Source organism: Phallusia mammillata, chromosome 3 (genome assembly GCF_965637545.1).
Source record: "Phallusia mammillata chromosome 3, kaPhaMamm4.hap1.1, whole genome shotgun sequence".
Classification (NCBI taxonomy): Eukaryota; Metazoa; Chordata; class Ascidiacea; order Phlebobranchia; family Ascidiidae; genus Phallusia; species Phallusia mammillata.
The window spans coordinates 2851860-2961996 of record NC_137254.1 but is presented as its reverse complement, the minus strand read 5'-3'; the positions used below and the strand labels follow the sequence as shown (position 1 = coordinate 2961996).

At 35.3% G+C, this 110137-nt stretch overlaps 6 protein-coding genes and 1 non-coding gene across 12 annotated transcripts; 2 read left to right on the top strand and 5 right to left on the bottom strand.

The window, feature by feature from the left end:
• Positions 1-5526: 5526 nt before the first annotated feature.
• Positions 5527-12526, bottom strand: LOC145218190 (scavenger receptor cysteine-rich domain-containing protein DMBT1-like). Its single transcript, XM_080085587.1, has 11 exons — positions 12517-12526; positions 12107-12282; positions 11501-11639; positions 10959-11079; positions 10482-10647; positions 10135-10292; positions 8674-8845; positions 7025-7095; positions 6692-6881; positions 6054-6138; positions 5527-5672 (listed from the first exon to the last, which is right to left on the bottom strand). Exons 1-11 carry the CDS (start codon positions 12524-12526, stop codon positions 5527-5529), a joined length of 1434 nt encoding a protein of 477 aa, XP_079941713.1.
• A 3536-nt stretch (positions 12527-16062) lies between these two features.
• Positions 16063-23078, bottom strand: LOC145217643 (scavenger receptor cysteine-rich domain-containing protein DMBT1-like). Its single transcript, XM_080084946.1, has 13 exons — positions 22933-23078; positions 22238-22404; positions 21524-21674; positions 21087-21262; positions 20320-20473; positions 19878-19926; positions 19195-19360; positions 18821-18978; positions 18445-18616; positions 17868-17938; positions 17470-17659; positions 17119-17227; positions 16063-16465 (listed from the first exon to the last, which is right to left on the bottom strand). Exons 1-13 carry the CDS (start codon positions 22991-22993, stop codon positions 16302-16304), a joined length of 1788 nt encoding a protein of 595 aa, XP_079941072.1. The 5' UTR covers positions 22994-23078; the 3' UTR covers positions 16063-16301.
• A 25544-nt stretch (positions 23079-48622) lies between these two features.
• On the top strand, positions 48623-51110 carry LOC145217652 (uncharacterized). 5 transcript variants are annotated; one of them, XM_080084983.1, is made up of 4 exons: positions 48623-48778; positions 49126-49315; positions 49600-49697; positions 49796-51110. In XM_080084983.1, the coding sequence occupies exons 2-4, from the start codon at positions 49272-49274 to the stop codon at positions 49975-49977; spliced, it is 324 nt and encodes a 107-aa protein (XP_079941109.1). In that variant the 5' UTR covers positions 48623-48778; positions 49126-49271; the 3' UTR covers positions 49978-51110. The 5 variants fall into 5 exon arrangements, with proteins under 5 accessions (XP_079941109.1, XP_079941110.1, XP_079941112.1 ...); XM_080084984.1 differs by lacking the exon at positions 48623-48778 and having other exon boundaries at positions 49021-49315; positions 49600-49676; XM_080084986.1 differs by lacking the exon at positions 48623-48778 and having other exon boundaries at positions 49021-49315; positions 49600-49676; positions 49780-51110.
• Positions 51111-52334: 1224 nt separating this feature from the next.
• Positions 52335-56460, bottom strand: LOC145217646 (acetyl-CoA acetyltransferase A, mitochondrial-like). The gene is made up of 3 exons (XM_080084952.1): positions 56075-56460; positions 54160-54555; positions 52335-53352 (listed from the first exon to the last, which is right to left on the bottom strand). The coding sequence occupies exons 1-3, from the start codon at positions 56352-56354 to the stop codon at positions 52790-52792; spliced, it is 1239 nt and encodes a 412-aa protein (XP_079941078.1). The 5' UTR covers positions 56355-56460; the 3' UTR covers positions 52335-52789.
• Positions 56461-59054: 2594 nt separating this feature from the next.
• LOC145217852 (formin-like protein 2) lies at positions 59055-84064 on the bottom strand. 2 transcript variants are annotated; one of them, XM_080085192.1, is made up of 21 exons: positions 83789-84064; positions 83223-83306; positions 80297-80454; positions 79734-79817; positions 79007-79195; positions 77060-77188; positions 76035-76203; positions 74565-74675; positions 73747-73896; positions 73036-73137; positions 70359-70487; positions 68297-68462; positions 65193-65359; positions 64396-64537; positions 63579-63784; positions 62659-62895; positions 61885-62014; positions 61204-61337; positions 60652-60819; positions 60092-60275; positions 59055-60031 (listed from the first exon to the last, which is right to left on the bottom strand). In XM_080085192.1, the coding sequence occupies exons 1-21, from the start codon at positions 83897-83899 to the stop codon at positions 59925-59927; spliced, it is 3057 nt and encodes a 1018-aa protein (XP_079941318.1). In that variant the 5' UTR covers positions 83900-84064; the 3' UTR covers positions 59055-59924. The 2 variants fall into 2 exon arrangements, with proteins under 2 accessions (XP_079941318.1, XP_079941319.1); XM_080085193.1 differs by lacking the exons at positions 73036-73137; positions 73747-73896; positions 74565-74675; ... (5 more) ...; positions 83223-83306; positions 83789-84064 and adding an exon at positions 71112-72486.
• Positions 64178-64251, bottom strand: Trnas-gga (transfer RNA serine (anticodon GGA)). Its single transcript has one exon. It is a non-coding gene; the product is annotated as a tRNA-Ser (tRNA).
• Positions 84065-97195: 13131 nt separating the features above from the next.
• On the top strand, positions 97196-109384 carry LOC145218319 (PAT complex subunit CCDC47-like). The gene is made up of 12 exons (XM_080085728.1): positions 97196-97432; positions 98113-98210; positions 98719-98817; positions 98880-99037; positions 100864-101032; positions 102228-102389; positions 103473-103586; positions 104209-104294; positions 104627-104685; positions 104906-105012; positions 105645-105812; positions 109065-109384. Exons 1-12 carry the CDS (start codon positions 97231-97233, stop codon positions 109143-109145), a joined length of 1503 nt encoding a protein of 500 aa, XP_079941854.1. The 5' UTR covers positions 97196-97230; the 3' UTR covers positions 109146-109384.
• Positions 109385-110137: the final 753 nt, after the last annotated feature.

The window sequence follows — 110137 nt, the reverse complement described above, 5'->3', positions numbered from 1 at the left end:
AGATGCAGAAGGAAACATTCCACTACGTTACATGAGAGTGCGCTCACTTGAATAAAGCAAAACAAAAAGGGCAATGTATTCGATTGTTTGCGGGTTAAGTGCAGCATAATAAAAGATGTTGCTACAAACTCTTGATTTCACTTTTGCCTCAAGCAGTTTAAACAAGCCTGGCTGACTATACAAATTTACAAAAGACTTTGTATATTTGCGTGTCTATTTGACTCAAAATGACACATAAAAAAGGTTGTACGGAACGAATATGATGCGATTAAACATCACCTGAAAGTACAGATGACCTGACATACAATGCTCTACAGCAAATAAAAAACGTTTGATGACAAAATTGTAAACAAAAATAGTATTTATTTGTGTAAAAATAAATATTGTCTCGTGTTTTCGATAGCACGTCACGCGATGCAGTACAAAATGCTGCATTTGTTTTTCAGACTGCATTAAAAGAAGAAATACTGGATATTATTTAAAAAAGTACAAAAAAACACGAAAAAGAAATTTTCCTCAGCCGGTAAGAACAATTTGCCTCAGCCGGTAAGAACATATGCAAGTAATGAGGTATTTTTTGAAAAATGCGGGTATATAAGTAACTACACCGGAAGCACCTTACATTTCGTCTATGAACCTAACAATGACATCAAATCCAAATTGAATTGTAAAGCTTACATACTTAGAAAATACATTTTGGGAAATCAAGTCAATTGAGTCCAATGGATTGATACTTAAAAATTAAATTCGTTTAAACTTTGTGTAAAATTTAAAATTATGTTAGTGGGCAAATAGCAGTCCGACAGAATTAAATTAACATTTTTAATACGTTTCAGGTTCCGTTTACATCACAGCAATATCTTCTGCCTCAGCCGGTAAGAACATGGAAACAGTTTATCCAAAAATTAATGCAAAAACTGTTTCCATTTTTATAAAAATGTTGAGTGTATTTTATTAACAGGTAATAATAGTCTGAATCACGATGTTGCTTGTTAACGTTTTAAATAAGTTTCGATCGAAACAAATGCTGTCTTTCTCAAAAACTTGGTAATTTATTTATTTTTATTAGTATAAATGTCAGTTCTTTTTTAAAGTCTCAAATAGATAAGTGACGATGAAACACTTTGCACTACCAACTACTTCACCAGCATAGGCTATGCGCATATTTACCATTTTGTGCAAAACATTTTTCACATTTGGTTTATAACTTATTTGTAACACTTAGAGTGAAGAATATGAAGGCTTCCCGTACGACAAAATTGGTCATTGAAAACAAATGCCCCCCTAATCAATAAACACTAAATTGGCGAGCGACTTTACCAAACTATTTTCTGTCATTCCTTTAATATTTTGACAAATTTTTGGATTTAAAACATGTCTAGAGGAACATAAATTCATAACTGGGATCAGCCCTGAAGCGTCGATGCAGACCAGCGATCACGGCACACTCATATATAAATCACAATTATGGGCTGATCCCAGTTATGAATTTATGTTCATCTTAACTGATACTGGTCAATCTGGCGACGAAGCTGACATGTGCAGCATACGAGGCAGGCAACGGTTCTTGTGATTCGACTTTCGGCGGATTCTCCACTGAGCCTGCGTAGCTTAGTTGGTAGATCGCGAGTCCCGGAAAGACTCCTGTCGTGGGTCCGAATCCAACCGCAGGCTAGATTTTTCTAGCCTACGCCTTGCCACATGGTGTTGAATGCTTGACCGGCTGATTCGGTTTGACGCCTTTAATGGGCCTGGCGTACTGTGATGTCTAAGGGATTGTCATTTTTGCAACGATGGCATATGGATAAAATGATAATGGAAATATAATTTTGACTTTGATTAGGAAAAGCATTCTGAAAGAGCTATCCGTACAAGTTTTTTCTCCTTTATGATTTTTAGCCGCAGTACAATCCTTTCCTTCAAGGCGGTCAGATTATGATGGTAAGTATATTGTCAAGAAGAAAATATGTTAAATCTAAATAACGATAAACGTATTACTCCAAAGAATGTGAAAAGCAAATGAGCAATTTAGTTTCAAAGTTTCTCAATCTTTATTTAAATTCGTCTTTGCCGCTTTTCTATAGCAAATAAACACTATTTCAAATAGTTTTTATCATGTAAAATTTTTTTGCTGCCTTGGTACTTAAAGAAACGAGTAACATAAATTATTTCAGTTTAAATTTCTTTTAAACATTCAGCGGGTTGGCTCAATTCCTTAATTAAACGCTTTGCCTGTAAATGATTTGTAGGTGTCAAAATTATTCACACGTTGATTTTCAGGCACCGCCTGTTTCACCACAATATTTTCTGCCCCAAACGGTAAGAAGGTTATTAAAAAAAGTATAATCATTTTCTTATGGAGCATGGTGATAAAAAGTTTCATAGTAGGAGATAACTCGAATTCATTCATTTTTTTACAATTTTTTTTAAACCGCTGAATCTTTTTGCCATTTTATTTTATTGCCCTAATAGTATAAACTCGTTTTTATTTAAGATTACTATCTAAACAAACAAAGCTATATCTTAGTATTGAACTGTGTATAAACATTGGAAAATCGCCTGTCCTTCTAGTTTAATTTTTATGTTTTAATTTTGTTTAGCAAAAAGGAACTAAAGTAAAAAAAATGTAACACAATGTTTTGTTATTTAGGTTTCAAGTAATGTCGAATACGAAAAAAATGAATCCAGCATAAGTTCAGCAGCTCAATATCAAGGTAGAAAAAACGTATGTTTAAAGAACCAGGGAATTAGATTGATTTTAATGCAGGTTGCATAATGTTGAAACATATAATAATGGAGAGTTACTTCGTCACATTGTTTACTATACAATGTATTATAATGATTGACAGAAAAGTCTAAAGTGTACATTCAATTTAAATTATACTCTTCACATGTTGTTTGAAATGATGTTATTTGTAAATAATGATTTAATTCAATTTGTTTATTACTGTAAAAACATAAAACAAATATATGATAAAGATAGAATGTGTCCACTGACTGCAGCTTATTGTTTCTCTATTTTGAACTTCACACAACGGCATTTTTGTTTTTTTGGGAACGTGAAAACGGTTCCAAAAATTACGTATGATGAAGATACTGGTGATGAATCTGATGACGAGAAGAAGGTGATCGAATATCATCGGTCGGACGTGAGTGAATAGATAATATGCTGATGTATAGAGTTTGTCACATTTTTTGTGAATAATCGGACCACAATTTGTTTGTTTGTTTAAATGTAAGTACAGGGTAACTCAAACACGAAAAAAGTTGTATAATTGTGGTGGTTTTAAACACAGATTGTAGATTAAAATTTTAAAACTGACATTTATTCTATGTTATTGGATTGTTTGTTTGTTTTACAACTGTTTAGCTTTCGCTTCGTTTGTGAAACAGTTTGGGGGTTTGTATTATTGTCTACCGTACTACGACTCATATCTCAATGTAATGATTGACAAACCGGCGAAGTTTCAAATAGTTCTGTCAATGCTATGCTATTTAATTAAAAATCAAGTTCATTAAAAATTACGTAATTTACTTGATACAATTGATTATTAAACTATCAGTTGCGTTTTGCTAAACCTGCAACAAACACAAACAAAGACGCAATTTAGTTTTTTTAACAAAAATTTTGTTTTGATTTTTACAGAGTCAGAGTAATGTCCAAAAAATCCCATCGGTGAAGGTAAAATGTTATAAAATTAAACATGAAACATTTTGTGGGTAGTTTGTTTCAATTAATGGCCGTGTTTCGCAAATAACATACGTATTTAAGAAGAATATGATGGTTAATATACTTTGAGAAACAAACAATGACATTTGTTATTTACATGACATATCATTTAGGTTTCAGAAAAAGTGAAAATGGATCGACATAATTTAAACCGACCACCTCAAAACCTGGGTAAGAAATTTCGAGTTTATAAATTTAACAAAACTTTTAATGTTGCCAAGCTTTCAGCCAGAATTGCATTCGACAATTTTGACCCCAACGGACAACCAGCAGAAGAATCAATACAAATAAATAGGAACAGGGATAGATTTCGTCACAACCTTTTGCAACGTAGCAGAAATGGGCGTTCTGCAAACTATCGTTAATTTTATGGCATAGAAGTAAACTTAAATCAAACTGTTTTACGTATCATGGTCGTAGCTTTCAAATGCTAAAATTATTTTTTTTTCATGTTTTGACATACGGTTTGTTGATGATGCAGGATAAAACTTATCAACTTTCCAATTAGAGTCCAATCAGATTTTCTACCATTGTTGTAACAGTTTTGTTGTACAAAAGTCACTAGTGCAGCAACGTTAAATCGATAAAGCGATAGTTAGTTTTTAAGATACTCATATTTAACATTTGAAAATATTACATGTTTTTGCTTGTTTTGCGAAACCATTTACAATTATTATGAGATTATGTTTAGATTATATCTCATTAAATAGGATTCGCATTTTTGTGACTTTTTAGCCGAACAAAATTGTTGCCTTTCAACTGATGTATAAGCATAAAGTATTCATAAAAAAAAAAAAAAAAAAAAAAAAATATCATTTGAGGTCGGTCAACTGGCAAATAGAAAACATCTTTGTTACAGCCACGGATAAACTAATCTTTGCCAAATTAGAATGTGTTTGTTGGTCTAAGCAAATCGTAGTGAACTGCAGTGTAATATACGAGTTAATTATTAATTTCGTTGCCTTAATACAGGCCTTTTTTGGGTAATGCCATTTACATGGTACTTTCTTGTGACAAACCAACCAGACAATCTTACTTATCCTACTGTGATGCCGACAGCAAAGCACGCACGAAAGTTCAAAACACTTTGAAAATGGCGAAATGTTGTAGGAAAAGTTATTACAAAGAAATATGCAACGATATTTTTTCTGTCTACTTTCTGTCATTGTAATAATAATAATAATTCAAGACTAAAATTTAAGTCGACCTAGAAAAATATTATGTAGATACAAAAATTTCAGTAAAGCAAGAAGATTGCCTTTACAGTCACACGTAAATTCTGTCGGAGGCGTGGAAAAAGGGAAACAGTAGTTTTCGCAAAACCGTCATACAAACTGAATCAACAAATATTATGTTTACCAAAGCCATCTGTTGTACAGCATAGCGTATCATATTCCGGTTTGTCACTTAATGCGTTGTATGATTTATAGAGGGATGTAATTATGTTTTGTAAGTATCAACCGAATTTGTTTCGAAAGCTAAAATATTTGAAAAATAAATGTTTTTGTCCTGATTCATGTTATAAGCTAAATAAAAAAACACAAGTTTGACCCTATGTGATTATATTGTATATAACAGTTAAACATAAACACAACAACACTTTGACAAAGTAATTTCATGTCAGCTATGAATGATGCATGTAATAAGTGAAATGATGCATAATATTTGTTTGATAAGTAAATTAACAAACAGCTTTATAAAAAACAGCTTGGATTTGTTATTTGTTTTTATCTTCAAAAGTAAATAGTTTTTACATGCATACAAACAATGCAATGTTAAGAATAATAGATATTCTTCTACTGGCGATTTTGTCTCGCATTGCGATCCTGGGTCACTTTGCCCCATACGATGTAACCAGCTCCGGTAATAATTACAGCCAGAAGAACAAACATCACTAGTTGGTAGCTGTTGTCAGCACCTTCTATAGCTTCGTTTCTTTCTCCTGTTGTATATGAGACAAAATGTCATGCTTAACAAAAATAGATAAAAATAGGTAAATAGATGCTTATTTATTGATGTAGTCAGCACTGAAAAGGACATGTGTTGGTTATACCCATAAATATCACGGTATAAGTCAAGAGTGCAAGGGCCATCGAATCAGTGTGGTTGTTAAAGCAACGGATACAAGAAAAAGAAAATTAGTGATGGGATTCGATAGTTTTTATAGTAAACCGAGAAAATATTTCGAAAACTAAAGGCCCTACCTGCTGGATAGAACTACAAGTTTGCTTAACAAAGGCACTTGTATTAGCAATATTATCTAGAAAAGAGATTAATTGAGTTTGTCTTATTGTGTTACCAAGGAGGTTCATTTAACTGGTACCTTGAATGATGTGCACTGGCCCTGCAGAAAGCCGCTGATTGCGACCATGGTCTTCAACAGATCGTCGTTTCTTACCAGAACAAGACTGCAAAACAATTACACTAATGCTGATTTCATGGTACACCAGACTTTTTAAAGGCGTCATACCGAATAAAGCCGATCCCGGCACACATATATATCAACCATAGTGCGTCACGCCGATGTCCCAAGCATTCCTACACGGCACCGCGTATTTTCCGTGATATTACCCTATCAGCTGAACTAAACAAGAGGGATAATATACTCTTTAGTTTGTATGTAAACTATGGACAGTAAACGTCGGTTTTATCATGTGGTTCGGACCCGAGACGGCGGGATGGGGGATTAATCCCGGTGAAGTTTTCTTTGTGTGGGTCAGGCGCGCCATATAAAAGAGTGCAGCTGGTGACAGGAAATATACTGTATTGGCAAGCGAACCTAGGACACTCCAGTTTGTTGGGTGCAACAGACTACAAGCCGCGCCTTACTAAATCTTTTTAATGTCACAACTCGACATTTTGTTCTGATAAAACTAATATCCTAAACCTTCTTATAGTTTTCGACGAACACTACTTGGTAAATTGTATTTACAAGTGTAAAAAAACTTCAACTCAACTCACTTGTCCAGGGCATTGTCCAGTTGAATTATGACAGACGGTCACGTCGCAGTGGATATAGATAAATTGTTCTGCGTCGGTAAAGTTTGTCCACACAAAGCTCATCAGCTTGAAAGTTGCAAAGTTGGATTCGTAATTTCGTATCAACGTCTTAGCGTTGGCAGACTCGCTTCCACTGATTGGCGCAACGCACCTAATAGTTTCAAAGCAAACAGAGTGAAATACAGGTGGAAAATTAATTACTAAACAAATAAGCTCGCTACTATTAAAAAATAAATGGGCCTGGCGTACTGTGATTTACTATGAAAAAAATGAGGTAATGCAAGTATATCTTACCCGCTTTGTACAACTTGGTAACTTGGCAAACTATTCGAGTTTCCACTGCGTGTCGCCCAACAGGTTTCCAGCTGTAAAAAAGGTGTTCCACTTTAAGAGTTTAAGTTACAAACTAGACCGACGATGCCAGAATAATAAATAATAAACTAGATTGGTGGCTTTCTGATATAATTCCATTTTATATATTCTATACGATATTTACTATACACATCATTTGATCTACACATATAATTGTTTTTGTAAACAAAAACGAATGGGTCCCCACACGCGTGTTTGTGCGGATTACGGTAAACAAACGTTGCGGTGATTTTTTAGATTTTTAAGGACAAATTTTTAGAAAGCATTAACCAACAATAAAAAAAATTGTTCCTATTCTTTTTAAACTATTATTGTCATATAGTTACAAAGACATTAAAAAAGAACGAAAAAAATAATTTCAATTGATTCTCTTGCTTTGGCCGAGATATTGTCGTCCAAGGTCAGGTTTCAAACACATTTTTTTTTTCTAGAAAGCTGTTACAGTTGTGTTACAGAAACTTTGAACTTAAAAGCAATTGCTACAAGTCTACACATAACAAATTGTTTTTCATTTAACTTTGTTTCGCAAAACGGGTACCATTGACCTGTAGTAACCTCTCAGGGTGCACACGCCAAACGACTGTTTGACCTTTCGACACCGCTTTCAATAGCACGCCGTCCTTAGTGTTCAACAACACCGTTTAACCTAATTTATACATGCCCTGAGTATTGATTCCTAAATTGATTGCAAAAATCGCTACGTTATGACGAAAGAAAGTTCTGAACTGTTTTAGTAATACCTACTGACCTTAAGTAACCCGTGGTCATGCGGCGGCTAACCTGACAGCGAGCATTTAAAAATACATTTATCTTGCAAAAATGTGAAGTTTATTTTTTCTTCTTTATTTTGATGAACAAAGTTTTGCTTGACATATACGAAACCGAAGCACGCTTATTAGGTTTAAATCACGTCACAGGTGTGAAACCTTTGCCAAAACTGAAATTGTGAGTAATAACTTAATAAAACGAAATAGCATTGCTGTGCAAAACAGCTGATTTCTAATCACCGAAACGACGTCTCGTAAAACGTCTGTCCGACGTCAAGCTGAGCCCTCCTGCTATCGTAAACCAGTGAGTTATAGTGTCGATCTTGACCAAACGAGCATTAGACACATTTACGTTTCGGAGGTCTGTGGGTGAACCGCTGGGTAATTCGGGGTCAAACTTCTGGAGGATGAAGTTTGGATGAATAACTAACATGTGTCCAAATTTGAATAAATTTGAAGCACTCATTCTTTACCAAACGAGCGTTACAAACCAGCGTTAAATTTTTTACGTTTCGGGAGCCTGTGGGTGAACCGTTGGGTAATTCGGGGTCAAACTTCTGGAGGATCAAGTTTGGATTAATAACTAACACACGTCCAAATTTGAAGCACTTTTTATTTACCAAACGAGCGTTACAAATCAGTGTAATACAAAAAAGAGAAAAAAAAAGAAAAAAAGAAAAAAAGAAAAAAAGAAAAAAAGAAAAAAAATACGGACAAAAAATATGTGTCCGCTTCAGGGAAGGGGAACCATAATTAAAGAATACAATGTTTTCTTGCAATAAAAGCATTTTGTTTTTAATTCACCTGGACAATGAAGTCACCGTTGCTTGCAGAAATTTCATCAAGTTTAACTTCAGCAAAAATGTAGTTGGGCACAGTTACTTTCCCGGGCAAGCTTTCGGTAAAATAATGGTTGCTAAAGAGATTTAGAGCAACATCGAAAGTTCCTGTTTTCTTTGCCGAAATTTCTTCAGATCTACAATATTTAATAATGTTCGGGAATAAAAATGGCAATCAACATGACAAACAGCTTACTATTTTTAACGCATTGGTGTGTACGCGAGATTATCAAATACGAATTTACGCACTACATAAAAACCCTGCATTTTAAAATCGTTGAGCAGCATTGGTAAATACAATCTCCACATTATTATGGACTTGTCTAAATAAATTTGTGCCATTTTTAACTGTTGGACAAATTGCCTCCTGAAATGGCTACAATTAAGGTACCTGATGACAACCGAATCATGCAAGGAGACGCAAACTGTGCTTCGTGTCATACATAGTGCTGCAAGTGTTGTTGAGTGCATATCTTGTGTCATGTACCTGATGTATAATTAGGCTGTATTTTTGTCAAATGTGTCATGCGTGCCAGGTGTCTTGTTCCATGGGTAGATTGATGTGTTCTGTGTCATGTGTTAAAACTGCAACATGTCATTCATAGTGTTGTTGGGTGGATGTTTTGTGACATGTGCAACATTTCTTTTCCGTCTGTCAATTTGTATCAAAGTGATGTCAACCAAAGACTCTGTAACGTATAAACACGCCTACTGTGTGTTTTGTACATGTTCTCCTGTACCGCGTGCCACAGCTGTTATATAATTCATGGTACGCCAGGCCTAATCGAATCAGTTGGCATCCCAAGCATTCCCATAAGGGAAGCCTCAGATTAGAAAAATATAGCCTGTTGTACGATTCGAACCAACGACAGGAGTCTTTTCTGGACTCGCGCTCTTTCAACTAAGCTACACTGGCTCAGTGGAGAAATCACCAAAAGTCGAATCACAAGCACCTGCCTATTGCCTGCCTTGTATGCTGCACATGTCAGCTTCGTAGAAGGGGGTCGCCAGATTGACCGTATCAGTTAAGATGAACATATTCATACTGGGATCAGCCCTGAAGCGTCGATGCAGACCCGCGATCACGGCATACATTTCGATAAATCATAGTACGCCAGGCCTATTAAAGGCGTGTGCCGAATCAACCAAGCATTCACATCCATATTGCAAGGCGTATAGGCTAAAAAAAATCCTGCGATGGGATTCGAACCCACGACAGGAGTCTTGTTTTTCTGGGCTACGCCTTGCCATGTGGTGGTGAATGCTTGGGAGACCAGCTGATTCGGCACACGCCTTTAATAGGACTGGCATACTATCATATATCGATATGTATGCCGTGATCGATGGTCCGACGCTTCAGGGCTGATCCCAGTATGAATATGTTCATCTTAGCTGTCATACAATTGTTGGTTTTTCGTCTCTTTACCCGATTTTTGTATGAATTTTGGATGACGAGAGAAGTAGTTCCGCGTCAAATAGACAAGTCACATTGAGCTTGTTTTGAACGTCGCGTTGGATCACGGCAGGGGATGGTGCTAGTAATCTCCAGATCAGGAAAGACACCGACACCGTACCGTTTTCATTCTGTATAAGAGCACGAAAATTACATTATATTTCAAAATTGGCAGTTTTTTATTATGCAGCAAGAAAAAGATTATAACACTTTATCATTATCCCTAACTATGCACTGTTAATTGGTTCTAATAGCTAATGTTTTCTAAAAATTAATCAGGACAAATTGTCAATGTGTTTGGAACAAAAATCCAACTTTACCTTAAAAACACATTCGCATTGGTCAATGTCAAACGTAAACACTGGGTTTGACCCCGTGACCTTGCAGCTGTCATTGAGGCGAGAAAGGGGAATTTCCCTGTCCAATGCGATGTAAAGTGTGTCACCGAGTTCGTAATCTAATGTGGTTTGCTCATCAACTGTTACTCTACGAAAATTGGACTGTCGTGTTTTTGTACATTATAAAAGTCTAGACAACCTGTACTTTTATTTATTTTCCAAGCATTTATAATACCTTGCGGTTTTTATTGCGGCATCCCATTAGAAGACCAATTTCGAACAGATAAGTAAAAGATGTCTCAATCAATAAAAAAACAAGCAATTGCAGGCCTATGACAAAAACAGGCAGCACAGCAAAATGCTTGAAATACTACAATTTTTTTTAACAATCTTCTGATTATTACTTTCAACAATTATCAATAAATTTCACAAAAGAATCACAAAAAAGTAATAACCTACCTGATGATCAAATTTTCAGTTCTACATTCAACAGATGGTTGTATTTCTACACAAAAAGCATTTTTCAACCGACATATTAAAGTTCTAGCACTAGTCCACTTTTTTGGATTAAAATTTACTTCTGCATATTAAATTTGTTATTTTATTACTGTTTTAAAATTTGTTTGTTCAAACATTTCAGCTTTTATATTGTGATAATAATTTAATGGATTTTATTTACCCCGTATTTTTATCATATAAAATGTTACAGCTTGGCATCAGCGAAGTAACAAAATGATGTAATTTGGTGAGACAGAACCAAAAAAAAAAATTGATGTCAAAAGAGCCCGTTGGGAACTCTCTAGATTGTAATTAGCTAAACCAAAAGGAAATCTATTGCACTTGTCGCAATTATTCGGTGGTATCTTATTGACTAGATCTTAGTTTTTAAAATAAATATTGATTTTTTTTTACATCGTCCTACAACTCATGCTGGTTGAGTTCAAGTGTTTTTTTATCATTTGCATGTCGAAATTTTGTGCCTGATTAAAGATTTGTCTCACCTACTGTCGCATTGAATCCAGTTCTCGACCCACTGTAGTCGCTCACAAACATGACAGTGAGATTAGTTGCTGTCACCGTGTAATCAAATGACCCACGCGACCCAACAAATTTGTCCACATTACCTTGTTCGTTCTTGAACTAAATAAATACTGTATTTAGTTATTTTTGGCTTTTAACAGAACTGTTCACATTTAACCACAGAGGGCAGCACTTGTTGTCCTGAAAGGCCGCAAATTTCTCATCAATGAATTAGGTGCTTGACAAAATAAGATTTTCTGCCACTTTTCGAAATATTAGAAACGAACTTTTTCCTACTGGAAATGCAGTTTATAATAAATAGGTTACTAAAAGATAGTAATAATAAAATATATGAAAATGACCTATAACTTGAACGTATATTAATCTCAATGCGTGTGGCACGAAATCTCCTAAAGGTAAAAAACCGTTTGTACTCGATTATTTGCGTCGACAGTATTACGATTTTAAATTATGGGAGGAAAAATATTTTCTCTACACTGCCATCATTTTATGCACTAAATTGTTTTGTCGGGATTTCTTCTGCCGGAACCCTTCAATCAGGACGTTTTATAAGTTTGGACACTTACGTATAGAAAGTCGTAGGCGGACTGAGTGTTAAATGTGGAGAATTGAAATAATAAAGTTCTGCTGCTATTCATTTGAAATCTCCAAACACAACCAGCATAGTTGGGGTAGTTACTAGGAAACATTGGAGAGAGTAAATTGTACGGTATATCTTCAACATCTTCTCCACACAAAGTAACTAAAAACACAAAAAGGTTAGCTTCAGACAGTGCAACTAGTAAAATAGTTCCAAGCAGTTGTTTTGGCCATCGTGTTTTCAATTTTCTGTGACTTATGTCTAGTTGACATACGCTTTTTTGTACATTAAAACTGTGTTGCAAATTATCCTTCGATTAAATAATTATTAATGTACAAACATTTTCGTGTGCAAAATATTAGATTTGACATCATTTTATTTGTTCCTGATACTGACCCGAAAACATTTTTTTATTTATATGCTTTAAATTTCGGTTATAAATGAATCGTCAGTCTGACTTACATGGTTGTAGATCAAACCCCACAGTTTCCGTTGTAAGGTTTGTGACACAAGATATATAAGCAGACGAGCTTTCAACGATAACCGGAAAAGATAAGCCTCCACCTTCCAACGTTCCAGCTAATTTACCTTGGTCGTCGGATCCCTCGTAAATCTAGATGTTTTTTGTTCACGATTTGCGCATAAGGTTAGGAAAGTATTTAAAATTTAACTGAAAGAAATGAAATTCGAACCTACGCGGAAACGAACGGACGAATTTCGAATTAGGCTCATTTCAAGGACAAAGTTCTTAAAGTTTTACCTTGCAAAAGTTGTTTGCAGCAAGCTGTCCCAAACGGAAATGTGCAATTAACCGAGAAGAATCTCCAGTTGAAACAAATCGTCGGGCCCATGTGTTACAGTTAGGGGCAATTGTTGTGTAATATTCAGCACCGCTTACATTCTCCACTGCACACAGTGTGTCGGAAACTAAATGATACAAGCACCATTTTAAGTAAAACAGTATAACAAGCTGTTTAACAAGCTTTAGCTCTCATACAAGCCTGTTCGCCACCATGGCGTATTTTCGCCCAATTTAGTTGTTTAAGCCTACATATTCCAAAGTTTTCAATTTACGAAAATATATCTTTGAATGTTCGACAATATAACGGACAGTTTCCCCTTGTGCCGTATGACAAGGCATTGTTATATGACATAGGGTTTGTGGGATGTTACTTGGTTGGTGTACAACTAAAATACATAAAAATTAAAAAAGGCGCAACGATGGATATTGCCACTCTGTTTATTATGCTAGGAAGCAGTTTCAGCTGCAAAAAATACGAAAAGCGGCATTATAGGATACTAAAAAAAAAAAATCTGTATCAAGTTGAAAACGACGCTTTGCAGGACTTCTCCTGGCCACAACCAATATTTCCCTTGATATAAACGTATTCGCCAAGAAGAATGCTCGCCTAAAGATGTCGCATTAATACTAAAGTAGAAATATTTTTTTAAATACTAAACTATATCTAATCAATGTGGGGCCTGAATTTTTGTCCTCGTGTTACTCTCTCTGATTTCTCAATACTAGAACACTGATTCCCAGCCTTTTATAGATCGATTACCCCTTTAAGTAACCCTCTGGACCCATAGCTCCCTTTATATAACATCCGTGATATTTGCAACACAACATTAATGTCTTTTGGAGCAGGTGTCGGCAACCTTTTTTCTACTGCGGACCGTTTTTGAAACTAAAGTTTTATCGCGGACCGGTCTTAAAAAAAACTACAAATATTTGGCAATGAAAAAACCTAAATTAGTTTATATTCCCCGGGATACATGGGCAAAATGTTTTAGACCATTTAAAACCTGAAAGATTATACAGCCTGATAACGAACTCGTCGCGTACCGGCGGTTGCCGACCACTGTTTTGGTCGTTTCTACTGAGCTTGTACTCGTGGTCCTCCAGAAAAACGCACAGCAAAGCTTAATGTTGTCGTACTGCCAGAATTTGACTTATCATGCATACCACTTAAGTTGAAATCACAACAAAAATCAATAAAGTCACTAACCTCGGAGGAGCATACTCAGAGCGCTCACAAAAAGTGCCGCTTTTAATAGTCGACTTGACATTTTTACTTTGGAGATATAATTAACAGCAATATCACTAAGTACCTGAAATCTGCACCCTCTGCAACAAACATGTCACATTAGGGCAGGGGTTCCCAACCTGTGGTACGCGAAGGTTTTTCAGGTGGTACGCCAGTAGCTTCCGTTTTTTTCACAAAAACTGGGTGCGCCCGGAAATGACTTTCGATGCGCTGTTAGCAAATTTACACCGCGCATCGACCAATTGGTAGACAGTAAACAAACACAAAAATCTCGTTAAATTTGGTTGTGGTGCTTTAGTGTTTAGTAGGCCAATATTATTCTTCTCAATTAAATATATGTCGAGCCAATTAGTTGTTCTGCAGGAAGTGGTACGCGTGGCAGTAGAGAGCGTCCATTTGGTATGAGATCGTAAAAAGGTTGGGAACCCCTGCATTAGGGTATAGCGGCACTCCGGTTGGAAACCTGAAACTTCTCAATATTGCCTCACATTTATTTATCAAGCGCCTACTTGCAAAGCGACGCCAATGACGACACAGTTACAGCTCAAATACAAGAGGAAGCAATCAAACTGGTGAATTGACGTTCGGTCGAACATGTCAGAGACTTTCCCAGCACAAGCAAACATTTTGGTCATTTACAACGCCACCGACACACCATTTGATTCAGGTAAAAATATTAAAAATCGGTATAATTGCAACCGAAATTAGTTAGGTGAACCCGGATTTGGCCTAGGATTTGAGGGAAAGGCGAGGTGGTTAACTTTGACTGAACAGAGTAAGCTTACCCAACCCTATCCACTATTATAGCGGATCACCGCCTTTAACTTAATAGATTTCTCCTGCACTGACGGCTGACTGCTAAAGACAAAGGTGTAATGTTCACACTGAACAACTAATGTAAGTTTAATAGAAATAATAAATATAAAACTGAAAGGACGTTGGCTATCTTCAAAGTTTCAATAAGTTGCAACACAACACCGCCATGTTTTGCAGCTACAACGCGAACGCTCTAAACACCATAAGGCCCAGGCAAGAACTATCCTAAATATAGCACGAAACATGGCAGCACAAAACTCATATGACCTCACCGGACAATTACAAATGTGCAGGCGCGACTCGTCGATGTCAAAATCATTGGTGCGTGACAGTAGTTAATAAATATGGCAAACTAGCGGTACGTTTTAAAGGTGCCATAATAAAAAATAAGGTGAAATCCAAATTATTAAACAATTACAGTTAAATATAAACATATGTGTTTCCACTGGTCAAAACATTTAATGAATAAAAATGTTAAAATAGATAAGACCAACGAAATCTTAACCGTTAAAATACCAGACTAATAGAGCAACGAAACTCATGGATTTTCTTTGAAACATAAATATGTAAAATGTGTATTTGTTTGTGAAGATTTGATTCAACAGATTATACATGTTTGTCGTAGGTTGGTTTGTATCCGAAACTAAATGTAACGTTGGAAACAATCAATACACTAGGTGGAGGCATTAAGTTAAAAATAAAATCGTATTCAGTCACTATAAGAAACAATCCCAACTTGCAAACCAAATCCACCACAAATCAGCTTGTTAAGCATATCTCCTCTCGACATCCAAAAACTTGTTTAATACTTAACCAGTAAATGTTTTGACCATAAAACTTTATTCTGGCTGTGACTGCCATTTCTAAACATCCATTCTAGTTTTACTTAGTGGTTCCTATGAATCATGCAAATGTAGCAACTATTAAAAAAACAGCAATTTGCTTATAATGTTACAAACTTCGTAGTAGTTCCTCTCACAATTTAATTAAGAGATACATGCTACTCTAAAATGGCTAATTGAAACGTGAAAAGCAAAAATGTGACTTTGGTGGCCATATAACCAATACGCACACAGTATCAATTGCATCCGATTATATTGTTTTTCAGTCATAGAAACATAAACACTTCGACAAGGTATTTTTTCAGACAACAATAGTAAATATAACCAGTAAATATTCCATGTACTGTAATGACTAGCTTTGAACCCTCTAGTTTGAAATCTAAGTTTAGTTGTTGTTTGGGGGAAAATTTTAAGAGGTTTTATGTGGTCAGAAACAGTACAATGTTATCTGTGAAAAGTTATTGCGAAATGTTATCTACAGACCAGTTTGTTTAGATTTTGGATTTTGGGCAATTATGCCCCATACGAGGTAACCGGCTGCAAAAATTACAGCAGCCAGAAGAACAAACATCCCAAGTTGGAAGATGTTATAAGCTGCTTCATTAGCTTCATTAGCTTCATTTCTGTCTCCTAGAGTGTCTGCAGAAAAAGAAGGTTTAACTTAGATAAACATATGTGCATGGAAAGCATTTGTTACGGGAACTAGAGCTTAACACTTCATGCAGACTAAAAATAATACTATTCTTATATATACATCGAACGAGACCAAGAAACTTAATGCCGAATCAAGCTGATTATCAATGCATTTCAGTGCGACCAGAAGTCGTAGATTAAACATTCAGTTGATGGTGGGATTCGAACCCATCGCATACCATTATTCAGTACTAAGTATTTCGTTTTTAAAGTAACTTTTTTGTTTTCTGGTCAACTCAAGGCCGAGAATGTTTCCTGTATAAAACTTCAAAAAAGCGATGCATAAGTTAGCCAAGTTGGCCGAGTGGTTTAGTACAACCGACTTGTGTTCAATAGTTTGTGAGTTCTAATGACTGTTAGTTAACGCATTTAGGCGTTGCCGGCCCATCGAGGATGAAATTAAAACAAACAAACAAATTCACTGTCATAGAAACAGGAGAAATATTTAATAATTGAGGCCTAATATAGCTGTAGTAAATATGTCCCCAATGGTTTTAGTTGATAAATACAACAATTTGATAACTTGAAACATAGGCAACTGCAGTAATTTGTCCTGAACTAAGTTAATATGTAGAAGAGTTTAATTATTGTGTTGGTACCTTGCATAAGCAAATACTTGGTAGTTTGTAAGATGTGCACTGGCCCTGCAGAAACTCGATGGCTGCGTCCATTGTTGTCAACAGATCGTCTTTTTTTCCCACCACACATCTGCAAATCAGTATAATATTTATATTTTTTTTTGATGTATATAAGTATTATTAAGGATAAATAAAGCAGCTAAATGTAATCTGAAAAAACTCAAACATCTTGTTTTTTCTATGTTAATTTCAATTAAAGCAAACTTATTAACAAATAAGTAAATCAAATATAATCCACTTTACTTGCAATGATGTAAGCAGCTGGACGAAGTACTTATTATGAGCATAACACAACAAACAAACTCAACTCACCTGTCCAGGACATTGTCCAGTTGAGTTTTGACAGATGGTCACGTCGCAGTGGATGTAGATAAATTGTTCTGCGTCGGTAAAGTTTGTCCACACAAAGCTCATCAGCTTGAACGTCGCAAAGTTGGATTTGTAATTCCGCATTAACATCTTTGCATCGGCTGCCTCGGCTCCACTGGGTGGCGCAATACATCTAATAATATTCACATCAATGTAAGCAACTTGAAATAGGGCAGGAACTTGGCCGAACGGTCTGGCGCGCCTGACCCATATACAGACATAAAAAACCTGATCGGGATTCGTCCCCGGGAGAGTCCTGGGTTCGAACCCCGTGAAAAAAAAGTTGAAATAGAATGCACCGTTCGAAAAGCAAGAGAATGTCAAACACAACTACTGCTTACCCGCTTGCTACAACAAGGTAGTTCGGCAAACCACTGGCGTTTCCAACTCGTGTCGCCCAACATTCTTCAAGCTGTGCACAAACAGTGTACCAAATTCATATGAACAGTATATTATATATTGTTTGGATGTTCAATATTAAATCACGGAATAAGGTTTGTTTTAGATAGGTTTCAAAATTTTTATTTAAAGGAAGGCTTAAAGATGGAGTTATGTTTAAAATACAAAACCAAGTTACACACCAGAGTACGGACCGGACATTTTGGGTCGATTCGGATGTTATTTTTACCAACTGGGTTCTGACCTGACTTCACATTGTATGACCGTAAACATTGCAATTACATATTCTGTACTTTTACAGGCTTTGATGTATATGTCTGTCAAACAAACTTTTGGGCCTTAACCGGCTTATTCAAAACGATGCGGGTTCGGGCTTGAATTTCGGGTCAGATCTCAACTATGTTGCATACAAAGCAAAACAATGACTACAGGTAACACAATTCTTTTTAACTAAAAACACAAGTGTATCATGTGAGTTTGTTATCCATTTTGCTCCAATAAGTTTGTTTTACTTTTTACCTGGACAATAAAGTCATCGTTGCGTGGAGAAATTTCTTCAAGTTTAACTTCAGCAAATATGTATTTGGGCACAGTGACTTCCCCAGACAAGCTTTCGTTGAAATGTTCGTTTGTAAAAAGATTTAGAGCGACGTCAAAGTTTCCTGTATTCTCGGCCGAAATTTCAACGGATCTGCACATTGTTATTTCGAAGAAAATTAAACATATTTCTATAGGGATTTAGAACTATAGTTTCATTTTCTTGTTTTTATTGGTTACTTTTCATAATGTTTGGCTAGTACTAGTGATGATAAAACCAACATTGCACGTTGAAACAATTACCAACTGATGTCGTTTGCCGTGTAACATATGGCATGTGCCCTTATTGTCCACTTACCCGACTTGTGGTTGGACATTAGATGACGAGAGAAGTTGATCGGCTTCAAATAGACAAGTCATATTGAGCTTGTTTTGAACGTCGCGTTGGACCACGGCAGGGGATGGAGCTAAAAATCTCCAGATCAGAAAAGACACCGACACCATATCGTTCTCATTCTGTTAATACAAAAATGTACGTAATCATTTTTTATACGACCGCAACAAAGTTTACTAAACAAATCTATCTTAATACTTTATTTTATTTGGTGCGATAAATTTTAACACATTTGGTCGTTGCTAACTATCCTTTTTCGTTGTTAAAATGTAACCGATGATTTGTTTAAGCGTTGTCAATCTTTTTATACACCATTAATATATAAAATCGCATGTTACCTTGTAGGCACCTTCACACTGACCAATGTCAAACACGAACACCGGATCTGACCCCGTGACCTTGCAGTTGTCATTGAGTTGTAAAAGGGGAGTTTCCCTGTCTAATGCGATGTAAAGAGTGTCACCGAGTTCGTAGTCCAATGTGTTCTGTTCATCAGGCGTAACCCTGCGAATATTGGACATTAGAGTTTTTGTAGAGCAACAACACTTTTAATGCAGCATCTTCAAAGAAACTGCCTACTACATTAACAACACTGTTTAGAAGGTAATCTTATTTTTGTTGTTGGGTTACGTTAATTTTTTCTTTGATCGCTTGGGAAGAGAACACTTGTAGAGACACAATTGCTTTAAAACCAGCTTGGTACCGGCAAAACGTTATCAAGCGCAGAACGGTGGCTGTAACGGGTATTATATAGCGGTGACATTTCAATAGATTTATATGTATGCGCACTTTTCAATGTGCAACCTAAATTAACTGCAATTTGAAATATTAAGTTCAGACATGTCAAATTATTACCCACTTCTTACTTATTTATTCCTGTGATGGTGCCTATATTTCTTTTGCACAAACGACTTCTTTGTGCAATGTCTAAAAACGCCATGCCCCCCACAAAAATTCTAAAATCATTATATATTTCTTAAGGATTATTTAATGTTAACCTAAACACTAAAAAAGAACTTACGGTAGGGTCAAACCTTCGGTCTGACACACCATCGTTGATTGTTGCGATCCTACAAAAAACATTGCATTACTTACGGTTAGCTTACACTTTCGAACAAAACAACGATTACTTTGCTGCATTGGATAGATAAAATTTTGCTTCATCATATTCCACCAAGTTTGTGTTTCAAAACATAATTTATTGTCGTTACCCATAAAATGGACCTGATGGGTTTTGTTTTCCTTTTTCCACAACATACAAATTATGCCACTTAATTAAGAAAACGACAAATAACCAACATGACATGGTACAAATCAATTAAAAATAATCTGATTTGCATGGAGAGTAAATCGCAAAGTTTAAAATGATTTCCATCCGTATAAACTTTTGAAAATGTACCCAACATTTTCATTGTAAGATTTGCGTTTTTGTCTGTTGTCTTTTGAAAACAAATTGCACTAACCTGATGGAAGGTTGACTGTTGCATTAAATCCCTGCTCAGCTCCGTCAGTATCGCTGATAAAGATAAGAGTAAGATTTGTTGCAGTAACTGTGTGATTCAATCCTCCATCATAATTCCCAGTCAATCTTTCTACATTTCCTTGATCGTCTTTGAACTGAACATAATGTCGCACCAGTCAACAAGTGTAAACAAATTCTGGTTTAAATCGGGGGTGCATAAGGCGCGGCAGAACTGACAAAAGTATGAGGCCGCAAAAATACATGTACAGTGGGTGTTAATGGATTATGCCTTATTTTAGAAATTAAGGTTGGAAAACCGCTCGGACTGGGTTTCGTGGGGCTGGAAAGATTTGTTACCAGCTTATTAATCATTGGGTACAAATACTGAATAAACCAACGTACAACGTGCAATGTAGATGATGGCGTCCTAAATATTTAGGACATGATTGCCCTCAAATTAATCTCTATAAAAGAGATTGTTTTCTAGATTTTTATGCAACGTTAGAACGGATTTGTTTGTTGTGCACTCCTGGTTTAAATGAAATTTTTATGTAGAGCCAGGCTTTTCGGCTTAGGTACGACTTTTGTTTCAACAAAATATGTTTGATTTGGACCTGACTGCCATCTCAGCCACCGTGTGTCCTTATGTTTTTTTACATTGCCAAAAATTATTATGTTGTAAAATGTTAACTCGAAACAAGATTAAAACCTGGTTCGGTCCGTTTTGGTTCTGCAATGTAATTTAAAAAGAAATAACCACTCACTTACGTATAAAAGGTCAAAGTTATTTTCGATTGTAAAAGTGGAGAATTGAAACACCAAGGACGTGCTGCTTTCCATGCGAAATCTCCAAACACAACCAGCCGTAGCTGGGTAGTTATTTGGAAAGTTAGGAGACTGTAAATTATATATCGGTCCTGTAGCATCTTCCCCGCACAAAGTAGCTAAAATACACAAAAGGCGTTAATTGTTTGTTAGTTTAGCTGCAGACAGTCCGGCTGGTAAAACAAATTTGGTTTCTGTGCAGTTACTTTTGACCTCTTACTCATGAAACGCAACACAGTCTGGCTGCAAGAATTTGCACACTCAATTTTTTGTCACCATTTCACTGATGAGATGATACAGAACGAAAGTGACGCTCTGACTGCAGCTTACTTATCACCTAAAAAGCCCAAATTTTGAGAAAACTTATAGATGTGACTTACCAGCGTGCATAAGAATTTTTGCAGTTCCCGTTGTGAGGTTTGTGACACATGATATATAAGCAGACGAGCTTTCAACGAAAACCGGAAAAGATAAGCCTCCACCTTCCAACGTTCCAGCCAATGTACCTTGGTCGTCGGATCCCTCGTAAATCTAGATTAAACAGAATGAGGATAATGCTCAAAATTTGCACATTAGTGGCAATTAGTTTTATTACGAGTTGTTACCGAGCCCGAACGTCTGAGCCCTAAACGCCAAACCCTAACTTTTTAAAAGAAAACCCGTTCGTTTTAACCAACTCGAAAAAAACGCAGCAAATGTAGCCGAGTAGAAAGTCAGGCAAAAAATGAGCCCTTTTGGTTAAAACCAGTTCAAATTTGTTCCCAAAACAACTTTGTTTCAAGAACAACTCCCAATCATAATAAATCTACAACATTCCAAAGTATTTTTTTAATCCATGGATTTGAAACAAACCACAAATCGAGTTAAAAAATAGATTTTGGTTCGTTACTCAAGTCGAATCGAGGAAAATATGTTATATGCGTACACGTGTGAACCTGTTTTGATGAATAAAATATCGACAAACAAAGTAACTAACAACTAGCAATACGATGCAGACTTACTGTGTGCGTGACCTCCACCCTAGAGGTTAAAAAAGAACCAAACCAACAAAATCTTATGTACCGAAGTCGAAAGCTATACTCATAAGACTTTACCTCACAAAAGTTGTCTGCAGCTAGCTCTCCTCTTCGAAAATAAGTAACCAATCTTGTGGAACCCTGATCGTGGATAAAGCGGCGAGTATATGTGGTACATTCAGGTAAAATGTTGTCAGAAAAGTGAATTGTAGTTACATCCCCGTCGTGACACTGACCGTCCGACACTTAATATGAAATTGACCATCAGAAAAATAAATTTTAACAATCGAGCATCCCTTTACAATCCTGACACCAATAAGCTGCTACATAGAGAGTTCGGCATAGCTGCAGCGCGTTTTTTTATATTTCCGCCAATGTGCCATCCGCTTTCTCGCGGTTTATGACATCGCAACTTTGCGTCGCTATTTTAAGCCTGGTGAATATGTTTTACCAGTTAACTGGAACAATATTTTACACCGAGCCCATAAGACCCTAATAAAATGGTTTTGTCAAAGTATTTGTTTGATTTCAATAGTTCGAAAATGATTAAAATTTGTTTTTTAACCTTGTTTTAAATGACGGGAAACCATATTTTGAAGCTCGTCGCAAACAACTGAAAGCTGTTCGTGCAAATGCAATATTTAAACTTACACAATTAGGGCTTTATTTGATACATTGCAGTAAAATGTCATCTAAGTCTATGAAGTTTGTAAGTTTTGTATGCCGCCATTAGAACAATTACTTTCGACTGGCTATGTTTTAAAATTACTTACCTCGATGTAATAAACTCATAGAGCAGACGAAAAGAGCAACCTTTATCAGCCTGATTGACATTTTGGTCGTTTTGTTGGACAAATAGCAACTGTTTTATATCACCAACTAATATCTACTACTATACAATGCAAATAAATTAATAAACATACTAATTTAATACTACCGATATAACTTACAACTATATGTATTTGCACATCAACTAGTACATAAGCATATGTTTGCCTGTCAATATTTAACATTTTCTATTTGAACTTTCTTGAGGTCGGCACCCTTGTTAATTAAAGTGTGGCCACAACTTTATCTAAATCGTTTCAGCAATACAAGTATTCTAATGCTACCTCTCAGCTGCAACACTTCATATGCGTCAAGCGGGTTTCCTTTTATACATTGTAACACACTGTGGCCTGCTTAGAGATTACCGGCGCGAACACCGCGAGCCCCGTAACACAACGCAGGTGATTCAAACCGGATCAATACAGTTGCGACGCTTATCCTGTGCCGATGCCGCTACATCCAACTGGGTTAAAACGCGTATTACGTTATTCACGTGAGTCGTCGTTCTTTTTTCAAACTCCGCAGAAGCAAGCTGCAGACAGTGCCCATTGTTTTAATCCACAAGTCCCGTCATTGCAGCTGCTGTTTTTTTGTAACGCCACTCCAGTTTGTTGGGAGTAACAGTCTGATATAAAGTGTCCATTTAAGATTGTAACCATCTATATGTACTGAAACTCATAGTAAAAGTTTAATAGTAAGTTTCGTAGAACACGTTTTAGTGTTTACAGCAGTTTGCACGATTTTTAATTTTATTTGGCAAGACAGCATTTTGCCCTGGTCTTCATTATACAAGAAGAACTTGCATGTGAGCTCGCAAGTCCTTTTGCGCGCCAGTTTAAAATTGAAATGGGCAAATCCACGTAACGTTGTTTTGTTTCTTTAAGCCCCACCCTCTTACCTAACACGGTTGGTTAGCTTGTAGAGCTCTCCACGAGTCCCACTATTGCCCTTCATTTATTTACATCTTTCAATCTCCTGCTATACAACGATGTATATCAGAGTAGCTTATTACCTTAAGAACTTGCGACAGATAAAGTTTACTGAGTTCCGAAGGATGGCGTAAAGAGCACAGGAATTTAAATAAACGATAAGACTTGGATAGGGTTAGGAACTAACTTTAACATTAGAACTAAGTTTACAGGTTAATTTTATTTTGATTATTACTATAAAACCTCATCTCTACTGTAATCGCCCAAACTGTCAGCGTTTTCATACAATCTACCTTGGCAATTTACAAATGCTCTTTGTGCCATCTATCGGTATTTAGCAAACTTTGTCCAATACCAGTTCTTACAGTTGAATCAATCAGTCCGTGACTGAATTGCTGAATCAGGTGTTGCAAAAGCTTTGTTTAAACCGTTTCAGCTATACCAGTATAATAATGCTACATCTCAGCTAAACGCTTCGCATGCTTCAGGTTTTCTCATATGCTTCAGAATAAACTGCGGTCTACTAAGAGATTAGCGGCGCAAACCATCGCAAACCTCGTAACACAATGCAGGTGACTCAAACCGGAACAATACAGTTTCGGCGCCTATGCGGTAGCGATGCCGCTCTATGCAACTGGGTTTAATGCGTAATACATAACTCATGTGGTTCGACTATATTATGGAACCTGTGTTCAATTATTTTGTTACACTTCTAACCGTTTTGGCTTTATTACTGAAATAAAAATGTTACGTTTGTACTTAAATCCTCCAAAACATTCGGCAAAAAAGCATAATATTTCAGTATTTGCTGTTCTTTTTTAAATAAACCATCTCCCATTCAATGCCTTGTTAAATTTAAAACCTAATATATCTGTATTGCATAGTTACTAACTACATCAAAAAATGATGATGTCAATTATCAAGTCAGGCCTGATTTATTAAAAATCAATCCACAAATCTACACGAAAAGCGCACCCCGTTTCAACCCTAACTCAATCCATAAAATGTTTAATGTATGTAAAATTTTGTGAGATACATTTGTGAAAACTTCTGTTTTGTTATTTAAATGCGGATCTACAGTTATTAAGTTGATTATGTTTCTCCCTGCTATACCGTTTGGTGTGCAGCCAAAGGAGCAACGTACAGTGCTAGAAATACGATTTATCTTTTAAGAACCCGTCTCTGTGTAGAACATACAGAACAAAGCGGTGCGTACATGTTTCAATAAGCCAGCTTCCTGTCATCATTCCGAAGGGAAAAGGACTATGCTGTCAGTTTGCACGTATTCTGCAGCAGTTTAAGACTTAAAATAGTTCTTCAAGACAAGTTTTTTGAAGTTGAGTTTTGTATTGGTTTATTGCTACTTTTTACCATAAATCAGACAGTACTTCATTGCAGTAGACATAATCCATCATTTGTGTCCCAGTCTTTAAGTAGAGTCAACTTAAAACGGGTTGAGTTGAGTCGAGTTTATTTCGCTTGGTGAAATAAAACATAGCGACACAATTGCACTAGAAACAATCACCAAGCCGGAAATAGCTGCGCAACGTTGAAACGTTATGGGGCGCAAAAAAAGTGGAGGGCAGAATTGGTGGATAATGGCTAAACGCGTTGCAGCTACACAGTATTATAAAGCGTAAATGGTTAAATGACACTCATTAAAAAGCGTCAACCCTTAGAATTTTTTCATAATTCTAAAGTTTCAATGTTTAGCGCATGCGCTTAGATCGTTTGTAAGCCCAAAAATACAGTTTGGTTGTTGTTTGGTTTAAACCAACTGAACAGGTTATATGTTAGGATATTTCCCTCTAGTGCAACGAGTCCGGGTCTTTTCACAACTGAGACTTAAGTTACGTCAAGTCAGTAAAAGAAACGAATCAATGTGGATTGGAGTCCAGTCACCGACTCGAGTCTCTATATCATTTATTTATTTTTTACATTTTATTGCGACACGGCACACTCATATATAAATCTTAGTAAGCAAGGCCTTAAAAATTCATACCCAATCAGCAATTGAGATCAGTTGGTAGAGCGCAAGTCATGTAAAGGCACCAATCGTGGGTTCAAATCCCACTGCAGGCTTGTTTTTCAAGACTCTGTCTCGCATATGTTGGAATACTTGGAATATCGACTGAATCGATATGACGCTTTTCATATGCCCGGTTTACTATGACTCAGACAAACAACTACCTTTTTGATTTCATAAGTGAAAGATTTTCTCTATTTGTGTCATTTCTTCAACATTGGGTAAAACTTCCTTCCTTTTCACGATTATGTCATGTCACTTCCAATTAGTCAGAAAAGTGTGACATGACGTATTCAATGCTTTGACGTTTCTGTTGAAGTGACTCTGTACAGTTATTGTTTCTTAGAGATACTTTGTGAAAAACTTTGTGGTGCAAGTTTATGTGCAAGTTTATGAATACTAAAGATCTGTGAAGCTTCGCTTCAACGAAGGAGTTGCTAAATTGTGTAAATTTGTACATTTATAGGTTGTGACGGCTTGGCAATGATATAACTTATTGGTTTAGATGGATATTCATTTATTATCTTAAGGTCATTTATCATTCATCATATAATCTTGTAAGTTAGTACGTATAGTTAATATGGCAGTGATATTATTTAAAACAACAAAAATTAGTTAAAGCGTATGTCTAAATCATCCAAAAATTGTAAGTTAATAAACCAGTTAATCAAAAAGCATACTTCAAACTTGTTAAAGCAGTCTCAGAGTTTGCTGGACAACAATTTGAATAAGTTGTCACCATATAGCTTGAAATTTTTTTAAGAAGAAATCTTTTTATGCCACACACTTGATCGAAGGCCGTGCTGATTATACAAAAATTATGAAACTGTAATTGAACCAAAGGAGCATCAAAGAAAATTTAAATTTAGTTACAGTCTTGTTAAAGCGTTCCGTCGTTTTATCATTATTTTGATGCGATGTAGTCCCATCTGTATGCCTGTAGCCAATTGATACAGCAAAATAAAGAACTATTAATTACCTTAACACATAAACAAATGTCATTCAACACGTCGGAAAAAGAACTTCAAAGTTCGGTGTGCGTTAAACAGAACAGCAAAATACCGGTAAGTGCAAATGTTTTGCGAAGTTTAATTCTCATTTAATTTAATTAGGTTATAATTAACAACATTTTGGAGATATCGGCCGTACATTCTGCAGTTGCAAAGAGGTACCGACAGTAATAACTTGATTTCTAAAGAAATATTGTTCAAAGTTATATGTGTAAATAAATAGTTTTATAGTTTGCATGAAAATTGCTTCCAAAATCTTGTTCCAACCACTGAAGATGAGGGGTATTTATTAGGTGACGTTCTTTTGTTTTTATTTTTATCCTGCTAAATACACAACATACTGTTGTCATTGAAAAAACAACTTAACTTTTTATTTTTCAGGTTTTAAACAACATTACATGCGAAGAATATAACATTACCTTTCACCGACCACCACCAAACCAAGGTTAAAAAACGATAAACATTGCAAAAATTTGTGTATGTAATGGGTCACTTTTATCAGATCGAATAGCATTTGACAAATTTGACCCAAACGGAATCCCAGACCCACCGGAGCAATCAGATGGCAATGAGGATCAAATCCCAAAGGATACACAACATACACCCACGCAGGTTAGATAGTTATTTTTATTTCGTCGCCTTTTCAAACCCCCAGGGGAATAGTCTTTTACACTACTATGAAATACTTGGATTTGCAAAAGTAGTCGCGAATTGGATTGCAAAAGTCGTCGCAGGTTAACATCAAAACATTTATAACAAAATTTTGTTCAAAAATGTGCTTATCCTTTTTAAGATATATAACACCTCGTTTCGACGTGATATGTAACAACGAGCGAACTAAAGTAACACATTTAGTAACAAATCATACTGTTGTAATATGTCACCATTCATATTCAAAAGTGCAAAAAAACTAGATAATTAAAAATAAATAAAAAAAATTGTTCTAATGGCCAATATGATACAAAAAGTATCGTAGTAATGCAGGGTATTGTACAATATGTCTTATTTGTAAAAGTGCAAATGTGGCATTTCAAAGACAGTGGTATTCAGCACAGTTAGAAAAATCAATAAAGTTTAAAATTGGATTTCAAAACTGATGATTGTTTAATCATTACAGAAAAATAAGTAGAAAGTCCAAAAGCTCATTTCAAAGCTACTAACAAATACCGATAAATGACGTAAAGAGCGCGGTTATTTAAATTTGCAGTAAGAATAGAATAGATTTGGGGACTAAATTTAACAAAAAACTGAGATTTTGACTTGATTTTATTGTTATTATTATTATGGAAGCATAGACTAAGCCGAGTGATCTTAACTCTCAGCACTTTTTACACAAACTGCTTTTAAAATGTTTGAGTGTGCCACATACCGGAACTTAGCAAACCTGTATAAGTTTCTATATTATTAGTTCTAGGAGAGTTACTTTTCATGTGTTGATTTGTTTTCTATAATTGTATTAACTCTATTATCTTTGCGCCATCTCGACTTCCAAAATCATTTATATAATTCCAACAACGGCACTTTAATTTAATCGTTGTATACCTTTAATATTTTCGGGTTTTAGTTTGGATTATAGAAAAAGATTTGATGTGGGTCTAAAATTGGTGCTCGATTGTTGAACAAATCAGCAAATACCTACAATGTATGCACCTATGTTGAACAGGATTATAGGTGCCCTGTATAAATTTTAGGGGCTTTCAGAAAGCTGTAAATTATGGCTGATGGACGTCATTGTAATATACCTACTCTTTTGAAATTTTGTTGCTTTGTTGTTTTATAGGATCTGCCTTGTCCACCATTTCAGCCAGCAAACCAAGTAGGAATAATAATTAAAAAACAGTATTTAGTAAAAATATAAAAATATACAAAAAAAAATTTAAAGCAATTTTTAATCATAGATGAAGACCGCATTACTTCAATATTCTCTATTCTATTAACTTTGTTTGAACGGTGTTTTTGAATCTCAGTTAATAATTTTAACATTTAGCAGGAGCAAACAAACTAACTAAAAACTGTCACAAATCTATGACACGAAGTCAAGCTCAAATTATTCTGTACAGATTTTCAGCAAGATTAAGATGAGAGAATTTAATTCAAACATTCCACCTCCACCACCGCTTCCTGTAAACCAATGTAAGTAGATTATGCTGAAAAACTATTGCTGTCGTCGTTGGACACTATTTTTGATGTTACCAGACAATCATTTCAGCCCGAATTGCGTTTGACAACTTCGACCCTAATGGAACCCCAGCAGAAGAACTAGCACATGCGGATGGCGATGAGGGTCGAAACGCGGACAACCAGTTGCAAACAGGACGAAACTACCCTCGTACCAACTAATGCTTGCCTGCATGTATATTAAAAACCATGTATTTTCGTTTATTTGCCATAGGCTTAGAATACTGTTGGTTCCTCCAATAACGCTCATGGATTAGTTGCTTATGGAATGTACCTTTGTTGTATTAATCACTCTTTGGCAAAGCTTCTGTTGTGATAAATATGGCAAGGGAATGGGGAGAGTAAACGTTCATTTTATGTAGAACTGTATGTTTTTGACATGTAATGCATCTATCTTGGTAATACTCAACCAATATATGTTTTATCTAGCAGGTGGCCTTAATATGCGACATGTGCAGCTTATCCGTTCAGAGCGCCTGTTGAAAGTACCATTAAGCTATTTACAATTCTTGCGTCATATCCTGGAAGCTGTGCGTCAAAGTGTGACGTGACGTGGCCAATGTTTGATGTTGTTTCTTGTGCGTTTGCGTGTTTCACGTGAAAAAAAAAACTTAAGAGCACTTTGTCGACAGTTGTAGATCTTCAAATGATCCGTTGTTGTGTCACAAGGCAGAAACTAAACGCGCTTTTCAATGAAAGTTTAAGACCAATAGTAATAAAATAAAATAGAACAAACATGGTCACCAACAAAATATTTATAGCTGATGTGAGAAGCTATTGTATGTACACAGACAAGTATGCGGCGATTGGGAATTTATCTGTTTGTTTGCTGCCATATTGAGATTTTTAAATAGATTCGGATGTGCAGATTGTAAAAAAAAGGGTTTGAAATGTATAACAATGTTTGCAATTTTCCAGTTAAAAAAGTTTACAAGTAAAATTAGTAAATTATTACGTTTTAATAAAAGTGTTTTTGTAAAAAATAGTACCTTCATACAAAATGGGTAAATGCATTTCGAGGCAGAAGTGCGATGATCAGCAAAGAGAGTTGTGAGTTCGGCGTAAAATAATACGATATATTTTTCTAAACATTTTTTAGTCTAAGATGAGGACCTAATTACTTTAGAAAATTTAAATCTATGCCATTCACTTTGTTTGAAATGTGTTTTAAAATCCCAGTGAATAACTTAATATTTAGAACGTGCAAACTAACTAAATAAAAACTGTTAAATATATTTGACAACAAGTTAAGCTCAAAATTATTTTGTACAGATTTTCGATAAAGTTAAGATGAGAGAATTTAATCCAAACATTCCACCACCGCCACCTGTAAACCAATGTGAGTAGATGTTCCTTGAAAAATATTTATGTCGTAGTTGGACACTATTTTTTATGTCACCAAACAATCATTTCAGCCCGAGTTGCATTTGACAACTTCGACCCTGGTGCATCCCCAACAGAAGAACCATCACAAACAGATGGCGATGAGGGTCAAAACCCGGTTAATCAGTTGCAAACAGAACAAAACCAGCCTCGTAGCAACTAATGTTTGCCTAAATGTACATTAAAAATTATGCTTTTGCGTTTATTTGCCAAAGGTTTAGAATATTGTTGGCCCTTTCCAATGCAGATGGATGAATTTGTAATACACCTTATTGTATTAACCTAATTACGATTTGGGAAAGCTTCTGTCACTATTTGGAAAAGCTTCTGTCATAAATGTGGCTAGGGGATGTGGGGATTAAACTCTCATTGTACTTAGAAGTGTATGTTTTTGAGATATAATGCATGTATCTATAAAATATTCATTTAATATACGTTTCTTCCAACAAGTAGCTATTAATATATTGATGCGTGGCTTTTAAACTCATTGTCTGAATTAAAAATCGCAAAATTTAAGTAATCAAGCTGAAAAATGTACAGCTTATCCGATAAGCGCGACTGTTGAAAGTACAATATCACATATACACTTCATTTTGAGAAGGTTTTACGTCATATCCTGGAAGTTGCGCGTCAAAGTGTGACATGAGTGGCCAATGTGTTGATTTTGTTTCTTGTGCGTCTGCATGTTTCTCGTGGTTAAAGCCTCTACAGCACGTTGTCTACACTTCTATATGTGCATATTATCAGTTCTACAGAGACCAGGTAGAAAATAAATGTGCGTTTTAAAAGTTCAGGATAAACTGAGAAGTTATATGAGATGGCTACGAAATTTCATATTGCTAATGTTGAAACCTATTACATGTATAAACTCGTACTGGAACTGCACGGGATTTGAACAGTATGAATGCTGACTTATAACGTTCTAAAATGGCTAAAAAATGTGATTTGTCTTGTTTATAACACTAAATACGACATCATGGACACTTTTTGGACAAGACCAATATGGACCAATCTGCAAAGTGCTATGAACAAGGGGGTTTAGATAGTTAACAAGGTTTAGAAGTTAACAATCAAATCATTTGCAATGCTAAAGCAAGTATATAAGTCAAATATGACACACAGTGGGAGAATTTGTTAGAATTTGGATAAAAGAGGACGATATATTAATTAAACTTTTGCCAAAGAAGAAAAAAAAACTTTCAAGCCATTTCCAACTGTGTTCAAATGTTACCTGAAAATTGAAGACTTTTTTTATTATACATATGACTGTTTGATCATCAGTGACTTGACAAGTCACTTTGTGTAAACGTAAGTATTAGGAAAACAATACATATTGCGCAGTTATTCTCTCCATTTAGCGAAGTTGTCAGACCAAAGAACTACCGGTTTTCTTGATTCGTGGTAAATCAAAAGTTAATTTGAAACCTGAACTGTTTGTGTTTGGCTAATTTTTAATTTTGTTTACAGCTGACAAACAAATAGGGTTTTGTAATTCGAAAGCAAAGTTTTCGAATCAGAGTTTTAATTACATTTTTTTAAATAAAAAATATATGACAAAAAAACGATTTTGATTTTTTGGTTTAAAAAAAATCGGTTTTTGTGATAGTTTACATGAGTTATTAGCAAATCGTTTAAAATCTAAGTTTTGTTCTGATTTGATTCATCCAAAAAGATGTTGTTGAATACAACAATGTCGCACAAAGAAATGGATCATTCACTACATACAAATGAAGTAAGTACGATTAATGCGATGTGAAACATGTGTTTATCCTGCTAAGTGGTAACATGTGTTTATGCTGATGTTTTTAGATCTTTAAAGTAGTTTAAGATAAACATCACAGTTTGTCAGCGCTGTCATCAGTTTTGCTTTTGTTCTTAGAATCAAAATGTTTAAATCTGATGTTTTTCAGAATCTGAATTTTCCACACCAACTCCAACCATCAGCACCATCGACGCAACCACATATACAACCTCTGCAACGACATATACAACCATTGCAACTACATTTACAACCAATACCACCAGCACCTCCATTGCCATCGCAGTTACATCTACAATCAATACCAGCACCACGGGCACCAGGCAATGCATATCCCTTGGGTACAACTTTCATGTGTGGTAATACATTGAGATACATGTCCAAGGTAATTATGTACAGGCAAGAACTATTTCATTCATAATCCTTTAAAAATTTCAAATTTAACTATGAATTTTGGAACACTATATAGAGATCTGTTCATAAATTATATTGTGAAAATAACGGCCTAAATAAAAGTAAAAAACGACATGCTTAGTTGTTCAAACGCTTCGGTAAATGTTCATGCTATCATCAGCGATATGAAGGCCACATTAGTTACACCTGTTTATACACACTTATTGTAAAAACCATGTCGCTTTTTTACGTTTATTTGGGCTGTTATTTTCATCAATAAACTATAAATTTAGAAACACTATACACGGACTTGAAAAGTAGTTTAATCATAAACATTACTGCCAAGGTAGTGGTGTATAAAGAATACATCGTTCAGACGTTTCGACAATCTCTGTTGTCAGTGCATGTTTTCAATCAACCTGTAGAACACGGAACGATGTATTCTTTATACACCAATACCTTGGCAGTAATGTTTATGATTAAACTATAAATTTATTTGCAATTCGTAAAAATTACGGGTTCTAGCAAACTAAATATTTGCTAATTTGGCCAAAAATGTTAAAAAAGGAAAAAGTTTTGTTTGTATTTTTGACAAGTTTGCATACAAAGAGGAATCAATCATACCGCCACCAACTTTCGGACCACCAGCAGAAGAACTAGCTGAAATGGACGGTAATAGGAATAGAAACCTAAAAAACAATCTGCAACCTGTACAAAACCGACCTGTTGGAACCTAATAGTTAGTGCGGTGCACATCTACATATACGGACATAATGTTTATCGTAAATTTGATAGAGTTTCCGATGATTTGCACGGTTTTGTGATATTGTATATTGTTGTATCTAAAGATACTAAGCTTACATCATTATCGGTGACAGTTTGAGGACATATCATCCATTCAATAAAAACCACGTTGTGGCCTAAAATCAATGGTTTTTAAGGCACAATGATGTGTAGTCAAGCAAAGTAATCCAATTCAAAGACATTTATTCACTTCCTATAACCGACCAATGCAAGTAGCTTAACTTAGTTATATTACCCAAATCCCTTTTGGCAACTGTATTATTTCAACCGACGTTTTGAGTCTATTATTGATTAAAATATTGTTCCAATTTGATCAGCTGACATAAAGTACCTAAAACCAAGCACATGACGTCATTTTGAAATCTCAAATTCTTTAACTTCGAACTTCGGTGCCTCTGGTAAAATGGTTAACGAACAATTGTACAAATAGCGTTTAATGACACAGAGATGTATGTCGAGTTCGGGTTCGGGTTCGGGCTTAGGTTTCATTAAAAAAAGGCTTTTTTCGGGCCTTACTTTATACTCTATGTTAGTATTTTTTGAACTAACTAGCTAAGATGAATTAATTAAACTAGCCAGTTGCTAAAACTGACCTAATGTCAAACAGGCCAAAAACGCCTTGTTTAAGACCAATTATCTACTGAGTTCCTTGCCTTGGTCTTTCCTGAGACTTCAATGTTTAGGCTTGTCAATCAACATTTCTGGCCTAAACTAACTACTACTCGGAAACAATTCGGGTTCGGGCCGGGTTGGGGCTCCAATGTCAGGCCCGTTTACAACTCAATATAAATAAATAAGACAAATAGTGTTTTATTCGTTATTATAATTCAATGCAAGTACGCCCGGGGTACACCACTCTTAGTTTAATTCCCCCGATTATTTATATTAGTTCGTAAACACACTGCGATTCCATGGTCAGCAGTTGCGCAAAATTATTAACATTTTTAGTAACTTAAGGATCCCCGTATGGCCGTTTATGTTTAATCGTGTCAAAGCCCAATAATTGTGGTTGACTTCTTACTGAGACGGTTTGCTTTTATAGTGAACAAGAAGCTGTGTGACCCTTTGTTGGATTTCTGTATGCTTTATAAGTACAAATATAGCGTCCCCACCAGGCCCACAATTGGCAAGCAGTCCAGATTTTCTTATCATAAAATCAATGTCAAACAATTTTAGAAAGCATTAAACATAAGCTGCGGTATCAGTGCAGCTGGTGACGAGAGATCGGTCGTATTGGCTGGTGTAGCTATCCAACGACACTTTAGTTTGTTGGGAGATCTTATAGGTTAAAACACTGTGCTGTGTCGGCAGCTTATCATTTATTGGCTGGATGCTTTTACTTTGAATTAAACGTGTTTTTCACAATTCTTAGAAATATCTGGTCTTGTTTAAGATTTAATAATAATTCAAAACGAAACATAACTATAACAGTCCTGCTTTTTCCTTGCATTCCAATTTTAACCATTATAGGTAATTCCCCCAAACATCTTTGATTATAAACGTTTTTCGACACTTGGATTTGAAGTTGCGATAGTCTATCAAAATATGTAAACTTGCTTTGTAAAAACTACATTGTACACATGCTGATCAGCTTTTTGCATTTTAATCTTGATTACGCAGCATACAACGCAGTTCTCACAACATTCAAGTTACACAACAAATAAAATAATCACATTAAATAAAACACAACAAGCTATAAGTTACAAATAAATGAATGCTTTTTAACTGTGGTTGCCCAACAAATACTTAGCATTATGTTTCAAATAAACTGGCAGTTTACGGTTTAAACTTTATGGCATTAATTCAAACATAACAATATGATTAGATATGCTATTCCATCAAAGAATTCGACATGTTACAAACGACTACCATTTTCGAATTGTTCACAGTAAGCAAAGAACTATTTCGTCAATTGTAAGAAGTTAAGATAAATTCATAAACGGTATCAGCGCTGAAGCGTCCATGCACACCAACCATCAAGGCGAATATATACATAAATCAAAGTACGCCAGGCACAAACTTTGAGTACAATGCATTTAAATTTCAAGTCTCAAAATGCTCAAATAGTTAACACTTTATCGTAAACATTTGTAAATCGTAAGAAAATCAGATAAAAGCTATCATGATTAATCCCTCAAAAAATGCAACGATTTTAAAGCAAAATATCGTATACGTTTTTGTGTTCAAGGATGAAACTTTATCCAAGCACTTCAATCACTCTGTCGCCTTTCTGAACGGCACCAGCATTGTAGGTCACAGTCAATTCCGTTGGGGGGCTTGTAATTGCCCCGATAGAAGATACATTTTGTCTCACATATTTTTTGGCCCTAGTAAGTTGATCTTCTATTGCTTTTGAGTAAAGCAATGGATTGAGAGCGCTGTTGATTGGAAGCAACAGACAAGCACTCAACACATAAGCATCTGGTGGCATCCTGATTCCTCCAACACTCAAATATCCAATAACACAAATTGGAATCCAGCAACAAAAGTCGGTCAAAATCAACCTCGAGATTCTTTTCTGCATCTTGGAACTGACATCATTGCTTCTGGCTTCTTTCATGCGGTTGCTTTGTTTGTAGAAAAGAACGTATGCAATCACCATGTAGATGAACATAAGGAAGTTGATGGTGATGAGGAAAGTTGAATATTCCCAAGCAAACTCATTGGTTGTGGCAAATAAACGTGGCATACAGACACTTGTTTCCCCATAATATCCAAACTCTCCTTTGATTGGGTTGCGAGGAAATGCCATTGTTATAGTTTGTTTCACATCGTTCCAACCCACCGGTTCTACACCAGTAATTCTTTCAGCAAGAAGTGATATGTTTTCTCTGGAAACAAAATCATTTCCAAAAATGTTGTTTGGAAACCAGACATCAGTTGTAAAATATTCTGAATTGACTTGAAGTAAGGGAATAATTGCCAAAACCGCAGCCAAAATCCAGCAAATCAATTCACCAAGTAAAACTCTAAGAACACCCATATTTCGGATTGTAAATGGTTTGAAAGCTGATGCAAGGCGAAACGTTGTCATGGCTGTCATTGTAAACGCTGATGCCTCTGAAGAAATAATTGCAAGTGCTCCAAGTCCTGAACACAATCTACTTGATCGCCATTCCTTGTCAAATAGACAATACGAGCCAGAAAATTGTGTGGCTTGAACTATAACTGCAAGCAGATAAATTCCCATGAGGAAATCTGAGCAACAAAGGTTAAGAATAAAAATACTGGTGTTAATAAAAACATGTTTGTTTCTGTCTGCATTCCACAAGCTGTGAGCAGTTGCAATAAACACAAACAAATTTCCTCCCAAGGCTAACACAGCTGTTATCCAAAAAATTACCCGGTATATTGGATTGGCGATCATTTCGTTGACATCTGCAAATGCGTCTCCAGCCAAGTTTACACATTCGTCACTTCCGTCCGAACAATCGCGAATTCCATTCTGCACCAGTTTTATTTCAATCGAAACAGGTTGTTTATTTGTGCAATAAAACCTTACTTTTTCGCAACGGCATTTGCTTTCATCAGATTCATTGTCACAATCGATAATTCCATCACAAAGTGTTTTTCGGTCAATGGAAACCCTATCCTTGCTTTTACAATAAAACTGGGTTTTGTTGCAAAGTTCAGAAAATTCATCTGAACCATCGTCGCAATCAATTTTTCCGTCGCAAGCCTGTGAGATATCTATGCTGATTTTTTCTTTGGATAAACAATAAAATCTGTTTGGGCAATTCGCTTCCCCAAACCCCCAAAAACTGTCTACTATTCCATCACATATTGAGTTCAACAGAACTTTAAAATCATCGCCCGAATCGATGCGATCCCGAAACCAATACCTTAATGGTGGGTTGTCAGTTTTTGCACACCTAAATACTTCGTCAAGTTTAAGGTGTTTGGTGTCTTCTGGCAAACACTGGGTTTGTTTTAAGTGATTAGGAGCCGAGCAGTATTTCGTGTTGATTTGATCAACACATTGCACACTTGAATTGCACAACTTTCCGCTTTGATCCGAACAAACAGATTTATTTTGACAATGCATCTGATTTGACGGACAAGAACCCCTTATATCTTCACACAAACTTTGATTCAAACATAAACACTCATCAGACATATCAAAACAATCCAAAATACCATCACAAACTTGCTTGGGTGATATTAGTAACTTTTTATCCAAGCACTGAAAACATCTAAACTTTCCGTTGACAAAACAAAGATCAGATTTATCAGAACATTGAGCCACTGAGTCGTAAACGTTGATTTGTGGTAATACACAAACACCTTGTCTTGATGGGCCAGAGCATTTAAATCCAAATCCCGACATGATTTCGTCACTGTTGTCACTGCAACTACTAACTCTGTCACAAAAATCGCTTCCCGCTATTATATTTGCATTTTCACAAATAAAAACCTTCTGGCAATATTTATTTTTCCTTTCGTTGCAGTTTGATGAGACACAAATCACATTCTTGTTTTCACAACGGTTGATGTCATCAACACACGAGGGTTGGATTACCGTGTTGCACTCTTGTGGGACAGGAGAATGTACAAGATACCTGGCAAGTTGTTCACTTTTACAAGTGGTGGCAAACATTGTGCAAGTTTGACATGTAAAGTTTGTGATTGAACACAGTTCGTCACTTCCATCAATGCAATCCTTAAATCCATCACCAATCCAGTTTACAGGTAAACATCTGCCAGTAGATGTGCGAAGTTGGTTACCAGGATCGCGCGGACATCTTGCGTGAACTCCAGAGCAGTTACATGTGTAATGTGTCTCATCACTATCATCAAAACAGTCACCATTTCCATCACATAACAAAGATCGGTCAATACAACTTCCCTTTGTTCCAATGCATTGTTTCGTGCCAACACATGCACATTGGAACTTATGAGCTGGACAAGTGCAATTTACTTCATCACTCAAGTCGCCACAGTCATTTACTTCATCACATTGATATTTTTTGTAGATGCAACCATGTCGAATTGACATTGATATTTTTTGTTGATGCAACCATGTACAGTTCTTTGTTTTGTTACAATCACATTCAAAACTATTAGCTGGACAGCTGCAATTTGCTTCATCACTCCAATCTCCACAATCATTCCACCAATTGCATTGCCAGGATTTGTTTATGCAACCATTATCTTTTGAGCAGTTGCTTGTTTTATAACAATTGCATTCAAACATATCAGCTGAACAAGTGCAATTAATTTCATCACTCCAATCTCCACAATCATTCCGCCCATTGCATTGCCTGGATTTTTTTATGCAACCATGAACTCTCGAGCAGTTCCTTGTTTTGTAACAGGGGCATTCAAAGGTATCCGCTGGGCAAGTGCAATTAACTTCATCACTCCAATCTCCACAGTCATTTCTTCCATTGCAAGTGTCGTCTGTTTCAATGCAACCACGGCCATTTGTGCACTTGTTTGATTTGTAACAATCACATTCAAACTTATGAGCTGGACAAGTGCAATTAACTTCATCACTGCCATCTATACATTCCGTGTTTCCATTACAATGCTTTACCCAATATTTTCCACACCCAATTACACCTTTACAAGTTGTGTTGAAGCAGTCACACTGAAACCTGCCTTCTGGACAATAATCACTAAACTCGTCACTCCAATCACCGCATTCGTTGCCCCAGTTGTGTACAAACATCATTTCAACGCACCTTGGTTGGTCTCCACACCGACCAAACTTGTGACAAGCACATTCGAACATTGAAGAAGGACAGGTGCAGTTGGGACCGAGGTACGGTTTCTCGCACACCGAAAGATTTTCTGGTTCTGTCAATAAAATAAGCTTTGAATAAATAGTAATAATAATAATAATCAACGGAAGTCTAAGTCAATAAAAAATAAAGCAGAAATGGAAATGTGTTTTGGCCCGACTTCATAAGTTCTCAGTCGGTAATGAATACATTCATATATATTTATGGTTTGCAAAAAGAAAAACACGTGCATTTGTTTTCATTGTATAAATAATATCGTTTTTTTTCGTGTAATAGATTTCAGTTTTTGTTCAAATAGCGATATTAAAGACTAAAGCCTAACATTGAAGGTTTATCAAATAAAATGATTTCTTACTTGTATAAGGTCGTGGAGCGAGACTGAGATCCTCACCCGGACATTCACCTTCCACGCATCCGACGAAAAACAATAGAAACAATAACCACATCATGTATAAGATTTCTATGCAACAGCTATCAAAAAGACGTAACCTTGATTGATCTATAAAAACATACAACTTTTGCATGTCATATAGGACAGTCTTTTCCAACCTATGGGTCGCAACGAATAATGCAGACAAAACTACAACCAAAATAGTAGAAATTCATGTTTATTTGTCGCGATAAACCACAAAACAAAATTTGTCCAATTCCAGGTCAAAACTTATTACAATGTTGAAAGCACTTAACAAAAATTAGGCAAAACGAAACCTTAACTATTCAAGCTAAGATGAATATATTCTTACTGGGATCAGCCCTGAAGCGTTGATGCAGGCCAGCGATCACGGCTTACTTATCGAAAAGCCATAGTACACCAGGCCTGGCTATTACAGGCGTTATACCGAATCCTACTACGAAGTTAACATGTGCACCATACAAAGCAGGCAGCGTGACTTTTTTTCGGCTTTTTTTCACAGGGCCTGTGTAGCTCAGTTGGGAATGCTTGGGTGACCTCTATTGGTAAAAATGAGCATGAATCTGACATAAAGTAAAACTGTAGAGCCATGAGCTCTTGGTGGTCCTGCGTAACTCGCTTTGTAAACCCCTAAAGCAGTGGTCGGCAACCGCCGGGCCTCGGTCCCGTGCCGGTCCACAAAGCGTTCGTTACCGGTCAGTGTACTTTTTCGGGTTAAATGCTTTGAAACATTTTGCCCATGTATCGCGGGGTCAGCGGTACAAAAAAAAGTTGCTGACCCCTGCCCAAAAGGTCTGTGGCCTCTAGTTTAATAACCACTGGCTAATAGCTTCAACTAAACTAATAGTGTATTTTGTTAGATTAATATTAGTTGCTGTAATTTTTTTTGATCGAATTATGATTAGTATTATGGGTCCCTTTCTACGTAAAAAAATAAATAAAACATCTGTACTGCATGATTAAATGACATAATCTGAGGATTTCATGCTTTGTTGGTTGGTGCAATGTAAGCTATTCTAAAGAATTTTGTAACTTTTTTTGGATTCACCCGTTTTTACCCCCTAAACCCCAAACTAATAAGTTTAAGGTCAAAAATACAAGCCCTAATGTGCTGAAATGTTAAACAATTGGTTGCAGTGGGCCAGTGGTTCTTAACCGTTTTTTCCTTGCTGCACCCCTTTTAGATTACCAACCAATTTTCGCACCCCCTTTCAAATCACTAACCAATTTTCGCTCCCCCTTCTGAATTTGCTTAAATAGAATAGACCTAACCAACCTTAATGATTCATCATCCCCGCACCCCCTAGGAACATTTACCGCACCCCTTGGGGGTGCGTGTACCCCAGGTTAAGAACCCCTGCAGTAGGCTATTCGTTTAGTATTTAAAAATTTACCTTAATCGGCCAAATAGTTACTTGTGCAGCCCATAATATGTGTATACTGTCAGTCAGATAGAAGTCATAACTCTCAAGGGAGTAATTCACTTGTTTACGTTTAAGGCGGGTGAATGCAGCGGGAGTGCTCAGCTTGACGTCCAGACGGACGTTTTACGAGACGGTCGTGTCGGTGATTAGATATCAGCTGTTTTTGCGCAGCATGCTATGTCGTTTTATTAAGTTATCATGCACATTTTCAGTTTTGAAAAATTGTGTTTAAAAACTGATCTTGAACGACAATATCAAGGTCAAAGCATGAGATTAAATTGAAAGTATTTTTCCTGTTTTTATTTACTGTTTTTTTTTGTAATTATATGACAATGATGATGCAAAAAGAATACGGACAAAACTTTTAAATTGGGGTGAATGCTAAAGTTGGTTAGGTTTTTCCCTAAGAATCTAGAAATAACCAGGACGTTTGTTAACCGTAAATCCGCACAAACGCGCATGTGGGGACCCATTCGTTTTTGCTGGCAAAAACAATCATATGTGTAGATGAAATGATGTGTATAGTAAATTGGTAAATTTCGCATAGAATATAAAAATGGAAGTACATCAGAAAACCACCATTCCAGTTGCATTTAGATTAACTCAATTAGTATTATAGTTAGTGTAATTTGTATGAATGAATTGCATTGAATAGTGTTTTTTTTTGTATGACTAAATTAATATAATTAAATGTATGTTGTGTTAGTGAATTAGTAATAGTAGGTGTACTCTGTTCGCCTAATTAATAATATTTAGTGTTGTTGTGCAACTGAATTAGTATTAGCAACTGTAATTTGTTTGACTAAATTAGCATAACTTACTGCATTTTGGTTGACTGAATTAGTATTACTTTAGGTATTTCGTGTGACTGAATTAGTGTTAATTACTGTGTTTTAGTTGACTAAATTAGCATCAGTTACTGAATTTCAATTGAATTAGTATTAGTTAGTGTTATTTTGTATGACTGAATTAATATTGGTTATTGTATTTTGTTTGACTAAATTAGTATGAGTTAGTGTTATTTTGTATGACTGAATTAATATTGGTTATTGTATTTTGTTTGACTAAATTAGTATGAGTTAGTGTTATTTTGTATGACTGAATTAATATTGGTTATTGTATTTTGTTTGACTAAATTAGTATGAGTTAGTGTTATTTTGTATGACTGAATTAATATTGGTTATTGTATTTTGTTTGACTAAATTAGTATGAGTTAGTGTTATTTTGTATGACTGAATTAATATTGGTTATTGTATTTTGTTTGACTAAATTAGTATGAGTTATTGTTATTTTGTATGACTGAATTAATATTGGTTATTGTATTTTGTTTGACTAAATTGGTATGAGTTAGTGTTATTTTGTATGACTGAATTAATATTGGTTATTGTATTTTGTTTGACTAAATTAGTATGAGTTAGTGTTATTTTGTATGACTGAATTAATATTGGTTATTGTATTATGTTTGACTAAATTAGTATGAGTTAGTGTTATATTGTATGACTTAATTAATATTGGTTATTGTATTTTGTTTGACTAAATTAGTATGAGTTAGTGTTATTTTGTATGACTGAATTAATATTGGTTATTGTATTTTGTTTCACTAAATTAGTATGAGTTAGTGTTATTTTGTATGACTGAATTAATATTGGTTATTGTATTTTGTTTGACTAAATTAGTATGAGTTAGTGTTATTTTGTATGACTGAATTAATATTGGTTATTGTATTTTGTTTCACTAAATTAGTATGAGTTAGTGTTATTTTGTATGACTGAATTAATATTGGTTATTGTATTTTGTTTGACTAAATTAGTATGAGTTAGTGTTATTTTGTATGACTGAATTAATATTGGTTATTGTATTTTGTTTGACTAAATTAGTATGAGTTAGTGTTATTTTGTATGACTGAATTAATATTGGTTATTGTATTTTGTTTGACTAAATTAGTATGAGTTAGTGTTATTTTGTATGACTGAATTATTATTGGTTATTGTATTTTGTTTCACTAAATTAGTATAAGTTATTGTTATTTTCTATGACTGAATTAATATTGGTTATTGTATTTTGTTTGACTAAATTAGTATGAGTTAGTGTTATTTTGTATGACTGAATTAATATTGGTTATTGTATTTTGTTTGACTAAATTAGTATGAGTTAACAACTTGTTTGCTTAAGACGGTATTCTTAAACCAGAGCCGCACGACCTAATTCGAGTAGTGTACGAACGACTGAAGCAGACCAGAGAACCAGTCTACAAGAACACAATTTCGAGTAACAATTTCGACAACCTGCAAGCCAGGGAAGGCGTTTCAATTGTAACAGAAGCTCTGCGTTTTACATCAGAGAGTTGATGATCGTCATTTGGTTGAATCGCATTACGTCGAGCTCCGCCCTTCGTTGGCTTTTGGTCCTCGCAACAAGGAGAGCAAGCAACCGTCATAGATTTGGTTGTTCATTGCACCCCGTCCAAGAACAACTCCCGGTTCAGAGAAGGAGCTACACTGAATTAGTGTTATAGTTCCTGTCTTTTCTTTGACTGAGTTAAGTATTACTTGGCATATTTTGTTTAACTGGATTAGTATTATTTTGTATATTGTGTTTGACTGAATCAGTATTGGTTACTGTATTTTGTATCACTGAATTAGTATTAGTTAGTGTATTTTGATTAACTGAATTAGTGGTACAGTTACTGTCATTTGTTTGACTAAATTAAGTATTACTTGGCGTATTTTAATTGACTGAATTAGTATTATTTATATTATTTTGGGTGACTAAATTAATGTAAGATACTGTGTTTTCACTGAGTTAGTATTTGTAAATGTATTATGTTTGGTTGAATCAGTGTTAGTTACTGTATTTTGGTTAACTGAATTAATATTAGTTCGTTTTTTGTTTGACTAAATTGATATTAGTTAGTGTATGTTGTTTGATTAGTTTTCTATTACTTGCTGCAATTACTTGAATTAGTATTAGTTATTGTATTTGGATTGACTAAATTAGTGTTATAGTAAGTGTATTTTGTATGGGTAAATTCATATTGGTTAGTGTTTTTGTTTGACTAAATTAGTATTAGTTATTATATTTTGAATAACTGAATTAATATTAGTTACTTCATTTTGATTGACTGAATTAATAATCTTTAGTGTTTTTTGTGTGGCTGCATTAGTATTAGTTACTGTATTTGGTTGACTGAATTAGTATCATTAAATGTCCTTTTTTGACTGAATTAGATTTAGTTAATGTGTTCTGTTTGACTAAATTAGTATTATTTAGTGTTTTTGTGTGACTAAATTAGTGTTAGTTACTGTATTTTGATTTAATGAATTAGTGTGATTAAATGTATTCTGTTTGACTAAATTAATATTATTTTGTGTTTTTTCTGTGACTAAAATAAGTATTAGTTACTGTATTTTGTTTGACTGAATTAGTATTATTTGAGGTATTTTGTGTGACTGAATAAGTATTAGTTACTGTATTTTGTTTGACTGAATTAGTATCAGTTACTGTATTTTGTTTGATTGAATTAGTATTGGTTGCTGTATTTTGGTTAACTGAGTTATTAATCGTTTTTTTTTTTTTTTACTAAATTGATATTAGCATTATTTTATGTATTTTGTGTCACTGAATTATTGTTAGTTACTTTATTTTAGTTGACTGAATTAGTATTACTAAATGTATTTTGTTTGACTGAGTTAGAATTTGTTAGTGAAAGCACTAAGAACAACGAATTAACAACCGCTTCACAGTGCATCATCCACAAAAAGCTAACTGAAATCTCATACTTAAAATACTTCGCTTACAACTTGAACTTTCGATTCATTAGAAAGCAAAAACATTTTAAGCACAGCAGTCACTTGCACCATGCTAGTCACTGGAGAAAATGACAACAATTGCCTGGATCTAAATGCCACCATTGGCTGATATAGAAAATCGCAATAAATTCTGCCAGGAGAAATTTATTTTCTTCAAATGAAAAATGCTCTACATCAGTGGTTCTCAAACTTATACTGATCGCGTACCACCTGGCGACTTTTTCTAGCTCCGTGTACCACCTAAATCTTCGTGGTCCTACTGAATTCGTGGAGCGAACCCCTAAGGGACCGCGGACCCTAGTTTGAGAGCCGCTGCCATAAAAAATTTGGAACTCAATCACTAAACATTTACCTCGCACCTACTACTCTAGCCTGCATATCACAAAGGCCAGGGTTCTTACGTTATATTTATAGCTTTATAATTTGTTTACACGGAAGTACCAAGAAGGGAAATTCCTATCGAAACCAGTAAGATATAAAGACGGATATATAAGATTCCCCTAACCGTGCACAACCAACAGTCGACAAAAGAAGTTTATTGACTCAAATAAGGAAGTTGAAACTTGCAATGGACTTTGTAGTTCATAACGAAAGCAGGATATATCGCTTTAGCTATTTCTCAAAGCACGTTCTTTGCTTGATTGCATTCAACTCCTCAAATGGAATATTCCAAACAGGATATTCATGGCATGAGTGATAGGATACAATTAAAAGTTGCACAAAAACGTAATAAAATTTTTCATTGATGGAAATGTTTGTATTGCAGCTCGAGGGGAACTCGTAAGCTTGCAAAGTCGTGCATGCAACAAGCGCGTTAGGAAAGCCCCTTTAAGCGTGCAACGTCATTTAAAAGCACAATGGTTGACTGCACCAAGCCCGTTAGGAACCCCGCTTTACTCGCACAAAGTCGTGCATGTCAAAAGCGCTATGGTTGACTGCACAAAGCTCGTTAAGAAATCCGCATTAGGCTTGCAAAGTCGTGCATGTAACAAGCGCTGTGTTTGACTGCACGAAGCTCGTTAGGATACCCACTTTAAGCTTGCAACGTCGTCCTTGTAAAAAGCTCAATGGCTGACTGCACGAAGCTCGTTAGGAAACCGGATTTAAGCTGACAAAGTCGTGCTTGAAACAAGCGCTGCGGTTGACTGCACGAAGCTCGTAAGAAACACGCTTTAATTTTGCAAAGTCGTGCATGCAACAAGCGCTATGGTTGACTGCACGAAGCTCGTTAGGAAACCTGCTTTAAGCATAGATAACTTAATTCACTAGATGCGCAACTCGTCTGCCGACTAAATTTTTTTAAAAATCTCTCGGGTGAATTACTACATAGAACAAGATGTAACTTATAATGTGTAGTTATGTTATGTTGATGTATTTTTTAAACATTTTTATTTTAACTAATCTAATTTAATTACCATGAACGCGAGTCGCGAATATATTGGTTTTGCCTTCCTTCAGACGTTGCACGCTTGAATGAACAAGTACACATTTCGTGTGCATTGGTAAGAACATACACATATTTTGTCCTCTTGTCGATAGTTTTTTGAGCTGCGACGTTTAGTTTGATAAAAATGTTTTAGTTTTTGGAATTTTCTTAATAATATCATAAAAAAATGGCAATTAACCTTATTTATGTAGCAAGTTTGGACTTTGAATTCGCTGAATTGGACAATTTGCATTATGTGTACCACCTTGCTACATATATGGGTTGCCATTATGGTGTCTGCATTTCTGGCCCCGTAGTCAATAAATCCAACTAAGTGGCCTTAGGCCTTCCTAGAATAACAATTTTCTTGACTACATGAAAATAATAAATTTAAAAAAAAAACATGAAAAAGTGCATAAATAGCTGCTGTTAACTAACTTTTCATCCACAGAGCATTGACTACCGATTGGTTGATACCACATGCACCAGAGCCAATATTTTTAACAATCTACAGTGTTTTTTAGGATTGTGTGATGATATGTCAGTTCAAAAAATTATGTGTAAAATTGCAACTTATACCTGTACTACTGTGAAGTACGTGATGGTGGCAATATAAGAACACCACTGGTTCTGAGATGATTATATGCTGCTGAAGCTCTAGCAAACAACTCAATTACCCAATGAACCACATCAGGGTGGTACCGTCTCCGTTTAATGGTCTTTGAAGCATTTTTACATTGCATTTTTAAAAAATGAGGCTTGCCACTCATTAGTGAGTGTCTTTGACTTTCAACCAAATCTTACAGATGGGAAATGACACATTACTGTTCCAAAATTAAATGAGAAACATTTGAATCTGCATACCAAGATATCCTAATGAATTCGGTCATCCACTGTTACCAATTCTTCTTCACTAGTTGCACTGGATTTCATTTGCTGCACTCTGTTGCGTTCCATTTTTTGCCATACTTTGCACACATATTACACATTACCGGCTCTTTTTCTGTTACTGTGTTTGAATATTAGGTGATCTAGTTTTAAATGTGTTGCCATATCTACTGGCTACATTGCAGTGAGGTGAGCGAATTATGGTTGTGCCTGTCAGGGCGTTCCATGCTTGTATGACATGTTTGTTAATATTCTTGTTTTTTCCTGCTTACTCCCGTACAAAGTTTAAAGTTATCCAACTCCCCTGTAATGATGCAAAAAAAACAAAACAATAAAAGCCTAATGGTAAAAACTATCTTGTTTTAAAAGCAGGTGTTATACTTAAAAATGCATTTAAAGTTGATTTCCTCAATGGAGTAATACCCAAGGATAGTGGTTTAACTCACCATCCATAAAATGGAGCCCATTCAACCTCAACATTGCTTGAGATGCAAAGTCTACCACAAAAATTAGCCTATAACATACAGAAACCCAGATTAATTCATAATAAACATAACTGTACCTTATGTATGCTTTAACAATTTTATTTTTATATTGTTCTACCAAAAGGTATTTGCCTTTTCTATAAAATGACCACTTTTCTAAATGTTGTACAACTTGTTGTTTAAAATGAATTGTTAACTTAAGAAGTGTGTACTAACTTTCAGCTGAGGACCTAATTGTTAAAAAGCTTTCTCAACACTTTTAACGCTGTGGTGTTTAACTTATGAAAGAACCTTTCTGTCAAATGGTGCTTTTCTGCTTGTCTTGGCCACAACAAATGATTTTAGCTGTAATAAACATTTATATGTTCATGGGCAATGTTACCAATTTTGTCCTGTACTGCTGTTTAGGAATTTTTTTTGGTGGCAAAGCACCAATTTTTAACTTTTTTCTGCAACCGATAATCAGCAGATTGCTTTTTTCAAAGTGATCTACACATATGAACGCTCTAAAATAATTACTGTTTAATTTTGACAACAGAAGTGGGTTAAAAGGAAATTAATATTACGTTTCTTTATGAAGCATGTATTATGTCTCCCTAAGTTGGGTCACGCAATAAGAGCACACATTTTTGTAAATTGCTGTAATGTTTCTACATATCAGAGTTGCATTGAAATTCAGGATTGCAAATTTTAAACAAAGATTTTTTGCCATTTGCTGGCACGGTGTAGCTAACCTAGCTATTACACAGAAATACAACTAAATCACAAATACGAGAATTTAGTCTTGTCCATGGTATATTTAACATACAAAATCAATCAAACAAAAACGGTTAGTGATCCTTTTAAAACACACAATAAACTTCTAAAAACGAATAAAATACACGAGATACATAACACTTACGTAACCTGCAAGTTTATTATCACTTCAATTCCAAAGTTATTTGACGTTTAATGCAATAAATTGCGGTTTTTTGCCAATATCTTCACTCTTCACCCATTGCCCGCCATTGTAAAGAAGCCAATGTGTACTGGTTCATTCAAGCGTGACCTGTCTGAGCGATTTCGCCGAGTTGCGCATCTAGTGGTAAGCACTTTTTTCCAAGGAATGCAGCCTGACTACGGTAACTATAGCCAGGTGATTGTTTCCGTCATGGTAGTTGGTTTCAATTTGGCGCGTGGTGATACCGGTTTTGTTGCTTCTTGTTATAATGTGACATGTAGTCTGCAGTCTGCACCAACTATTTTTGTTAAAAAAACTTTACGGATAACATTTTGAATTGTAATTTATTTTGCGCAAAGTCGCGAACATCGTCTGCAACCTGTTTAATATCACACAATGTATTTTTTTTTTTTTTTTAGAAAGACTGTAGCCTATAAAGAACAGCTACACTGTACTATAGTTTACAAAAATTTTAAAATATTTTATAGTATACTAAAATAGTATAATACAGGTCATGTGCCCTTTAAGTCTACAGCATCAAGTCAGCCACTGGTGAAAGCATTTGGTTCTGATGGGCGAAACCTTTTTTCCTGACTGACATGCCATGACCATCACCATTGGGAACATATTGCTCAACTTTAACAATTTTGCTTGCCAATTACAAAAGCAACAAAATGGTGTTGAAATCAGGGACAAGAAATCAACCAATAAGTGTGAGGTAGGTATCAGATGGCAGAACACAAACATATTTTTGTGTCAGATTAAGAACAGACATAAATAACAGAAACTTCACAAGTTAACAGAAAAAAACCCTAATTTTTGAAAGGATTTTGCTTCATTAAAAATGTCCAGTTAACCAAAGACCCCTGCCTTAAAAAATGAATACTCACTCAAAATAGTACATACTGTGTTCCTCATAAAAACTTAACTTTTAGTTACTAATTTTACTAATTTAGAAAGTTCAGGTTTTTACATCAATATTGATTCTGAATTTATAAACAGATCTCATAAACAAGTAAAAGATGCTTCTTGCAATGAGGTGATGTTTACACAAGATGATAGCATCAACAAGAAATTTGGTCAGTTACTATTGTCATCCAGTGAGTGCATGGTGTTTATGACTGAAAAAAGTGCAACTTCTAGAAATACTTAAAAACATTTTTTTTCTATTTTCTAATACAGATTTTGTTGGTTGCAGACTTGCAGTACACTTTCTTTCTGTGCAACCCACTCTCACATAAAATCTCCAGCATGCACGCCTGTGTTATCGGGCTGATAATTGTGCGCAGGTATTTTTGCAGTGTATATGGCTATACTAAATTTTCTTCCAATGTACAAAATTTATTGCTCATACAATATGTAAATCTGTTGCCATGGTAGTTTTATTTTTGTTGAAAAGGTTTAGTATTTCTTTAGCAATGTCTACATCAGGGGTTCTTAACCAAGGGTTCTCGTACCCCCAAGGGGTGTGAGAACTGTTCCTAGGGGGTGCGGGGATGCTGAATCATTAAGGTTGGTTAGATCTATTCTATATAATTAAGAAACCCAGGGGGGTGCAAAAAAAAGAAAAAAAGGTTAAGAACCACTGGTCTACATTCTACAGGCAGTCAGAATAAAGATTACATATTGTCTGGGTGTTGGTTATTACCAATTGATAAATTAATCATTTCTCCAACCAATTAGAACTTGGTTGTCGAATACAGTAGTACAAACATTTTTTTTTTCTTGTATGATATTTACCACAAATGACATTTGAAGATAGTTTATATAATGGAAGCTGTTTTTATGCATGCTGAGTGCAGATTTTTTTCTTGGTACTATTGGGTTATTTTTACATTTTGTGAGGAAGACTCAGTTAAGGTTTAATTAACATCAGGAGCTAAATATACCAATAACTTGAGGTTTTTGTTCTAATTGACAAACCTGTCACATCTTTCAGCAAATGTGTTTTTGGTATTTTTGTTGGTAAAAACCTTCTCACTACGGTCAAATTTTACTGTAACTATTTCAATCAAATTGTATACTTTCAGTTTAATATTGTAATAAAAATGAATATTCCTTACTTTCTTTCTGAAGTTTTTGAAAAACTGATGTTTGTTTATTGATTCATTTACAATACAATTTCAAAATCAATATGATTACCTAATTTGCCTTTTTAATGATAGTCACAGGCTTGTACTCCATATAACTAAAGGACTCATATTTTATGTGTGTTTAATTTATGAATAAAACAGCCTTTTGCAATGCACTGGCACAAACAGTAAAATGTTACAAAACAGAAATGTGAAAGAGAATGTGAAACATGGATTTTTTTGTTTAAAACAAAAATATGGCTTCTGTAATTACAATTGTATGATTAAATGCTTTTTTAAGAAAATCGCAAACATGTTTGCTTCAAACTAGCCAGTAAACTGTGTTTTATGTTAGGATATTAATGCATGATCAAAACATTGTGTATGGTGTAGTAGGTTCTGGGTGGAGTTTATACCAAAAATAAAAAGGCATTTGCACAGCTTTGTGGTCTTCATTTCTCAGAAAAAGTTTCCATTTAAAAAGGGAGAACAGTTCCGTTTTGTTAGTCATTTAAGTCGCAATATGGCTGGGTCTCCCAACTGTGTTAAAAATTCGATGTTGAATAAAATAGTTCGAGTATATATATTAAAAAAACAGGACAGTGAAGTTCACGAGTAGGAGCAAAACTTCATCAGAATCAAACATTGAATCTTTTATATGGGAGTGTTTATACGCATTTAATGTTTAATAAGTACCTCAAACTCCTTTTGAGAGCGTACACAATATAACTTACCTACCTAAAACCAAGAACACAAACTGGCGCCAGTTCGTTTACAACGGTATGTGACGTCATAATGCGTACATTTTTATTCATGGTAGTCAGGCTGCATTCCTTGGAAAAAAGTGCTTACCGCATCTAGTGAATTAAGTTATCTATGCTTTAAGCGTGCAAAGTCGTGCTTGTTTTAAAACAAATGTTAGGTGCGTAGTATTTTGTCTTTTTCAAAAAAAAAGCCCACAGGCTAACTAACTATAACAGTGCACACAGTACGTTCGTTACCGTAGAAAAGGGGCGTGCTTTTTGGCTTTTACTATATTGACGGCCATATCACAGGTTCTTATTTCATTAACGACTTTCAATCTGTCCATCGAGCGTAAATAAAAACTCCAGCTTGGTATATATTGTAAAGTTGTAATGAAACTTTAGACCACAAAGTCCTTACGGACCAGTTCCAAGACCCAAGTATCAGGCAAAACCCCACCCTCTTTTCTAACACGAGTGGTTAGATTCTAGAGCCCCTCGACTGGTCCTACCAACGTTCCCCCAAGTCGTGTTATACTCACAGTGCGCCAAACTTACTTTCTGGTGAGCTCCTGCCACATAACGCTTTATATCACGGTGTTGGTGCAGCGCGTCTAATCATGTTCCAACAACTGTGCCCTCGTTTAATCATGTTCCAACAACTGTCACTTTTTTGCGCCTCATAACGTCTATTTCCGGCTTGGTGCTTGTTCATTGCAATTGTGTCGCTATGTTTTCTTTCACCAAACGAAATAAACTCAATTTAAAATATCTTTGCACCTTTCGGAAAATTAGACAAAGGGCTATATAAGAGCTAATTATAGACACATTGGCATGCAACAATTAGTAAGCTGTAAAAATCCTGTTCTAAGCTCATCCAAACCAAGCTAAGTGGTTTAACTTTGAATATCTGCATACAAACTGAATAGCAATACAAGTGTAATTGCAAACAGGCCAGACACATTTTAGGTAAGGCAAAAAAATACAATCAAATGATGTACCACTTTAAGGTTTGAAAATATTTGTGTGGTTACACGAATAACATTATTTAATGAAAAATTTGTTAACAAAGGTTGGCAAAAAATGGTTTAGCTTTTTGTTTGGCAAAGATTTTGCTAAAGTTTGCTAAAATAATACAATTATAAGCTCATTAAAGTACCTATTTACCCATTTTAGTGGAAAATGTATGTAACAAATGCTATGGTTGAAACTGTGACTGGCTTTTGACCATACAAGGCATACCAAAATTTAAATTTTAAATATACGAAGCCTAAAAACCATAAAGTTAAGAGGTTATGTAAAAATCACATAAAGGAACTTTTTCCAAACACTACTGTACACGATAGAAAGATAACATTATTAAATACATCAAACTTATTAAAGTTTTTCAACAACTAAAGCACTAGCGCCGCCACCGCCATTACAAATACCAGCACAACCAAATTCACCTGCTTTTAATCTATGTGCCAAATGGGCCACAATCCTGGCGCCTGACATGCCAATGGGGTGCCCGAGTGACACAGCACCGCCGTCAACATTAATCTTTGCTGGGTCAATGCCCAAAAGTTTCATATTCGCCAATACCACAACACTAAATGCCTCGTTAATTTCCCATAATGCAATTTGTTCATCTCGTACTCCAGCCATTTTAAGCGCTTTTGGTATAGCGAATGCAGGGGCTACTGGAAAATCTATTGGTTCAACGGCGGCATCTGCAAAGCCAACAATTCGAGCCAACGGTTTTAGACGAAAATTAATAGCTGCTTGCGCTGACATAAGGCATAATGCTGCTGCGCCATCATTTAATGTGCTTGCGTTGCCTGCAGTGACAGTCCCATTTTCAGCTTGAAAAACTGCCTTGAGTTTTGGAATTTTGTCAAAATTAACTTTTTTGAATTCTTCATCTTCTGACACTGTAATATCCGGTTTTCCACGTTTTCCTAAAAAAGAGCAAATTCACATGATGAAATAATAACTTTGGAACCAATATACCAGGGGTCAGCAACCCATGGCATGTGAGGTGGTTTTTCATGGCACGCCAACCGATTTGTGTGTTTATATTACTGTAGCAATTTAACCTTTTTAACTGCTTGTTTTTATCATGCCACTGTCTTAAAATTCAGCCTCACATTTACAAAACATTCTGCTTTCTCTTTAAAGGCCACATCAGTTACACCTGTTTATATACACTTCATACCACTGATGACGGCATGAGCATTTGCCGAAACATTTAAAAAATAAAGCATGTCGCTTTTTACATCTCTTTGGCCTTTTTTCACCATTAAATAACAACTGTTATTTTTACCTTACCAATTATCAGTTTAAACTTGAAACAGTACACAACATAAATAAAAAACATTAATTAATATTCAAGTATGCTGCAATCTGTACATGCTGTTTTAGCATAAAAGGTATTATCAATACAGCAGATTTTTGTAGGGTATGGGTTTTAAATTGGCATGGTGTATATGGCTATGCTAGCTTATACCTTGTCACCAGCTGCACTGATATATGTTTACATGTTGAAACAATGTAAGCTGTCTGCAGCTTACTATACAACAAATTGCTGTGTGTTTATTATTTGTACACCTCAAATGAACCACTATATTCAAACCTAACTTTTTACAGAAAAAATGGCAAATAAGGCATATATATATCAAACATGTTTCATATGCAATCAAACTGTACAGGAAATTTTATCCTATATTTTTAATTACTTTACCACAAAGAAATAAACTTCAATTTACCTTCAATAACAACATCAACGATTTCATCTTTAAACCGCCCTTCATTAGTAGCCTTGGCACTTCTTGTATAAGACTCTATAGCATAGGCATCTTGCTCTTGACGAGATATTGAATGTTTTTTTGCCGTGTCTTCTCCACATATACCCATGTGAAATTTCCCATAAGCGTCTGTTAAGCCATCATGAACAATAAGGTCGATCATTTTTACGCCGCCATACACCGGTGGCAGTCGTGGCATCACAAATGGAGCATTTGACATGCTTTCCATGCCACCCGCCACCATGACATCTTGGTGTCCACACATGATTGATTGTGAGGCTAGCATAATTGATTTCATTCCAGATGCACAGACTTTGTTGATTGTTGAACATGGAGTGCTTGTTTTTAATCCAGCACCTAAATACAAATATGACACAACATTAATAAATAAAATTCCAAAGAAACAATGACCAGTAAAATGCCAAAAATAAAAACTTAAAAGTTCAACCATTTTTTGTTGTTTAATGGGAAGAATTGCTGCATAAAAAGTGTACGAAAAAAATATTTACATCCTACAAACAATGCTATTTTGAACATGGCAGTTTTTGATTTGTACATCCCATCCTTATATTTGCAAGTACAATGCAATGACTGTACACAATAAAATATGATCACTGTTGGTTAATATAATATTATCCTACTAGGGTAGAATATTGCTTTAACATAGTTTGATCTTTAAAGTGGGCTTGCAAACTAATCTTAATTAGTACAGTAATATTTACCGTATTTTACGGACCATAAAGCGCACCCGATTATAAGGCGCACTGTCAATAAATTGCTTTGATTAGTTTTTTGTTCATACATAAGGCGCACCGGGCTATAAAACGCAACAATTTTAAGGAGTATGGGTTATAAAAGTTTACTTGTTACGTAATAAATGTAAGCAAGTCACAATAGTACAATGAGCAAAAGAAAAAATGAGTCTAGTGAATATCACAGTTGTTAGTCGCTTTTACCGTACTTTATTGTGTAAGACGGTGGTTTATTTATATAATAACAGTATCGGTACTGGAGTGTAGGCAATAAAGCACTACTTGATCCATACATTAGGCGCACCGGCTTATAAGGCGCACGATCAATTTATGAGTGAAAAAAAGGATTTAAATTGCACCTTATGGTCCGTAAAATACGGTACCAGAAATTTATTTATTTTATCAGGTTCCACTTGGTTTAAAATGGTGTCTCCTTTTTTTTGCCCAAAACATACAAGCAATGCAGGTTTTGAAACTGACGAGTTTTAGCTAAATGGCTTTTCAGTTTTGTACTAAAGTGATTTTAAAAGTCTTTACCAGTGGTTTCTTTAAACCAAAAGACCACAAAGTTAAAACCAGAGAAATTTAAGCAACCAACAGGTTTTTGAAAGCTACCCAGTTGAAAAATAAAAATGTCTTTTATCTAAAAACATTATGGAATAATCAAGTCAAAATTCTACAAGCTTTACAAATGACCACATTTAACAAAGATGTAATTTTGACCTTGTGATTGGCTTTAGCAGAAAAAAATACACCAAAGAGGTTAAGAACCCCTGCTTTATAGAGTTTAATTTGGTGTAAAATATTGGAAGAAATTTTCTGAAGGTTTCCTTTCTGAACACCAAAAAGGTTAAGAACTTGGGTTCCTCTTTTTCTGGGAAATGAGAAATTAAAAAGTCATTTCTTAAGAGTCCTGAAATTTTTATTCCTGCAAATTTTCTAACAAAAAAATTCCGATTGTAGCCTACACTTTTTCACTTCTAGTAGCGATCACTAGCACATCAGAAAAAACGAAACATCTATGGGTTGTAATGTATAATAAGAAACACTACTTTATAGAGTTAATTTGGTGAAAAATTTTGGGATAAATTTTCTGTACAATCTACTTTGCGACTATTACAAACCTAATGCAGCTTGTCTTGCTGGGGCTTGACCTTGAGCAGCTTGAAGGACATTTCCCATGTAAACCTCTTGAACATCCGAAGCATCAATTCCAGCTTTTTCAACAGCGGATTTTATGGCAATTGACCCCAATTTTGTGGCCGGTAAAGATGACAACGAACTTTGAAATGAACCCATCGGCGTACGAACGGCACTGGCTATTACTACTTCATTTAAATTCGAAGCCTTGCGCACGCTATTGTAATTCAGTTTTGAAAAGTTTCGAAGAAAATTTGACGCCATTTTGTATGTTTTTTTAGCTTTGGTAGTTTGTAGGACAAGCTTCCACACCTAAATGTAAAAGAAACTGTGTACAAAACTACAAAAACAAGCAAAATTTGATAAAAAAAATAACAAATGCAGCACATTTTTATTTGCTGCAAGATTTTACTGACACTTTAAAATACCCATTATAGGTACATCAGTGATGCGTGAAGAGTAAATAAACTGAACGTTTTTCATCTTTTTAAGGGGGGGATTCCAACTTCAAAGGCTAAATATTCTTCGAATAATTATTTTTATAATTGATACAGTCGTTCTTTACCAACAAAGATGCTTTGAGAATAAATGTATGTAAACAAATCATTTCAATTTTAAGAATTTCTCTGTGCACCAAGTCAAAATACAGTAGGCCTACCATACGTCCTCGTTTTGGAGGACATGTACTCCTTTTTAACAAAAACCAAGTTGTCCTCCGAGGCCAAAAAAAGTGCCCAAATGTTCTCCTTTTTAACGAATTGCTGATTTACCAAATACATATGTGACAATTATGCCTTTGAAAACAGCCAAAATAATACCGGTGAATTTTACATTTTTAAAGACACAAGTTTATTTTAATGTTGTGATAAACGCTCAGCTTTATACTATTCTATGCCGTCTAATTCTTGAGGGTTTTCTTTTTGGGACACCCTTAAATTTTTGTGTGTGTTCTGCTGTCCTCCGTGTTTCGGATGGAAATATAGTAGGCTAGGCCTAAAATACAGTTTTTTATTTATACAACCCAAACACTTTTGTTATAATAGAACATGACAGGTGTTTTAAAACAAACATATAAACTGACAAAGATGAAAGTATTGTCTCTTTTCAAGCACACTTTAAACACAGTAAAAAGTTCAAGAGGGCTATTTTTCAGTTCGCATCCGTTTAGTCAAGTGTGATAGTCAATTGTTATGCTACTTTGTGTGTAAGCTGTACGCTTGTAAGAGGATAAACATGACAGGAAAACTGTTTATTTGGTTGATATTTTGGTCTGCTTTCGCTTCTGTTAGTGTCCAAGCATGCTGCTGCTATTTTTGTTGGGATTATGATTTTTTTGGAGGTCTATTGAAGTATGATCGAAAAAGTCACTCATTGACGCAAACATGCCCGTCTACCAGCCACTGTAAACATGGAGTGGATGACAATAAATGCGTTAAAATTGCAGGTTTTGTTTGTTTTTATATTGTACTTGTGATATGGAATAAAATCGGTCTTAACCAGGCTTGTCATATAGGTTCAAGTTTAAAAAAGTGTTTTTAGGGCGGCAAATTGCCAGGTCCCTACCAGTTTGCGGTTTTGAACAGGTTTAAAATCTTCCTCATTTATTTTTGTTTACGCATTATTTATCTGGCCTTATTAAACTCCAAAATAATTTTAACCGTGCGCTGCTTGGCACCTTATATAGTCTTTGTTATGTATGAAAACAAAATATATAGGGTGCAACTCCGGTTCAGGTTTTAAAGAAATTGTAATTTACTATTCGGATCCGATTTAAACGGCTCAAACCGGTTCGTGGGTTTGGGGTCAGATCCGGTTCCATTCCTTGGTCTTAAAGGTGCTTTTATTCTGTAGTGAACAATCCAAACAGTTTTTCGTACTCTTGTTTGTTAGTTTGTTTTATTTTTATTCTCGGCAGGCGAGCAACGTCTGAACGCTTTTGCTCACAGTAACTCAGCCATCGAACTGCCTGTGTTATTACAAGTCCGTTGAATCATTCGTTCAATTTGAAATGCTTATTGTGTGGTTCGTAAACCTGAATTTCTCCTTAAATAAGCTAGGTGTATTTAAAGCTATAGAGCCTTTGATATCGTTTGTAATACTTCTAAATGGATAACTAACATGTTTGTGATGCTACAGGCTATGAAGTGTGTCCAGAATGCCTTCTAGGGCCAAACCAGAAATGCGGAGAATACATCGGAAAATGCGGAACGGGATTAGTTTGTCAATATCGTGGAATATTCTACAATTCCGGTCAATGTGTTGAAACTGCTGTGTTCAATTCACGGAAAAAGGGAGAAACTTGCGGAACGTACGAAGGAAAATGCGGAGAAGGGTTGAAATGTCGGATCGAACCGTTTTCGTTGCTAGGTTACTGCGGCAGCGGAAAATGCGTCACGGATGAAGAGTTCCGTTCACGTGACGAAAACGAAATGTGCGGTCCAATGATAGGAGATTGCAAAACCGGATTGAAATGTCAACCCTGTTGGTTTTATACTCTGATGCCCTGTCAGGTTTGCAAGCGTACAAAAGTCAATGACGTCATTGCAAGTGATGATGTCACAAACGCTATAGTCAATGTCACTGAGAATGCTGTCCAAAAGAAAAAACCTTTGCTACAAATTGAAAATGATGACGGCGCCAAACGTTTCGTTGACGTCATTCTAGCAAAACTTGACGATGGCGTCACACCCAAAAACCCAATTACGTCATCGAGTGACGGTGCAACGATACCTCTGCCAAACGGCGGAAAATTTAAGGAACTCAAAGACGAAGACCATCTCGTCGTTTCTGACGGCACAAAGTAGATGACGTCATTAGTTGTTACGTCACACAGTAGATTCGGTGAAGTAGGGGTGGGAGGTTTCGGTGTTGTAGAAAAGTAACGGCAAGTTAAGAAGTGGCTTGTAAGCGATGTGGGATTTGAACTCGGAACTAATGGAGCTGAATAAATAAAAAGTCGGAAACTCTTCTGCTTAGTTTATTCCCGCTCGGAAAACAAAGTGCCGCATTTGCATTGGCGAATAAAAACTGCAAAACATCAGACAAGGGACTATGTAGAAACGTGTGTGTACCTTCGGCGGAATGTGATGACGTCATAAACTATGACGCAATCGGTGTGACGTAATAAATAGGTGATTTTCCGTAAGTGAGCAGCAAAACACGTGATAGGTCTCTTTGAACAAAAAAACACTTATGGACGGAAAGGCGCGTATTACGTCATAGCAACGTCACAATACGGACAGTGTGACGTCAGAAACGTTACCTGCAACACGGTAAGGAATTGACAAGGTCGTTTTATGCGCTCTTTGCAAAAGAATAAAGGCACGAGAATATGTATTTACAAAAGTGTTAAATGTGGCATTATGAAAACAAGATTTGTCTGTGTAGTGGTTTTTTTTTTCAAAAAAACATGAAAAGTAGAATCTGATACAGAAAAACAATTCATTACGTCATGATCTGAAAATGTGACGTAATATTTGCTACGAACACTCGTACCGTACCTTGCTCATTACAACGAGAATCTTTACCGTTAAAACAATTGCATTTGTAACGAAAACAAACATGATTGTCCATCTAAATATCATCACCTGAGCTGTGACGTCATCAAAAGCGCTAGAAATGACGTCATTTGCTAAACCACAACTGTTCGTACAAAAATTTGAAATTATTTTCTCAAAAAATTTGCCAATGACATTGTGACGCCAGATACGACTTTCTGTGACGTCACTAATGACACGATCTTTTGTGACGTCACATATAAAACGACGAAGAGTTGCACTTTCAGCAACACTGCATTAATAGGTCACTTGAATTGTGACGTCACTATTGATGACATCACAGCATGGTTGACATTTGCGCGATTCGCGTCGGTTCCGGTTTTGCCTTTTTCCGGAAGCTCCGATGTACTGCGTCGCTCCTTCTGTAGGGTTCCGATTTAATGTCTGCGGAAAAAACGGAAAACTTGAACAGCGGTACCGTTCCGCAAAAATTTTCAAACTTACAGTTAATGTTGTCCTCTATTGCTCCGTCTCTTCCCTCAATCGCTCTTCGGTCTTTCCTTTGTTTACTTCGGAGTTCAGTGATCATTTTTTGTTCCCCACTCCGCATTTCCTCTTTCATCTTTTTCCTTAGTTCTTTTTCCTCTTTTTGCTCCAAAGCACGTCTTTCCTTTTCTGCTCGTTTCTCCTACATTACAAAATAAATAGGTTTTTCTGTTTTGTGATGGAAAAAATATTTCGGTAAACATCAGTAATTTCCTGAAAACACCTAAAAAAATATTTCTTTCAATTTGTGTGCTTAGAAAACAGTTTTGGGAACACTTTTTTGTATTTTTTGAAAACGTCACATAATAAATCACATATTTTTTACTATTTTTTTGCTGCAAAACATTTTAGGAAATATGCGAAAATTTTCTAAACACGTTCCATAATAAATATTAATGTAATGTGAACTTTTGTGCTAAATAAATTTTATGGGATACATTGAAATAAATTCGGCACACATTTTTGATCTCATTTTTTACCAAGCATTAAATTTGTGAAAATCAAAGCAGTCAACTCACATCAGCCAGTTTCCAATCTTCAATGTCTTTTTCCGCTTTCTTAAAAGCTTTAATGAAGCGATCAACCATAGGGAAAAATGTTTCAGGTGGCATCGATTTAGGAGATTCGCCAAAATATTCTACTACGCTTTTGTATGCTTCCTGTGCTGTTTGTGCATCTTGTAAAATCTGAAAGAAAGTTAGAGGAAAATATTTGGTAAAAGATTAATTACTAAAGTGTTAAAATACTTGTACGTTTCGTAACCACCTTAGCGCTTGTTACATGCACGACCTTGCAAGTTAAAAGTGGGTTTCCTGACGAGCTTCGTGCAGTCAACCATAGCACTTGTTATGTATGCAACTTTGCAAGCTTAAGGCGGGTTTTCTAACGAGCTTCGTGCAGTCAACCATAGCACTTGTTATGTGTACAACTTTGCAAGCTAAAAATGGGTTTCTTAACGAGCTTCGTGCAGTCAACCACAGCGCTTGTTACATGCACGACTCTGTACGCTTCAAGTCGGTTTCCGAACGAGCTTCGTGCAGTCAACCACTACACTAAGTCACTATATTTACCTTGTTGGCTTTCTCAGTAGAATTTTCCAGGAATTCCCTGAGGACTGGATGTTCATGTGTTTCATATTCGTTTCTGGTCAGATTCATTCCGTTTTTGATGGCATTCACATCACCAAGAATATTCTCCAGTGAAACTACAAGACAGAGATATAGTTTTGAGTTAATTGTATAAAGAAACACATTACAAACTAATCCAGCAAAATGCAGATAATATAAATATGCAGGACAAAATCTAGCTTTATTTAAAATATAATATTCAGTGTAATGATTTTATTGCAGAAATTAAACAACCTTTTTTCAAGAATTTAGTAAATACGAACATAAATTTATAACTGGGATCAGACAAGCGATCGCACCACACTCATTTCACAGTACGCCAGACCTATTTAAGTACGCCAGGCCCTTTTTAGGGAGGTCACATAGCTTCCCATAAGGCAAGGCTCCCCCCACAGGCCAGAAAAAGCAAGCCTGCGGTGGAATTCGAACCCAAAACAGGCGCCTTTTCCAGACTATCAAAGTAATTATAACTACAGCAACTTTTCAAACGTTGCAATTGCAATTAATACAGGGCTGTCAGGGTTTACATATACAGTAGCACACAACTCTAGTTCTGAAGAAAAGCATTCAAATCGTCTTTCAAAAACCAATTGTTAGTGTTTTCTGATTAATTTGGTGTTGTACCTTTGCTTGCTCTGTCCACGTATCTCAGTTCGTTGTAGAACGTTGAGATTTCGGGGTAATAATGTTGAATCACATTGACAATGTAATGAAGTAACGTTTGTCGCTTGTCAGTCGATTTTGTGTCCACCAGCTAAGACAGAAAAATAATATTTTAACATTTAAGGCACAACAACCATAAATTTAGGATTTTCGTTGATAAAATAACCACATAATTGAATTCGTACATATAAGCAAAATAAGCAGATAATTAAATCGTACATGCAGGTTTTTTTAAGGTTTGGTTTGGGTGACCGTTAAGTAGTTTTAAGAGACCGCAAGTGTTTCATTTAAATACCAAAAAATAGCCATATTTGCTTTAAGCCAAATTTTGGGAAACCGCTGGAGAAATTTGGGGGACCGTTTACGGTCAAAACACCTTAAAAAAACACTGCATATGAGCAAAAATAACAGATCATTAAATTCGCAAATATAAGCAAAATAACCAGATAAATTCGTAAATATTAATCAATAAAACAGAAAATTAATTCGTAGATTTAAGCAAAAACAGATCAATAAATTCGTATATATCAGCCAAAAACATTAAAAAACTGTTAAATTGTAACACACTATCATAAAAATATAATAAAATATAAAAGTCGTGCATGTAACATAAAAATATAACATAAAAATATAAGTTTGCACCCTGCATTTTTTTGTATCAAGTCACAGTAAAACTCTCTTTAATTCTAGAAAAATTGTAACATACCATCAACTATATTTAATAAAAATACTTACAGCGTCTAAGCTCTGTAACTTGAATCCATAAACAGCTCCACGTTTTGCGCTGTTCATGTAATTTCCAAAAGCCAGGATAACTTCCAACACTCGTTTAAGCATTCCCGAGGATTTGATGGACATTGAAGCTGCAATTACGGATGCAATTTGCGGGGTAATTGCAAGGGACGTCTCAGGAAAATTCCCGATAAATATCATGATGTTAAGACGTTGTTGCAATCTCTCCACGCGGCCAAACTGTTAAAAATGGGAAATAAACGAATATTAGTCAATACAGCACGTTTTGGTGGCTTATGGAGTTGAAAACGGGTCAAAATAAGGGTGCTAAGCCTACAGTTAGGTTTTAAAAGGTGGAATTACTATACAATTATGCCTGATTGCAAATTAGGCCCAAATCTAATCCTTATGCGACCCTAAAATACCAATACTTGGGTGCTTTTGCGTTTATTTCTGTAAATAAAAGAAACCATTATGTATATCATTTTCAAGCGATTAAATGAAATTAGATGTGAACAGTTTTTGTAAAGAGGATTGAACAAAATTTACGGTTAAAGCAAATGAATAAAAAACAAAAATTAAGTAATAACGCCATTTTCCTTAAATTTGGATGTTTTGTCATTGAAATGCTACTTTCCAAAAAAATCAAACGAATCGATTATTACGTCATAAACACGTGACGTCAAACTATTTTTCCCCACATGACGTTAGCGCGTCAACTAAAAACAATAAAAAAATTTGTGTGACGTCACTCATACACTTGTGATGTCATAATGACCAGAGAATTAAGTAATGACGTCAATTAAACAAACACATAACGTAAAAATGTCACTTCGAATAAATAAACGAAAACTCATCTTTGGTTACGTCATACACATGCTTGTGGCGTCATAATTACCAAAGTATCAATGACGTCAACTTACCAGCCACATGAATTTGTCTTCAGACGCGAGGTCGTCGAACGATTTTCCTGATCTTTCGTAATCCTTAAAAGCTTTCAATTCTCCGTCATTGGGAATAAACCGAGGCAACATTTCAACGTATTCCAGCGGCAGCGATTTGAGATCGTAACTGTACACTGATCTGCAAATGTCGTCCGTTCCCAAACCGATTTTCCGTAAAGTAATGGCTGTGAAATAAATGGTAATGATTTTGCGTCGGGAACAAAGTCGAAAGGTATAGAAAAAATATATTCAAATCTGGGTGATGGTAAGCTATTTATTTGTTTTGTAAGGTTTAGAACTCTTCTAAAGTACACTATTTCTCACGCTAAAGTACTCCTTAAGTCGAATTTACCTTGTGGAAGTTAAAAAAACAAATAAATGACTCAAATCAGACGTTAAAGTATGTGCAACAATATTATTTCACAGATTTGGGCTTTATTCGTTGTTACAGCACCAAACTAAATTTCACAGTAATTTTAGCCACTTTAGGTATTTAGTGATTTTAGTTTTAGCCTATTAAAAGGCATTATACCGAATCAGTCGGTCACCAAGAATTCCCATATGACAAGGCATAGTCTAGCCTGCGGTGGGATTTGAACCCACGACAGGAGTCTTTCCAGGACTCGCGCTCTACCAACTAAGCCACACGGACTCAGTGGTGAACCCGTAGAAAGTTGAATCACAAGCACTGTTGCCTGTCTCGTATCCAGCTTCGTAGTAGGAGATCGCCAGATTGACCATTTACCAAAATGCTTACTGACCGGTTGATTCACAAATCCAAAAAATAGTTCCTTACCAAGATTTCTCGCACGGTTTACGTCAATCAGGGATTGCCCCCGTCTCTGTTGCGCCTCAGCGAGTTTCTGGAGTCGAAGTTTATCTGCTTCTGTGTCTTGTGCGCGAGTCTTAAACATTTCTTCGAAATCGTTCATGTCGATCTGTAAGGTACAACAACAACAAAAAACTTTTAACAAAAAGGTAGTTAGCAAGTTATCTTAGTACATTTGACATTTGAACGTTATGCAGTCATTCATAGCACTTATTACATACGCGATTTTGTACGTTTAAAGTTGGTTTTCTAACAAGCTTCGTGCAGTCCAACATAGCGCTTGTTACATGCACGACTTTGCACACTTTAAGCGGGTTTTTTAATGAGCTTCGCACAGTCAACCATAGCGCTTGATACATGCACGACTTTGCACCATTAAAGTGGGTTTCCTAACGAGCTTCGTGCCTCTAAGCCAGTGGTTCTCAACCTTTTTTCTTTCGTGGCCCACTTTCATTGCAAAAAAATTATGTGGCCCAGAAAATTTTTAAGATAGAAAGAAATCAACTATAAAATAGGTTCACAACAAAACAAAAACATTCCTTCTCAATTCCTACCCAAGCCATTATTCTTGTAAAATTGAGTGTAGTGACACGAATGAAAGTAAATTCTTAAAAAAAGCTTTCTATTTGGTTGGTCTGTGGCCCTATCAAAATGCTTCCATGACCCACCAGAGGGCCATGGCCCACTGGTTGAGAACCACTGCTCTAAGCGTTAAAAATTAAATAAATCAAGCTCTAAAAATCAACTAAAAAAACAAAACTTACGTTCCCTAGCACGGATTCATCGTCTAATTCATTAAATATTGTTCCTGAAACTTGGTTTGGACGGAGAGCTGACCAATTTAACACAGGAAGGCGGTATTTCGGGTGGTGGCGCTGTTTTGCCTTTAGCCCCCCAGGAAGGTGAGGTTGGTTAGGGAAGTTGGGTACACCTGGGGTAAAAGGGGGTTGTGTAAAAATACATTAAAAATTTAAGATAACAGTACAGAAATTTAGGCAAAATTTGACAGTATTTTAAACTGAAGAATTGCTTGACAAATTGCAATGAGAATTTTGAAAACATTTTTGAAAACTGATATTATCAGTTTACAACAGGGCTTCCCAAACTGGGGGTTGCGACCCCGGAAGGAGTCGCTTAACAAACTTGAAGGGTCGCAGAGAGCTGTACCAATTTTGAAGAAAGCACTCCATACACTGGCGTAGAGTACGGGGATGTCGCACACCCCCCGGCCTTGACCTTTGTATAACGTCATAATGTCATTTTTGTTCAAGTTACATATGTTTTAAAACGTTTCCAGCTAACCGCAAACGCGCCTGTAGTGACGCCATTGATCGAGCAAACGTCGGTTGAAACGCAAAAATTGCAATTGTTTTGAAATACACAGGCATTTTAATGCAACTTAAAGATGATACATAGAGTTGTAGACTAACGTTTAAATATTGTGTCATTGTGTGGCGCAATAACTTTCTCTGATAAAATACGTAATAAATTTACGATTTCTAAACAGTGTTTAATGTCTGTTTGCAAAGCACTGCAACGGCCTAAACATGGTGCAAGGTGATAAGTGCCTATTTGCAAAACAATGTGACACAAACTAAAGGCTAAAGCACGTAAAAGCTATCGTTATTAGGACGTGTAAAGTAGTAGACTTTGAGTACCGTTAGGTTGTTTTTAGTTTTCGCTTGAATTAGTCGTTTCAATAAATACAACAAACGTACTTTTTGCACTGTTTGTCCTATTATCCGTGTAGGGTGGCGGCAAATTTAAAGAGATTAAAAGGGGTCGCGATCAAAAAAGTTTGGGAAGCCCTGGTTTACAATACAGTAATGTATTTGTCAATTCACAATTAAGTGAAAAAGTGGTATTTCAGAAAACTGTAATGGTGTTTTAATAAACACAGTAACATTTCCTTTATTATTACTTATATTTTTATTTCTGAAAGTAATATAAGCAAAGTGTAAAAAAAAGTCGGCAATACCAATCATGGCCAAATTTTTATTACTTATTTTAGTTGTATATTCCTGTAGAACAGTTCAGTAATTATTGTTTAAAAAAAACAAGTTTCAGTGTTTTTGAAAACTGTAACGCTAACCAAATAAATGTTTAATAATTCTCCATTCGAAAAAAATAAATACATTAAACGTAAAAAAAAATTAATAAAAATCAATAGAAAGATAACAATAACAAAAATTGTAAAAAAATCTTTACAAAAAATTTGAGAAATAATATTGGAAGAAAAACACAAAACTAACTAGAAGGGTGGCTCAGCACATATTGCCATTGCACATACACTACGTACACTTTGTTTAATAGGTCCCATATCAGCCACTGTCTTTTATAGCCTTAGTTGTTTCTGCAAGCAGAAACTCATGGGTCCCCAACACATGCAAAGTTGTAAATAATGCATTTTGCAAAATAAGTATGATAAATTTTGGTGCTATCTGTTTAAACAGGGCGATAAAAAGTCTTCAGACATAATCAAGCTATATGAGGTACAAACTATTCAAGTTACATTCAATTCTGCAATTGTTTGCAAAATTTACCCATTGCAGGGGTTAATGGGGTAAATGGTGGGGTAAAATTCTAAATTTCATGACATTGTTTAAAAAGTTAACCCTTTTTAAGGGGCTAATGGGGTAACTGATCGGACAACAGGTTAAATGTCAAATTCGACACCTAAAATGCCATATTGCAGAAACTGTCAAAATTTCATGCAACTTGGTCAATGTTTAGAAATTACACCCGCTTAGGGGTTACTGGGGTGAAGGTGGGGCTCACAGGGTAAAAGAGATCAATGAATGATGTATTTTATAAACTGTCCATATTTCATTAAATTTAGACATTGTTTAAAAAATTCACTCATTTTAGGGGGCCAGTAGCATTAATCTTGGGGATGCAGTGTGAAAAACTACAAGTAATACGTAACTATGGCAAACTGTCCATATTTCATTAAATTTAGACATTGTTTAAGAAATTCACCAATTTTAGGGGGCCAGTAGGGTAAATATTGGGGCTACAGGATGAAACACAACAATCGACACCTAATTATGGCACAAAGAACAAACTGTCCAAATTTCATCCAATTCGGACATTGTTCAAAAATTTTACCCATTTTAGGGGGCTGGTGGGGTAAATATTGGGGCTGCAGGGTGAAACACAACAATCAACACCTAATTGTGGCACAAAGAACAAGCTGTCCAAATTTCATCCAATTCGGACATTGTTTAAAATTTTACCCATTTTAGGGGGCTGGTGGGGTAAATATTGGGGCTAGAGGGTGAAACACAACAATCGACACCTAATCATGCCACAAAGAACAAACTGTCCAAATTTCATCCAATTCGGACATTGTTTAAAATTTTACCCATTTTAGGGGGCTGGTGGGGGAAATATTGGGGCTGCAGGGTGAAACACAACAATCGACACGAAATTATGGCACAAAGAACAAGCTGTCCAAATTTCATCCAATTTGGACATTGTTTAAAATTTTACCCATTTTAGGGGGCTGGTGGGGTAAATACTGGGGTGATTAAGTCAAACAAACCAAAAGGCACATCTACATAACCATATCTTCAATCTGTGAAAGTTTCATCCAAATCCAACAAAGATTTGTTGCCAAAAGTGCATGGACAAACTTCACCGGAGAAAAAAAAAAAAAAAAAAGAAAAAAAAAAGAAAAAAAAAAGAAAAAAAAAAAACATAGTGAAATCAAGATGCGTCCCCTTCAGGGAAGGGGACCCAAAATTATTAAAAAAAAAATTAAAAAACAGCAACAAAATAATAATAATTAAGAAATAAAAATCAATAAATAGTAATAATGAAAAAAAAATATGCGTTATATCGACAGCTGAAAACAAATGACCTTTACCTGGAGGAGGTGGGGGAGGGGGAACTCCCGGCGGTGGAGGGGGTGGGGGAATTCCCGATGCTGGGGGAGGAGGAGGAATTGATGAGCTCTTGCTTGCCCCTCCGGATGAAAGAGGAGGAGCTGCAGGTGGGTCAGGGAGTTTGCTCTTCTCCGAAGTGGGAAGGTCCTAAAATAATAGGGTTCATTTTTTCGGATTTTTTCTTCTTTTCACTGTTCATTTTTTATTGGTGCAACAAATTTTATAGAAATATATTGGCTTGTGAAAAATACATGAAAGTTATATTTTTGTCTGCTTTGAATAGGCATGTTTTACAGCTTTTTATTGTTTTTTCTTGATTTCTTGATTATTTTTTTCGAATTCTAACTTTTTTTAAGTGGTAAGAATGATTTTTTTTATTTAATTTCAGGAGCTTTTTTTGTACACTTCGCATTTTTAACTAGAAGAGTGGCTTTCTGATATACTTCCATTTTATATATTCTATACGATATTTACCAATTAACTATACACATCATTTGATCTACACATATGATTGTTTTTGTAAACAAAAACTGATGGGTCCCCACACGCGCGTTTGTGCGGATTTACAGTAAACAAATGTTGCGGTGATTTTTACATTGTTAAGGACAAATTTTTAGAAAGCATTAACCCAACAATAAAAAAAATGTTCGTATTCTTTTTGCACTATTATTGTCATGTAATTACAAAATTAAAAAAAACGTAACAAAGACTTAAATCTAATCTCTTGCTTTGACCCAGATATAGTCCTCCAAGGTCGGGTTTTAAACACAATTTTTTTTAGAAAGCTGTAACAGTTGTGTTACAGACACTTTAAATTAAAAAGCAATTTGCTACAAGTGTATACATAACAAATTGTTTTTCATTTAACTTTGTTTCGCAAAACGAGTACCATTGACCAGTAGTAACCTCTCAGGGTGCACACGCCAAACGACTGTTTGACCTTTTGACACCGTTTTCAATAGCACGCCGTCATTCGTGTTCAACAATACGGTTAAGCCTAATTTATACATGCCTTGAGTATTGACTCCTAAATTGATTGTCAAAAAAACGCTACGTTATGAAGAAAGTTCTGAGCTGTGTTTGTAATACCGACTAGTTGACCTTAAGTAACCCGTGATCATGCGGCAGCCAACCTGACAACGAGCATTTAAAAAAACATTTATTTGGCAAAACTCAAGTTAATTTTTTCATCTTAACTTTTATTAACAAAGTTTTTCTTGACATATACAAAACCGAAGCACGGTTATTAGGTTTAAATCACGTCATAGGTGTAAAACCTTCGCCAAAACCGAAAATGTGAGTGACCACTTAATAAAACGACATAGCATTGCTGTGCAAAACAGCTGATTTCTAATCACTGAAACGACGTCTCGTAAACCATCTGTCCGACGTCAAGCTGAGCCCTCCCGCTATCGTAAACCAGTGAGTTACTCTCTTGGTACTTCTGCCTACAGTGCCTTTCTTGACCAAACGAGCGTTAGACACATTTATGTTTCGGGGGCCTGTGGGTGAACCTCTGGGTCATACGGGGTCAAAATTCACATGGACCATCTTTAGACCAATATCTGTAATGTGTGTAAATTTGAAAAAGTGTGAACCATTCTTTCTTGACCAAAACGTGGGAACAATAGCCGCGCTAAAAATTTCACGTTTTGGGGGGCTGTGGGTGAACCGCGGGATCAAACGGGGTCAAAATTTACATGGACCATCTTTAGACCAATATCTTAAATGTATGTAAATTTGAAAAAGTTTGAACCATTCTTTCTTGACCAAAACGTGGGAACAAATCTGCGTTAGAAAGAAAAAAAGAAAAAAGAAAAAAGAAAAAAAGAAAAAAAAAATATAGACAAAAACAATATGTGTCCCCTTCAGGGAAGGGGACCCATAATTAATGTATATACGTTCTGCGTTTCAAAATTCATTTGTTATGCCTCTTTTACAAAACGTCTTATATTTTGACATAAAAGTGATTGTTTTTCAATTAAAAATATTTTTATAAATAATAAGACACACATTATCTAAGCTTTTCACAAATATTTATACCTTTGTTTTCACTTTAATCCCAGAAGTGGTATCAGAAAATTCGCCGCCAGGGGAGCCAGCGAACGCAGGGAGGCCAAGCATACCTTTGCCACTGGAGGGAGCCGCTGTGCTCGCACTTAATCCATGTTTCTATAAAGTTGTAAAACAACATTTAGATACTGCTAAAAATCACATATTTTGATACTGTGTGTTTTTTGTAATTGCAGTTAAAATATCTAGTTTTTTAATTGTATATAATCGCTGAAATGTACAATAAAAGAAAATCGTGTCTAATTTTAGTTTTTATGGAATTTTGCAAGATTTGGCACCAAAAAAATCTGAAACAAAATTTTTCAACTTTTATGCAAAGTAACAGTCCCTGGGAAACAAAAAAATATTCAGTTTTTGAACGAAAAATCACCAGAACAAAAACTGAAGCCACTGGAAAACATAAATTCCCTCTTGCAAGTCGAAAAACGACACAGAATACAACAAAATTCACTCGCATTGGGTTCCAATGCTTCACAAAACGGCCTGTTTTTGTGTCAAAAACATATTTTTCAAAGTGTTGGCACAAAAAAGTTCCGAAACTTATTCAAACAACAAACGTACAACGGCTATAAACGCCAAGTACATAAATTATACAATCAGTCAATAAAAAATCAAGAAATATATCCCGAAACTTTTTTCAAGTCAAATCATCCACACAACCAAGATCTCTTAAGAAACAAAAATCCACACAAACATCATATGCAAGCGGTAACCAATAGCAACCTGCTCTTCGTAGATAGTAGGCAGTTTGGACTTCAGTGAAGCATCGGAAGAATCTCGTTTCAGTTTTACACCATTTTCGCCGCTAGAGGGCAGAGGTGGGAGCAGTAGGTCACCGGTAGGTAGCGGCAGAGAGCTTATATCTTCTGAGCTGCCTTCAGTGCGAGGTATTAGATTAAATTTTTCGCCGATCGATGGTAACACATTATGGTTTGCAGTCCAAGAGGTAGATGTAGTATTAGGGGTCATCATCAGTTCTTGAGACTTACGGCGTTCTTTCAACGCAATGTGCTCGCGTATTTCCATTTCTAAACTGCTCATAATTTGTCTTTCAGAACCAGAACTCGGCCTTTCAGCTCCAATAGATGGCAGAACTTCATATAACGGTAGAGTAGAGTCGTTTCCATAGTAACGATTGGCGCTTTGAATTGAGTTGTTCGAAAGGCTGTCGCTAGTTATCGAGTTACTAGGCAACGAAGAGCGAATACCAGACGATACGTCACTCACTGATGACGTCGCGTCGCTAGGAAAAGGCGGCAAAATTTGCGGCTCACTGTCTGAGGAGTCAGAATCGACTGAAAATGGCGGGATTGGTGGAGGATCGTACGGGAAAGGGTGAGACATTCCGTGGAGAAAAGAAAATTCTGGATCAATCATAAACGAGTTATCAATTCCAACATGGCTACTGCTGTGTGTAGAATGAGAGGTATCGTTGCTTTGAGAATCTGAATGGTATAATGGTTTTTCCCGGCTGGTGGCGCTCACGAGCGACTGCGACGACGCTTCTGATTGGCTCTCATGCAGCCAATCAGCGGCCGGCACATACATTACATCTTCGTTACATTCAGTTACATAATCAGACACACCGTCATGCCAAATACTGACTGGCAAGTAAAAGTTGCCGACGTCATCGCTAATGACGCCATCACTGACGTCATCGTCGCCCTCATCGTCCGACTGTCCGGGTAAGCGTTAGTGGAAAAATGTTTGGTGATAAAAATCGAACTTGAATTGTTAGTTTTAAAGAAAAGGTGGGTTTAATCCAGTGGGATTCGAATCCACGATTTTTTGAAAAATTTTACATAAATTTGAACAAAAATAATGAAAATTGTGAAAAGGTGAGCTTGATGCGGTGGGATTCGAACCCACAATTTGTAATAAGTTTTACAGAAAGCGTTTGACAAAAATAATGAAATTTGCGGAAAAGAAACCCTGTTACCCTTTTTAAAGCCTCCTTCTCTAAGCTCGGTTTGTCGACATAAGTCACCGAAGTGTCGACACTAGCGCCCTCCGGTGGGAGAACGTAGTTGAATAAACCGAACCGACGCTATGTAAGATGGGTTGTTTGTATTTCAATGCATTTTTCAGCATTTTATAAAGTTTATTAAAAAGTTCGGTTATTTGCATACCTAACTTAATTTATGCGATTACCCGGAAAATTATGATTACTTGAAATTGATTTTTAAAAAACTTATTAAGAGTATTTCATTTAATGCATTTTCAGCATTTTTGAAAGGTTTATCATAATATAGCGTTTTATTTTATTCAGTTGTTAAATTTTGTCACTAAAGTGGAAGAAAGTGGTTAGAATTTTTCTAGCTACATCGAAGTTGAACGTAGTTTACAAAATTAGTTAATTTTTCCGAAAGATGTTTTTTTCGTAAAAATCTGATTTTCCATAAAAATTTACATAGTGTACAAACAAATCACTACATTTAACAGTAAAAATAAAATAACGGCTCAAATAGACGTAAAAAGCGACATGCTTTACATTTTGCCGAAACGTTTGAAAAATAGAGCATGTCGCTTTTTTCGTCTGTTTGGGCCGTTATTTTCCTCACTAAACTTATGAACAGATCCGTATATCGTGTACAAACAAAATATTACATTAAGTAAAAAAAAAATTAAAACTGTAATTTGTTGTTACCTTAATTAATGTCAGTTCGTTTAGATTTGTTGAAAGTTGTTTTTCGAGTTGAACGATTTTCGTCATGTTTTCGTATTCCTGCTCTTGAAACTTTTCATTTAACTGAAAAAAGAAAACAATAATAGTTAAGACGAAACAACAAATTTAAAAACCTTTTTCGACTCAAACGATTTTCAACAGATTTTTTTCAGTGTAAATTTTGTAAAAACGGTTAGTTTTTTTAGCGTTTAGCACCAAATCTGACATAAAATTTTAAAGTCACTTTTTTGCACCTAAAATAGATTAAACAAACGTTTATACAGTTACAACAAAGTATTGCTCTTCCAGCAGTTTTATTGTAAACAATCGACGTTTCGACGACCTATGCAAGACGCCTTTATCAGGATAATGACATAACTTGCAGGACAAAATTCTTATGAAGCGTTTATACAGTTATTTATGTTTATTTTTTACCTTAAAGTAGGAGCAATTTCAATATCACTTATTTCTATGGTGGCAATTATAATCGAAATACAACAGCACGAGCAAAAAATAGGAAAATTTAACTCGAAAATAGAGAACGTATCATAAAACAAAACAAAAATTCCCAAAAATGTTTTTTTTTTAGTTTTTTTTTTAATTTGTCAAAAATTTTAAGATTACTCTTTGCCGTTGAGTGAATTCAAATTGAAACATATGCCCAACTAAAAAACGTTTTACACTTAAACTTACGTCAAGCAATTGTTCTTCGAGAGACTCAACTCTTTCCAAAGCTGTCATTTTCATTTCAGAGTCTTCAAGTAAAGATGAGACATCAAACATGTTGTCCAAATACGCTTGAATTTGGACTTTCAAACGATCGCTTTCAGTAATCTTTAATTCCTGTAAATTTTAAAGTTGTTTACATCAACTGAAATCACACAATTTTATGAAAAAAAATTGACAAATTCATACAGAAACATTTTTCTTGATTTTAAAAACTTATACGTGAAACCTTCTAAAATTTCACGTTTGGGGGGCTTGTGGGTGAACCACTGTGTCATCTGGGGTCAAAACATAAATGGAGAAACTTCAAACACGTATCAATCCCATGTGCGAATCAATAAAGCGTCCATGCAGACCAGCGATCACGGCACACTTATATGTGTAATTCACATTCACGTATATATACGTCGGACATGTTTGAAGGCGATATTCAGAATTAAGCCTTTTCATAGCCTGTATAGGCTCCTATGTTGTGGATGCGAATCCCACACCAGCATACAATCTTCAGTCTGTCCTGTATGTAGATGCTTAGGGGCAAGCTTGATACAGACATTGTGCTCAGAGCTCAAAATTGGGACCTTAACCCCAAGCCTAAAAATCCGACCGGAACCACAAATTTTTGAAAGATGGCCCAAAAACGGCCAGGAAATTATTAAATTACGACACAATGAACCTTGAGTGTTAAGACAGGCCTGAAAACTAGGTCTCGCTACAGGCTTGCTAACTGTGCTTTAAACAAGTTTGACTTCGAATGGAAATCACTGTGTTAAAATGTATATAGCTACCTCTAAAAATGCGTCGAGGCCCAGAAGTGTAAACTCATGTTGTAGATGAACTCGAAAATTCATGTCTTCGACTGAATGGACGACAATATTGATAAACTGCATGCAAGAAACCTGAAACAACAACAATAGTATTTTTAGTTAATTTGTTATAATCTGGGTTGCTTTGGATATAAAGCTTAAAAATCATAGTACACCATGCCTATTAAAGGCGTCACACCAAATCCGCCGTTCAGCAAGCATTCAACACCACATAGCAAGGCGTTGGCTAACATGTGCAAAATGCACAGCAGAAAGCGGTTAATGCAAAGCACTAAAATAGACAACTATTTAATATTTTGTTGAAAAAACGTAGGAAAACCAGTGTCACACAAAAAAGAGAAGAATTATGCCCCAAATGCCAAAAGAAACACAAAATCACGCATAAAAAGGGTCAATTTCATATTGTTGGCTATCTTAATGACCAAGCTGTTACTAAAATACTATGTCAACAAGTGCTCAAAGCATTGCCACAAGCGTCTTCATAATGAAACCAAAAGGTCAACTATTAATAACACGCTTCGGTAAATATGACCTGAGTACATGAATAAGTTTATGACCTAGTTTGACCGTTTCTTTTTCTGTTTTCACAATTTTTTTGAAAAATAACGTGCTTACAGTTCTGCACTTTTGAGTTATTTGTTCATTTTTGTGCTCAATGGGTTATGCTTACAATGAGTCCGCCGTTGAGCTGCCTGTTCTTATTGCGTTGAGACATTTTTGTTTAAATTTTTAGTTGTTAGTTTGTCTATTTCAGGGGTGCACAACCTTTTCGCTATGACAGAAGCATCGCAGATTCTCATTTCACCAACGGCCGCCAAGTGCTTGTTTTTGGTTTAAAATTACTGCTGTAAAGAAATAGGTCAATCTCACATATATCTAATGGTCTCTGAAAAGCTCAGACGGATTTCTGATTTGATGCACAGATTAAGAACAGTCTGCATTATCCATTTTAACTGTTTATGACGCTACATATATTTTTACGCTAGTAGGGCCTGTTTTTTCGCATTGTTTGCACACAATAGGCATTCAAACAGTTGCATATGGCCACTAGGCTGGCAACAGCCCCACAAAATCGTTTATCTACAGCAGTTTTCAAGTCTAAATACCTAGCAAAAGAGTTTTATTCACGTCTATGTTCACGACCGCATAAACTCGTCTCTGCGGTAGCGGGTTGTGCACCCCTGGTATATTTGTTTTCATTTTTATCCTCAGTGGGCGGGCAACAGCTAAATGCGTTTATTTTTCAACTTTTAAGGTTGGTGACTACAACGTATAGCAACCAATCTAGTTTCACTGGGTTAGCAGTCTTGCTCAGGGAAACAAATGAGACGGGATTAGAACCAGCAACCTTCTGATCACAAGGCGGTTACCATAACCATTCGTCCATCTAAGCAATTTACTTAACATCGCAAAAATGTATAAAACTCTCACCATGAAATCAATGTTCTCAGCTTCGGTTTTGAAAAAGAACATCAAGCGAGTGAACCTTTTGACTTCGTTGCAAATTGATTTAAAGTTGTCAAACGCCCTTAGAATAATGTCGTGGCCTCCTCGGACTAAACACACGGCAGCTAGGAGCTCCAATACGAGTGATTTGGTCCTGAATAGAAAAGTAAAAGTGTTGCGCCTAAACGGTGGAACCTAAAACCTAAACATTTTGCTGGGTTGTGGGGTAAATAGTGCAGTTATATGACAACAAATGTTTAATTGTGTGGATCGAATTTGAATTTCGCAAAACTGTTATAACTTAGTAAAAACATGAGATCAATAAATGGTATGCAGCAGAAAATGCACACTGTTTCGACTTATAAGGTCTCATCAGTGCAGCTGGTGACAAGATATAGGCCGTTACGGCGTAGCCATCTAACGGCACTCCAATTTGTTGGGAGTAAAGACTAAAAAGACATGCCTATTCTGTTCGTTACAAGGCTACGCTAGCCAATACGGTATATGCCTTGTCACCAGCTGCACTGATGAGACTTATAGGTGAAAACAGTGTGCACTGTCTGCAGCTTGTTATAAGATAATTTTACAGAAAATTTAACTGTTTACGAAAACGAGATAATGAAATTTATTAACGACTTTTTCAAAAAAACAGATTTTTTTTGGCTTAACACAGGTTAAGAACCACTGGTCTTCCTTACACATTTCAAAATTACGCAACTTAAGAAACTTTTAGGATAATCAGTATATAAATGACAAGGTACAAATAAACAGTCCGTTTTGCTGTAATTTAAACCTATTTTTTGTCAAAATAAAGAAAAACAGCACATGCTTAAATATGATGATTAAACCATACTTTTTATAGCCCAGCATTAAAAAGGTGAAAACACAAATAGAAGAATTATCTTAAACTTTTTGGTAAACCAGAATTGTAAAAATATAAACACCAGAACGAAAAAGCAAGCGTATTCCGATTTAATACGTAGTTAATAGGTTATTGGTTCAAATCTCACCTGAAACTTCTATTATTGAGGCTCAAAGCAATTTCGTTGATGCATTGGGGATGAGCCATGACAAGATTGAATCCGTATTGATAATTCATGATGGCACGAAGACATGTTATGCAGACGTGCACATCGTCTCTGCAATATTAATGCAATGACAAGTAATGTAACAATAATAGTATTGGTCATAGTACACCAGGCCTATTAAAGGTTATACCGAATCAGCCGGTCTCCCAAGCATTCCCATATAGCAAGGCACAGACTAAAAAATCTAGCCTGCAGTGGGATTCAAACCCATGACAGGAGTTTTTCCAGGACTCATGCTCTACCAGCTGAGCTATGCAGGCTCATAGGTGAGCATGTCGAAAGTTGAATCACAACCACCGTTACCTCCTCGTATGCTGCACATGTCAGCTTCATAGTAGTAGTATTGGTAAAACCGTTTTTTGTTTTTGATTTATCCACAAACATATTTTTGAAGTAAATTTTAAGTAAAACAAAGTGTTTTAAAGGAACTGTCAGCACCCCAAAATTCCTGTGTAATGTTATTCTTTATTTACTTTCATACCAGTGAATAAATAAGTAATTATTTTTTGAAGTTTGCAAAAGCAATTATACAATACATTAACACCATGAAAAGAATTAAATGTTATAACCTTTCCTAAGTACCAAAAGGTGAAACAGGGCATTTTTAGCTGAGTTATGCCCTTTAAGTATTTTTAAAATAAAGATCAACGGTTACATGTTAATTTACACTCTTTTCAAAATATCAAAAAGGTACAACAAAGTAGCTATTTTGGACTTATTAAACAGTTTAAAAAGGTATTTTAAAAAGTGTAAAAATTGTTTTGGCAAAATTTAAAAAAAAATTAAAATAATTTTTTTAACTTTTGTGAAGCACCACTTTTAACTTTTTCTGTTTGGCATAAAAGACAGACAAACTGTAAACAAGCATTACAATATAAGTATGTGGGAATATAAATAACATATGTCCGTCAATGTCATGCGACTTCCTAAAGCAGGATGTGTGTGTGCTGTCACGACGATCGATGATGCCAAATGACATGTGTCATAACTAAAACCAAACTATTTTGTTTTGTGATGAGTTTGAAGTTATTATCATGTTTTTATGTATTAAATGCCACTGTCATAAAGTTTTAGAAGTAAATTTGTATTATTACAAAAAATCAAGACAAAAATGGACCACAATAAACCTTGGCAAAACTTTGAAAACTTTTTAAAAGTTACTACAATCTTTTAAAAATTAAAAAAATGCAGTACACAACAACTTGAACTACATTGCAACAAAAATTGAAACTATTGTTGGATGACATTGTCAACATATCTAAAAAAGTGAAATAAAAAGTTACAAAATCATTGAAAATACTTTACAATGCACCAACCAACAAAGTATTAACTCCTGGCTGTGTATTTTAGTGAGTATGGCCATATTAAAATTACCAATTCTGGGGGCTTGTGGGTTAACTGCCGGTTCATTCAGGATCTAACTTTAAAATGATAAACTTTGGATAATGAACTAACATGTACGTAAATTTGAAAGAGTTTACAACATAGTTTTTTGACCAAAAGCCTAAAACAAACCAGCCCTTAAGGAAAGGGAATGCATTAAAATATTGCATGGTGTCAATGTGTCAATTTTTGCAAAAAAAATGCACTATTAGCAACATTTTAACAGCTTAAATAAGCTATTGGTGCCAGCATAATGTATAACTGAGTATCGCTTATTTAGATGGTTTCGCTTATGTGTTTATGTATAATATAGATTATATATAGAGGCTTGTAAGATATGCCATTATCCTAATGAAGGCATCTTGTATAGAACTTTAAAACATCGATTTTATTTATGATAAAACTGCTGGATTTCAACACTTGCATGTCACTAAGAATGCATGCACAAAAACAGAACAATAAAATACAAAATATCTTATAAGATACCTGTCCATGACTGCTCTCGAATTTTTCAAAGTCCTTCTGTTGGGTAGAGTCTGTGACCTTGAGAGATTTGATGCTTTTGGCATGGTTGAGTTCCTCACACTTAAACTGCTTCCAATACTTAAGTCTCCGGTGCTTCCGAGGGACTTTGTAGGTGACGAAGAAACTGACGATGATGATCCACGCTCGTAGCTACAATGTAAGCAAGAATTGGCAAAATCGGACACAACCATTTGTGCTACATCAGTGGTTCCTAACCTTTTTATCACAGCCGAACCCCTACGACATTACACAAGTTATTCTTACTCATTACACAAGTTACAAGTTTCTAAATTTTTGGGGTTTTGACCAGATGTTTTGCTGCCAACAAAGATTCTTTTTTTGGTGATTATGACCAATGTGTACAGTGTTCTTTATTACGCTGAATATAACCTAGTTACAACCTTCCAATGTTTTGCAATCCAGCAAATAATAATTGCCATTTTTAACAACTATACACCCCTAAAGTTTGATTAAAACGGTTGCAGAGTATTTGTATCTCAAAAGATCTTCGTTAAACAGTTTCAGCACTTGGCAAAAAATGCTACAGTTACTTCAGTTAAAGACATATAAGAAAACAATTTGGGTACAAAAGCCGTATCAGGGTGCACATTCTTGTGGGATTTGTTATCATTATACACCCAAACAGGTTATGTATTGAGGAGAAAGGTGAAGAAACATCATTACTTACATGATTGCATATTGCGCAAAGGCAAGGTAGTTGACCAAAACATCAAGACCACGATTTTCTTCATTAAGAAACTCTCGAACCCACCTAAAGGCAAATACAAGTACATAATTGTTTTGACAAATATATATAGCTGATAAATAAAAGAGCAAAACAATGTCCATTTGGTAAGAAATAATTTAATCACTATGACATCAAGTTTATAGAGCTCTTCTGGCAAATGTAAGTTATTCCGACGTTTCGTCGTCCTATACAGGTCGTCTTCAACAGGGTAAATAACACTGAATGCGACTAGTACAGTGCATGATAAACAAAGAAAAAAAGACATGTTGTGTATACTGATGTTATAAAAAACTTAAATAGACTTTTTTCACATTTGGCACAGTCTGGAAAAAGACTAATGTAAATGCATGCCATTGCCATGTACAGTATATGCATTGCAAAAAGATTCTTATACAAAAATAATTTAAAAAAACAGCTGCTTAAACACTGACCTAAAGACATCTAGCATTTATTCAACTAGTTAAGGTCTGTAATATCATTAAATTGAGCAAAAATGTAGTTACCCAATGTGGTTGGTCCTTAATGATATTTCAAGGTCTCTGAGGGTTTTCGTTGACTGGCTGATTCGTTTCCGAAAGCGTTTCCTCCTTATCGATGGATCGAGGTAACTGAGTAGAGCTTGGATATAATGGGATGGTGGGTTCTTAACCTCAACTCGATCCTAAGAAAAACCATTTTAAAAATGTTAGAAAAATTTGTAATTTAAAATTTCCGAATTTTTTTTGCAAAACTTAAATGTCGGTAATAGGTAAACTTTACATTTTGTTATCAACATAAATTACTGCTAATTACTTTGTTGGGAAATGTTCAAGACATACATAATTTAGATATCACATAGCAACTACATACACTATGATTGCAATGAAAAAACAGATACATATTGCAATGTATTGTCATTTTTTTACACAAGCGCTACATAACGTTCTTAGCACAGTGAAAGCTTTTTTTGTGGATATAAATATGTTTAAATATTAAGATGAACATAAATTCATAACTGGGATCAGCCCTGAAGTGTCTATGCAGACCAGCGATCATGGCACACTTATATATAAATCATAGTATGTCAGGCCCATTGAAGGTACCATAGCGATCGGTATGTTTTAATTTATGTGTAATTTAAAGGATAAACAGACAAAGAAATTGAATGACATTTTACAATCAATAAAAGGCTTGGTCAGTCAGTAAAACGAAAGTGCAAGACAGAAATTTACCTGAAAAGGCCGAAACGAGGCTTTCATTAGCCGTTCAAGAAACGAAAGTACACCTTGCAACGCCATAACCACAATATTTTTATCTTTTATTCAAATATCAAAGCTACATTTGTAGATTAAAAACAGGATTTCAAAGCTAGAAGAAATGTGCTAAAATAGAAAGAGATATTTTTTAAACATGACAATATGCTTTATTTTGTATTTATATATATACTTATTCTTGTTCAAGTAAAACAATCCTTAAATGAAGTGAATAGTGCTCTTTTAAGCAAAGGAGTAAGTTATAAATTTTCTGACTCCAATGCGCAACCGCTCAAAACAAAAGTTTTCCCACGCCCACAACATAAAACAAAGCATTTATTTGCATTGGCACAATTTAATGCTGTTTTCAAACGAATTTGGCTAGAAAGTTAGAGTCAATATCATTCCCAACAGAAACATACTTGAAATAAAGCAAAAATCCAACTAAATTTCAATCAAAATGAAGTCGTTAAAAGGAGTATGTATTATTAACATAGATACGGAACATAAGTGAGTCAATTTTATCCATTAAACAAACACATGAATGATCAAACCCAGTAAATGCAAGGTGCTTGGCTTTGCAACCCGTATTTCTGGCACCGGTATTTGATTAATTGACAAAGGAGCACATGGCAACATTTGCATTTTAATTGAAATCATGAAATGTCAAACCAAATTATTAAGAGTTCGCCCTAGTCTGCAGTTAGCTTTAAATGTCAGAATAAAATGTGAAAAAATCACAAATTTCCACCTAAAGTTTTATAAATTTTAAAACAAAAAAATGTATAATTATGACTATTGAGCGTTAAAACGTCAAAAAGGAAAGTGTTATTTACAATATATGTACCAGTTGAGATGTCAATCATTGTAATGTATATATTCTGTAGGATTATAATGAAACTAAGCCTGTGTGCAAAGAGGCTTATAGAGATTAATCTATATATATGAGCACAGAAAAAAATACTTTTAATGCTGTGGAAGTTATTCAGTTAGGTATGCATTGCTGGTAAAACCATTTTATGGAAACAAAAGAATGTCCCAACACTCACAACTAAACTAATAACTTTATACATTACAAAAATAGCTAATTTTGCTAAACATCTGGAAAATACTCAATCTAAAACTTCCATAAAGTAACTAAGAAATGATAAAAAAAAACCTTAAAATTAATGACACAAACTAAATGTAGCAATTTAAAAAACAAAATAAAACAATAAACAAATATTTATGCAGGCTTCAATTTCAAATAAAGACAGATCTTGTAATCCCTTGAAATCACTAGTAAAAAAGTTCAAAAATAATTTGTATATATTTGCTTTAAAAAACAGTGTCTTTATCAAATCTTGTTTCTAACCTTAAAGAGTTCTAATAAAAACACTTTGTTTTTCTAAATATCATTTTTATTTTTTGTAAATTTGACTTCATAAAAATTTTTAAAACAACTCTTTCAAAATTAAATTTAACGAAACTCAGACAAAAACCTAAATACCAAGCTACAATATAACACTGCTAACACAGGCAAGTGCAGTCCTCAATGACAAACTGTACCTTCTGTGCACTTATCTATGGTCAACGTTTGTAAATAATTCAAAGCTTGTAAGAGATTTAGCTACAAAACTGGTGACAAAATCAAGCCACCTGCTTTTGCATCAACAGTGATAAATAATTTATCGCTTAACAGAAGGGCTTGCATACTCGGGGAAAAAGGCGGCAACGTTAAAACAGCAATTGCGGAAAAAAGATACTTTTGTGGTTAAATCATAGCATGCCAGGCCTATTAGAAGCATTATACCGAATCAGCCGGTCTCCCAAGTATTCCCAGACCAGCTGATTCGGTATACACGCCTTTAATAGGCCTGGCATACTATGGTTTATCGATAAGTATGCTGTGATCGTTGGTCTGCATTGAGGCTTCAGAGCTGATCCCAGTATGAATATATATATGTCATCTTTCGTGGTTATATATATTTTTGTACAATTTTTAAATATGGTGTATGGTAACAATACGAGAAATTATCAAGATTTGAGCAAGTCAATTGGAAATTCAGAAATGATTAAACATTTGGAACACCCTAAAACTGATTGTAAAATTGGTTCCTGTTTAAAACATCAGTTTCTATGTATATATATAATATGACGTCATTGAGACATTTTTTTGCTAAGAGATGTCGGATAATTTTTTTAATAGAATCCTTACCTGGTCACAAATTAATTCCCATTTCTTTTTGTTGTCATATTTTGTCAAAACTTTAACTTTGTCTGCTGGCAAATTCATTGAGGCCTGAAAAAAAATTTTTTATTTTAAATTTCAATTTTTTTTTGAGAAATTGCATCAGAATGTTTATTGCAATTGTTCATTAGCAAAAAAATTAAAACTAAAAAATATGTATAAAATCATAAAAATGAATGACAAATTAAATTGGCATGTTTTCCTTTTTGTGTTAAGTCTTCAATGGAAATTGAGTCAAATCATAAAAAAAAAAGATTTAGTTTAAGACACTGTGTAAGCAGTTTAGAAAAGGGCTATTCCTTAAAAAGGTCAAAGCTATGGGATGCCTTTCAACAAAATCACAGCAGATATTTATACACATTAACTATTTCTATTGTAGACTGTTATCATGTGCTTAAGTTGAGGGTATTCCCCATTTACGCAAAAACATGTATTGACACAACACAAATAAATCTTTCATGTCTTGAATAATGTTACCAAGTTAAAAATAGGAGAAAATTCTGCTGAAAGCAAAATTATCACAAAAATCTTACCAAAACTTTCTCGAATCGATCGTCAATTTCACTTGAATCGGGCATCGGGAGTTTAAGAGGAACATTATGCGACCGATAGTCATGCATGCGACTGCTTTCAGAATTTCCCATAGTGCTTCTTTGTCACTTAACCATAACTTAAACAAAATAAGGCTCTGTTTTGTCACAGATGGTGTTGAGTTTTGTCTTTACTTCCAATATCCAAGTTTTTTCCACACCACAAATATATACAGAACGATTTTTTTAACATTTCAATCGCTGTGAAGAGAAACACAAAAATTATCTAATCTACATTAATAAATACTTCTTGAACCATATAAATAAGGTTTGCTAAAATGTTTTGCATTGATGTTTTTTGAAAACATATATGTGTCAACGTGAGTCCCTGTCACATAACACTTTTAGTAATGGTGTAGCTGCTGCGCGTCTACCATCTATCCACCAATTGTGCCCTTAACTTCGCATTTTTTAATGCCTGAATGTTGCGCAGCTATTTCGGGCTTGGGGAATATTTAGCGGAATTGTGCTGCTATGATTTTTTCCTGGCGAAATAAAACTCAACTTATATATATATATATATATATATACAACTCATAAGTGCATTTCATTTAGTGATATAGTACGCAAAGAACATTACAATACAACAATTGACATTTTGGTACAGTAAAACACTACAGCAACAAAACCATAAAAAACTCAGAACACAGCAAATACAATATGAGCAAGCTTCAAATAACACGACATTTAATGTAACCACTTGACTTTAGCTATCGCGTTGTACAAGAAAATCTATAACCAGACCACTCAAGAGCCTTGCCACAAACCTATGATGTCACCATTTATACTGCTATGTCTTGGGAGAAAAAAGTTCATTTTAATGCCAAAGGGTAAAGTACAGTTGGCTAACCTAAAAAGGTCATTTAAAACCATATGGGTAAATGGCCAAGTTCGAATTAATTGCTCAACAATTCTTGATGAAACAAAAGTATTTACGTGATCATTCAAATATTATATATATTTATATCTCACTGAAAATAGTAAAAGTAATCTAAGGTAACAAAGGATTTGCTAGACAGATTTATATTTATTATTACAAAACTATATGTATCTCCAAGTTTAAAATGAAACAAAAATACAAACTTTAGAAAATACAGTGTTTCAGAACCTGTTTCGAAAACTTTTTTACTAATTGCTGTGCTTCAAGTAATTAGTCATAATTGCTGATATCATTAGCTGAGAGCTATGTGTGGAATGTAACACAAATTACCTAAAAAATCTCAGCAAAATATCTCATTTGTTACAATTTATTTGACTGATTTTAAGCACCAAAGTTACGAAACACAAAAAAACTGCCAATTTTAATCTGTGCTTTGAACACTAAACAGTATGTAAATATACTGATAGCATAATAATTTACAGAACAACCCAAAAAATACTGTTGCCTTATTAACAAACCTTTAACTAACCAAGAATTTTCAAACTGAAAAACAGAACCCACAAATAGGTATAGCGTCAGGCAGTATGATGTCATAATATAGTAGGAGCACCTCAATTAGTACTCAAATACTTTCAAACGCCGCGTCAGCAAAAGTTAAACCCAAACACGCCCACGGATCACAAAAATATGACGTCAAACACATGACGTCATCCGTTTATAACATTCTTCGTTGCTGAAACCATTACTAAAGTTTTGTTAACAAACCATAGGAACCAAATGTAAATATTTACAGTCTAGTAATTTTACTAGTTGTCTACAACCTTGAATTAAGCGGGTTTATTCAAACGAGCTTTGACCAGTCAGGCGTACTAAAGTAAACAACTCAATTTCGTACACCAAGACTAACATTGCAATATTTACCAACCGCAGTTTATACTTAAGATTCAGTTATAAATTTAGATTCCATTGGTGGTATGAACAGACTTCTGACAATTTATTTCTGGGTTTTATATAATTAGCACCAACGTAATAAAACGTATAAATTCGGAAAAGCGGGGTAAGTACGCCATTTAACAAGCGCTGTGAATGAAACTGTAGTAGCCAGATCGAGCAGAAACTTTATCAAACTGTTATAGCAAATACATTCTTCCTGAAAGGCGGTATAACATCGTATTCCAGTTGCCTTTAATGAGATTATTTAGTAAACAATACTCATCACTTAAACATAGGTCGAAAATTGTTTATGGTTGGCTGCACAAAGCTCGTAAGTTATCCGCTTTTTAAACCTACCACAGAACAAAGTTCAGCAACAAAATTAACTTTGTAATATGAGATAGTGTTGTAACCAGTCGCAAACAAGTATATTATTCCCATGGGAGTTGACACCTTTTGTGATTCACGCCCAAACTCGCCGGAAAATGAACAGGGTTGAATAATATGATTCATCCAAAACCGCAAAAACCTTGTTCAAACAGCGGCATATCTAACAGAACACATCCTTTTTATGTTAAACTGAATTTAATACTGTCTATCCCTTCTATGAAAACTCAATTCTAATCTTTAATACGTTGCACTATACATTTTCGAGCAGACTAAAATTGTTGTACAAATAAACACAACAATTTGAGCAACAAACTGGCAAAACAGCTGGACATTCAATCAACAACGTTTATTGTTATTTTGTCAATTTTAAAGCTCGTTAAATTTTATGTCGCAAAGTTTTTTATTGCCTACAACGTTTTACTGCGCCATGTTACTTTGGACGCCAATTTCCACGACTTTGACGTCATAATATGTGCTCGTAAGGCCAATGTTATTGTTTGTTTTAATTTTTACTACAGTAAATGCGCCAAAAGAAGCATTTCAGCCAAACAAGCATAGATTGTCTAGCAAGTTTGGTGCTAGATTTTTACTCCAGGTAGGTTTAATTACCAGTACTTAAGTTTTAAAAGGTTCTAAAGTTTGAGTAATTTTAGCAATGATACAAACTTGAACATGTTTAGAAACGAAGCATTTAGTCCTGGTTGGTGCAATACAAATACTGCGACAAGCTAACCTTATTTTTTCATCTGCGGTATATTCTTCACTGGGTAATACTTCTTATTCTTCCAAGTTAAATCTCCAATGCTTTGCTTACAATTTTACTATCTTCTGTAGTAAAGAGCCTCTTCTATCCATGTATACCCTGAGGCCTTAATTTTAACCAATACAAACATAATATGTTTGTAACGAGCTCCACTTTGTAGCAATCAAAAAGCTGTCAGACGGTTTCTTACTGGCTCGTACACGAAACAGGAAAAACCCTTGCTGTTGCACGACAGCAAGAAGCTATTGTTGTCTTGGTCACGTTTCAAAATGCGTTTTGTGCAGTCAAATACAGGGCTTGCTACAAACACGACTCATAAACCTTGAAGCTGGTTTCCTAAAGAGCTTCGTGCAGTCAACCACGGCTCTTGCTGCATACACGACTTTGCAGGCTTAAAGCGGGTTTCCTTACGAGCTTCATGAAGCCAAACACAGTGCTTGTTACAGGCATAACTTGCACGCTTGAAGCGGGTTTTAAAACGCGATTTGCGCATAAAATATAGTATTGCCTGATTGAAAAACCAAAAGCAGGTTTCACAACGCGATTGCCCACGATAATAATTTTAAAAAAAACATTGATTTACGTCCATGACACGGTAGCGTTTGGTTTTGAAAATAAACTTTCTAAATCGAAAATCATGTGCATTTCAAGATCAAAAGGATTTTGTAGCAAAAGAGTTTTTATTGCAAAACTGCTGAAACAATTAGCAAATCTCCCTGATGCAGCGTGCGCAATCAGGCGTGATGGTGCTAGCGCAGCAGTGGTCACGTGCAGCCAGTGAGGTGTGAAATTCCAAACGTGTTTGCGCTATCAATCACAATGTCCCTGGACGGTGTTTTGTTCACGCTATTTATGGTGGTTAGATTATCTCAAATGTTTAACTCTGATAAACTGCCAAAGAAACATTTACGTACTAGTAGGTCAGGGAATTATAGAATATTTTTAGAAAAGAAACTTTTTCCAGTAAAGTAAAACCAACTAAAACACTTCTCCAACAAGCCCTATGCTTAACTTGATAAAATTCGTGCACATAAGATGTAGTGGTTAGCAACAATATATGATATATAAGCTATTGCTGCCAGGCATAATGCCCTGATGACGGCGACCTGTATTGGACTTCGAAATGTCGGAACAAAAATGCAATTGCCAGAAGAGCTCCATAAACTGATGTTAGCAAACGTTTTCCTGTTAATGTTCGTTTCTTATGCCATCTTTTCTGTACCAAATGGTCAACTGCTGGCTGATAAATTACTAAAAAATAACACGTATTTGTTCCAATAACATGCGATTTTCCACAAAGACTTAACCCAAACTTGAGGTCCAAACTAACCAATTTTGTGTAGTTGCAGCGCATTTGGTCCTTATCCACTAATTGTGCCCTCCACTTCCAACTTAACTGAACCTATTCGTATTTCAGGTATAAACCCTTGTTTAATAAAACTGCCTTAGTTTCTGCAATTTTACCAACGCTTTTTTAAAGTTTGGACCGAAGTTTCTTAACTAAGCAATCGCAAGACAGCTTGTATATTAAAACCCATATTTGGTTGGTAAAAGACTTTTCAAAAACGATTATGTAATGACCGGATGAAAAAATCTGGGCTATGCCAACAGAAACTGCAATTACCGTTCACAGCAAGTAGGAAATGTTGGCTGAATGTACAACATGCGTCCAAATTACGTTGTTCTCAACTGACCTCACTGTAACGAACCTTAGCTCGAATTAATGTAAAAGATATATTACGAACCTTTGAAAGCAAACCAGAAGGGAATTGGGGGTTTTAAGCAATTTACGACATACCTAGCGCTGTGCTGGGATCCACGAAGCTAGTTAAGAAACCGGCTTTAAGCTTGCCAAGTTGTACATTTGACAAGCGTTATATCTGACTGCACGAAGCTGTTTAGGAAAGCCGCTTTAAGCATGCAAGGTCGTGTATGTGACCAGCGCTGTGCTAGGCTGCACGAAGCTCGTTGGTAACTTTAAGGGTGCAAATTCATTCATGTAACAAGCGTTATGATGTAGTGTGTAAAGTCGTGCACGAAACTCGCTAGAAAACGTAGCTCATTACAGTATAACTCACTAAAGCTATTTAGAATACACCTGCAATCGTTGAAATTGGTAATAGTACAATCCCTCCAACGGCTTTTTCGTTAAAAGTTATGCACATGTAATATAGTACAACTTGCTAGCTCTTCTATATCTAACTTAGGGCACAACTTCAAATGTTGTACACTATTATACGAAATAGATTGCTAATTTCTATACTAAAAGCATTTGATCTGTTAAAATCAGAAACGCATTGCCTAAATTTAGCCACATCAAATCAAACAGTCTTGCCAAGGCCTCCAACACACCCCTAAATGAATAAGGATTGATTTCCTGTGTCTTGTTTGAAAAGCAAAGTGATACAAACCTTCGTTGTGTAAACTGAGTTCAAGACTATCTATTACAATGCTTCATATTGTCATAGCTGATTTGTTCTGTCCTTTGGGACATGGACTCTATAACCTGTATATTAGTTTCTATGATCTGTTGGTCAACTGGTCGTTGAAAGAAATAGCATGTTAATGTCACTGGAACTGGTCTGCTCTTGCTGTGGTTGTAACTTGACTTAAAGAATGTTTTTGTTTAAATTGGAAGATACTTTACAAAAGCTAAAGAAAAGAATCAGTGCAAAAAAAACAGGTGGTTTCCTTCCAACTTATTAGACAAAATCTGCTAGAAAAGCTCTAAACCAGTGGTTCTCAAACTTTTTAATTGTCGGGGGCAAATGGTATTTTACAAGTATGTAGGTAGCTGCAAAAAAACGAAACCTTAAAAAAATCACTAAAGATTATTACAGTACTTTGAAAGCTAAAATAGCAATGTTTGGTGGTTTTCTGAGGTCTGGTGCGAGCCGCAGTTTGAGAACCACTGCTCTAAACCAACTGAACCCATAACATTAAATTTGATTTGGGAGCTACCAAGATACAAAATGTCAAACAAAAAACCTTTAAAAAGTTAAGTGTGAGAATATAGTTTATGTTCAGTATGACCTTATAAGCTGTAGGGACATTTACACTTTAGTTGCGGTTTAATATGGAAGCAACTGTAACAGAAAATGGGGATTTGGTATAATTTCGTTACATGACTTCTGGTCACACAAGTTGCTACAAACTGTACAAAAAACATGATGCATCCTGTTTGGCCATGTGTCACATATCTTCTGCAACACAAACAAGAGATTTTTGCCTGTAAGGAGACCAAAACACCTGCAAATTTCCAAGAAACATCAGGAAGTTATAGTTTGGGCAAAACATTTACCCTGACTTAGAGAAATAAATTGAAAACAGAATATGAGCTTTACCATCCTTCTAATCACTGATAACAATAATTCCACATAGTCTGAATATGTAACACTTCAAAATCAACATTTTTTTAATTAAAAAGTGACCTAAAGAACAGAGAACTTGTAACAGTAGACCATCTACAATACAAGTGCCCAAGCATGAAAAAGAGATTTTGTTTTTTCATTCTGCCAAAACACAAGAGGCTTAACACTGTTCTAAAGCTGATTGTGTTCAGATTTAGTGACTGATTGTCCTGAAAACAATAAATCTAAAGCCAGACAAAAGGAAGAAGTCCTGTATTGTTTGACTTCATCACTTCTGATTTGCTGGAACACCGTATTAGCTAGAAGTTTATAGTAACAAAAAACAGGTTGTAATTTTTATGTGTTTTAAAGTAAATAAAATGTTTTCAGGTACTCCAACTTCATAAATTTCATGTGCTTTTTTACCTCAACTAAATGACTGTAATTCAACCAATAGAACCTGTAATAAACAAAAGTTGAAACTAGAAGAGTGGCTTTCTGATATACTTCCATTTTATATATTCTATACGATATTTACCAATTTACTATACACATCATTTGATCTACACATATGATTGTTTTTGTAAACAAAAACTAATGGGTCCCCACACGCATGTTTGTGCGGATTTACGGTAAACAAATGTTGCAGAGATTTTTACATTCTTAAGGACAAATTTTTAGAAAGCATTAACCCAACAATAAAAAAAATTGTTCGTATTCTTTTTGCACTATTATTGTCATGTAATTACAAAAACATTAAAAAAACGTAACAAAGACTTAAATCTAATCTCTTGCTTTAACCCAGATATAGTCCTCCAAGGTCGGGCATTTTTTTTTAGAAAGCTGTAACAGTTGTGTTACAGACACTTTAAATTAAAAAGCAATTTGCTACAAGTGTATACATAACAAATTGTTTTTCATTTAACTTTGTTTCGCAAAACGAGTACCATTGACCTGTAGTAACCTCTCAGGGTGCACACGCCAAACGACTGTTTGACCTTTTGACACCGTTTTCAATAGCACGCCGTCATTCGTGTTCAACAATACTGTTAAGCCTAATTTATACATGCCTTGAGTATTGACTCCTAAATTGATTGTTAAAAAAACGCTACGTTATGAAGAAAGTTCTGAGCTGTGTTTGTAATACCGACTAGTTGACCTTAAGTAACCCGTGATCATGCGGCGGCCAACCTGACAGCGAGCATTTAAAAAAACATTTATTTGGCAAAAAAGTCAAGTTCATTTTTTCATCTTAACTTTTATTAACAAAGTTTTTCTTGACATATACAAAACCGAAGCACGGTTATTAGGCTTAAATCACGTCATAGGTGTAAAACCTTCGCCAAAACTAAAAATGTGAGTGATAACTTAATAAAACGACATAGCATTGCTGTGCAAAACAGCTGATTTCTAATCACTGAAACGATGTCTCGTAAAACGTCTGTCCGACGTCAAGCTGAGCCCTCCCGCTATCGTAAACCAGTGAGTTACTCTCTTGGTACTTCTGCCTACAGTGTCTTTCTTGACCAAACGAGCGTTAGACACATTTACGTTTCGGGGGCCTGTGGGTGAATCTCTGGGTCATACGGGGTCGAAATTCACATGGACCATCTTTAGACCAATATCTGTAATGTGTGTAAAATTGAAAAAGTTTGAACCATTCTTTCTTGACCAAAACGTGGGAACAATAGCTGCGCTAAAAATTTCACGTTTTGGGGGGCTGTGGGTGAACCGAGGGATCAAACGGGGTCAAAATTTACATGGACCATCTTTAGACCAATATCTGTAATATGTGTAAATTTGAAAAAGTTTGAACCATTCTTTCTTGACCAAAATGTGGGAACAAATCTGCGTTAGAAAGAAAAAAAGAAAAAAGAAAAAAGAAAAAAGAAAAAAAGAAAAAAAAAATATAGACAAAAACAATATGTGTCCCCTTCAGGGAAGGGGACCCATAATAACAGATAACTAGAAAAAAGCATGCATTGTTCTATGTTTTTTAAGTAAAAGTCAATGTTTTTTCAAAAAACTTGCATGTAAATTTTTTACAGTCTTTAAACTTTAAAAATCCAGATTTTTTAATCAAAATTTCAAACTTTTATTTTGTCAGTAATTGATCAGTATTAACAGAGTGGGGAACCTAATTAACCGGTAGTTTTAGAACCTAACACCCCACTATTATGCAAACCCAGCAGGCGTGTAATGATTTCTTTATGTAAATGTTGATGTATTCAACAATGTTTAAAAAATAATGATACACTTCCTTTTAAAGCTATCTAAGCATGCACTTGTGAATGGGTGGTCTGAGTCACCAAGGCCACATTACATCATGGGAAAATAACTTGTAATTGTTTGTGTGCTTAATTGTAGGGAGAAAATACAAATTTTTAAAAATGCTTTGGTCACACAAATGGCTGTGTATTTTGCTTTAAGTGATTGTCACCAACAAAAAAAATGCAATTGTAATTTAAACTGTTTTCCTAATTGTAAAACTGTAAGGAAATAAAATTAGTTTTAATGGTACTCTTAAATGCTGAACACAAACATATTAACACTTCAATAAATTATAAACAGTTTCAAAAAATTACCATTTTATATATTACTCATTTCATAAATAAATTTGAATACTTAAATAATACTTAAATTTCAATGTGAAAAATAGAATTCATAAACACATGTTGTTTAAATTCCTGTGTTAGAATCTTGTGAGCTTTTGATTTCTAAACTTTTCTGATCAATATGAATTTTCTAGGATGATTTTTCCCCTACCTAATTTGGTTTACCAAAGCCAGTTACCATTGAAACAAGTTAAACAAGAAACACTTCACCTACTGTGTCTGACAATGCCAGGAATCTTGCCTCAGGCAGTTACAGAATTGTTGAAAGGTTAGCTCACAAAACAGGTACAGACTATAAACGTTACAACACAATCTAGTAACCAACAAATCAACTTTTGTTTTATCAAAAGGGCAAACTAAGAACAAAATTGCCAAAGTCCCAAAAATGCAACATAAGTCTTCTAATGTCTTACATTTTTTTAAATTTTGGACACAGTGAATTTGTAAACATGTTTAAAGATTTTAATGGAATTCTGTTCCTGAAAAAACTATTTTTAGTGTGTAGGTGCTAACAGTAATAAAAATTTCTAAAAAACAAAATTATGATGTGTTTGAAAGCAATTAATGTGCATACCGAGACAAAATTAAAAATTGTGTTAAAACAAAAATATAATAGCAAATAAACTATTTTCAAATTTTGCATGTTATTTCCTTTTTAAATACCTATATTACCTTAACTATATTGCCAATCATCTTGCACAAACTGCACAATTTTATCCTAATGGAATAGCAAGAAGATTATTATACTTAGAGTGGGTGTTTGGTGTTTACAGCATGTAATGAAAGGTAGATAATGGGTCAGTAAAAAGATTATGTGGCCAGACAAACGTCCTCCAGACTTCCTACACAAATCCCTCAGGATTAAGAAACAAGAGAAAGGGCGGTTTGGCAATAAAGATTTTGTGTACAAATCCACAGATGTTCAATGTATTTCTTAACTAGTCTAGTTACTATAAAAAACTAGGCTTAATGCAAAAAATGTAGGGATTTCAAAAATTGTCCCAAAACAAGTCAAAATCATTTCAAACAATAATGGTAAAAGAAAAACTTCTGCTGGCCAGTGTTTTAGGAGATTTATACCACTATCCAAAAAAAAACAATATATACCTTTTCAAGTCATTCACTGTACATACTACAAAGACATAAATTATTCCAATAACATCGGGCCTTTCATTAAAAAACAAAACTTTTCTACTAGTTGGTTGCTAATTTTTTTTTGCCATCAAATTTCTAAGGAAAATTTCATCAATCTTTTAATTATTGTTTGATGTCAATAGTTTTTAAGAAATAGAAATAAGCATGTGTAAAATAATGAACAAGTCAATTGCTCAAATTCAGCTCAGCGCTAATAAACACAAAGATAAAGTTTTACAACATGAAAATTTGCTGACTGTGCAGTATTTTAGAGACCTGATATAGCTGGAACATAAAGTCATTAAAGTAAATAACAATTACTTAATCTAAGTACTTAGCCATGTCAACCAGATAAAGCCATCAAACACCAGGAGTTTGCGACAATATTTGATGAGCAAACTTTGCATCTTTGTGTAAAAGGGCAAAGAACAAACGACAAATCTCAGGGCTGCTCTAAACCAACTCAACTTAAAGGTTGAATCTTCAAGCAAACCAGACAAGATTAAAGCACACAAAAAGATAAACTTTGTTATGAGTGAAAAGACAATTTTAAGCACTACCATAAAAAGTACTGTTACTTATATCAAAGTCAGCCCATTTTGAAACCACTTATCTGATAAACATAATATGAAATGCTGAACCATATTTTTTCATGTCTGGCTTCAGTGTTGACTATGTACGGCTGTAGACACCACTAATTCATAGTTTCTAATATAACGTTTATCAGTCACAACTTTATTCAGCCTACTTGCTACAACACTACACTTTACAGTGTAAATATGTAAAATCTGAAAAAAATGCTCACAGTTTGTACAATTTTGACCAAGAGTACAGAAAAAAATGTATTGCATTGAAAGTGACAAAATTCAAATGTGTACATCAACAAGACAAGAGACTTTTACGAAATCAGAAATATTGCAAAAACACTATTAACAATTAGCAGGTAACTTTGACTTACTTTTTTCTACTTGTTAATAATTTAAGAATCTGTATTTTAATTTTACTTACTAGTATGTACATTGTACACCTAACTCAACCCAAAACCTAATGTAATGAAAAATAAACAAAATACATACAGATTAAAAACAGAGCAAAACAACAAAAGTAAGTCATTCTGCTCAAATCACTGCAACATGAAGCTTTAGGCTAGTGGACAATCTTCAACAAACAAGCAATTCGGTTCAAACTTCAATTAAACTTTCTGTTTCAAGTTTAGCTATGCGCTGACTAGTGACTTGACTACTGTAACTGAACTGAATTGATTTCTGGTCTGGACTCTGGATACTTTTTCATTGCCTGGTAGGTGGCAGCAAATCTCTGCCTGGCTTGCACAACCACAAGATAATCAATGCTGCCATCTAACGAGATATTTATCAAGAATAAAGTTGCCACGTATCAGCGCAAAAGAGTTAAATACAGGAGCTATGCAACGTAAATGTTCGAGATCATTCCAAGTTTACGAACTACAATTTAAACAAGATATTTATTTTGGATAGGGCCGGGCAGAAAAAGATCACGATTTAGTACACAAAACTTGAAAAAGTTCTAGCATTGAATACTAAAACCAAATCCAAAAAGTCGAAAGTGTAGTAGCATCATTTTATGTGTGTCCTTCCTTTCTGCGCTTGAGACTATCTGACAGCGTTTCTTTTCTGATTGAATCTCGCCCTCTTTCCCTAACTCCTAACAAGAGTGGCTTTTAGCTTTCAGGCCCCCCTCGACCAAAGTCTATAAAAACATGTATTTTGTATATACTTTGCCCTCTGGTCCCACTAACGTTGCCCCCTAGCCGTGTTTGCGTACAATCTCACCAAGTCACTTTCTTGTGATAACGGCAACTCTAAAATACGCAATCTACTAAAAAAACTAACTAAGATGTTGACGGTTAGGGCTATTAGGGTCTGGGTGAGGGTTTATATTAAAAATAAATTTACAACTTAATCCCTTTTGGGCCTAATTTTCTTACAAGTGTTAACATACGATATTTAGTACCACTCTCAACACATATGTAAATATTAAGCCTAAACTGGGCCTTTTTTATTATAAACACTCACCCACACCCTAAAAGCCCTAACCGTCAATATTTTTAAAAGTTGCATATGTTTTATAAGTAGATTGCGTACAGGGGCGTATCCAGAAATTTTTAAAGGGGGGGTCCAACAATTTTGGGGGGGAAATCCCTAATGACGTCATTATGACGTCACACGTCGTTCATAACGACGCGTTATGCGGCAAAGCACTTTTTCCAAAATTGGCGGTTTCTCTACCCATCTAATTGACAGGAAGAACAGGTAATTTTAGCGAAAGCTTTGTAGTTTTCTGATTTCGCCGCTGCTATCTAGCTTACTCAGCCAAACTGCAGCTGCAAAATAAGCGTGACTGTCAGGTAATCAAAATCGTTGCTTAAAAAAACAGGGTCCAATTTCTAAAGAACTAAATCTCTTGCTGAAGCGGTAATCCTACTGTTAAGTTGCGCAAAGTCACGAATGCACCAAAGGTGGTAACTGCAGAAGGCATAAATTGTGCCTGGCAAGTAACAAATTACCCTAATAACATAACTCGATTTACATCGATCTAATGTTTTGACAAACTATTACGTGTTTGGCGGATCAAAGCAACACAACATTACACGTTTTTAACCCTTTTACATTGTTCAAATGCAAAAACAGTTTGATATGTTGCACTTAGTGCAGTTACCACTTAGCAAGAAACTGCTACCAGCGTCCTAGCCGGAACGTAACTTTCCGATTGTAAGCGCATAAACCTCCTTATTAATCCCTTGTTACGTCACAATTGGCGATTAGATAACAAGCGAATACAAGAGATTGAAGGCTCGCGTCTTTGAGATAACGACTCCCTGTTATCACGCAGTGGTAAACGGAACGATTTTGGCCTATTTAATTTACGCACAACTTTTTGAAAAGGGGGGGGGGGTCCGGACCCCCAAAACCCCCCCCTTGGATACGCCACTGATTGCGTATAGCTTGCGTAGATTGCGTATTTTAGAGGAGCCCGTTGTAGTGCGTTATGTCGCTATATGTTTGGATTCGACAAGCGAAATAAATTCAAGTCAACTGATGTATTTTTGCACATTGTGTTCTCGATGACAAATGTGCCTGTAATACGTTTCGTTGACAACTTTCTTACTTTAAAAAATATGCACAAAAAACAAATCATGCAAATATTACCTTAAAAAAATGATTGCTTTACGCATAAATAACGTTTGTCTCATCCAGACATCGACGCCGGATGATCACATGAGAAAGTCACGAAGCGTGAACAAGCGAAAAACACGCGACTTTAAAACCTAAATTAAACTCATGTATTTTCGTTTTAATTACCATTTGCTTCAATTTAGGATGGGGGTTAGGTTGCGCATAGTTAGTTGTGTTTTGTTGTTGCTGTTATTCCACGGTAGCTTTGGAAATCAGCAACATGGCTCGGTTGACGTCGAAGACAACGAATTTGCGGAATTCGAAGATTTTGACGAAACACCGGAAGGAAACAACCAACAAGCTGAAGGTAATTGATGTAAATTTGTTTTGAATGTTCTGCTTCAAATGTAAGAGCAAGTATAGCTTGTAATTTCTTGGTGAAATTTTATATGACAAAAAGTTTCATTCATCAGTGACTCCTTTTTCAAAAAATCTGGTCTTGATTCTCAAGAAATAAATAAAAAATTCCTGTAGGAAATTACATCACATATCAAAAACAAAATGTATCGTGTCACCTCTTACTGTGTTTATTTTTAGTTTCATCTTGCCCCGAGAGTGTACTGAGCCAGTCAGTAGAGTGTGGCAGCTGCACGAGCTATTATTTAAAAAAAAATTGCACGCCAAGATTTGGAGTTTGCACGCGAAAATTTTGCACCAAGGCATTTAATTGGGCTGTCTTGACCTCTTTTCCTTGCTTTGTGCCTGCTGAAATTGGTCTTGCACGCGAACATACTGGTTGTGCACGCGACATGCGTACACGTGGGACATGTAGGTCCTGCACGCACGAGATCTTGTCGGGAACTGCCATGTTCTGCAGACTGGGTACTAAGCAGATTACTTTCTGCCTTTACTCCCGAAATAATTAAATGTACTTGAAACAAATGTGTTTTGTGAGATTCATTGAGAAATTTAATTTTGTTGTTTCTCATGAGACAAAAACATTGAGAAAGTCAAAGTGCTTTGACAAAAAATATTTTGCTTGTTTAGTTATTGAGGATGATGATGATGATGACATCATAGAAGATGAATCAAAACCTGATGCGGAAGAAAATGATGAAGAAGACGAAGCCGTCGTTGAAACTGAGGTAAAAAATTTAAATTGCTCCATTATTTTGAAAATGTTGCCTAATTCTAAAAAAGCTTAAATGACCCTGTGTTTGAGCAGCTGCATGTTCTTAGACAAGTAAGGATTTTTGTTGGTTTATTTTGTACCAATGTTTGTTTACTTTTTTATCTTCTCAGAAATAAACAGTTTACTGTTGATCCTGAAATTTAACAAAATTGTTTGCAGCAATGCCCTGCAATAGTAACAGTCTGTAAACTGTAGAAATACAGTAAACATTGTCCGATTAGGCAAAGATCCATTAGTTAATCATAAATTAGTTAAAGCTTTATCACATTACAAATTATCTGTATCTCAAGTTTTGTATGATTTTGGTGAAGATCTGGATTAACCGGATCCGGTTTTCTGTACCTTAGAATTTATCTATCTCCTCTTTACAAGCACATGGACAGGATATATATATATAGTAGTTAATGTATACAGGGATGAGTTCATTTTATTCGCAAAACTAAACTCAATTTATCTCACAGGATGATGAGTTCGACACATTAGATCCAGATGAATTTGAAGGCCTCCCTGGAGATGACACAATTTGGGAAAATGACAAAAAAGGGAAAAGAGGGAAAAAGGTTAGCTAAGCAACATTTACTAGTCTGTAACATTTCAAACCTAACAAATGCAAAATTTACAGGGAAAATCAGAACCGGAACTACAAATTGCCAAAGTGCCAATGCATCTTAGAAGTTGGGACAAATATTTTATCGAGATTTTAATGGTTGCTGGTCTCTCAGTTTATCTCATTAATTTCTTCATTGGAAAGACAAAGAATGGAAACATAGCATCTGCATGGTAAGTCTTCTTTTTTTGAACTGTTGTTCAATTTTTAACTAGATTTTTCAGCCTAGTTCTTGACATATGGTGGTGAATGCTTGGTGACCGGCTGATTCGGTATGACGCCTTCAATGTGCCTGGTGTACGTGATTCATTTCTGAACTACATTATATATATCAAATTCTCACTGTTGAAATGCCTTTTCAATTACAATTTCCTAATTTTTTTGGTGACTTTATTAACAATTATTTGTAACAATTAGTTCAGTGTTTTGAATATGTGTTGAGTGAACCTCTCTAAGTTTCGTGGCCATGCTTTTAAAATGACTGTAACTGAAATCCGATCAAGAAATTCACTATTTTCTATACACCTATATGGGCTGATATCCAGCATAATTATACCACTTCTCTAGCCTGAAATGTCCATCTAATTCAAAACACCATAAAACTACTTTTAAAAACAGGGTTGTAGTATTGGGCAATATTGCAAAAAAGTATTCCGACTGTTACTTAGTTTTAAGTAAACTGACTATGACTGCAACTTGATTTTGTTAGTTTGGTTTTTACATGATTATATTACCGTATTTTACGGACCATAAAGCGCACCCGATTATAAGGCGCACTGTCAAAAAATTGCTTTGATTAGTTTTTTGTTCATACATAAGGCGCACCGGGCTATAGAACACAACGTATTTTAAGGAGTATGGGTTATAAAAGTTTACTTGTTATGTAGTAAATGTAAGCAAGTCACAATAGTACAATGAGCAAAAGAAAAACATGTGAATATCACAGTTGCTAGTTGCTTTTACCGTAGTTTATTGTGTAAGACGGGGTTTATTTATATAATAATAGTATCGGTACTGGAGTGTAGGCAATAAAGCACTACTTGATCCATACATTAGGCGCACCGGCTTATAAGGCAGACGATCAATTTATGAGGAAAAAAAGGATTTAAATTGCGCCTTATGGTAAAATATGGTATTGTTTATAAGTATAGCAAAGCACGACCCTTGAACTTCACTCTTGTGTTACTTTGTCATACAATCACATATCGCATTTTAAACAATTTTTTCGTGGTAAAAATGTACAAATTTAGACCTTTTACTGCAAACAAAATATCAGTTACTTGCCTACTCAACTATAAATAATCAATATTTGCCTTAAAAAATCATATCGGCTTATCTCTACATAGCGTAAAAGTATGTGTAGGTGTACGTAGAACTAGTGATACACCGAACCCACATCAAAAGGTTTGGGCCGAAACCGAAACATGGGAAAACGACATATTCGACCGAACTGTTGCGGCCAACCGAAACTTCAGTGCATCACTAGTTAGTAGTGATGGGACGGGTACCCGGTACTCGGTAACGATGGTATCGAACGATTTCAGTGGTATCGATACTCGTACTCGGTATCAAAATATTTTGTCTCAGTTATCGATACCAACGTGCGAGTACCGAAGGCCGATTAACACTATAAGAACACTGAAAACTTTGTGACAATATATGCTTCGGACAGTACAAATTTGGGAAAAAGTTCTGCCAGGTTACGTATTTTTTTTCGCTATCGTATGGAGATTACTTGTTTCTGCATGTGTGTGTGCACGCCTGTATGGCGGCCATGGCAGATAAATTAGCAGGTGTTATACAACTAAGTACAACACTGTACTTAAGTACTCGGTACTCTGTATCAAAGGTATATACATGTGGTATTCGTACTCGGTATCAGTACTCGCTTCAAAACCTGGTATCGTTCCATCACTACTAGTTAGACCCACTAGCATGATATCACAATCACCAACCTTGCTGCATAACTGTTATACAATCGTGTTATCTTACTTCATAGGTTGAAATGCCATCTTGAATTCCTACAAACTCAATTTGAATTAGTTGGAGATGATCCTCAAAGCAAAAAGGGTGAAAGCACTCACCAGTTAAACAAGGAGTCAGAGCACAATTACACTTTTTGGTGTTCTGGACGACTTTGCTGCGAAGGCATGCTGGTTGAAATTAAAGTATGTGTAGATTAGTTGATAAGTAAACCTTGGTTAATTCGGATCGTCACCTAATTCGGACAAAACTTGAAGCACAAAAGAATTGTAATGTGGCAAAGCTTGAACAAAATGACATCTGTTAATCCAGTACTTTGCCTAATCCGGAAAAGCTGTTTCTTGAAATGCGTCTGGATTAACCGAGGTTTTTTACGTATTAAAGAAAATGTATGAAGTTTAATAGTTATGGGTCCCCTTCCATGAAGGATACACATATTGATTTTACTCAAATTGTTTGTTTTTTTTTTCTTTGTTTTTCTTGTTTTTTTTTTCTCCCCAACGTTTGTCCGACTCGTTTTTCCATCAAATGTTTGATGGATTTGGCTGAAATTTACACAGATGGTAGATGTAGTTATGTAGATGTGCATCCCACTTTGTTTTTGTTGATAACTCCAGTATTTACCCCGCTAGCCCCCTAAAATGGGTATTTTTCCCCAAGTTTGTCCGACTGGTGTGAGTTTGTGAACAATGTCAGAATTGGCTAAAATTTGGATAGCTTGTATGCCATTTACAGGTGTTGATGTTTGCTCCATGGCAGTTTCGGGGTTGTTAACAACAGCCCTTTGACGTCAGAAACATTAACAGTTGTTGCTCAAAACACCTCTAGTGGTTGAAATTTTAAACGTTGGCAGATTGGACTGAAATTTTGCAGTACTATTGATTGAGTCATTGTGGTTTCCTACTTTTAAGTTTGTGTGTGTTGAACCTAAATTAGTTATCCTACTAGCCCCCTAAAATGAGTTTTTTTAATTTAAATAGTTTTTACTCCATATAGCATATTTAAATATGCACAGTACCAATCACTGTGTTTGACTTAACAATACCAAACTTACTCATAGTTATCTATTGAAATGCATTATCTACAACTTTGCATGTGTGGGGACCCATGAGTTTTTGCCCGCAGAAACAACCAAGGTTATAAAAGACAGTGGATGGTATGGGACCCAATATAAAATAAGCATAGGAAATATATCAATGTTTTGAAATAGGGTATAGTGTATGTGCAAGGGCAATATGTGCTAAGCCACCCTTCTAGTTTTTAATTACAAACGACCTTTGGTTTTGTTTTCAATTTAAACTTTTGTGTGTGTGGTCAAGTCTATTCTCTAAATTTTTACATAAGGGCAAAATATACATTCAAATCGAACTGTGTTTTTAGCTTTTGAAACGGCAGGATCTCATTTCAATCATTTCTCATCGTTTGTCACCTGTCAATGAACAAGTGACAATTTCAATAAATTTAGAAGATATGGATCCTTTTGTATTTTGTGTCGGCACCAAGAAAAGCATCATTAACCTCCAGAAAAATCTACAAGATGTTGTAAGTGTTAACTGTCATTAAGATTTTTGCGTTTAGACCAGTGGTTCTCAACCGGGGGTCTGAACCCACCATTTTTCATAGGCGACAAACCAAAATGCATTGTGACATTTAAACCCCATTGTGATGCAACAGATGTAAATTGTTCATAGAAAACAATAGCAACCAAATAAAGCAATTGAAATTTTGTTCCTGGACACAACGGTTGCTATTTTATGCACCAAGTTTCGGTTGCTTGTTAATGAAAGAAGGACAAAAAGATTTAAAACTCAAATAGGTCTGCAATTAGATTACAGTGTCGGAACGGGTCCGCAAAGGCAAAAAGGTTGAGAACCACTGGGTTAGACATTGAAAATTTAAACACACTCTTAATTGAAATGCTGCCCAATTTTTCCATTTTGGTTGGTACTGCCATTTTTGGCATGAAATGTTTAGTAGATTTTTTTATGAGAATCAAAATATATTACATCATTTTTTTGATGTGGATTATTACGCTTTTTGATGTGCATTATTACGCTTTTGATGTGCATTATTACGCATTCATGTGCATTATTACGCTCAAATGATAGAACCCACAAGTTTCATTTAATTTGGCCAACCTAATTCGCCCCAAAGCTCGCCAGTGGACAGAAATCAGTAAATTTATGTATTTTTCCTCTACCCGCTGTATTATTTTGGACAGAATATGTCATTCATGGGGCTCTATCACGTAACAATGTGTTGGGCAACTTGTGCTTATGTGAATTATAGCATCACAATGATTAGATTGTGACATGAGGTACCAAGCTGGACTGTAAAACATGAGCAAAGGTTGCAAAACTAGAAAAAAGCCCATCCGTTTAGAAAAAGTTTAGGCGACCCCACTTGGAGTCCCGACCCACAAGTTGAAGACCACTGATTTAGATGAAACTTGTTACTGGTAGATAAAGTCATGCAGTTACACCATCTGTTTTTAAAAACAACCCCATTGTTCACGCGGAAAGTCTAAAAAGAATATCTAATTTACTACTACTATACAAACTTAATTATTTTTAGGTTTTTTATGCTTCTTCTTCATGTAATTTATTGTGTTTTTATGTTTCACAGAGTTTATATTGCACTGAACGATTCAAACCAGCTGACAAGTACAGCCTCTCGTCTGATTTTTGCATTTTGTCTGAACTCTATGGCGAAGTACCAAATGCAATACTGGACAATAAGGTATGTAACAGAACTGGGACAGACAAAAAGATTGTTTGTGTCCGTTTACCCCCATTGGATTTAGTTTTCTGTGCTCAACCATAGCGCGTTGCACAAATGACTTCGCATGCTTAAAGCGGGTTTCCTAACGAGCTTCGTGCAGTCAAGCGCTTGTTACATGCATGAGTTTGCACACTGAAAGTGGGTTTACCACTGAGATTTGTGCGGCCAACCATACTGTTTGATGCACATATGACTTTGCATGCTTAAAGTGGGTTCCCTAACAAACTCCATGCAGCCAACCATGCCGCTTATTAAATGCAAGACTTTTCATGCTTTAAGTAGGTTTCTTAATGAGCTTCATGCATTCAACCATAGCGCTTGTTACATGCACGAGTTTGCACACTTAAAGTAGGTTTACGATCGAGATTCGTGCAGTCGACCATACCGCTTGTTGCACATAAGACTTTGCGCACCTAAAGAGGGTTTACTAATAACCTTTGTGCAGTCAATTGCATTCAAAGTATTCGAAAATAATGCACCACCATATTGTAATGACCATTTGCACTGGGTATCGTACTTTGTAGCATGGTACACTAAAATTGTTAGCTTCTATAAGTCATTCTTTCTTGATTAATTTCAGATTACAAAAGTTATTTCGGAAAATCAACATCTTTTTGAATCTCTGATGATTTCTGACCAATATTCTGGGCCAAAACCGAATGACCAGTAAGTTTGATGTAAATTATGTTGTATAATATGCTGCTAGAATGTTCATCTAATTTTAATCAAGACTTTTCCAGTTGCAGCATAGCAGCTCAATAACATGACAATCATGATAGGCCTTTACAAAAAAATGTACGCTTTCAAAATGCAAAACTTAGACATTAAAAGAATTGAAAATGTGCTGTTTTAATTTTGTGTTATGTTATGTCAAGTGTTCTAAAATATCTTTAGTGAAATACATAATTTAGCAACATTTTTGTTAGCAAGTATTTCAGTAAAGTTGCAGAGTAGAAAATTTACCGACAAAAACAAAACATTTTTTTTTCTTTTTCCAGAGATGAACAACCGGGAAAAATTCCCGAAACAGAAAAAGTGATTATCATGACTTTGAACAGTGAGTCACATAAACACAATTTCCCACTAAATATAAATAATATTACGTCTAAAGTTAATTATACCATATTGGTGTTGATATAACATGACGATTGAAATATATTTAGTCATCAAAATATCATGTCAAAACATGTGTTTATTTTTAAACCAGTTTCAAAAAAAGCTCAAGTTTTTTTGCTGCATGTTTTATCGTTCATGATTTAATAGAAATCTTAATTTAGTCCCAGATCCAAGCAGAGGAACACAAAATATTGCAGAAATGTTGCCACTTTTGAAAATGGCTATTTACCTCATCGATAAAGTAAAAAGATACAGACTAAGCCGTGAGGTAAGAAGATTTTACTAAATGTTTGAATCAACATTTTGAATATGCTCTGTGCATTCATGTAATAGAATTGGTTTTGTATGTATTTTACACATTTATAATGCAACAATAGGTAATGACAGCTGTTTTAGTGTAGCCTATTTTCCAGATATCATTAGTACAAACACTTTTTTGTATATGCTGCCTACAAAAATACTCTGTTCACTTTCCTTTAAACCTTTTCTCAAAAATGTGGCCTTCACCGAAAAAATCCTTTCACATTTTTACTGCATTTACTTTTTCTTAAACAGTATGTTTTATCAATATTACTTTAAATTGCCACCTTTACCAAAGAACTGTATTAAAAAATAGCAAATTTTTTAATTGTATTCTCTCCACTTTATGACATTTCTTGAAAAAATGCCACCTTTACCAAAGAAACATCTATGAAAAATACCAATATTGAACTCCTCGCTTTCCTTTAATCATTGTATTCTTATTTATTCTGCCCACTTTTCTTTAATCATTGTATTTTCATTTATTCTGCCCACTTTCCTTTAACCGTTGTATTTTCATTTACTCTGCCCACTTTTCTTTAACCGTTGTATTCTGATTTATTCTGCCGACTTTCCTTTAACCACCGTATTTTTTTCTAGAACAAAAACCGCGCCGACAAGCACAGACAGGAAGTAATGATGAAATACTTGAAACAAACTCACGCGCAACGTCAAGAAGCAGCTCAACTCAAAAAAGAGGAAAAAGCGAAAGCCCTTAAAGAAAGAATGATGAACGAAGAAGACCCGGAAAAACAAAGAAAACTGGATGTAAGTGACTTTTGCTAGAGCTGTTAACACCATAACTTACGTCAGCCTCATATTTAACTAATTTTCGATAGATGGCGCAAAGAGCACTTTTAAAACGTTATATCCAGGGTTGCCATCGGCTTGAAACTAAAACTAAGGACAACCGAAAAATAAAATTTTCATACGAAACAAAACAAACGTTTTTGAACCAATTCTTGTATTTATACGAGACATGACATATCATATGCAATATTTTTTGCCAAAAACAATCTGTTCCAAAAACTTCTTGTTTGTATAAAATTCTTTGTACATCTCACGACTGCTCAGGTCTAGGTTTACTTTTACTTGTAGCAGGGATTCGACTTGTAATTGTTGAAAATAAGAAAAAAGGACTCAATACAAAAATAAGGACATTTCTTAGAAATAAGGACAATGAACTTTTCCAAGACATTGCCCTTCAAAATAAGGACAAATCTTAGAAATAAGGACGGTATGGCAACCCTGGTTATATCTCCAAAAATGCTTACGGTTATGGCTATTAGGGTCGGGGTAAGTATTAGCATTTAAAATTCAATAAAACTAGCAAAAGAACTTAGTTACTAATGTAAAATTTTCTAAAACTTATTTCCCAACCCTACCGAACCCTTCTTTAGCCGCTAAATAAATAATTCTGCTCTTTACGCCACCTTGTGAAAGTGAATCTCCCGTGAGGTATGGTGTTAATAGCTCTACCCCAGGGGTGGGCAAACTACGGCCCGCGGACCGCATGCGGCCCGACAAAGGAGTTCATGCGGCCCGCCAAAGTAAATTTAAAAGAGAAAGTTGCCGAGCAATGCTAAATATTATTATGAGCATTGGCGTAGAGCAGGGATCGGCAACCTTTTCGGCGACGCGTGTCAATTTACTTATTACTTCCATGTATTAATGACCTCGCGTGCCAACCTTTTTTTAAAAATAATTGTGGTTCGTGCCAGCTGATATAAATAATAAAGAGAAAGCAGAGTGTTTTGTGCATGTAAGGCTGACCATGATAATTTTAAGGCAATAAAATGATAAAAACTATAAACAAGCAGTGCAACAGGTTAAAATATAAATACGCAAATCGGTTGGCGTGCCATGAAAAACCACCTCACGTGGCAACCTTGGCTGGCGTATGGTTTCAAAAAATACCTGATTGCGATTTGCCGATTCCTATACCATGTGTACTATCTGTATCCGAACGACACTTTGGGACTAAACACAGATACTTTTTACGTGCTTAAGCATGTAGTTTCTGCCACATTATTTTGCAAATATTCAATTGACACAATTTCTTCCTTCGATTTCGGACGTTTGTTAATAGGTCTTTAATAACACATGTAGGCCCATAGACGATTGACCAAATCGGCAATTTTTACGACGATTTAGTTTTTCGGTAATTTGTTCCGGTGGAGAATAAAACTAAAAGCAATTCATGTATCAAATACAGCCCACTTTGCACTGTAGGCGCCAAAACTTTGGTCACCTTGGATCAAGTTTAGACCGTTGCAGTACTGTGCAAACGGACATTAAACCAGTGTTTCATACCGGAACGGAACGAAACCAAATAACGTTATTCGTTCTGAGCAAATTATTTATTTCGTTATATCGTTCTGGACCGATATTTCCATTTCGTTCCGGTCTGACCGAAATAAAATTATAACGGTATTTTTCGGTATTTCGGTCTTAAAAAAGAACATTTCTTTGTGGTCTTTACAACTATTAAGCGAAAAAAGAAAGAAAGTTGCAACACACAAAAATTATTGTCGGTAGTTGTTACGTCATATAACATTTGTCAATAATGGTCAAACGGATGTTAATTGTAGGAGCCTCAATTTTTATCATATCTTAACGGCGCGAAATTTTCAGCAATTGTTTGATGTCAAATGTCCAGAACGAAATACCGGAATCAAATATAACGGTATTTCGTTCCGTTCCGGTATTTTGAATATTTTTTATTTCGGTATTTCGTTCCGGTATTTGAGCCAAAAAGTATTTATTTCGTTCCGGTATAACGTTCCGTTCCGTTCCGGTATGAAACACTGCATTAAACACGGCTATGGAATCGTTAACATAGACCCGCATAACATCTAAAGATGGATACAAAAGCAACTTGCATGGCAAGGAATACATCCACACAAAACGTAGTGAAAAAAAAACATGTTGCAATAAATGTCTGTTTATTTTAAAACATTTACAATTGTTGCGTTATAACCATTGTTTATGAGATCAATAAAGTGACAACAAACGTACTTGTATTTAGCTGGAAACATACGTTGATATTTTGGCTTAATATACAATGCGACCCTCTATAATTGAGAACTTTTGAATGCGGCCCTTGCACTGAAAAGTTTGCCCACCCCTGCTCTACCCGTAAGCCGCACATTTAACTAATTTTCGATAGGTGGCGCAGGAGTTGAATTATTTATTTATCGGCTAACGAGGGGTAGGGTTGGCAAGTGAGTTTTTGAAAAAAATTCTTTAGGAACTGATTTTGTGGGTTAGTTTCATTGAATTTTTGATGATAATACATAACCCCAACCCTAATAGACTTAACCGTAGGCATATTTTGAGATATACCGTTTTCAATAGGATTTGTGCCCTTTGCGCCACCTATCAAAAATTAGCTAAATGTGCGGCTGACGTGCTGTTATAGTGTTAGTAGAATTTCTGTCACTTTCAATAGAAGTTTTGTGGAATTGTAAAAAAGTTTTTTTAAATTTAATTATTGAATGCCATGATGCGTAAAGCACCGGTTTTCAAACTGGGGTTCGTGAGGCGATTTTAGGGGGACCGCGAAAAGGTTGAAGTACTTCTATAATCTTATTTGGCGTCAGTTTGTGCCACTGAATAAGTTTAATTCAAATTAGAATTGAGAATTAACTGTCTCCATTGCTAAACAATAGCCTTTATTGCAAGACAACTAACAAAAATGCAATCGTTCGCGCACAATCGTAATATTCTTTGTCTTTTCTGTGATGTCACATGCTGTCCTTGGATCATTTTTATGCGCAATTTCGCATAACTAGTTAAAATTCTGCAATCAACTTTCGTTTTTCTGAAATACACATTCAGGCTTAAGGACCGCGCGCCCTCGAAATAATGGCAAAGGGGTCATTTTGAAAAAAATAATGAAAACGTTTGAGAACCACTGACATAAAGTTTTGTAGTTGCATAAATATTACAATAAAAAACAAAAATTATTCAACAAAATATTTGGGAATTAAATTAAAGAAAATTATAATTATTTTACAGGAGCAAATTCATCGCCGTGAAGTAAGCAAGAAAAACAAGAAAATGATGAAAGGTCGCCAGTACAAGGTCAAAGCCATGTGATCAGATGACGTCACAACCTGATGACGTCATTGTCGTATCGTCCAATCAGAATCCGGGCCAGCTGTTGTCATGTTTTGACTGCTTTTAAAATTCACGCCACTTTTCTTTTGTCGTTCGTTTATTATGACGTAAGATAAACGCCACCGCCGTGACGTAATGATGACGTTTGTGTCGTGGTTGTCCCGTGTGTATTTGCAATAATTATTGTGCGATGGAATAAAATCTAACGGAAAAATGGAGACTTTTTCCTAGGTGTCACACTGGAGCAAATTTTCTTCAGAATAAAATTAAATTTGAAAAAATGGGTTTATTTTTTTGTGCCAAAAATATTAATGGTACAAACTAGTGGTGTTGGTTGGCCAAAACATTTAGGCCAAATATGCCTTTTTCTAATGTTTCGGTTTTGCGCCGAACGTTTCAATTGTATGAAATTAATGCTAAATTTTCAATATCGCCAATGTGAAACATTCTAAATTAACTAATTGTTGCTTCTTAAAGTACGAGCCACGTTTTCTGCAAAATATTAGAAGTTTAGAAAATCTTGCGCATTGTGAAAGCGATTTTGAAATGTCATAAACTAGTTATAACTTGCATCAACAACACAAGGTTCAGTTGAAAACAACAATCAGAACAGTTATTTATGGCTAAATATTCGGTTTCGGCTCAAACCTTTTCATGCGGGGTTCGGTGCATCATTAGTAAAAACCTCTGTTACTTAAACACAAAAAATGCTGAATTCAGCAAAACGAAGTTGTCGTGGCGATCATTATTCATATGAAGGAGTCACGAATACGGATGTGATTACTCACGAAATTGTCTAGCTTGAATTTCCGATGTTGATTTGTTTTGTTTGTGATTTTAGTCAAATGTGTTATTTGGTAAATTTTCGCTGTTTATGTGTAGATTGTTTAGTGCTAGAATGCAAAGCTAAACAGTTTTCAGATAACTTTAGGCAGATACAACTAGCTGAAAAGTGTATGGAAAGCATACTG

What these genes read in the sequence shown, in the direction of transcription:
- LOC145218190 (XM_080085587.1), bottom strand. An exon ending in TGGATTCAATGCGACAGTAG is followed by an intron (nt 11,080 to 11,500) that starts GTGAGACAAATC and finishes TTTAATATGCAG; the next exon opens with AAGTAAATTTTAATCCAAAA. An exon ending in ACGGTGACTTCATTGTCCAG is followed by an intron (nt 7,096 to 8,673) that starts GTGAATTAAAAA and finishes CCTTTTTTACAG; the next exon opens with CTGGAAACCTGTTGGGCGAC.
- LOC145217852 (XM_080085192.1), bottom strand. Translation starts at nt 83,899, where the DNA reads ATGGGAAATTCTGAAAGCAGTCGCATGCATGACTATCGGTCGCATAAT. An exon ending in TCGAAGAACAATTGCTTGAC is followed by an intron (nt 73,138 to 73,746) that starts GTAAGTTTAAGT and finishes TTCTTTTTTCAG; the next exon opens with TTAAATGAAAAGTTTCAAGA. An exon ending in CTACTGAGAAAGCCAACAAG is followed by an intron (nt 60,820 to 61,203) that starts GTAAATATAGTG and finishes ACTTTCTTTCAG; the next exon opens with ATTTTACAAGATGCACAAAC.
- LOC145218319 (XM_080085728.1), top strand. Translation starts at nt 97,231, where the DNA reads ATGTATTTTCGTTTTAATTACCATTTGCTTCAATTTAGGATGGGGGTT. An exon ending in GGAAACATAGCATCTGCATG is followed by an intron (nt 99,038 to 100,863) that starts GTAAGTCTTCTT and finishes CTTACTTCATAG; the next exon opens with GTTGAAATGCCATCTTGAAT. An exon ending in GGGCCAAAACCGAATGACCA is followed by an intron (nt 104,295 to 104,626) that starts GTAAGTTTGATG and finishes TTCTTTTTCCAG; the next exon opens with AGATGAACAACCGGGAAAAA.
- LOC145217643 (XM_080084946.1), bottom strand. Translation starts at nt 22,993, where the DNA reads ATGTCAATCAGGCTGATAAAGGTTGCTCTTTTCGTCTGCTCTATGAGT. An exon ending in AGTGTGAAGGTGCCTACAAG is followed by an intron (nt 18,979 to 19,194) that starts GTAACATGCGAT and finishes TTGTATTAACAG; the next exon opens with AATGAGAACGATATGGTGTC. An exon ending in AATGTCCAACCACAAGTCGG is followed by an intron (nt 18,617 to 18,820) that starts GTAAGTGGACAA and finishes AACAATGTGCAG; the next exon opens with ATCCGTTGAAATTTCGGCCG.
- LOC145217652 (XM_080084983.1), top strand. Translation starts at nt 49,272, where the DNA reads ATGGTGTTGAAATCAGGGACAAGAAATCAACCAATAAGTGTGAG. An exon ending in AATCAACCAATAAGTGTGAG is followed by an intron (nt 49,316 to 49,599) that starts GTAGGTATCAGA and finishes ATTTATAAACAG; the next exon opens with ATCTCATAAACAAGTAAAAG. An exon ending in TCAGTTACTATTGTCATCCA is followed by an intron (nt 49,698 to 49,795) that starts GTGAGTGCATGG and finishes TGTTGGTTGCAG; the next exon opens with ACTTGCAGTACACTTTCTTT.
- LOC145217646 (XM_080084952.1), bottom strand. Translation starts at nt 56,354, where the DNA reads ATGGCGTCAAATTTTCTTCGAAACTTTTCAAAACTGAATTACAATAGC. An exon ending in AGCAAGACAAGCTGCATTAG is followed by an intron (nt 54,556 to 56,074) that starts GTTTGTAATAGT and finishes ATTTGTATTTAG; the next exon opens with GTGCTGGATTAAAAACAAGC. An exon ending in CGTTGATGTTGTTATTGAAG is followed by an intron (nt 53,353 to 54,159) that starts GTAAATTGAAGT and finishes GCTCTTTTTTAG; the next exon opens with GAAAACGTGGAAAACCGGAT.